General features: G+C 38.2%; 1 protein-coding gene and 1 pseudogene across 2 annotated transcripts; both read left to right on the top strand.

Annotated features, from left to right (window-relative positions):
- Window positions 1-10,529: 10,529 nt before the first annotated feature.
- On the top strand, window positions 10,530-95,830 carry KAT2B (lysine acetyltransferase 2B). Of its 2 annotated transcripts, none has more exons than XM_077130031.1 (18): window positions 10,530-10,926; window positions 39,868-39,994; window positions 49,135-49,280; window positions 52,942-53,034; window positions 54,426-54,607; window positions 60,924-61,115; window positions 63,653-63,759; window positions 68,148-68,273; window positions 69,131-69,267; window positions 71,892-72,100; window positions 73,103-73,229; window positions 80,873-80,983; window positions 83,965-84,108; window positions 88,599-88,713; window positions 90,169-90,205; window positions 90,443-90,506; window positions 90,605-90,689; window positions 95,165-95,830. In XM_077130031.1, the coding sequence occupies exons 1-18, from the start codon at window positions 10,624-10,626 to the stop codon at window positions 95,356-95,358; spliced, it is 2,499 nt and encodes an 832-aa protein (XP_076986146.1). In that variant the 5' UTR covers window positions 10,530-10,623; the 3' UTR covers window positions 95,359-95,830. The 2 variants fall into 2 exon arrangements, with proteins under 2 accessions (XP_076986146.1, XP_076986147.1); XM_077130032.1 differs by lacking the exon at window positions 10,530-10,926 and adding an exon at window positions 18,192-18,371.
- An 11,949-nt stretch (window positions 95,831-107,779) lies between these two features.
- On the top strand, window positions 107,780-110,209 carry LOC143656856 (SREBP regulating gene protein pseudogene; annotated as a pseudogene).
- Window positions 110,210-117,651: the final 7,442 nt, after the last annotated feature.

Below are 117,651 nucleotides of genomic sequence, written 5' to 3'. Positions count from 1 at the left end.
CACCGTGGCCCGCCCACACTCTATACTTTTTTAAAAGCCTAGTTAAAAATAGGATATCTGTAGGATAAATATAGTGGGATGAAATATTTCAGAACAGAAAGGCAAAAGGGTAAAAGCAGATTAATACACAAGTACGCTGTGCTCTGATCTTTTATTAATAAAAGATTTTATTATTTATTAATAAAACTGCTTTTATTAAATATCACTGCATATTTAAATGGAAGATACATGCAAGCATGAACTGCAACTGTCTCACTGTAAAAATTTTAGATGAGTACCATCCGGTAAATAAGGGGAAAAAATGTCTCAAAATAGACTGTCTGCAATCCACTGGCAAATGAACTCAGACAGACAAATTCAGTTTTAAGGAAACTGAAAAGGTTTTTAGGTGTTAGTTATTTTTATTTCAAAAGTAACATTTCAAACAAGACAGAAAAATATCAAGAGAAAATATATATCTTGACATTTATACCCCGTCGAGGAAACTAGTATTACTTAACAGTTTTTCCGTGTTTTCTCCATACTTTATATCTATGCCTACATTCATTTTATGTATATTGATTTGTGGTGGTAGTAGCGTTCCTTTTACAAAAACGTGATCGAACTAAATAAATTAGCATTTTTCTGTTTTCACTTAATATATGTGAAAAAAGATGTGAACATCTTTCCAGATCAACACTTAGAGATAAAACTCATTCTTTTTATAGGATCATAATCTACTGTATGAATATACTATACCTCATTCCTTCACTCCCTCACTGGTGTACATTTTGGAAAAATTCCAGTTTTCTACTCTTTCCTAATACAGAAGTGGCAAACATCTTCATTAATGTATCCTTGAGAACTCGCTTTGATTTCTATGGCCCAGATTCCTAAAAATGGATCAAAGGGTGAAAGCCTTCTTATATAGCCCTGAACAGATAATGCTAATTCATTCCATTAATTCTAAAGTGGTCAATTACTTACTAAACTATATTGATGAACTACTTCATTTTATAATAGCACCTAACCCAGTAATGTGTGGTGAATAAATAAGAGTGTGCTTTTCTCCTTCAGGGGTGTTTGGTGAGCTGGATCTTCATGGAATTCCACATACAATATGTAAAAAAGCTTTCAGAATCTGTAGAGGCAAGTTCCAATTTCCCATCCCTGATGGATGTTGTGGATTGGCAGATAAAGGAAATACGTGGTTGAAAGTGGACACACACAGTGGGTCAGCTTAAAAAGGTTTTGCCTTTATTCTCTTAGGCATTTATTTTCTTAATTGACCATCTGAGGAATGTTCATTTTAGAATCAGTTTGCACTCAAAAATCTGACCTGATAAGCAAACATTTAAAAACAGTGGTCTCAAGGTCCTTTATATGAGGAACATTATGTTTATATGTCATGAAGAAAAATATGAAAGAGCTTGGGTGAAAAACATTTATTATTAATTTTTACAAACCAAAAAATAGGAGTATACATTTTAAATACATTTTTATTTTTATCTTGGTTAACTCCTTGCTCCTACTTTGTGATTTTACATAAGCATTTGGAAATAAAAAAAAAAATCCTGATACCCAGAGTTATTTAAATAATGCCATGTTAAATGAGAGATTTTGGTAAAATATAAATGATAGCAATTTCATCTCTACTCATAAACATGCACAGGCCATAAACTCTGTGTGTTTTCCCAGTATGTTGTTTCATGACAAAGGTCTGATATTTTTTCTTTTGGTTTGAATGAAATATAAATGCTTGCTTTTAAAACTTGACATCAAATACCATTTCAAAGTAGAAGAAGCTCTTGGTCTTGAACTTACTCTTGTGAAGATTATGTATGTAGTGGAAAAGCTTAGCCTACCTATAGGCATGCCAAGAGTTGCTTTTGGAGGACCTCTTCTGTTGCTCAGATGTGGCCTTCACTCTCTCTAAGTCCAACTCTGTAAGTGAAACCATTGCCCTCCTGGCTATGTGAGACATGACATCCAGGGGTGAAATTCTCCCTGACAGCATGGGAGATGACTCCCAGGGATGAACCCTGCCCTGGCACTATGGGATCAACAATTCCATCCTGACCCAAAGGGGGAAAGAAGTGTAACTAATAAAGTGTCAGTGGCTGAGAGAGTTCAAATAGAGTTGACCTACTGTGGAGGTCATTCTTATGCAAGCTCCAGATAGACCTTGCTACCTATCAGAACTTACCAAACCCCAACCAAAACCATTCCAGCTAATCCTAAAGAACACCTAGGGCAATATGTAAGATTCTACAAAGGTTCCAGGCACTAGGGTAACTTTCCAGAAACTTACAACCTCCAGATGTGTCCCTGGACCAGATAAGTTCTGAAACTTAGAGGTCCCATCCTCTCTAGAACATTGGTGAGTACCATCTCCCTACCCCATGTTGTTGACAGCCCCTTCCAACATGAAAAAGTTAGAATGGCCATAGCCCAAATACCCCTGGAGAGTGGGATGGAAAGATCAGGGGTGGTGGTGGAGTTATACAGATGTAAGGTTTAACAAACAGATACAATTGCTGAATCACTAAATCGATGTTTCTTTTGGTCTCCAGTATTTTAGAGCAGCTAGAAGTAAAGACCTAACATTGTGGGATTGGAACCCATGCCAAACTCTGAGGTCTGTTGTGCTGTGCTTTGAAATTTGTTGCTTTTTTGTATACATGTTATTTTTCACAAAAAAGAAAAAAAAGTCGATTGTGATAAAAAAATATTTATTTCTTCTAGCCTCCTACATTCTGGAGCAGCTAGAGAGAAAAATCTGAGATGATGATATGGTAGCTAATGATAAATTCTGGGATCAGTTCTGTAACTACTTGTGGAAGAGCGCTTTGAAAATGATTGCTTTTTCTTTCTTTGCTTTGCATGTATGTTATATTATACAATAAAACACGTTAAAAGAAAAAATTGACATCAAATGCCATTTCAAAGTAGAAGAAGGCATTTTTCTTTAAAGGCTAATAAAAAAATCTTAAATTTAGGGCAAGTAATGGTGACCCAGTGGCAGAGCTCTCGCCTATGGAGCTTGAGTCCCAAGTTCGATCCCCAAAGCCTGCCTATGTAAAAAAAGAAAAAGAAAATTATATTCTGTTTATCAGATATAATACATTTATTGCAAATGTTTCATCACCTGTAGATTTTTTTAAAAATTTTTATTGATAAAACCAAACAACATACAAACATGAACATTCTTAACACACTATAGATTTTTAAGGCTGTTCCTAAATGGAAGACTCAAATGAAACAGTGGATTATATCCTCTACGAAGACACTACTAATGGGTACATTTGCCAAGAAAAAAAAGCAAGCTGAGAGAGAAGGAGTACAGAACAAGAAACAATGAGCGTGGGAACTGGTAAAATAAATTGGCAATTTAATGAACTATTTACTGCAATAAAATAGTAACTTTAGTTTGTATCATAAAAAAATGTAGATAAAAAATTCTAGACAATGATAACGAGAAAGAAGGATGTGTTTAGTGATTACTTATAACATGCTAATACCCTGCTTGATTTCCAATTGTGTAAGATAAATTTTCTTTCCCAGAACACACTTCCTTGGCAGAGTTGAAAAGTCGTGACAGAGACCATATGACCCACAAAGCCTAAAATATTTACTGTCTGGCCCCTTACAGAAAAAGTTCACTGAGCACTTCTCTACAGAGTCTATTTTGTAAACATTAAAAGGCATGAACGAAGAAGGATACACATACTTTCAAAGAGTGTTTACTTTTGCGCCAGCAGTCCCTTGGGAAATGAGATAAAGAGAGGGATAAAGGGGAATTTGTCAAACTGATATATATATATATATATATAGTAAACGGAGCCATTAAAAAATCCAGTTGGTGAATATACAAATATTGTACCATTCACTCCATTTTTCTATAGGTTTGAGATTTTTAATAACAATAATTTTGTGGTTTGGGAGGGAAATCATGTATCCATATTGAGCACTTTCCATTTTTCTTCTTTATTTTATTTTATCAAAAGCTGTCACTGATGTACAGCACTTGTTTCAAAACTCGGAACACACTGCTTTGAGCTTTGATTTTAGACTTAAAGTATCAGCAGCAGTTTGCTCAGCTAGTCAGGAATTAAGATTAAGGAGCTGTAAAAGCTGGTTGTCCTATACAAGAGAACACTAAACGAGAAAAATCTGTCCTGACGAAAATTCCTTCCCCCTAATTTGTGAAAGTATGTGCATGGACATTTTGGAGCAGTTAGGGAATTGGGATCCCTCTTAGGTTTATTTTAACATTATCTGTCACTAATAAGAATAAAATTCAATATACTAGGACTGTCAGAATATCTAGGTAGAACCAAAGTTTGGTTCCTTGGAAGTTTGATTTTCTTATATAACTTTCAATTTGCTTAAAGAGGTAGGTACTCACATACTGTTTTAGAAAAGCAGCAAGCAATTTCGCCTGAGTTCAGAAGAAAGCACACTTCATTTCTTTTACTTACCTTGTACCTTCATTGTAAATGGTAGGTAGGCTGGTATGCATTATTATTTAAAAGAGAAAACAATTTTTGGTGAGGGGTGCTGCTCACCCCTCTTTAAAAGGGTGCTGCTCAGCCAAACATAATTAAGCCCAGTCATATAAAGTATAGAAAATTATTATTAAAACAACTAAAAATAAAAATGAATAAAATAGCCATAATGGCATTTGGGGCATGGTTAATGCTGAACTAATTATATGAATGCCTGAAAACTAGGAAAGATTTGATGTCTCTAAACTCTGGATTCATTTTAAGATTGTTTTCCAGTAGTCTTTCCTTACAAAAGAAAAGTTTAATTTTGAAGTTATTAAAATAAATGTCCAATAATGACAGCCTCTTTCTGCAGTAAGAAGTATGTCCAGGATGCTTCTCACTTAGGTACCCAGATCGCATGTTTTTATCTCACACTCACATCCAGCCAGCTGTCTATTAAAGGCAGTAGGTGGCTGTGCTGGGAAGGACATCGGTCCTCAGCATACGCACCAGACTTAATCTTTTACCACTGAGACTGGGCCCTCAGTGGAGACCATTTCAAACCATCTGTGGAGCTTGGTGTTATTGGCACATTGAAGAAGCTCAACGGGCTTGGTTGGAAGAAATGTGATGAAAAAGCTCCTTGATGCTGGAGTTTACAGAACTTGCCTTTGCTAGGTGGAGAGGCATCTCTGGTCAAAGAATATTAGATGAACAAGAGTCAGCCATGCTGTTCAGGAGAGGATATCTAAGCAAAACAACAAACGCAAAAGCCCTGAGGTAAGAAGAAGCTTCCTGAGTGTGACGGGAGTGTACTGCACACGGGAGAGGAAGGCCAAGGGAGGTGGACCTAGTCAATCATGTTACTGATTTGAGACTGTTTTAAATGCCATGAGAAGCTACTGGAGGGTTTCAAGCAGGGAATTGTGCAAGCCATTTTGCAAACACTGTGTACTCTGGAAAGTGGATTGTGGTAGAGCAAGAGTAAAAGTGGAGAGAGAAGTTAGAAAGTTGTTTTTATTATCTGAGCAAGAGATGATGGCCATGGAGATAGAGATGAACAGATACAAGATTGATTTTTCTTTCTTTGCTATCAGTGTTTTGAGTTTGAGAACCTTTCTGTGTGAGGAAGTAGGAACACAAAAATGAGGAAAAAACCCCAAAAAACCTAAAGTATTACTCTCAACATGCCTAATGAAAGATAGGGCAAACAAAGGTAGGTAAAATATTCTAAAACAAATGAAAATAATTACTTTTCAGGGAGCAACAACCTGCCCAGAGACATTTCAGGGAAGGAATAGTCTTTAGGTAGAGATTTTAAGGGAAAATTCAAGTTTACTAGGTATATAGTGCTGGAATGAGTGTTTCCAGGCAGAGGGAGGAGTGTGCTAAGATCGAAGGAGGCAGGCAGAATGGGCCATGTGTGAAAATGGAAGTTTTCTAACCCAGTATTTGTGGAATTGAAGTTAAAAACTTGGTCTGCCAAGGACACTATCAGGAAAATTAAAAGTCAGCACACAGGGTGGGAAAAGTATTTTGAATATCATCTATCAGATTAGAGACTTGAATCCAGAGCATATAAAGAACTCATAACTCAACAACATAAAGACTATCCAATCTAAAAATGGAAGTATTTGTTTGGAAAAATAAAACAAATACATAAATAATAAATAAACGGGAAAAGTATCTGAACAGACATTTCCCCAAGGAACATATATGAATGGCTGATAAGCTCATGAAAATAGGCTCAGCCTCATTAGTCATTTGGGAAAAACAAGTCAAACTAAAATGAGGTACCATTTTTCATCCACTAGGATGGCTACAATAAAGAAGACAGAAATTAAGTGTTGATGAGGATATGGAAAAATTGGAACCCTCATACACTGCTAGTGGGATTGTAAAATGGTGCATCTATTTTGGAAAACAGTTGGGCAGTTCCACAAATGTTAAACATAGAGCTAACATATGACCCAGCAATTTCACTGCTAGGTATATACCCAAAAGAAGTGGAAAATATGTCTACACGAAAACTTGCACACACATTTTCATAACAGCATTATTCATAACAGCCAAAATTGGAAACAACCCAAATGTTCATCAAGTGGTGAATGGATAAACAAAATGTGTTATATCCATAAAATGGAATATTATTCCATCATAAAAATTATTGAAGTTTGGGGCATGTTTTAATATAGATTTAGACCTTGAAAACATTATATTAAGTGAATGTAGTCAATCACAAAAGAGCACATATTGTATGCATCCATGAAAATGAAATGTCTTGAATAGATGACTCTATAGTCAGAAATTAAATTAGTGGTTGCCAGGGGATGGGGAGAGGGGAGAATTTTTTTTTTTTTTGGCAGGGGAAGGTGATGAAAATATTCTAAAATCAATTGTGATGATTGTATAGTTCAGTGAATATACTAAAAATTATTGATTTGTACAACTTAAAAGGGTGAACTTTATGGTATGCCAATTTCATCTCAGTAAAGCTGTTATATATTTTAAAACAACAACAACCAAAAAAACTGGGGCAAAAAACCTGAATTAGGTTGTAGATGAGGTTCATTCCTGCATCTTTCTCTACTGTTTTGCCTTTCCTGCTTGGCCCGCTCTCCTTCCCCACAACTACTTTTAAGAATTTGCTGTGCATCTTTCTAGATTGTTCTCTTGCTTTTACATTTTATGTGCATTTATTGAACAGATGCTGAACTTGCTCATATGTTAATGAGAGTTTGTCTTTAGCACAAACAGAATTACACTGTGCTGGAGTTAATTCAGTGTTTCTTGGAGCTCTGTGTACGTTATTGCGTTTAAATAAAGGTCATTTTGTAACAGCTGTATAATATTCCATAGGGTGACTATACTACAAATAACCTTCAGTAGTCAGCTTGCTCCCTACAATTCCGTTCCCCAAGTCCATGTTATTTTCTAATTGTGATGTTCTTACCACATTTAGTTTCTATGTATTTTAAAGGCTAAAATACTGTCTTTTCTTTTTCCTTGGTACCCACTTCCTAACAGAGTGCTCTGCCCACAGGAGGAGCTTACTAAATGCTCACAACAGCTTGATTATGAAGGGGCAACAAACCTGTTGAATTCTTTGCCCTTGAAACTTCCCTGCCTTGTACACAGAGCACACTTTCACATAAGGCCTCGAAACCGTGAGACTTCAGTTTAAGACAGTATATCTGCATGCTCTCAGCAGGGATATAATGAGAAATAACGTTCAGTTGATGTCACAAGCTATTCGCTATTCAGACAGTGGTCGTTTTGATAGTAAATTGCTCTGAGTTTGGAAATAATATGCTTCCTGAATTCTGGGGGTGGCTTGAGAGGGGAAGGTAATGGATGGTGAGTTAATATTAAAGGTGGAACCCGTTACGCCCCTATGCTTAATGAAAATGTTCAAACATAGAGGAAAGTTGACATAATTGTATAGCAAACACTCATACACCAACCACCTAGATTCTATCAGTAACTTTTTGCTACTTTTGCTTACTTCTGTCCATCTCCCCATTGGTAGATGCATCAATTCATTTTAATTTTTGATGCATCTCAAAGCTCATTTGTTATCTCAAAGACATCAGGATATTGCACCCCTAAACTTTCAGCATAAATATTATTAACTAGAGTTTTTATGATTAAAATCAAATTTTGGAGGTAACATTTACATCCAGTGGAACGTACCATTCCATAAGTTTTACAGATGTCTACACAGCGTAATCGAAACTTCAATCAAGATATTTCTCAGCATATTAGTTTTCTAGGGCAGGTGTAACAAAATGCCACAAACTATATATGTAAAAACAGCAGAAATTTATTGTCTGAAATGAAGGTGTCAGCAGGACATGTTCCCTTGGAAACCTGGAGTGGAGCATTTTTCCTTGCCTCTGGCATCTGGTGGTTTGCTGCTGGCAATCTTTGGCATTCCATGGCTTGCACCAGCAGCACTTCAATCTCTGCTTCTGTGGGCACATGGTGTTTTCCCCTGTATCTGTCTGTTCCTGTGTCCGAATTTCCTTCTTCTTATTGGGCACCAGCCATATTGGTTCAAAGCCCACCCTAACCTAGGGTGGCCTCATCTTAGGTAATCAAGTCTTCAAAGACTATTTCCAAATCAGGAGGTAGGGGTTAGAACCTGAGCATATCTTTAGGTGGGACACAATTCAATTCATAATACTTCATTCATTCATTCATTCTTGGGAATTCTGACAGATCTGCTAATATCATGGGAGTTTGACCCGGAATCACAGCTTTTAAGACTCCCATCCTGCTTTGGTGAGTAAGAATGGGAAAAAAAACCCCAAATCTGCAAAACACCCCAGCAAAGCCACAAGAGAGTAACAGTGGTAAAGTGAAGCACATCAAACCAAGAAAGGAGGAATTGAACTAACTCTCCTGATGGAACCTGATAAGTCGGCCATTTCAGACCTTTACACTGGGCTCAAGTTGGGAGAGGATATTTCCTTTGGTCCTTTCTGACACCACTTTATGTGTCTATACTTCTTCGTAGTTCCACTTTTATATATCACTCTGTATTAAAAGTTGAAGGAATATGGGAAATCTGGGTAAATGACAGAGAAAATTAACTGGGATGGGGAAGGGAACATTTCCCGGCGAAATCTGTTTCTTAAGAGGTCTCTGGCCTTCTGCGGGATTGGGTGAGAGCTAGAAGGCACGCGAAGAATCTGATTATAAGCACATCATGTCCCAAGTTGTACATCATAACATTTGTCCTCCAAAATTAGGGCACTAGTGAAGGGCGCTGAGAAGTAGTGCTTGACTTTTAAGAACTGCTTTTGAGAGGCCGACCGGGCATAAATTTGAAACGCAAAACTGAAATGTTCGCTCCACATTCCTAAACACCACCCTCACAGCCATCAGCGCAAAAACAGTTGAAAACGCCGAGTCAGTTAAAAAAAAAAAAGTTCCAGGCCAAAATAAACACTCATCTTGGATGCTGCGTAAATTTTTTTTTCTCGGTTACTAGGCATGCCGGTGATATCACATTTGAAACTGTGGAAAATTTTTAAAAAGAAAAGAGCAAGGGGTTATAACCCCGACATGCAAAGGTAAGCCCTGATAACGTTTTTAAAACTTTGATTCAAACTTCTCCTCCTGCCCATGTTTTTAATTTTGACAGTGTTTTTTAGGCAATCGTTCTTTTAACAGCCAGCATTAAAAAAAAAAATTACAGAAAATAATTGCTCGGCAATCTTTTCCCTCCTCTGGCGGGTTTCACCCAGAAACTACAAGAAAGCCTTTTTAATTACTTTTTTTTTCTTTTGATAGAAACGTGTTTAAAAAAGATTAGCAGATACCATCACGTCTTTATTTTTGGTGAATTAGCAACAAAGAAAAGGATTAGCATGGACGGGTACTTTTCAAAAATAATTTTTTTTTTCCCTCTGGCTCCCGCTAGGGTGGAGGAAGTTGTCTCGGCTCCGAGAGAGGGTAGAGAGAGTGGAAGGACAAATGACTGGGACGCCCCCTTCTCCCGCTCCAGGCTCGGAAACGCGGGGGTCGCCTGGGGAGCTGCGAAGAGGGAGGCAGCCAGCAGGTGCCTGGGCTCCAGCCCCCTACACCCCTCCTCAACCCCACGCCCGCCCCCACCCCGAGCTTGGCCTCGCCTCCAGGCGGGCGAGCGCTATAGGTGTCGAGGCGTGGGGGTGGGGGGCGCAAACCCCGCGGGGAGCAGAAAAGAGACCCAAGGGGTCCTCCCGGCACCGGCACACAACGAGAGTTTCGCATCCCCCTCACCCTGCTGGCACACAGCCCCAGCCCTCCACACGGGGAGCACGTCCGAGGCCAGCGAGCCGAGCAGAGCCCCGGGGAGGAGAGCCGGGGGAGGGCGTGTGCAGTGGCAGCAGCAGCGGCGGCAGCGGAGCCGCTAGTCCCCTCCCTCCTGGGGGAGCAGCTGCCGCCGCCGCCGCCGCCGCCACCACCGTCAGCGCGCGGGCCGAGGCCGGAGCGAGCCGGGCAAGCGGCGCGCGCGCGGGGGAGGGCGGGGGCGGGGAGGGGGGTGGGAGAAGGGGGCGGGAGGGCGTGGGGGGAGGGTCTCGCTCTCCCGGCGACCAGAGCCCGAGAGGGAGACCCTGGCGGCGGCGGCGCCTGACGCTCGGCGCCTCCTGCCGTGCTCCTGGGCGGCATGTCCGAGGCTGGCGGGGCCGGACCGGGCGGCGGCGGGGCAGGAGCCGGGGCAGGGGCCGGGGCAGGGGCCGGGCCCGGGGCCCTGCCCCCGCAGCCCCCCGCGCCGCCGCAGGGCTCTCCGTGTGCCGCCGCCGCCGGGGGCTCGGGCGCCTGCGGACCGGCGACGGCAGTGGCGGCGGCGGGCACGGCCGAAGGACCAGGAGGCGGCGGCTCGGCCCGGATCGCTGTGAAGAAGGCGCAGCTGCGCTCTGCTCCACGGGCCAAAAAACTGGAGAAACTCGGAGTCTACTCCGCCTGCAAGGTACCAGCTCGCCGCTCGCGGACCGCGGCTGGGGGCGAAGGGCCCAGCTCTGTGGGGCCCCCGCCCTCTCCCCCTCCCCCTCCCCTCCGCCCCCGCCTCCCGCCTACCGCCTGGGGCCGCTGCACCGCGGAAGTGCTGCTGCCGCCCGCGCCCAGTTAGCTCCTTTTCGGATAAGAGTCCCGTTGGGTTGGAAGAAGGGGAATCACCAAGTCGGAGAACCCGTTCCCCACTCCCTACCCCCTCCTCGGATAGAATACCCTTTGCATTCGCGCTCCGGGGCTGCCCTGGGGCTTCGCTGCTCTATAGGAGCTCGCCGGAGGCGTCTGCTAGGGAGTGGAGCCCTGTTCACGGTGTGGCAGGACGCCCCAGGGTCAGGAAAACATCTCTGGGATCTGAGTGACTCGCTTGCGCCCGGTGCCCCACTGGGAGGGGTTGGGTGCAAAGAGTGAGGGTGGAAAAGACTCTCGGATTCCTTGCTCTGAGAGAGAGAGAGAGAGAGAGAGAGAGAAGGGGCAGGACGCGCAGGGTGGGGAGGTGGACACTGCCCGAGGCGAGGGTCCCTGGAGCGCCTGGAGCCCTCGGCTGGGGGCGGAGGTACTGCAGCGCGCCGTGACAACCTTGTCATTATTGTATTATTACTTATTTAGTTAAAACGCTGTCCTAACTGCTCGGGGTGTAAATAGGACTTGACAAGGTGACAGCCCAGCACTGTGGGCACTGCTACTCAGTTTGAGGATACACGTTTCTTTCCATCCTGTTCTCCATCCCAGCTATCGGTGGCCCCTGGGCCCTCAGCTGAAGACCCAGATGTAGGTGCTGCGCGCCTAGGGTGGGAGGATTGCCCAAGGCCGAGGGGCAGGCTGGCCCTGCACTGTCAGCAGAGGCTTTGTTTTGACAGGGTGACAGCTGAGGGGGGCGGAGACTTGGCCTTGTCAGCCTCTGCGGCCTGTGGCTGAGGCGGGGAAGACTCTTGCACACACTCAATCACCTCCCGTGCACGTATTCTTCCCGTCTGCTTGTAAACAGGGTCAAGTTCCCAGATTTCAGATGGCCACAAGAACTCTGCAGTGACCGCTTCTGAGTTTTGGTGTAAAGGTTATCAATACTGCTAGAATTCCTGGACTGTCTTGGTCCTGCTGTTTTTAGTATTTCCAGGAGTTTCTCCACCTCAATGGAATGACTGTGCTTGCCCTTTTCCCAGACCATTCATCTCTTTGTGTATATATTGAGCATTTGCTGTGAACCTTACACAGGTTCAATAAATATTTGTTGAATGAATGTAGGATCCAGTGCAGTGCTTCTCAAACTTTAATGTACATAGGAATCTCCTGAGAATCTATTAAAATACTGATTCTGAATCAGCTGAGATTCTGCATTTCTAACGAACTCCTATGTGATCCTTTACTGGTCCACAGACCACACTGCAAGTGGAAAAGACCCAGGTTCAGCCTTGACAATGTATCTTAGTCGTTTATAATTCAGCTGAGAAAATTAAAACTATGAAATAGTAATGTGACATGATATTTCTGAAGAAGAAATGTGAAAATGTTAAAGTAGGGAACATCCTTCTAAAAAGGAGAAAGGCTAGGAGTTGGTTATAAAGGGCATTAGACCAATCAGAGTGAGACCTTCAGTGTAGTAGGCAGAATGGAGTGTTGTGCACAGAATCTAGAATAAGTTCAATTACTTGGTGAATTTGTGTTTTGCATTGTCTCATGTAGGGACTGTGTCAAGCTCTGTGTTTCTGTTCTGGTTTTGTATTGGGTTCCCATCTTGAACACCACTTCTCCCCACTGCCTGCTGTCACCTTATTATCTAACAATTCCCTGAAATTTTGAGTTCTTTCTAAAACCATGGGCATATGTGCCCTGCATTGATATTTTTGATCGATCCAAATTTTCACGCATGAGATGTAACCTAAAGGTTGTGGTTTGAGTATTTCGTGTTCCCACTCACCTCTACCACACTTACAAGAAGAAAAAACATCTACAATTCTCCTTAAAACCTTAAAGGCTTCTTGTCCTGCTCCTGGAAAACTCTGAAAGCTTCAACTTTTATTTGCCCATTTATTCAATAAATATTTAGAGAGGTCCCACTGGGTGCCAGATACTATGCTAGAAGCTAGACTGTGATACTCAGAGTCTGTCCTTCTTGAGGTACTGGTCACTCATGTGTGCAAGTGTGTGTTGGAGGTGGACTGTAAAGCAATTACAATAAAGTTCAGAAAAACTGTTTTACAAAATTGATGAGGGAAGCCAGAGCTGGGCAGTTCACGAGATAGAGCCTGAAGAGGATGGAGATGGCTTAGAGAAAGTGCCAGTGGGTGCTAAGGACACTTGGCTGCTCAGGGTAGTAAGGTAGCGTGAAGCTTCTTGTAATGGAGCAACCGAAAACAGTTCTGAAAGGTAGAAAACAGTTCTGAAAGGTAGGCGCTGGGTCAGCAGGAGCTAGCACTCCATTGACCTGGCTGCGAGGGTGGGAAGTTATGGTCATGAGGGCACTGAGGAATGGGGAGAGTGGCATCATCAAATTTGCTTTCTTTTCTTTTTTTTAATACTGGGCTTGGTTGGGTGTGAGTTGGTTTGAGACATCAGAACCTATGGTTCTTTTCTCAGCTTGTCTCTGCACTTGGTATAAAAAATCCCAGAAGGGCAGATTGCTCTACCTTTTGCCCCTGGCTTCTTTTGCAAAATGGAGTAGAGAAGTTAGGGAATGGGGAGGGACCTGGAAAGAGATAAGAGTTTATTCGGTACTGTTGAATGAGAAAGGTCTGGCCTTTAAACCTCACAATTGAAACAGAAAAAGGGAGCTAATCCACCGCCAGGGTGGTGTGCCACACCCAGGTAAGAAGGAAAAAAAGAAACAAACAAACTTGTTAGGCAGGATTCAGGGCAGAGTTCTTTGAACTGTGTCCTGGCAAAGGTTATTTCAGAGAGTCACATTGTTCATGTCTGACACAGCCAGAGAGATCATTAAAAATGTAGAGTTGACCATGTTATGCCCCTAGCTAGGACCCTTCAATTTCCCTGCAGGGCCTAGTCACTTTACCTCTGGCCCTTTTTCAGGACTTTGAGTGCACAGTCCACTTTTACCTCAGGGCCTTTGCACATGCCATTCACTGGGATTGAAAGCTCTTCTCCACACCACTCACTCCCAGCTCTTCCTGCAGATCTCAGATTCTTTGCCTTTACACTCCCAGCCAGCCTTCTCATTATAAATTATCTGACCTCCTCTGTGCTTTTACTTCCTGGGGCTTTTATCATGACTTGTAATTAAGTGTAATTACTTAATATGTGGTTGTCCCTCCAAATAGATTCTAAGTGCCATGGTTGTTGACTGAATGAATTAGAGAAGAGAAAACTGAAGAAATGATTCAGTATTAGGATAGCAGTTGTGGAATCTTAATTTTCTTGACAAGTGAGCAGAGGAGATTTTTCGTGTGGAGGATTTCTACATGTTGAGGTGGCAGTGAAACTGGGTTTTTAACGCTATAAAAGAAACCCCAAGTGAATGCATGACTAGCCCAAATCTATACCCTCTCCCTTGAATTAAAAAAACAAACAGGCAAAGACTATTGACTGACCCTTCCTAATGAAAGTTACCATAGATGAGGTGAGAGAGTAGGGTGTAGTGACTAAGAACATGTGCTTTGGAGTTTGAATTAACTTGATTTCAAATTTCAGATATCCAGCTGTGTGACCTGAGACATGGATTTGCCTCTGAAGCCTCCCTTTCCTTTTCTATTAAGTAAGAATAATAATAGGCCTTTTATGATATCACGGTGAGGCACCCAGCACAGTGGCTGACCCAGCTCTAGGAAGGGGATACACTGTTAACTGGAAATTAAGAACGTGGGATTTAGATTTTAATCCCAGCTCTACCACTTGTGTGATCTCGGGCAGAGGCCACTTATTCTCTCCCTGAGCCTTGAGTACTTCATCGTTAAAATGGGGACCATAACTTTACCCTCGAACTTAAAAGAGAGAAGTTCCCCCAGAGTTCCTGGGTTAGTGATGGAGCTTTACTCATTGTGCATCAGAATCAATGGGCACAAAACATTTATGGAGAACCAGTTGCTTAGATTCTGGGCTGAGTGCCACACTTAGAGAGTAACATGGGCACAGGACTATAAAATTAGTCACAATTAAAAACACATTTATAATCTAGGAGAAGTAACATTGACTAGAATACTCAGAGAGCCAAGGCAGAGGTGCGACCTTAAGAGAAAAAGCGTGCTAGGTTAGCCACGGGCTGGGATACAGCACCAGGCAAGCCTGTAGTGGGGAGAGCCCCGTATGCAGCTGCGTGTATTTTCAGGCACGCCTCTAGGGAACAAATTTCTTTTTCAGTTTTGGATTTGATCCCATCAGCAGCTAGAACAGTGGCTCTCACTCAGGAGCAGTTTTGCCTCTTCGAGAACATTTGCCAATGTCTCGGGACATTTTTGATTGTCACAGTTGGGGGAAGGGATACAACTGGCACCTAGTTGTTTGGAGTCCTGGGATGCTGCAAAGCATCTAACCCCCATAACAACAACAAGAAAAAGTCATCCAGCTCCAAATTCAATAATGCTGAGGTTGGGAATCCCCCATTTAGAGGAAAATTGTCCCATAAAACCATAAAGACGCTTACAGCATAGGAGAAATTAATGCTTTTAATGTTAAATTGAATAACATTTACCAATCTGAGAAATCTCCCTGTGTGAATCCTGGACATATGCTTTAAACAGCTTTATTGTGGTATAATTTATATATCATATCATTCACCCACTGTATTGTACAGTCGGATGCTTTTGAGTAAATGTATACAGTTTTGTATCCCTCTCTGCAGTCCAGCTTTAAAACATTATCTCCCCCCCAAAATTTCCTCCTCCCACAGGTATGTTTTAAGATGATATTTTGTATTGTTGATTGTTAGTTTGTAAACCGATACTAAATTTACTATCTTTTTGGAGACTGTGTAAGTAAGCAGTTTTGTTATAGCTAAGTACAAAACATGGCTGGGGGTCGGGAGGCTAATAAAATGTTGTTTTAAAAATTCAGCCTTAACCACCTAAATTTTGATAGCATAAAATGATTTCATGTATGGTGACTTCTATAAAAGATGGTGGCTATCATACAGCCAAACATACAGTGGAAAAACTATTTCATTTGGCAGACACAATACAAAAAACCTGAGAGAAACTTGCCCCAATTTAATTCTCTTTCCTCATAAACTTTCAAGGAAGATGGAAAGTCAAGCCTGCAAAGCCTTCAGACTGCAATTTGTGGTTTTATGTCACTGAGAAAGTAGTTTACAGGGCAAAGCAGAACAAGATCTGCTGAGGAGTGTTTTGTTTTTTGGAGTGCGTGCATGCAAAAAGCAATTTGTGAGGCAGTGCTTTTTGAGGTTTTATTGTATGTGTGTGTGTGCGTGTGTTTTTCCCTACTTAATCACCCAGCAGATTTAAACTCAGTTTCACGTTAACACGATTTAGTTCTGTATTTATCAGCTAAATCCGCAGGGCCAAAATATTCTCTCTCACTCACCACGTGGAGGGTTAAGGGTAAAATACACAGTCTCCTGTGAGGTTCCTTATAGCAATGAGAACAAATCACTGAATACTAACTGCAGTGCCAAGAAAACTAGGATTTCCCAGGCTCAGTGGCTTCTGATTTTGTGTGTGTGTGTGTGCCTTTGAGAAAAGGGTAGCTATTTAGAGAGGCATGTCACAGGTTTCCTGCACTTGAAGCTGCATGCTGCCTTTGTGTCTTGATAGTCTGATTTAAACCCTGAAGGTTCCTGTGGCCGAATAGCAGGTGCTGGCTGCCTGCGCATCAGATAACTTTGCACTCCTGCGCCCTTGGGCAGTCACCTAAAGGTTTGTGTTTCAGTTCCTCCTCTGAGAAGAGGGAGTCCAGGTGCTATCTTGAAGACTTAATATGAAGATTCAATCGTTAAGCACATGTGAGAGTTCTTGCAACATAGCCATGCCACAAATTTCTACTTTTATTTTATTTTCAAAAATTTTTCATTGCTATCCATAGTTCATGTTTTGCCACAGTGTTATGCCTTTTGTTATTTGACTCTTCTTCGCGAGATAAGAGGAGGGTAAGGGAGGTCATTTTACTAGTAGGGAATTGTGAGACCCAAAGAAGTTAAATGACTTCCTCGAGATACAGTGTTTGCTCAGGAAATTAGGCGGCTGTGCAGATTCTCTTTGCAGTGCGCTGTTTTGCTCTTCCAAGACTTTCTCCTGGGATGGAGGAGGTCGCTGATCTTTCAGATGGTTTAGAGAGAGACTTTATTTGTTTCAGGCGTTCTACCGCTCTCATTTGACATTTATTGTTCTCCTATTGAGAGGAATGTTCAAAGGCTTTTCTAGTTCATTGGCCGTAAAGTAAAGAAAATAAGTGTTCTTTATTGCTGGCCCAGGGCAGACAGATGCCCTTAATTGTTTTAAAGCTGACAATCAAGACTGGTCACTATCCTGGCCCAATAGAATTCCCTGTTGAAGGAAGATGAAAGCAACACCTATTCAGGCTGTTGGAAGTGCCAAATATCCCAGAGAGGCAGGGAATTGACAGTCCTGGGTGTTGAGAAGTTCCCAAATGGTCTGTATAAGATTGTACACAGAGCAGTATCTCAGCACCATCAAGAAGAAAGTCAGTTTTTTTTTTAACTCTTAATCTTATGCATACAATAAATTGCTCAAACCGTCAGTCTACAGCTTGATGAATTTTTGCATATGCCTACATCCATGCAGCCGCCACATACAAAGCTGTAGAGCATTTCAAGCACCCCATGTCCCCTCCCAGTAAATAGTTTACTCTTTGGCCCTGGAAACCCTTATTCTTCTATTACCAGAGATTAGTGTTAACTGTTCTTGAAGTTCACAGAAATGGAATCACTGTATGAAGTGTTTTGTGCCTGGCTTCTTTCATTCAACATTATGCCTGTGAGATGTATCCACGTTGTTGTATCTAGCGGTAGTTTATAAGGACCTATTTTTCCATTAAAAAAAAAAACAGGTAGAAAATTGTCAGCCATTTTACCTGGGTGTGAACAGCTTTAAAGGTTGAATTGTAATTAGGCTTTTGAATGAAAGGGATTTGATATTCATGTATACCAGGAAGAACCCACGACAGCAGGAATGTGGACAAGAAGTCGAGTAGGTATTCTGGGCCAAGTGGATGTAAATAAGGTCTGAAATGGAGGAGAGGCAGAATGAGGGGGAGGTGGCGTGGGTGAGGGGAGTGATGATGTCACAGCTGGTGGAATGCCTGGCATGACATTCCTTCTCCCCTGGAGTCTGTACTGGTGACTCCTTACCAGCTGATAGCCATGCTGCGTCCTGCTACCCCTCGTCCTGGGTCTGGAAGATGGCGGGAGGCATTCTGTGAGGCATGAAGAGCCGTGGCTGCTGGGAGCTATGGCAGTGTTCCTGGAAGGCTGGCCAGCATGCAGTGCGTAAAGCCGCAGCGGGCAGAGACACCTCTGTTGTTGGTTTAGGTGACAGAGATGTTGGGAAGAGAACATTTGGGTCCATTCTCTACAACTAAGGCTAGCGAAGGCTACCTTCTTCCCAGGAGAGGCAATGAGGAACAGGGATCCCTGTACTGCCCCACACATTTTTTGCATAACAACTGCATCCCTGAAAATTCATATTGAGTATAGAAGATGAGCTTATTATTTAATGGACCATGTGGACCATCCCCTTGTAAATTAATCTTTTCTGTAATTGATAGGGTTAACACATGGGATTTTCATCTTTGAGTTTACTTGAATGTGTGCACACGTACTTGGGGGCGTGATTCCAATTGCTGTTTATTCATTTAATATGTATTCCCATGGGCTGCTTTGGAAGATCTTGGCTGGGGTAGTTCCTGTTGAAACTCCTTATGCCAATTTATCACCTAGACAGAATAGAAATGGAACTGGATTCCTTATCATTTCACATCACTTTCCTATGTGCACACTCTACCTGGCTTGCTGTCATTCTGGTCTGTTCTCAGATGTCAGCTTCACAGAGAAGCCCCGCTAACTCCTCCCCCCCCCCCCCCCCAAAGAGTAGCTCTCCCGTCACTTTATTCCCTTTTCTTGTTTGGTTTCCTTTCTCACACTTATCAATACATTGGCAGCATACATTTTTGTTTCTTGTTTCATCATTTATTGCCAGTTTCGCATCCAACAACAGAAGCTTCCTGATGCAGGGACTTGGCTGTGGGTGTACTGTGTATCCCAAAGCCTGGAACTGTGCCTTCTACACAGTAGACACACAATAAATATTTGTTAAATAAATGGGTAATTTCATATTCACAGGCCTTGCAAGATAAGAGGAACGAAAACAGTCTTTTAAAGATGACGATATTGAGACTTAGAAAGATTAATAACTTGCCCAAAGCCATGTGGTTGGCAGCAGGGCAGTCGTGCGGTGGGGCTGGAATAGTGTCTTTTCACTTGTAACTGATGTGGTTTCCATGAGCTCACGTTGGACCTGACGACATGTGCTTCTTGTCTGATGGTCTGGACTTTTGCTACAAGACAGAGGAAGGCGAAGTCAGACCCGCACTTTTTTTTCCTTCTTTTTTTTTGTAGCACTTAATTAGTTAATTCGTTAGGATTTATTAGCTGTACAGCAGTAAATCCTCCTCCCCAGTTTCTAACTCCATGGACCCACATTTTAATCCTTCACTGGATGAATGACATTAACTTTCCTGACTACTGTTTCATCTTCTGCAAATTAGAACTAAATTCTCACAAAGGTGTCATGAATATCAGGAAGCCAGTGAGTTAAAATCTATGGAGTGACTAAAAGGCCCTGGCATACCTTTAAAAAAAAATCTATGTTAATGAACTAGACAAAAAAGTCAATCCCCCATAAAGCCAAGTTTTCTTACTGCTGTTTTTAATTATTGTTGCTTTGCTGCCTGCTTTAAGCTAAAGGCTACAATAGACTTTAATTTAATTCATTATTCTTTTGTTTGCACCCAGAGGCCCAGGCCCAGGACTTATTTATTTTTTTTAATTTTTTGCATTCAAAGGATGAATGAATTTATTTTGGAAAAATAAGTATGAATTTTGTCTCTAATGATTCACTTGGCTCTGTCTGCTCCAGTATTAGTTGATACCCCATAATATACCATGGGATCCCAGGAGAAGGTTTTGAGTAGTCTCTTCAGTGACCTCAGGGCAGGATGCTTCCATTTAATTCTGTATCATCCTAATCAGCCCCTGTCCATTGCATGCTTGGCCTGTGCAGCATACTACCAGGCTTGTCTGGTATGCAGTGGATTCCAGAAATACAGGGATGACACCTGGGTAATATCGTAGTGACTGATGGTGGCAGCTCTAATTTGCATCAGCCGTAACAAGCTGGTGTTGAAATCGAATGGCAGAATGCCAAGGAAGCCAAGGTCAGCATTCTTTGAAATAGCAAAGTGAATCATGTAGCCCAGCATTTGCATACACACACAGGACTATCTGAATCACCCCACCGCCAAGGGCTAGGTGTGTGGTAAGTGCAAAAGGTAGCAAATGCCACAAGAAGCCCCACACCTTGCTAGGGAGATAAGTACAGAGAAGAAAAAAATTAAAGTGGATAATCAAGCATGAAGTCACTGTGGTGAGAAACAGCCATGATCTGGGGGCCGGTGAAAGTATAGGAGAGACCAGCCCAGCTGGAATGCACAGATTAAAACAAAGCAGAGAAGCAAAGCTGGAGGGAGACAAACCACAGAGTGATTTAGAGCATGGACCTGGGCACAGACCACCTGGGTTTGAATCCCGATATGCTGCTTTCTTGCTGTGCGACCATATGGAGTAAATTGCCCTTTACAAGCCTCAGTTTTCATAGCTATAACATGGAGAGTGTGATAATGTCAGCTTTCCCCATTCATTCAACAAATTGTTATTTAATGTGCCAGGCCTTGTTTTAGATGCTGGAGATACAGCGACAGATGGATCCTTAGTCCCCCAGAGTTTGCTTTCTGGTAGCAGAAACAGACAATAAAAAAGAAAATAACAGAATGTGTTAAGTGCCACACAGAGAATGAAAACACAGAGAATTAAATGACAGTGCCTGGGTGGTAGTTCCATCAGATGAATTTCCAGAAAGGTCTCTGCAGAAGGGATGCTTAGGCTGGGGCCTGAGTGATAAGAAGTCAGCTATGTGAGGGGCAGGGTGCAGGGGACCAGAGAGAGTTTGGCAGGTGTAGGGGCCATGAGGAGACCATTGAGGCTGGACAGGGATGAGCAAAGGGGTGAGTGTAGTGGATAAGGTGGAAGAGATGGATGGGGGCCGAAGATAGATTGTTGAAGTACAGTTTCTGTAAGTATAATGCTTAGATCTTAAGGACAGTTTTGACAGCTGCATATCAAGACGCAGACATTTCCATCACTCTAGAAAGTTCCCTCCTGCTCCTTGCAGATCCTCCTCCCCCAGAAGCAGCCATTGATCTGTGTTCCCATAGGTTAGTTTTGCTGTACTACAATCACATAAATGGTACCACATAGTACGTACTCTTCTTTCACTCGTGAGATTCATCCATGTTGTTGCGTCAGTCAGTAGTTCATTTCTTTTTATTGCCAAGGAGTAGTCCAGTGTTTGAATGTACCACTAGTTTATCAAATCATCAGTTGATGGACTAGGCTGTTTTCTTTTTTTTGATTTTTTTATTAATTAAAATTTTTTTTTAAATACCAAAAAACACCAAATGCAAACATTCGTAACTTTTGATCATTACGTTCTACATGTATAATTAGTAATTCACAATATCATCACATAATTGCATATTCATCATCATGATCATTTCTTAGAACATTTGCATCTATTCAGAAAAAGAAAGAAAAACAGAAAAAAAATTTATACATACCATACCCCTTACCCCTCCCTTTCATTGATCACTAGCATCAGTCTAAATTTAACATTTGTTCCCCCTGTTACTTATATGTTTTACTTGCCTGTTGATAAGGTAGATAAAAGGAGCATCAGACACAAGGTTTTCACAATCACACAGTCACGTTGTGAAAGCTATATCATTATACAATCATCTTCAAGAAACATGGCTACTGGAACACAGATCAACATTTTCAGGCAGTTCCCTCCAGCCTCCATTACATCTTAACTAACAAGGTGATATCTACTTAATGCGTAAGAATAACCTTCAGGATGACCTCCAGGATAACCTCTCGACTCTGTTTGGAATCTCTCAGCCATTGACACTTTATTTTTTCTCGTTTCACTCTTCCCCTTTTGGTTGAGAAGGTTTTCTCAGTCCCTTGATGCTGAGTCTCAGCTCATTCTGGGATTTCTGTCCCACATTGCCAGGAAGGTCCACACCCCTGGGAGTCATGTCCCACGTAGACAGGGGGAGAGTGGTGAGTTTGCTTGTTGTGTTGGCTGGAGAGAGAGGCCACATTTGAGCAACAAAAGAGGTTCTCTCAGGGGTGACTGTTAGGCCTAATTTTAAGTAGGCTTGACCTATCCTTTGTGGGGTTAAGTTTCATTTGAACAAACCTCACGATTGGGGGCTCAGCCTGTAGCTTTGGTTGTCCACACTGAACTAAGCTGTTTTCAGTGTGTTCACATTTGATTTGCATTTTAAAGTAACCTCTCTGGCTCTCTGGAAAGAATAAAGTGTATGGGGAGAAAGGGGGGGGGGAAGGGGAGCAGTTGGAAGTTCTTTCATTCTTCATAAATGTTGATGTTGGCTTGGACTAGGGTGGTGGCAGAGGAGGGGTCAGAGGTTGATGGGATATATCATGAGGAAAGAGGCAACAGGATTTGATGTTGTTGTGGGAGTGAAAAAAATACAGGAATCAAAGATTTAATCTTGGTGTTTGTCCTGGGCAAATGAAAGGATGGTAGTTATGTTTAATGAGATGGGGAAGACCATGGGAGAACAAAGAGAAGCAAGTTTGGAGGTGGTGAGAAGCAAGTGTTCTTTTTTGGGTGCGTTAAATTAGGCATGTCTGTTAGTGGGGCGAGTGTTGTTTTGATGATAAAATGCAATGATTTGGTATGGCATCTGGGACATTCTAAATGTTCAGTAAATGCTAGCTATCATTACTGTTAAAAGGACTAGATATAATTTTTGATCTTAATAAAGGGACTAGCCAAATTGGAGAGAGAGAGAAAAAAAAAAAGTGGTAAAAAGAAACAATGGTTGGTAAGGTCCCCTGGGCGGGTAAGGAGGGTATCAGTTGATAGAAGGTCTTGAATTTCAGATAGATTTTGAACTGAAACCACGTGATAATAATGAGTCTTTGCACTTAAAGAAGAAGGCACAAGATATTTCAGAGTACCGGCAGGTACTTCTAAATATGCATATTGGTTCCTTGCTCCTTTGCCAGCTGGTGTGAATGCAAGCAATTCACACCCTGATTACAAACATTGAATTACCTGTCCTGTTGGCTGTTGGGTGGATAAAATAAGGTGATTTAGGCCAAAATTACCTTGGAAAGTATCAAAATATATTGCTTAAATGGTGTTTTAGGAAGATTGACCTGTCAGTGCTCTGTTGAGTGTGCACTGGGTGGGGGTTGGAAGTGGGAATTGATTGCAGACAGGGAGGATGCTACTTCTAAATGGTTGATAAGGAACTGAACTAGGGTTCTGGCAGTACCAATGGAGAAGGTATAAATCAGAGAGAGACTTTGAAAGAAGAATCAAGGGCAGATGCATCGAACCTCAGGGATTGGGAGAAAGGTAGGGCCAAGGAGAGGAATATTGTAGGCGAAAAGGAGGTGGTTACAGGTCTTGTGGTAAAATTTTACAGGGCAGAGATTTCAAATGTAAGCATTTGGGAATGTGGCTGGACATTCTGGTTTGCAGGTTGGGCTGGTTATGTGGAGTGAAGAATCATCAGCCTCTTAGATAATGAGAACGTGATTTCCAAGGAAGCAAAGTATGTGGCATTATTTACTCATCACAGTTGACTTGGTGCCAGAACAACAGGCTGAAGAGTGAAAAATTCTATCCCTCAGCTGGTTGCCTAGGTTGCTCAGTGCCAGCCAAGCAGTTTAGCAGATCTTTCCAGTGTTGAATACTGAGCTGACTGCTTTAGCATCTTCACAAATAAAAATCCCAGATATTGTGTGTGTGTGTAAATGAAACGGATTCCTGGAATCCTTTCTAGGGCACCAGTTTCTTGGTTCTGTTGTCACTCTGGATCTCGTCAGTCATTTTCAGAGGCGATACATGTTTGGGTTAGGTCCTGGAGAGGTGACTCAGCTGTAATGAAGGATCTGGTCATTTGGTGGCAACTAAGGCTGTTACAGCAACTTCTAAGAGTCCTGGACCTCTGGTTGAACCAGACCTACTATAGTGTATAAAAGCCAGTTTCTTATACAACTCTGGCACAGATACACGAACCTGTCCCAGACAGGGATGTCACCAAGGTTGGCGAAGCAACTTCTGATTTGATGTTGGAGTAATGGAGAGCATGGAAGAGAATCATTTGGATGGTTGATTATTTTGCCCTGGGTCATTTTCCTCATGACCTCATTTCCATTCTCCTTCCCTATCCTTGTCCACCCTCTTCAGTATTTGTTTTGGTGTTTCCCTTTGGCTTTCCAGACCAAAATGACACCCTTCATTAAGATCTTCAGAGATGCTACTGCTACTGATTTACATCATTGTTTGTTTTTTTCTCCCCTTCTGTTCCGTTTCCACTCTCAATTTCAGTCAATTTTGCTCCCCTGAGGGAAGAACAGCCCTCCTCTCTGCCCCTTACTCCCAGAAGGTGCCTTTTTTTCCTTTTCACTTTCGTTTATCTTTCAAGTTCCCAGAGCTTTAAAGTCCCAATTTCAAATCACAGCTTCACTGTGTCTGCTGGCCTCTGACGTACAACTGTGTGAGGTTAGTTGGGAAGATTGTTAAACAGGGGAGAAAGCAAAAAGCGTGTATGTCCTAGGAAGGATTGATTTGCCATTTAAAATTGATCTATATATGGAGGACTGAAGTTAATCCAGAGTAAGAGGTATTGACACCTGCATCTGTCGCACTCGCTCTTTTCCCTTCAGTTCTTTTCTACTCCCAGTGTTAGACCAGCAGCGTCTGCCTGGCCTGGGTGCCTTGTGGCATCTCGGGCCCTAGACCATACCTTCTGAATCTGAATCTATTTGAACAAGATCTCCATGTCATTCATAGCACATAAAAGTTTGAGAAGCATTTCTCCAGGTCACATCAGGATTATTTAAACTGGCCACTTCCAAAGAGAATGCTTTTGTTGAGATCGTAGCTGAATTTAGTTGATTCCCAGTATTATTGTCACATTAAAGTAGGATTCAATTTTTTTTTTTTTTTACCAAGGTGAGACATGCACACACTGAAGAGAAAAATTCAGACAGTTCGGAATGGTAGCAGATGAAAATGTAAAACTTCTCCGCCCAGGTCTCACTCCTCATTCTCTTTTAACCCCTTCCAGAATTTTTTTCACTCTCCTCTCCTGGATCCTTCTGAGGTTGTAACTTATGTCTTGTACTTCAGTGCAAGGAGGGCAACTAGATTCACCTTTACAGAAGGTCACTGTAGATATCAATGTGGCTCAAATGAGTTTGTGAAAAATGCCAGAAAATCAGATGTCAGTAAGTCAAAGGCATTTGTCAGGGAGACCAAAACAGACACCAGCAGCACCCGCTTTTATTATTAGCAAGTTTTGTTTCAGATGTCATTGATTTTAAAACAGGGTAGCCTCCTTAGTGACTCTTTATTCCTGTCATTTCTTATTTCTGTTGCTGAGACTGGTTTCTTATAGCAAGGGTGTGGCCACCTAGAGACTGATTTTGTGCTTTTAGATAGAAAAAGACTAGTTTTTGGGCAAAGATGTAGACACCCATGCACAGCTTTCCCATCCCCACCCCCTTTATTTTTTTTGCAAATGTAGTGTATTAAGCCTCCTTAATTTGTGAGGACAAAATAAGCCTCAATTTTGGTACGCACTGTGGGGAAACTTTGCAGGAGATGAACTTTTAAGTGATAGTTACAGTGGTTCTTGTCTTTTTTTTTTTTAAATAAATTTATTGAGGTATATAGTTGCCTTGTTTCGACATTCAAACAAATGGGATCATATCATATATGCCTTTTGTGTCTGACTTAGCATGTCTTTGGGGTTTATCCATGTTGTTGCACGTAGAAGTGGATTTACTGGGTCCTGTAGTAACTTTTTAGGAAACTCCCAAACTGTTTCCCAGAGTGGCTGTGCAATTTTACCTCCCACCAGCAGAACATGAAGATTACCGTTTTCCACATCCTTGCAACATTCATTACTGTCTCCCCTTGTGATTGCAGTCATTCTGGTGGATGTGAAGTGGTATCTCATTGTGCTTTTAGTCCTTGACTTTTAAACAGTTCACTGAAGCAGGGAGGTAGAAGTAGAGTGATGAGCTTCACTCACCACCTCCCATCTCCCTGCCATCCAGTATCTGCGTGAACACAACTCACTGGTTCTGTAGGGTAGACTGAGTAACCTCAGCCAAGTCTCTCAACTTCTTAGAACCCTAACTTTCTCTTCTGAATAATAGGTAAATGCCTACCTCACACAGGGTATCTAACATATAAGAGAGTCTTTGCACGGTTCCTTTCTCATATTAAATGCTTAGTAAATGTTGGCTTCACAGCTTTACGCCATAAATTTACCTTCAGTGTTTTTTTACTGTGAATCATTCCTGTCAGTATTTCCAATGGTGGAAATTGTTGGCTTCCACCATTTCAACCTGGCAGAGTCCTGCTGGAATATTGGCTATCTCTCTCTATTCCTGCAGATGTCATCCAGATATCTTCACACCCATCTCACTCATCAACAGAGTGAATTGTGATCTGCGCGCCCCACTCCTTCGTTTGTCTGTCGTCGGGTCATGACCACCTGTTTGTCCGGTTTAGCTTTCTTCTCATTGTGCATCTGGGCTCTTGCTTATTATGGCAAAGTCTTTGTCATTCTCTTGACCTCTATTTCTTGATTTTGGAGGAAAAACATTTTTATCCTAAGCCTGTCAAAAGCAGCTCAGTGGCCTTTTCTTCCTTCCTGGTTCTCCCCGTGTCTGCAGAAACTAGCTCTTTGGGGAAGATGAAGTAATCTGGACAGCCGTTCCCTCCTTTTGCCTGGGGTTATGAGCTGCTGCAGTAATTGGCTTGGCAGCACAGCCCCTAAAAGGTTGTCCTTCAGCTGGTACTTTGTTAAAGCTGCAAGGCCAACCCCCTTGGGAGTTCCCTGAGACAGCAGCTGTCTTGTCTAATTAAGGAGAGTTGTGGGAAAGGTGTTTTGAAGGGAGACTTTGTATCATGCCAGGCCTGAACATCTGGGAGAGGGATTTGAAGGCCAAGGAGGAGGGCATGGGAGCAGTAGCTTGTAACACTTAGGAGAAAATGCTTTGCTAGCTGTGTCAGTCAAGGTGAGGGCATTGAATGTTTTTTAAAGGACTTGTTCCATTTTTAACAAATGGAACGCTAAGTCCCACACGTGTTAAAAATTTGTGCACTTAGGTTTCCAAGTCTCCTCTGGTATATACGCATATGCAGAAAGTACTTTTCATCATAGCCAACCCCTCTACTCCCAAATCCCAAATCCTGAAACAAATGAGCAAAGCTAAGGGTCACCCATATATCCTAATAGGGATACAATTTTAACCACTCAAAACCACTTAAGTGATGATATTGTGAACCATTGATTATTAATATGTTGGACTGTGCATGTATGGATATTTCTCCATAAAAAATATTAAAACAAAACAAAAACCACTTAAGGATTATGGGGAATATTTATGCTTAAGCTGAAATGGTCCATAGTGATGACTTGGGTTCCAGAGTGGACTCCCTTTAAACTCTTGTGCAGTAATCTCCATTAGGAATATAATGTGAGGCACATATGCAATTTAAAATTTTCTAGCAGCCACATTAAAAACCAGAACAAAACAAATGAATTCTAGGTGAAGTGAATTTTATTTTTTGTACTAAGCCTTTGAACTCTGGTGTGTATTTTATACTTACAACACATCTCAGTGTGGACTTGCCAGATCTGAAGGGCTCAGCAGCCCCATGGGGCTCATGACTTCTGTATTGGGCAGCACGGTTGGAGTGCTGTGTGGCTGACAAAACTTGCGTACTTCTCAGGGTTTTGCCCTAATTATCCTCTCTTCTTTCCCACTCTCCCTCCTCCTCTTAGTTTTCTATTTATTTGGTAAGTGTCTCAGTCATTTTGAACAAAAGAAATAACGTACTTTGGAAAAGCCACTGGGATCCTAAAATTCAGTGGAAGAAGCAAAATTATTCAGTTTATAAAGAAAAGTGCTTTGAATGAATGCTGAATAATGAATAGTTTCATTTTGAAAGCACTGGTGTCTATTGTTGGTGGAATTCATTAAGCATTTCTATCATACATGGCTTAAAGTGTGGTCAGTATTTGGAATGTAACATTTTTTGTTGAGTGGGGGGAGAATAACTTTCTTTTTCAAATCTCCCTGTCATGAGATTCATGACCCATGTATCTATGCTTGAGGAACATGGTCATTATTTTATGTCAGATTAAATCAAGAAGGGGCATAAGCTTTTTGTCTTTGGCTGATTGCACTTAAATCTGTTGCAATAAAGAGGTTAAGTTTTATGTCTCTAAAAATCTTTATTGCCTTCTCCAAGAATTGCAAGCTTATTACGTGTTGACTTGAACCACAGAACTGGAGGTGGGGTTTATGAGCAGGCTCATGGGGAGAAAAGTTTTAAATCCTTATACTCTTAAAAGTGGACTATGACTCAGCTACCCACCCTTAACTCCACCTCTACCCCCAAATGATTTATGCTGGGTAATCTGTTATTTTTGTTAGAATTTTTCTGGAATTACTTTTCTTCTTCTACAAATGAGTCAATGTTAAGAAAAGAAGTTAGCAGTCAACCTATGAATATGAATGCCACAGAGAAAATATAAAATATAGTGTGACTCTCCCCTTTCCTCTTCTATCTCATGTCCCATAAGTATGTCCCATATAGTTCTTCTGCATATCCCCATGCGTATATATTTAAGTTGATTAGTTATTATTTTTTAAAAACATACATAGATCCATTAAACTAAGATGGCAGTGTAGGATGCTCTGTGATAGAGTTCCCCTGCAGAATCTTTGAACAACTAGCAAAAAAATGGGAAGCAACCTTCCTCAGAAACAGAAAACAGTTGAAGGTTGCAGTAACTGGAAAAGGACCAAATCAAGAAAATGCAGCTTTAAAAAAATGATAGAAGCTCTTGTTACCTTTGCTGTCCCCTACCCCCATCCCCCCTCTCTTGCATAGTGTAGAGCCAGCTTATGCCATACTAATATCAGATAAAGTAGACTTTAAGTGAAATAAATGTTATGATGGATAAAGACAGCCACTAAATACTCATGAAGGGGAGAGGTCAACAAGAAGACATAGCAATTATAAGTACATATGAGTACGTATGCATCTAATGGTAGTTATGCATATGAAACAAATATTGAAAGATTTGTAAGACACTTCAATACACTACTTTCAATAATGGATAGAATATCTAGATAGAAGATCAATGTGAAATAGAAGATTTGAATGATACTATAAACCAAGTAGATCAGCCAGACATATATAAAACAACAGCAGCAGTATACATACTCTTCTGTAGTGCACATAGAGAAAAATGGATCATTCTTGAGGGTAGACCATGTGTTAGGAAACAAAACAAGTCTCAGTAAATTTAAAAATATTAAAATCATACAATGTATCTTCTCCATCCACAATGGAATGCAGCTAGAAATAAATAAAAGAGGGGAAACTGGAAAATCCACATATATGAGGAAATTAAACAATGTGCTCTTAAATAATCTTTGTGTCAAAGAAGAAATCACAGGGAAATTAGAAACTATCTTGAGGTAAATGGAAACAAAAACAAATATACTAACATTTATGGTATGTAGCAAAGGCAGTGCTGAGAGGGAACTTTATAGCATAAAATGCCTACATTATAAAAGAAGATAGATCTAAAATCAGAGACCTAACCTCAAAACTGGAGGGTCTAGAAAAAGAAAAGCAAACTAAACCCAAAGGGAGTAGAAGAGAGGAAATGAGAAAGATTGGACTGGAGAGAAATGAAATAGAGAATTAAAATACAAACAAAAAACTATATTGTGATGATCAAAGAAACGAAAAGTTGGTACTTAAGAAAGATCAATAAAATAAACTTTTAGCTAGATTGAAAGACCAAGGATACAAATAACTAAAATTAGAAATGAAAGTGTAGACAGAACTACCAGCCCCACAAAAATGAAAAGGACCAAAAGAGGACACTATGAACAAGTATATGCCAACAAATTAGCTAATTTAGATGAAATTGAAAATTTATAGAAACATGCCTATATTGACTCAAGGTGGAATAGAAAATTTCAGACCGATAACAAAGACATTGAATCAGTAATCAAAAACCTCCCAACAAACAAAAGCCCAGGACCAAATGACTTCACTGGTGAATTTTACCAAACATTCCAAGAAGGATTAACACCAATCTTGTTCAGACTATTCAAAAAATTGGAATTCAAGAAGGAACAGTTCCTAACTCATTGTATGAGGCCAACATGGCCCCAATATCTAAGTTAGATAAAGATAAAGCAAGAAAAGAAAATTAGAGAACAATGTCCCTTATGAATATGCATATTTGTCCTCAATAAAATACTAGCGAACACAATGTAACAGCACCTTAAAAGAATTATAAACCATGGTGAAGTGGGATTTATCTCTGGAATACAAGAGTGGTTCAACATAAGAGTAAGCTAATGCAAATAAACCACATTAATAGAATGAGAGGAAAAAAAACTTTGTGCACCAAAGGACTTCATCAGTGTACATAGGTAACCTACAGAATGGGAAAAAATATTTGGAAACCACATATCCCATAAGGGTTTAATATCTAGAATATACAAAACAATCCTAGAAGTCAACAACAAAGGAGAAACAACCCAATCAAAAATTGGGCAAAATACATACACAATTTTAATATATATTTCTCAATAAGATATGCAAATGGCCATAAAGCACATGAAAAGATGCTCAACATCATTAGCCATTAGGGAAATGCAAATCAAAACTACAACAAGATACCATGTCATACTTACTAGGATGGCTGCTATTAAAAAAACAGGGAGTATACTGTCAGAGAGAATAAGGTCTTGTTCATTATTGGTATGAATATAAAATGGTGCAGCTGCCATGTAAAACAATATGCAGCTCCTCAGAAAGTTAAGTGTAGAATTACCATGTGATCCTGAAATCCCACATTTAGGTAGATGCCCAAAAGAACTAGGACTTGAACAGATATTTGCACACCCATGTTTATAGCAGCATTATTCACAATTCCCAAAAGATAGTATCAACCCAGGTATACATCAACAGATGAATGAATAAACAAAATGTGGTATATACATATGGTGGAATATTATTCAGCCATAAAAAGGAATGAAGTTCTGATACATGTAACAACATGAATCAGTCTTGAAGACATCATGCTGAGTGAAATAAGCCAGATCCCAAAGGCAGTGTATGATCTCATTGATATGAAATAATTAGAAAAAACAAATCCATGGAGTCAGAATCAGAATACTAGTTACTAGGGGGTCAGGTAGGAGTAGGGAATGGGAAATTAATGCTTAATTGTTATAGGATTTTCATTTAAGTTGATGGAAAATTTTGGTAATAACCATGATGGCAGCACATCATGCTGTATGTGATTAACAACCATATTTGGAAAAATATATATATGGGATTATATTATACATTGTTCTGCAGTTTGCCTTTTTACCATTCACTAGGACTGGAATGGTTCCATGTTCTGCAAATAATCGTATTCTTGAGAAACTTGTTGCCTCAGTTTGTCAGGCTTCTGTGACAAATACCACACAATGGGTTGGATTTAACAAGAGGAATGAGATGTCTTTCCATTTGGGGAGCTAGAAATCCAGCATCAGGATATTGGTTAGATTTGCTTTCTCTAGGCATCTGTCGTGTTTGGCAACCCTCTGGCACCTGGTGATCTCTCTCCTTGTGTCTGCTTCTCTCATTTTCCAGGGACTTCTGTTTTCTAGTGACTTCTGCTTTCTTCGGATTTCTGGGTTCAGCTTCCTTTGCTTATAAGGATTTCAGCCATATGGATAAAGGTCCACCTTGATTCAATTTGGCCTCATTTATTTTTGAAGATCTTATTTACAGATGATTCCACATCTTAACTAATGACAACATATTCAAAGGTCCTTTTTACAAATGGGTTCACAACTACAGGAATGTGGATTACGTCATGATTTGTGGAGAACGTGATTCAATCCCTGTAGTATGACTCTACATAGTTTATTACATGATTTGTGGAGAACGTGATTTTATTATGTGATTCTTACATGATCTGTGGAGAACATGATTCATACCCTGTAGTATGAATCTACATAGTTTATTACATTTTTCCCTTATTGAGTAACTTTTATATGACATGTTTTTTTCTCTTGTCTAATAAGCAGCAGTATGCAGATAGCATTTGAGAACGTGAATATTTCTGTAGAAGAGATTAGTAGTGGAATTGCTGGGCTAAAGGGTAGTAATTTTAATTTTTATTTCTCTATTACTAGTTACTTTGACCATTTTGTATAGTTTATTGGCCATTAACATTCATTTGTCTTTGAATTTCCTGACTCCTGACATTTTTTTTCTATCTTGCTGTGTCTTTTTCTTACTGTTTTATAAGACATCTGTATATATTCTGGTTATTCCTATTTTGATACACAGGATGCAAGTATTTCCCTGTCAACTGAATTGATTTGAAAAATATAGATTAATTTGAAAAGGATTGATGTCTTCACAATATTGAGTCTTCCCATCGATAGCAGTGCATATTTCTTCATTTATTCAGTCTACAGTAGAAAGTTACCGCTTTCTGTATATAGTTCTTGATAGATTTATTCCTAAGTAGTTATGGCTCTTGTTTGGATCTTTTTCCTATTAAATTTTCTAAGTGTTTTTGTTGATGTCGACAAAAGCTACTAAATTTTATGTGCACCTTTTATATCTGGCCAACTTATTCCTTTCTTTATTAGTTTTGACAATCTGTAAGAATTGCCTACCAATTAGTATATTTTTTGAATACTTCTAGTACAGTGTTGAACTGAAGACATTGGGTGTGTACTTGTTTTCCTAATTGTAATCAGAATGAATTTATTTCTGTATTTGGTACAATATTTAAGTTAAGATAAATTCTTTCATACCAAACTTGCTGTTTTTTTCAGTCAGAAATATTAAATCAGATGTTAAATTTTATGAAAAGCTTTTTTTTGCATCTATTGTAATTTTTTAATACTTTAATGTGTTAGTATAGTTCATTTGTTTTTATGTTGATCTGTCTTTGCATTCTTATAATAAACTTGGCTTAATAATTATGGAGCAATCAAAATACATGATTTGAATTGAGTACTATTGTATTTGATTTACTAGTATTTTACTTGAATTTTTGCGTTTGGTTTTGTAAGTGAGTAGGGCTAGTAATTTTTTTGATTTTTTGCTCTTTATTTTCTGTGTTAGTGTCAAACTTATACTGGATTTGTGGAATGACATGCAAACTTTTAATCATTTTTCTATGCTCTAGAGCAATTTATAAAACAAAGAAATGCTCTAGTGTGTGTTTATATGATGGCCACTAGCCACATGTAGTTATTGAGCACTATAGATTGTAGCTAGCACGAATTAAAATGTATTATGTATAAATGTAACAAATACACCAGATTTCAAAGATTTAACATAAACAAGTAGAGTATCCTATTAATGTTGATTACATGTTGTAATGATAGTATATTGGGTTATTATTAAAGACATATATACTAAAATTAATTTCACCTGTTTCTTTTTACTTTTTATAACACAACTACTAGAAAATTTAAAATTTTATATGTGGTTCACATTGTATTTCTCTTGAACTGTGCTCATCTAGTCCCTGAAAGTTAAAAAGAACTTCCCTATGAAACCTTTTTTAGGAGTAAATCTCTGACTACTTTTACATTTTTTTCTAGGGTTATTATAAAACTCTATCCCTTCTTAAATCAATTTTGGTAATTTATATTTTCCTAGGAAATCACCTCTTCATCTAGTTTTATAAATTTATTTGTATAAAGCTCTACAGAGCACTTATTTATGATTATAAAATAAATCTGTAGTTATTACTTTCTCATCCTTATTTTCCTTTTTGCCTGTGATTTTAACCCCCTTTATTAGACTTGTCAGAAGTTTGTTTATTTTAATGGTCTTTTCATAGAACCAACCATCAATACCTATACTGATTAGGTTAATAATTTTGTCTGTTATCTTTTTCATTAACTTTTTTTTTTTTTTTTCATGGTCAGGCACCGGGAAATGAACCTGGGTCTCTGGCATGGCAGGTGAGAATTCTGCCACTGAGCCACCGTGGCCTGCCCTCATTAACTTTTTAAAAACAATTCATTTTGTCTGTTTTCATTGAGTTAACTTTTAAAAACTTATAAATGTGGTAACATAAATTGCAAACCACTTTCAGGTATATAGTTCAGTGGCGTTGATAACATTCACAATTTGTGCTACCATCTTCACCATCCATTCCCAAAACTTTTCCATCCGCTTCTCTAGATTGTTGAGTTGAATGATTAGTTCATTTAATTTTAACCTTTCTGTTTTTCCATATATGCGTTTAAGGGTATTTCCTTTCCGTCAAGTGATTCCTTGGTCATAACCCCAAGATTTTGATATACAGTGTTAATCCTGGGTAATTACCTGTATCTTATATCTAACCTGGCTCTCTCTTCACTATTGTTTGGTTATAAACATCTCTACCAGGATCACCCAATGGGCCGTTTGAGTAACGTCACCTATAGTGGGAATGGAACAGACTTATGCTGTGAAGAGCAGAGTCTTTAATCTGTAAGCCGTCCAAGAACAGCTGTGGCATATTTCATAGTGAGACTGGGGTCAAGGGTATCCTCAGGCTACTTTTACTGGCTGCGTACTTGTTTTAAAGTATTAACTCCCGCAGTTCATAATCATTTAGGAAGCTGCCTGTCTTCTGCTCATAATTTTGCTAACAGGCCCCTCCTAGCACCATCATCATCATCATAATTACTTCCATGTATTCATCATCTACACACATTAATTTTTTAATGCCCCTCCCCCCCAAGAGCTTTGTAGGAGAGGTATTTTTATTCCCATTTTCTAGATTGGGAAACTGAAGCATAGTTGGGTTCAGTGCCTACCCCTTGCTCAAGTTTAAAACCACTGTTATCTAATTGCAAGGCCTACTGTCTTGACCACTTGCAGTAATACTCTCACCTATGGCCTGTCCGCTATCTCTGATCTATGAAACTGTAAGATGAAGCATTTTGCTAATTGTTTTAATTTGTTAAAGCTGCCGGAATGTAGTAAACCAGAGATGGAATGGCTTTTAAAAAGGGAATTTAGTAAGTTGCAAGTTTACAGTTCTAAGGCCACGTAAATGTTAAATTAAGGCCCCAGAGAAAAATACCTTAACTTGAAAGAAAGGGCCGATGACTTTAGACTTTCTCTCAACTGAAAGAGCCCATGGGGATGTTCTGCTGGCTTTCTCTCCTGACTTCTTGTTTCATGAAGCTGCCCCAGGGGTGTTTTCCTTCTTCATCTCTGAAAGTCTCTGGCTGTGGGCTCTGTTGGCTCTGAAGCTTTTTCCAAAATGGTTCCCTCATGAAAGGCTCCAGTGAGCAACCCCCTCTTGAATGGGTGGGAATTCGTCTTCATGGAAACCATCTAATCAAAAGTTACCACCCAAAGTGGGTGGGTCACATCTCCATGGAAATAGTCAAAAAGCTCCCACCCAGCAATATTGCATGAGGATTAAGGAACCTGGCTTTTCTGGGGCCCATGACAGTATCAAACTGGCACACTAACCATGTCCTTACCTCCATTTTTTCTTCTGCTGCTGCTGTGGGTTGGTTGGATCTGAGCACTTGCATGAATGCTTACAAAGGATTCCTTCCCCAGGAGACTCTTGGTGGTCTCCCTTGTGACAGAGGAGACCTACAAACTTCTTGTCTTCTTAGCCTCTAGTCCCTATTTTCTATCTCAGACCTCTTTGCTCCTCAAGAGTCCAAGGAAGGCAGTGCTTCCTGAACAATTTAGTTCTTAGGCTATGCTGCATGAAGACCCCAGTCTCTTTCCACAAGGTTGTCTGGGAAAATTTCCAGGAATCAATTTGCTAAGCAGAATTTTGGGAGGAACAGGTTTACATCACATATTTGGTTCAATCCCCAAATCTTATCTATTCTAGGCCAGTTGTTCTCAATCTTTTGATTTAAACAATCTTTTGATTTAAATTTAGCTTTAATTTTTAAGATAAATTTAGCTTTAATTTTTAAGATTAATATGACAAAGGAAGCAAGAGTAATTTTATTTATATTTGTTTATAGTGATAATTTAAAAAATTTGGACTGTATATGCTCTTCTCTCCTCCTCCCAAAAACCCTACAAAATTGTGACAGAGAGGTGTAACCCCCTATTTTCCCCCTCTTCTACCACCCAGCTTTAAGTGGGAATTGCTGCTTTCCTGTTGCGTAAAATGTTATAGGAGAAGCAGGCTCCTACATATTTAATTGTGTATGAGGTCGTGATCAGAGGTGTGCCCAGAAGCATGTTCACCTATCTCCCTTCTATCCCATTCTCATCTCAGTTAAAGGAGCCCTCCTCTGAACTGTTTTTAATGGCTCTTTTACTATTTCCCTTCCTTTTAGATCATAGATGCTCAACCTTGGCTATACCTTAGAATTAACCATTAAAAAAAAAAAATAACTGATGCCTGGAACCTGTCCCCAGAGATTGTGGTTTAATTGTTCAGGGAATGGGGTAGGGGTGAGGGATGGGGTGGGACATGGGCTTCAGGCTTTTGGAAGCTCCCCAGTCATTCCAGCATGCCTCCAAAGTAGAGAACCACTGGGAGTAGAATTTTATATCTGCGGAGATTTCTTGTGTCCTCAGTATATGAGGGCCACTAACTAAATCTCTGTTGGTGATTGAAGAATAAATAATTAGATGGTATAATAAAAAAATAGGGAATGTTCATGTTCTTTCTACCTTTCTCCCTCTCTTTCCTAAGCATTCTTCCCACCCACGTTTCAAATGCAGAGAAAGCATTGTAGCTACCCTTCCCATTAGCCTTGTCTTCTGAGATAATCCAATCCAAACACTGTTGTGTGAAAAGAAACGGTATGGTCTTGAGGGCTTAGGTACAGTGAGATTCCTTTCCTGTGAACTCATACCTTTGAAAACAAAAAACAAAATAAAGAAAAGAAAATGCTGCTTTAAAAGTTAGTAGCGAGTGATGCGATGGTGGCTCAGCAGGCAGAGCTCTCGCCTGCCATGCCGGAGACCCGGGTTCCTTTCCTGGTTCCTGCCCATGCAGAAGAAAAACAGTTAATGGCTCTTCCTTAGAGATAGAATATGTGGACCAGCAATTGCTGTTGGATTGTCTCAGGGCAAGTTGGCTCTTCAAGCTTCCTATAATGAAGATCATGCTTAACTAGGTCACCATCTCTCTGAGAATCTGGAATTACAAGTGCTGGCTATGGTTGATTTTATTCTCTTTCATACACAGTTTCTGCCAATTTTCCCACTGCCCAGAACAGAGACTTCAGACTGTGATTGCTAATATGCCCAGATGCAAAAATCCATCAGATTTGTGAAAAGCTAAAGCAATTATCTAGGTGAATAAGGAAAGGCTCCCAAATGACTTGATTCGTTGGAACTTTGAAGGAATCTGACCCATAATACTAAACGTAAATCTTAGTTCTTAATAACTAATAAAACCCTTAACTAGACAATTCAAGAATTGCCTTTATAATAGTTCAAGAAGAATCCTGTTCTCTTGGTGAGACTTGGTTAAGTTATTTGCTCCATAAAAAGTTCTTGAAAAAATATCACTACTTCTGGTGCTCCTTACCATCCAGGTGTCAAAGAGATTTATAAGTTCTGGGTTTTATTAAAAATTATTGTGCTTTCCTGTGCAATAGAATGCATAGTTGATCCTGGACTGAAAGTTATAAGAAAAAAGGAAATAAGATATTTGCTCATGTAAATTAGTCACTCAAAGGATAATGGGCCATTTTTTTTTTTTTTTTTTAGCTGCAGTGATTGCTGATTGTAGGGGATGCTTTCTTGGGTGTGAGTTCTCTTGAGAATTTCCCTCAAGAACATGGCCTCTTAGACTTCCCTAAAGAGGTGAATGACTCATTGCAGAAAATGTCAAGGCCAAATTCAACTTGGTAACGGAGCAATAGGGATTTCAGCTGGGCCCTGCCTTAAATGAGGTCGCTTGAGCTATGCTCATTGTGGGTGGCAGCTTTCAGGGGTTGCTAATGAATGGCCATGTCTTGGCCCTATCTGCTGCATTCCCATTGCACGCTGAAAAGAACTCGTCTTCAAAAACATTTTTCTTCTTGTATTCTCACCTTTCTTACCTTGCCAATTACTTACTCTTTATTTTCTTACTCTCCCATAAGTACATCCACTTCAGAGACTATCCCCGTCTTAAAGGGCTTTTTGTTTGAGGTCAGGGATATCAACCCCACACTGGGATTTTCTACAAATCAGATATCTACTGACTTCAGCCAGCTGTTGCACAGGGGGCAAAAGCAGGGGGACAAGACCTCTGAGAGGACACAAAGTCTAAGATAAAGCTCAGACACAAAAATCTGTGCATGTTGCTTTATAGACCAGTGCTGTCCAATAGAAGTATATTGTGAGCCACCTGTGTAATTTTAAATGTTCAGATAGCCATATGAAGAAAAGCAAAATAAAACAGGTGAAATTGATTTGAATGTCTTTCGTTAACCCCGTGGATCCAAAATATTATTGTTTCAACATGTAATCAATATAAAAATTATTAACGAAATATTTTACTCTTTTTTTTTGTTGTTGCCCTTGTCTTTTAGATCTGGTGTGTATTTTACATTTATAATTCATTTCCATTCAGACCAGCCACATCCTAGGTGCTTGATAGCCACACGTGACTGGTGTTATCACATTGGGCAGTGTCCATAGAAGAAAGAACCTCTGGGGCCTTGACTCAGAATGAATCAGCCTGTATTACTGATCAGCTATTGCAGATTTGAAAAAAATAAGTACCTGGCAAGAGTGATGGCTTGTAAAAAATAGTAGAGATAGGGCAGAAGAAGTGGAGTTGGCCAGGGTTTTTGGAATGCATGCACATTAGCCCTCCCTACCTTTCACCTTCTGCAAGCGCTGTTGGGTAGACTGGCAGAATAATTGATTTCTTTCTGTCCTGTACTTCATAACCCGAGTCATCACAATAAGACTTCTCTAAGAGAAACATGAAGAGTATGTGGAAAAAGTCAGGGAAGATTTCCACCGAGCGTTGCTAAAATAATATAATATTCCAATCCATGAAACCTGGAAGATACATGTATGTGAGAGATCCCAGACTGCATGATGAGACCCTTTCAATGTGGCTTCCTGCTAGGCATATCCTCATGTACTGAGTGTACTGACTCCTTCAGTTCAGAGGGGTTCCCTTCTTGGGCATGGAGCAGGATTGCAATTGAAAACTGCAAGGCTCACGCTTGGTCCTAACCCCAGCAGTGTTTGTGGGTCCTCAGGAATCCGGTTTTTTGTTTTGGGAAGCTTTTTGGATGGTTTCTCTTGGATCTGAGCAGTGCATGGACACCATCTTGGGGCAATGGTGCAAAGGAGGTGGGTCAGTTTTCTGAGCTGGAGCATGCAGATTCAAGCCAGGGGAAAAACAAAAACAAATACGTGGAAATCAAACAGCCTCCTTGCCTTTTCTCTGTTCTTGTTTCTTGTGCATTTATAAAAAATAACAAAGTCAGCTGGGGAGTTAGCTATCACATAACTAGTGCATATTGTTCTCATGACAAACAACCCGTCCATGGCTGCCTTACATGATTTTGTCTGTCTTTATTCTTTTTCAGGCCGAGGAGTCTTGTAAATGTAATGGCTGGAAAAACCCCAATCCCTCTCCCACTCCCCCCAGGGCTGACCTGCAGCAAATAATTGTCAGTCTAACGGAATCATGTCGGAGCTGTAGCCATGCCCTAGGTGAGTTTCTAAACCTTCCAGAAAATTCTAATTGAATTTTCATTAAGCCCTAGTTTAATGAATTCTGTGGGTTAACCAAACTTGAATGCTGTTTACGTCTGCATGAGGGAAAAACAAAAGTCTCTCTAGTCTCTTGAGTTTGTTGTAGAGGGCTTCATGTGAGATACAAACCCTGCGCTGTTTACATTGATTCTTTATTCATCTCTTTCCCCTTTCCCCAAGAGCTGGGATGGATGCAGGGATTGCCAAATAAACTTGAGAATTGCCAAACAAGATGAAACGTGGCAGTGGAGCTAGTTAGTGTGTAAACATGCCCGGATTTATTCTGGTGAAGATCCTGAGGGTCTTTGACCTCAGGGTTGAAACCTCAAGCGACTAGTTCTTTGTTCAATTATTATTATACCATTTCCTGAACTTTCTGGGGGTGCTTTATTTTATCTTCAGAGTCCTTAGTTTCCTGTATATGGTAGCTCTGTCTTCATTAGGGTTGGTGAATGTTTAGTTTTGTTTTCCCTTTCAACTTTATCTGTCCCTGTGAAATAAACATTGTCAGTATAGCCCGATTGGGCTCTGTGCTAATATGTTGTTCACTGTGCTAATAATAGTTTTAGGATAAAATATGTATTTTTGAAATCATGAGTAAATAAAAGTTAATGGGGAAATAGCGTTCACAGATACTAAATTTTCAGTTCGCTGAGACTTTTGTAATTTTATTCTTTTCTGCTTTCTATTATCTACCCTCTCAATGAGTGTCTCTAAATTTGGTTTACTATCCAGGATTGCAAGGATGTAGCATTGGACGTTACAGAATCACTAAGGTACTCTGCTATTTGTACCTGAGCATTTATATGACTTCTTTTGCCATCATCTTTCCTTGAGTTTGCTTCTGACATCAAATGATGCTGGGTCAGCCTCCAAATTTAGCATGGTGATAGATGAAGTCTCAAGTTTTATTCTTACTCAGCTGGAGAGTATTGCAAAAAAAGTAGACAGTGTAATCTTCTCAGGAAGTTACTGCACTGAAATAACCTTTGAAAAAAAGAAATAGAAAACATTTCAGGAGTGATCTCCTGAAAAAGGAATAAATCCACTAACTGCATCGTGTTGACTTAACTCATGACTGAAATAATGTAAGCTCTTCTTTTTGAAGTCACCAGTGTTACAGGAGAGATTCCAAAAGTTGCAGGATAGTCTTAGCTTATTACTTACCTTTTTCACAACTGATCTTTAGCGAATGCCCTGTGGAATTGCCCTAGGAAATATGATGCAATAAAAGCTGGGCTCAAGAACTCCTTTAAACACTGAGTTTGGAACTATATTTGGTATTGATTGGGAAATCCTATTATCTTCCATCAATTAACATTTAAACACAGGATCTTCTTTCTTAGCTGAGCAGATTTTCTTCTTTCTGAGCATGTAAACACACTCAAATGCCTGTAGGCAGAAATAGTATTTCACAAAGAGCAGCCAGCTTTGTTCCCTTTTATATTTCTTAACAAGCTCTGAAAACTATGCCCTAACTTGGCATTACATAATCCAAAATGAAAAAATATTTATATCCTTTGACCTGGCAAATCCATGCCAGAAATTTACCCAACACATAGATTAAGATGGGTTCTCAAATTAAATTAAAAGATTAGTTATTATACCCTTTTTAAATGATGTTAATCACCTGGAAACAACCTAAACATCCCAAAGTAGGAGATAATTTGTTGAATTATGATTCATACAAAATTCAATATGGCCATTAAAAAAGAGATATATTTTTGAGCATGGAAAGATGATCTTAGCATATTATTAATGAAGAAAAGCAGTTTACAGAGCATTTTGATTGGAGGCTCTGTAATTTCGGGCTAAGATTAAAGACTCAGGGATCCCCAAGCCTGAATACAAATTCTGGCTCTCTGATTTGGGGCACGTAACTTCATCTGTTTGAATCTCAGTTTTCTCAGCTTTGAAATGGAGCGATAATTTTTATCTACACCAGAAGATTGTTGTGAGAACTAAGTGAGCTAATGCATGTAAAAATCTTAAGATAGTACCTGGCACATAAATGCTCAGTATATAATTTGTTGTTGTTGATAGTAATAATTTTACAAAATCAGTGTTCTTTGTGTTGAAACAACAGATATGAATTCTGTGTAGTTTAAGAAAATGGTGTTTATGAAAAGGGAACTGGAGCTCCCAGGAGCTGTAAACAAAAGGAAAACCAGGTTTCAACCCGGTCTGGGGCTACAGGAATTTATGGACCTTCTGTCCAGGATATTGTCCCTGGACAACTCAGCTCCAGATGCCTCTGTGCCTGTGAGTATTGGTTCAGAATTTAAACTCCCAGAGGAGGGAATCTATTTGGCTTAGTGCCTATCGTGTGCCCAACCCTGAATTTTGCCTTTGGTAAACTATGGGGACATCATTCCCCATATGCTAGGGTGCAGATTCCATGGGAACCACTTGGATCCATCCTGAGTAACATTTTGTTAGTTTGGATAATATGACATGTATGTTAATCTATGGGAACGGGAAAAATCCTGGAAAAATGTATTTTAAGTTGTTGACAGTGGTTTTCTCAGGGTATTGGGGTTATAGGTGTTTCAGAATATTTTTTCTCCTCTTCCATCCTTTTTTGATCTTTTTCCTCTATGCCTCTCCATTCTGCTTTCTGAAAATTGAGATTTCCAACTGCTCTTGGGATTATTGGCAGTATGCCATAGTTTTATGATTGGTTTTAGTGTTAATAATAGTATATTAGTGGTATAGTGTTTAGCTATATAAAATCTTTTCCTGCATATTATTCCTCCTCTACTTTTGCTTATTTAAAACAAAAACAAAGCAAAAACTTTTTATTATAGACAATTTCAAACATGTAAAGGTGAAAAGAATAGTTAAATAAACCAGTTTATGCATCACCCAGCTTTAACAGTTATTAACAATTGTCAATTTTGCTGTATCTATCCTTCCTTTTTTTTTTTTTTTTTTTTGCCATAATATTTTGAGCAAATTCCGGGTATCTTTTCATGCACGTTGCTTTCTAATTGTTACCAACAAAGTAGAAGTTGGGATCTAGGGAATTCTAGTCAGGAATCATGCTCACCTGAATTCTCGAATATATTTCAATTTGTGCACTATTGTTTTGTTTTCACAGAGTGGCTCTTAATGTAGTCACCAGTAATCGCACATGTGTCTGTACGTAATGTCCCTGGACTTGTCAAAACAGAACATTCCCCAAGGCTCGTAGGTTGAAACGGGATCTACTCTGTGAATTAGCTGTTGGATGTCTTTGGCTCCCGCTATCCCTGTTTGACAGTGAGCTCTGGTTTCGTGTAGTCACTGGACAGTTATGGTCAATCCAGGCATCCTTGGCCTTGTTTGACACTCTTCTTTATCTTGTGAGCATAAAACACAACACCGAGTCTGTCTGATCAAATTAAAAGAAACATTCAGATGACAATTAGGAAATAAGAGTCCTAGGCCTAACTCAGCAGTTTACCAGATTTCTTAACCTCTTTTCAATTCAGTGTCTTCATCTACTGAATGAAATGTCTGGCTTAGTCTTGCCGTTGTCCCGGGCTATGGCCGCTAGCCCCATGTGACTAACGAGCACTTAAAATGCAGCTAATCCGATTGGCGTTACACTGTAAATGGAAAATACGTGCAAGATCTTGAAGATTTAGTATGGGAAAAAGGAATGTGTACTTTCTCAATATTTTCTATATTGATTGCATGTTAAGTGATACTATTTTGGATATATTGGGTTAAATAAAATTATAAAATTTTTACCTGTTTCATTTGCCCTTTTTTAACTAGAAATTTTAAAACGACATGTTTGACTTGTGTTGTATTTCTAGTGGGCAGTGCTTGCCTAGAACATTTTAGTCCATTCTTTGAGAGTATTTGATTTATAATATTTGGGACTGGAATAATGAAATTCCATTTATAAAAAATTTGACGAAGGCTTCTTGCATAAGCATTTTAATTGGCCCAAACATTTCTCCTTATTTTAGTATTAATAAAAATTCCTTGTTTGCGACTGCTTGTTTAAGTAGCATCCTGCTTCTGTGACCAGGAAAGGACCAGTGTGATCAAAACACAGCTGGAATTTTTGTGGCTGTATTGGACTCCATTGTTCTGAACTGTGCCAGAACATACTGATTGTTAAATTTGGCTATAGATAATTTTTTGCAGTTTTATGAAGAAGGTTTTTTTATTATTCTTCAATATCGTTGTTTTTCAGTATGCCATCAGCTTTTTCTGGTAGGTGAATAGATATAGATAGGTTAATCTCAGAATATAGATCTTAGAATCTTTCTCTCCATTACAGCAGTGGAAATTGGCAATTCTTTGTTTCTGTGGTTACCTCTGCTTGCCTTTTTTGTTTACGGTAGAAGCTTTCCAAGAAAAGTGAAGAGCTAGTATTAACAGTTTCACTAGAGCTTATTTCTCGAGTGGTCTAAAGAAAGATACCAGTGTTTTTCTCATGGACTGTTTCAAACCTCTAAGTAATTTAGGCAGATCCTTCAAACCAGTGTCTTTTCTTGGGCTGGCCACATTTGCATAGACCTCTACCTCTGACCTTCCCCTCAGTTCCCGTTTACACATGTACTTTGCAGATGCAAAGTGACATAAATATGGGGGTCTACCCACACAGCCACCTCCATCAAGTCAGCATATTCCTCTTAGCCCAGTGCCCATTCTTGGCTAATGCAGACTTTTAGACACAGTTTTCAGAGTCTACAGGAACTGTGAGTCTGGTACAGTAGCAATCAAGGAGATAAAACTGGTAAATTCTTTCCTGCTCACCAACGTTAGTTACTTCTTCTTACCGTTCTCTGGTCATGAAGTCCTGTTGATTCTACCCCCATGTATCTCCCCATAGTAAGGGTTGGAATTCAGGCTTTTTCTTTCTTTCCTTGGCCTGCAGCAGTATCTGGAGTCCCTGTCTCCATTCAGGCACACCATCTTCCCAAGAAAGTAGTGATGGTACAGGATCACATTTGCCTGCGTGACCTTTGAGTTCCTGTTATCCTCAGAATGGAGTTTGATCTTTAATGAAGCATGTAGAATCTTTCAGTCCTCTACCTTCTAGTCCTTTTCCCAACCACCTGCATTGCATTTTGGCTACCATGTTCATTGTAAATTCTTTAAACTTTCTCTTACCTCTGTCTTAAATCTGGAGGCTCACATCATTTACAATACATTTCCTTTATTTTCTGCCAGGGGAAAGCTACCTATTGTCTACAGCTCTTGAACTTTGCCTAGTAATAAAAGCCTTCTTGGCGCTCTATTTGTGATGTTCCTCCTTCTTCTTTTTTTGTTTTTAGGACTAAAAATCTTTAATTTGTCCCAAAACCAAAGTAGTCCACCGAATAAAGTCAGCGTATTCCTCTTGGAAGACTACTGCCCATTTATGATGATAAAAGTTGAAATAAACTCTCTAAACCCATTTTGTAAAAATTCTGTCACAGCATTCCTAGATCTAGTTCATGTTGTTCTACTGAGTGAAACAAGACTTAAGGTCCAGGTGAGGGGGAGAGACACAAAATTCAACAGGAAATTTTATTTTTTGCAGGAGATGACAATTTCATTGAAAGAAGATAAATGACTAGCCCCTTAGCAGCTGTGTACTTTATTGACTTCAATGGAAAGTCCGAATATCTCAATTTGTAACTTCTGGAACATTATCCAGATACTTAAAATGTACTTAATGATATTTAAGTTTTATCTAAAAGGAAATCATACTCTGGAAACAGGTCTGCTTTAAATATAGTTTGATAGTCGTGGGGGTACTTATTGAATGAAGATTTCTTTAGCAAATACTAGTTTCTTAAATTAAAAAAACCAAAAAGACAACATTTCTAAAATCTTAGTTTACAATACATTGTAAACTGCAGACAACTGATACATGTATCACAGACCAGCACAGATTAAAAAGTTTTCCAGATGTGATATTCCTTCTTGTGTAACTATAATTATGTATATTCTTGTTGGTCTTCTGTATTGTTACTAATATGTTTAGTTCCTTTGGCACTACTGGATTTCTGGATTGATAAATATTCATTGAATTCAGGAATGCTAAAAAAAATAAAATGACTGATTGCATTTATTTTCAGAGAAACTTATATCGTTTATAATCTGTTTCTGTACTCTACTTATGGTTAGTAAAAAATGACTGATTGCATTTATTTTCAGAGGAGTCTATATAGTTCATAATCTATTTCTGCACTCTCTGCTTATGCCTAATGAGCACTTGAAATGTGGCTAGTCTGAGTTGAAATATGCTGTAAGGTAAAATGCTCACCAGTTTTGAAGACATAGTGGAAAAAAAAGAACATAAAATAATAATTTTTTATATTGGTTATATGTTGAAATGATAATACTTTTGTATATTAGGTTAAATAAAATATACTATTAAAAATAGTTTCACCCATTCCTTTTTACTTTTTAAAATGTGGCTACTAGAATATTTAAATTTATCTGTTTGGCTTGCACTGAATTTCTTTTGGACTGCCCTCATCGAAGGAACTCTTATTCTTCAAATTCTCTTTTTCCCCCATTCCAAATCTGAGATTATAGAAGATGAAACCACTTTAAAGTTCTAAGCCTTTTGCGCACTGGTGAATTCAACAGGTTTCATTCACTGAGGTTATTCATTTGACCCCTTCATATTCCCATGAACAAAGTCTTATTTCAGCAGCTTAAAAATCCTACGGGCCCCTTGCCCGTTGTTTTCCAGTCCAGCGAAGCAAAGGCACGTTGTTCGTCGCCTGGCCCTGCCGCTGCTCTTGGTCGCGGGGCGTGTGAGAACTGGCAGGCTGGCCTGAAGAGAAGCCGGGGTCAGGGATATGTGCAACCAGAGCTTAACAAGGTCTCCAGCGTGCAAGCGTCCGGGTGCTTCCGTTCCCCAGGAAGGCAACAGCTGCACCGTGGTTCTTGGCAACGGGTGTTTGGCGGGTGGCTCTGTGTCACCCTGGGTGTTTGAAGTCTGACACAGCGCTGAGAGGTGCCACGGGACACCTTCCTGGAGAAATGGAAAGAAAGCAAAGCCTCTCCCATTCCTCTGACCGGCACCTTCCCTCCTTTTGCCCCCACCCTTCACACATGATGGAGACCGCCCGTAAGTCCTGGGTTTATGTCAGCGCTTTGTAGCAGGAAGACTATTCAAACTATGAGCAGGATCCTTTACATTTGATAATCAAATTCTAGATGTAGGCAGGATATTTCTTTTTTAACTTTTTATTTGGAAATAATTTCAAACTTACAGAAAAGTCAAGAGTAGTAGCAAAGAGTAACCCATATATCTTTTATCTTGATTTACCTTTATGCAGATTTACTTGTTGGTAATATTTTGGCCCATTTGCTTTGAAATTTGCACTCATATACATATAAACACAGACAGACTCATATATATGTGTGTGTGTGTGTGTATATATGTATATATATTCACACTTATTTTTCCTCTCAGGAGAGTAAATTAAATATACATTATGGCCTTTTACCCCTAAGTATATCACTGAGTATTTCCTAAAAATAACAATATTCTCTTACATAACTTCAGTGAATTTAACATTAGCCTAATACCTAATTTACCATTTGTATTCAAATTTTATCAATGAACTGAAGCATGCTTTTTATAGCATAGTTTCCTTTCCATTAAGCATCTAGCCTAGAATAACATATGTATTTAGTTGTCATGTTTCTTTAGTTTCCTTTAATACATAACGGTTTCTCAGCCTTTTTTTTTTCTTTTATATCACTGACAGCTTTGCAGAGGAGTATTTTAACTTTTGAAAACAGATCCATTAAAGTGCTATGAGAAATTACATTTTTGCCACCTTTTGGTTGTAGGAAAGACCTTTGCAAGTCTGACCTTCAAGAAAAGCCAAGCATAAATTCGACTTTATAAAAAAACTTAAAATTTCTATACAGTGGAATGAAACTAAGCCAAACGAAATCCATGAGCATTTGCAATGACAACGACAGAGTAAAGTTTAGTACATAAAGCTCTGTGAAGACAGTAAGAAAGACTAACATCCTGAAAACCCAGGCAAAGGACCTGAATGGCCCTAACACAAAAGAACAAATACAAATGGCCAGTAACATGAAACACAAACAGCTTCAAGGATAGGCCAGAGAATGCAAATCAAAACAGTGGGGGGCCTCGTTAATTTTTCAAAGATTAATTAAATTACCAAGAATGAGCCTACATTCACCGTAGGCAAGAGTGTGGGGAAAGAGGTATTCTCTCACATTGCTGGTATAGCATATATTTAAATGAACTTTTTGAATGTCTTAATTTCTCCATCATTTTTGAAAGAAAATTTTTGCCAGACAAAGAATTCTTAGTTGACAGTTTTTGCTTTCAGTACTTTAAATATGGCTCCCACAGCCTTCTTGCTGCCAGGGTTTCCAAGGAGAAATTGGCACTTAATCTTATTGAGCTCCCTTGTATCTGACATGTTGCTTCTTGTGAATTTCAGAATCCTCTACCTTTGGCGCAGTTTGATTATATTACGCTACAGCGTGGGTCTTTTTGTGTTTATCATGTTTGGAGTTTGTTGAGCTACTTGCGTATGTGTTTTCATGTCTTTGGCTGTATTTGGAGGTTTTCAGCGATTGTTTCTTTGAATCATCTCTCTGCCCCTTTCTCTCTTCTCTTCTGGTTCTTCCACTATGTATATATGCGTTTATTTGATGGTATCCCACAGTTCCTCAGGCTTTGCTCACTTTTTCCCTCCTACTCCTCAGTATGCTTGATTTCAGTTGTCTTACCTTTAAGGTCACAGATTCTCTCTCTTTTTTTTTTTTACATGGGCAGGCACCAGAAATCGAACCCGGGTCCTCTGGCATGGCAGGCGAGCATTCTTGCCTGCTGAGCCACCATGACCCGCCCTAAGGTCACAGATTCTTAAATACTACTTTCATTATTAGTTCTAGCCCATATTTAGTATTCGTTGGTAAGTCTAAGGCTTAAAATGTGGAGGTCTCTTAATGCTAAGTAGATTTTGTGAGATTTACAGGGGTCTAGAAATTTCCTCTGGTTTGTCATGTGTCCTAGTGGATTGATGGGAAGATTGTATTTAATAATAGAGAACGTCTGTGATCAACTAGCTCCTTATATATGTTCCTTTGATCTTTGTCTTTAGCTGCGCATGTTTCCCACCTGGAGAATGTGTCAGAAGAAGAAATGAACAGGCTCCTGGGAATAGTGCTGGATGTGGAGTATCTCTTTACCTGTGTCCACAAAGAAGAAGATGCAGATACCAAACAAGTTTATTTCTACCTATTCAAGGTGGGATTTTTACATTTTATTAGACTTTATTCTTTCTCTCAGCGTTCACATGTGTTCAGTCTTCACTTTGCCAAGTGCCCAGCTCATGATTCTTCTTGCTGTAGGGATTTGCTAATGCATACAGAGAATTTTCTAAAACAACCCACCTTCCTTTGAACATATCACTTCCCTTGAGAGCCTTCATCTTGAATGCAAAGTTGAATGCCTTCCCTTGGGAGTGCTGCCGACTTCTTTCTGTCCACTCAGCCATTCTTCTATCCAACAAATATTTATGCACGCCTACTCCATGCCTGGTACTGATGGCATTGGGGATAGATCAGTGGACCAAACAAAGTCCTTGCCTTCCTGGGGTTCCAATTTCAGTAGGAACGGTGAGCAATCAAGAAAATAATACATATTTGCATGTAGTGAAAAGTGCTGTGAAGGGAAGCTAAGGAAAGTGAATGGAATCATGGTGGCAGGAATGTTGATAGGTCAGAGGACATGCTAACAAGGAAGAACAGCCCTTTAAGAAGAAGCCTGACTTGGTTATAAAAGCCATTTTTGAAAAGGGCTGTGGAAAGAGCCTCCCAGGCAGAGAGAACAGTTAAGTATTTAGGCTGTGCACCGAGTGAGCTTGATATGATGTTGGAACAGCAAAGAGGCCAGGGTGAGGCGGAGCCCAGTGTGCAAAGGGGAGACTGGGAGAAGATGTGGTGGAGGGACGGTGCCAAAGGCCTGTCTCTTGGGCTTTCAGGGGAAGAATCAAGACTTTCCAAATTTGGTTTAGCATCTTACCCATGATCCTCTGTGTCATGCTGACACCAGTCTCTGATTATTGCTTTCCGATTTCCATATCCGGCTCTTCATGGTTCAGCTTCATGTATGTCCACATCCATTCCCTTCCCACAAGTGCACATTTCCCTCAGCTCCCAGTTACAGTCAGAGCTCACACCTGTGGGAGGAAAATTGGTGGTGTATAGCTGTAAAGACTTAAGATGCCAAAAACAGATTCATAAAGGGGCCTGCCAGAAGTGATAGTCACATGGAGAACTTTTAAAATTTAATATAAGCCTGCAATTGAGAGCATTTTTTTTTAATGTTATATAGTGTAACCCTTGTAAAGATCTTAAAAACAACAACAACAAAATCTCCACTGATAACTTAGAGACAGGAAGAACTTGCCTCTCCTCATGGTTATATGATAGGGGCAGTTAAATTTTTCATTAAATTCCTCCCCTCTGTTGTCTTGGCTACTAGTAATCTCACTGCAAAATTTTGTGCCCAATTCCTATAGGTTTTCTTTGATACATAATTTTCACTTTCCTTCTTGCTAACTTTTGTCTTTTATTGTACAAATAGGGTTTGGGGATAGATAGAGGACAGAAGTGGGAGGGAGAGTTTTATCTTTAAATTTTGGGTCATGTAGGGATATTAACTGAAAAGAAGGGTAATGAAAGAGACAGACAGACAGTGAGACAGAGAGAATATGAGAAAATGAACAATGAACTACCCACAGTCATGTACAGGTTCAAGACTACTCCAGGTGGCATCCTGAGAACAGAGCCTTGAGGCCTGGGTCCCCCAGAGTGAACTCAGGCAGGTTCCTACTGTTTAGAGGCTCTTTGGGAAAGTATCTTGGTAGAAGAAAAACAACATCTGCATGACTGCAGCTATTGTTTATCTTGGAACCAAGCTCCCTGGCAGTCCCCACTGCTCTGTTGGAAGTGAAGGTGGTGTCAGGGTTTCCATCCTGTGAGACTCCTCTTGATTCTGTTTATAACCAACCAAAGAGGCAGAAAGCGCCACTCTGCTTTGAGTTACAGTTTCTCTCTCCCCTTCTTCCCTCCCTCGTCTTTAAATAGCAGCACAAATATATTTGCGTATGGCAACAAATCCAAAACGTTCAACCTTCTCCCCTTGCCCCACTAAATAACTCTGTAGGACAGTGAGTCAGAAATCATCTTTTCTATAACTTTGTAGAGGCAGCTCCTGTGCGTCATATGTCTCAGTAATTAAATGAAAATTTGTTATAAATTTTGGTATTAAAAAAAACACTTTAGTGTATTGGAATTCATTGGCAAGCTGCTTTTTAATGCTCAGGTAGATCTCATAGCCTAGGAATTTGGCTTTGGAGTCCAACTATCTGGGTTTAAAATTTGACTCCATCATTTACTAAACGGGACCTCAGTCAAGTTATTCTGCCTCATTTTCCTTACCTGTATATTTCAGACATTATAGCAAACTACCTCAAAAGGTCATTATGAGTCTTACATGAGCAAATACATAAAAATTACAACAAAGACTGTCTGGCAAGTGTAAGGATGCAAATTAAACATATTTGCTGCTGCTCTTATTAAACATATTTTATATGGCACTTATCATTTACATGAGTTTTGTAAATGAAGAAAACTGAGTTCATTATCTCCTCCATCCATCAGTTTAGCTCCAAATTGAAACCCTTAATGAGCCAGGTTCCCTAATGGCCTTATTTTAACCGGGAAACAAGTTAGATAACCAGAATTATTTGTATTTAAATTTTATGACCAGTCTTTGAATATCCTTATATACACATGCAATTTTTCTTTTAATACAAATGAGCATAAAACAAGGAAAGGATGAACAAATGCCCTGTGCTAATTCTTTATCTGTCACCCTTTTAAGGGGTTGAGGCCCTTTGTAAGATACAACTCAGCAGTGACACATTGTCATCTGCAATCTGGAGATTCTTCCATTTCAAATAATGTCTGAGAGAATGGTTGTCACTTCTTAGTTCCTATTGAAAAGGTAGTAAATGGAGAAGGGAGGGACATATCCAACTAAAATAAATGCATGGTTGTACTATATCTGGCCCCCATATAAGGGTTACAAAACATTCAAGCAAGATTGAAGACAAAGAGTATCAATATCAAATTTATTTTCAATGTAGATCTTGGTAAATGATTCTGTGCTCCCTTTTCTCTCTGATAACTTGCTCGTTGATGGTTTTAAATTCCAGTAGCAGGAATTAAGAGCTGTGTATTTGTTTTGTGGGCATTGAGATGCCAGAACATTGGCCTGTATTCTACAGATGGAGAGGAAATGAAAGAAGACTGCAACAGTGAAAGTTGCCAATTGAGAGCCCTGCTGAGTCCCTGCCCTAGATTATGCATGATTTATAGTTGCTGGAGATGGCCCCTCCCCGGCCTCATTTGTGCAGAATGGGCTCAGCCTTTCAGGGGCTTAAAGAAGACCCTCCAGCACTTCAGCACACTTGCGCTGGCCTAAATGGGAATGTTCAAAGTGGGCAGGGTTCTATACCAGGTTGTATAACAGACCTCTGGTCACTGGGACGCCAGAAACAGAGTGGGGAGGAGAGGAGAGCAAGTGGAATCGAGGTGTCCCGTGGCCACTGCTGAGTGGTCTGGGCTGCCCGGAGTCTGAGAGGGATCCAGTTCCTTATGGCTCTCTGGTATTGGGCAGGAAGGCAAATTTGGGTTACCTGACAGTTACCTATTTTATCGATTTAAGGATTCGCTTATATATAATTAAGATAAATGTAATAAAGTGACTTCCCCTCAAAGGCCGTGTGCGTGTCTGTGCACGCGTGCAAGCATGTAAGTAACATAGACAGAATGACAGACATTGATTTTGGTTTTTTTTGTGTGTGTGTATGTTTTTTAATAAAATGATTCCTTTGTAGCTCTTGAGAAAATCTATTTTACAAAGAGGAAAACCTGTGGTTGAAGGCTCATTGGAGAAGAAACCCCCATTTGAAAAACCTAGTATTGAACAGGTAAACAGAAAAAAACATGCCCATTTTTATGGCTTTAAGGCTGAACAAACCTTGTAATTTACTTTCCACATCTCACACACATCTACCTTCGAAGCTCCGTACTTGGTTTAGAGATATTCATCAGTCTGTAGAAATTGTCTTGGACCTTTCAGAAGTGAGTATCTAAATTACTAAATGATCTAGATTTTGTTTTTTAGGGTTACTGTATACTCAGAATTCGCTGTGTGTTTGGGGAAGAAAATAATTAAGTAAAACATGTAGTTCCTAGGAACAGGAGAAATGTGCTCTTTCCTTTTTTTTTTTTTTTTTTTGGTGCTGATGTTTTAAAATTAAGTCTTTGTCCTTTTGTTTGGCACAGTCTGAAAAAGCCTATTGAGGTGAGAATTAGTAGGGATGTGAAAAACATTGTAAGTCAAGCAAAAAAAAAAAGCAAAAATGAAATGAGATTTTTGTACCCAGAAGTTGATTTCCTGCTACACAACATACAATTCTTGGAAAGAAGTTGTTTTGCCTAGGGAATCTATTTAAATGTATAGATTTTTTCTGTTAGATGCTGTTAGCATTTCTCATCAAGATGACTTTATAGACTTCTCAGTACTTGGCTAAATGACTGAATTTCTTGATGAAAAAGACTGCAGGAGATCTCATACCAGAGTCCTTACATGTGTAAATAAATGTATTTTCATTAGTCAGTTCTCAGGAAAATAAATCTTATTTTGCCTCCAAATCCTATTACATATCTGTTGTTCTTTTATTAGAAATTAGATGAAATGTGAGTGTTTTGAAGAAAGGTTAAATTATTCCACGGCTCTATTAAAGCATGTAATTTTAAATAAACTTGATTTACTTAGAAATCCAGAATGCACAGTTAGGTTCTAACAAAATTCTTAGAAACCAGAAGAATGATAGTAAAGGGCTTAAATTAAGTGGTTGAGTTCAGTGGAAGGTATTCTAACAGCCTTTTGATTAAAATTTGGGATGTAAAAATATAGTATTTGGCCAAGAACCACATTGTATGTTAGCTACTGTGCTGATAGTAATACGAGAATTATTCTGCAAAATACTCAGATTTTATTGTTGAAGGGGTTTTAACCTTTTCGGTCCATGGTTTTTGATTTTCTCGTTAATGCTTCGGAATTGCAACAGGCATAGAATCGCAATTCACAGTCTTTCTGTCTTGTCACTTTTCATCCACTCTGATTTTAGGCAAGATTCCCTCTGGGCGTTGCTTTTTTGTTCTTTTTTTCTTTTAAAGATAAGGAAGCGCTATTTTGTGAATAGAAAAATGTCTGTTCTTTTGCTAGTAATCACCAGTGGTGCTGGCTGTGTAAGTGTTCAGAATTAGTATGATTGCATAGCTGCATAAATAAATTGCCTTCCCTCCTTTTAAGGGCGTGAATAACTTTGTACAGTACAAATTTAGCCACCTACCATCAAAAGAAAGGCAAACAATAGTTGAGTTGGCGAAAATGTTCCTAAATCGCATCAATTATTGGCATCTGGAGGCACCATCTCAACGAAGACTGCGGTCTCCCAACGATGACATTTCTGGGTACAAAGAAAACTACACAAGGTAATGAGTTCTTTTTCTTTGGCTCTACATTACACATCACACAAGCAGAGAGAGTTGCCCAGTTATTATGGTGATTCCATCAGTTCAGAGAGGTTGTCTGTATAATTTAACTCCCAAACCCTTGCATTTTCTTAATGTAATAGCATTTTGTGGGGGGAGGGGTCCAAAATGTCTAGCCCTATGGTGCTAACCAGTGCTAAACTGTGGTGGACCTGTGCTAACCAGTATCATAATCACTTGCTGCATGTGACTAATGAAAGCATGGCTAGTTTGAACTGAGATTTCTAAGACTTAGTACAAAAAAAAAAATGTAAATATTTCATTAAGAGTTTTTTGTATTGACTGCACATTGGAATCACAATATTTTGCATACATTGGATTAAGGGAAATAGATTTAAATTGATTTCACTTGTTTTACTTTTTAAAATGTGGCTACTAGAAAATTTAAAATTCCTTATATAGCCTCTGTTGGACAAACTATATAGTATAGTTTTTATTGGATGGCACTGAGCCAGTTAACTATACTGTAACTCTGAATTTAATATTTAGAGACATTGCTGAAAAATATGATGATCATTATTACAATGGAGTTAGAGATTTTTGTGTTTTTCCAGGAAAGATCACCCTATTCCCAGCATCATGATGGAACTGAGATCATTGTACATATTATCTTCCAGTCTTTGCCCACTTAAATAGATAATTTATGTGAGTTATAATCAGAGAAAATATAGAATTGTGTATCCTTTTTGTCCCCCGATTTAATATCATATCAAACATTTTCCCTACAGCTACATGGTTTTTATAGTTATTTTACTGGTTCCTTTATAACCAGTTGATGCACCATAATTTAACGAACCATTTCCCTTTTGACATTCAGATTCTACAGACAGTTTTAGATTGAACATACATATTTTTCTAAAATGAGAATTTAGTTTCACTGCTTATGAATTTCATAATAATAGAATTTGGCTTTAAATATCATAAACATGGGTCGTACAAACTATAATGACCTACATCTATTTTTATATATTATAAGTAAGGGGGTCACTTGGATTATCCATTTTATTCATCTTTTATAACTTTTCCCCTTTTATATTTTATAGGTACACAAGCTTGCTTTGGGGGGTATTATCAAGTTTCAGTATTTTTCTCCCCTGATTTAAAGTAAGCAATGTCTTTTGATAATCTATAGTGGTTTTTCTTGTACCTAGGTAATTTTCTTTAACAACTCGATGACATGTGCAAGAGCAGATACAGTTAAAAATAAGCTTTCCTCTCTGGTCACTGACCTAATTTTATGAGTAATATTCTCTTTCCTTTTCCTCCCTCTTTTTACGATACATACAATTTGAATTGTAAGTGTTATCCTCTAAAAGTGAACAGTTACAGGAACTACAGATTTCTTCAAAACTGAACATTTCTAAAAATAAATCTTCATTTTTACAGCTTTCATTTCAAGGTTTTATATAAGCAGTGATTCCTATATTACTGTCACTCTTGTTTACAATAAGAGTTGACATAATAAATACTTTAAATATATATATATTTTAAACCCCATCTGTGAAAGATTGATAAAGCTGAATATTTGTCAAAGCCAAACCCTGAATGTGTGCTTGCTTTTATAATAGAAAAAATAATTGTTTCATCAAGTAAAAGGAGAACCAAATGTGAAGCAGCATGGGAGACTTTGCTGTATTTTAGATAACAGAATGGATAATACTCTGCAGCTTTGGGGAATTACCAAGAAATGGGAGGCACTTAGATATTTGTAAGGAGAGGTGAAAAAGAGGAAAGGTTTTGAAATGAGCTCTGGGTTTGAATCCTACCTCCATCTTTCTCAAACTCTATTTTTAGGCAAACCACTTCACCTCTGTGACCTTCTTTTTCCTTCTCTGCCCAAGTCTCATGAGTGTTGTATTCAGTGAAGTGGATTATGCGTAGTGACTGGCACACAGAGCAGGTGCTTGGAAGATGCTAGGCTCGTCTTCCTCCCACACATGTTGTTCATAAAACGGAGTCACTGCCAACATGGGATTGTTAAGCTAGAGCATTAAAATGTACATTGGATTGAGTGTGTAATTATTTTAATATCACTTTAGAAACTAAGACAATGGGGAATAGAAAGAGAGCAGAAGAGTCCTTTATGGCCCAGCGTCCTGAGCCAACAGCTGAAGGCAGAGGGGTGGAGACAGACAATGGTGATGAGAAACCTGCTGGGAGAAACTGAAATGAATATGTCCTGACGCGTGCTGAAACCTGCTGATTTCTAGGTGGAATGTATTTCCTTAATAATAAATAAGGAAATGGAGGTAGACGCACCCCCCCACCCCCATCACCACACCATGTTGATGAAAAAGGGAAGTAGAGAGAAACAATCTGTGAAAATGATGAGAATCAATAATAGTTTCAGAGTAAAACCTCACTCCTATGAGTGTATCTGGGGAATAAGAAAACCACGTACCACGACAATATGGTGTCTCACTGATAGTAATCTTTTCAAAAATGGATAGTATTACAGGCTGCAGGCACCACTAGGCTTTATCTTGATGTGTAAGTGAACCTCAGGACCTGTAATGGCTGGCTCAGCATATAATTTGCAGCAGGTGTAGCAATTAGAACAAAGGGCTTGCAACTTCTGGAGTGTGGTATTATCCTGAAATGGAGTTAAATAGGATTCCCTGTGGCAAAGATTGGATGCAAAAAAATGATGATGTTCATTACAGAGCTAACCTGTGAAGATTTAACCAATAAAAAGTTAAAAGCAGAATGAACAGAACTGCTTGTCTTGCTTATCCTCTGTTCTGAATAACGTGAAAATATATTCTTATTTATTAATATTACCATATACTTAATACTTAATATGTGTATATGAAATATGCATTATGTAAATATCCCCAGAAATCAATATGGTTTTAGAGAAGAATCTGGGCAAATATTTTGAAGTTCCCTGAATTTCAGGATGGTGCACTAATAAAATTCCATGAAGAAATAACCTGAAAATAAGGTACCAGGGGAATACGACTTCTTAAAATACATCTGACCAACAGAATCTGCTAGAGGAAAGTGGGAAATAATTAGCCCTAGATTCTGAGTTGTGTAGAACTTCTGAAAGTTAAAGGTCACCCCCACACTGGGGAGATGTTTCATAAGAGTACAGGACAAGTTAGATATAATTAACTTGATCTTGGGAAACAGTTTTATGTAACCATTGCTATGACGTACACCCAGTCCCTGTGAGGACTGAGCATTTTTTTCAGGAAGCATGGAAAGGACAGAGACAGGAGATCTAGCTGGTGGTCTTAACTCTTCTAGCAACTAACCTTTAGTTCAGGTGAATTGGGAGAAGTGAGTTACTTCCTGAGAACTTCAGGATTTTCAGTCCAGCCAGTAAATAGGATGACATAATCTTCAAGAGAATATATATATATATATTCTTCAAGAGAATTCTCCGATTCTCTCCACATTTACGAGAAAGCAAGGAGGTTGTGAATCTTCACGATGATGTGAAACAACTTGAGTTATTTGGACAAGCAGTATATGGCACACAAACCCTTTCCATTTGGCATACAGAAATGAATGAGCTATCATTTCGTTTCCTCCTAGGAGACATGGACCCAGTCATTTAGGTAGAATCTTTTTTTCAGAGGGATGTGTGTGTGGATAATGTGCCCCCATTCCCATTTCCTTCTTTCTATCTAGTTACACACAATTTTAATTAGAACAATATGGAAAAGTATTGACATATTCCTATTTTTATCTACCATGACCTTTGTAGATTTATAAGATAAGTTTTATTCTGGGAGTAAAAACAAAACTAAATTGAAAAGCATACACAGAGGTCTATAAAATGACTTTTCAGAGGAAATGAATGGAAACCTATTATTTGAAAAATTTTACTAGATTCTAACAATTTACATTATCTTCCTCTCCCAGGGGAAGATGGAACAACCTCTTAAATACTTTTTGATAATATTTTATTATTTTATAATAATATTTATAACCTATCATCTCTGTAACAGAAATAACATCAGTCTTAAGCATAGTCTCAGTCTTGGAAATGTTGAGACTAAATCACTGCTGTACAATAAAAGTATAATGTGAGCCACAAATGTAATTTTGCATCTTCTGATAGCTACATTAAAAAAATAAATAGAAATGGAAGTTAATTTTAATAATAGCTTTTCTTTAACCTAGTGTATCAGAAATATTATCATTTCAACATGTAATCAGTGTGAAAAATTAACAAGGTATTTTTTAACTTCCGTTTTGTGCTAAGTCTCCAAAATCTACTCTGTATTTTAAACATACAGTGCATCTTCATTCTGACGCTAAATTTTAAATGGTTAATGTGAAATGGAATTCAAACAGTAAACTTGTGCTTACTGGAAAAATATTTTATACTGTTTCCATTTAAAATTTAAATTAGTTACAATTAAAAATTTAAGCTCCTCATTTGCACTAACAACATTTCAAGTGCTCAGTTGTTGCAAGTGGTATTTGACAGCCCACATTTAGAGAATGTCCATCATCACAGAAAGGTTTATTGGACAGCACTAGTCTAAATCTTTAGGTCTTCTATTGCAGATTGTTATATTTTAAATATTAAATCTTGCAAATTGTCTTGCGATAGCCTATCTGATGAGGTTGAACTTCTGGGTATTACCCTTACATTTTTAGTCTCATAATTATTTGTTGGCTAGTCTTTCCCCAGCCTCAAATATTCTTTTAACTTCTTTAAGTGCCCACAGACTAATATCTAGCAAAGACTGGCTTTGAGGGTGATGAATTTCTATATGAAGTACCTTATGCATTACAAAATAAATGTACTTCCTAGCTTTTATGTTACCAAGATCACTATTTCAGACTCAAAAGATCCATCTCAACATGTAAGATACCTCTTTCAATACTGTAATCATAAAATGACATTTTGGTGTAATTTATTTTGGGAAAAAAGTTGAGAGATAGAAATAATAGTGGGGTTTCAAGGTTAATTTGGGATTTAGGCAGATGAGGTAACACTAATGAAAGTTTTCTTCCCACAAAATGACATACTGCCATTGCCAACGACAGGACATATACAAGGTAAAATATGAGATGATATAGAATAAGAGGAAAAAAATAAATAAATAGGCACAAGTAAATTAATATTATTTCACTTCATTAAGGGTTTCAGAGTTCATCGGGAGCTTTCTGTAGCAGCTTGGGAACACGAGAGAGTTTCCTCCAACTTTGAAAGAGAACAGGAAAAAGGACATGGGGCAAGTCAAGTTCTGACTTGATGATTTGAATCTGCTAGTAAGGTATAAGGATCTGTGAAATGAAGCTTTTTGACCCTTTCCTGGTTTGGTGCCATCCACTGTGGCAACCACTGTTAAAGTCACGATACTTGGACCTAGGAAGTTTAAACCTTGCTTCTCTGGGAGAAGGCTTCTGCCGGCTGGCAGAGCTTTCTTAATTGGATGTCCTAAATAGCCAGTGATAGCCTAGAACTGTAGTGCAATCTCAAGAAAGCCTGTGGCATGTCTGTGGACCTGGATACCCCTCCACCCTTGTGCAGTGGTAAAGCACTTTCATGATTTTGAGTCTGAGTCACTGAAAATGTACTTAAGTGACAGATGGTGGAAGCTTATAACTTCCGTTGTTAAGACTGAGTTTTGAACAGTTTTAAAGATCTTTATCTTCCCACCAAAGCTTCAGGGATATGTGAGTGCTAGGTAGGCATTTTAAAGAAACTCTGAGAAGTTTTACTCAGGTTGGCTAGAAGGAATATAATTCTTTTGTGAGAACGACTTCCTCAGCTTCCCGTTTAAGTCCTTCTTTTATTTCAACTACCATTTTCTGAGTGTGTATTGTGTGCCAGGACTTCTAATTACAGCTAAGCACTTTATTCATAGCCTCTCACTTTATTCATAGCCCCTCATTTAACGCTCATAGCAACCCAATGAAGCAGCTATTATTGTTGTCCCCATTTAACAGGTTGGGAAATGGAGTCTTAAGAACATAATTAAATTTTCAAAGTTATGCAGCCAGTTAAGGTAAAAACAGGAATTTGACCCCAGGGCTGTCTGATTTCAGGACTCATCATGTAATACTGCAGGAGGGAATGATTTTAATAAAATTGGACCCAAACAGTTGTGCAAGGGCAGGCTAATCTAAGTCTCAAGTATCACCAGGAGGTAGTAATACTGTCGCTTGTCATTTCTGACCTAGTTTCTTCCGCAGTGATTAGTGGTATGTGCGTAATCAGTCACTGGATATTTCAGATGACCCTGGGGTGTTGAAAGGTATTGATGGTGCTTGTCTCCTCTCACCACAGGTGGCTGTGCTATTGCAATGTGCCACAGTTCTGTGACAGTCTACCTCGGTATGAAACCACCCAGGTGTTCGGGAGAACGTTGCTTCGCTCAGTCTTCACTGTTATGAGGCGACAGCTTCTGGAACAAGCAAGACAAGAAAAAGACAAGCTGCCTCTGGAGAAACGAACGCTAATCCTCACCCATTTCCCAAAGTAAGGGAGTGGTTTGGCTGGTCTTGGTTTGCTCTCAAAGTTGGATAAATACCCTTTTACAAGGGACCCTCCTCCTTCTCACCTCCTTGCATATGTCTGCATATTATTTTATTTTACCTACAATTTTGAATTCTACATAGAAGTCTGTCTATGACCTTGACTTGGCGTTGACTGTATTCATTGCTCCCTTAGCCACCAGCATGCTCTGCCATGGGCCACCTGCCTCATTATCTCTGTAGCTAATAGAAGGGAGGCAATACTTTGTTTTGTGTATTCAGCTGCCAGGAGGTTAGAGGGGACTGGGGGAGAATGTGTAAAAACAGTCTCCATGCATTCAGAAGCAGTGGCAGAGAACTTAATCTGCTTTGTTTCCATCTCAGTTGTTCTTTCTAAGCACTGGTGAACGACCCCTGCCCCAGCTACAGCAGGCCTGCCTGTGACTCCTTGGAAACTAGACCCTAACATCTGTCCAGGCCCGGACAGGAATACATACCTCCTTCGGAATAATCTTTGTACCTTTTAACTCAGCAGCCTGCAATATCTGTTCGTTGTGCCCCCTTCTTCTTGTACTTTCCAGAGCTCAGACACAAAAATAATCATTTAAATATTTTTTAAATGAAGGAAATGTTCAAAGAAATAGGAAGTTGCAGTGCTGCAACATTGACCTTGGAAAAGCATTTTCAATGCTAAGAACTAAAAATTTAATCTAAGCGGTTGATGCTGGCAAGGGTGAGGTGGGGGGTGGGACGAGGTGCAGGTGGTGTATCGGCCTGGAGCAGTGACAGCCAGACATGAATGAGACAGTTCATTTTGTGGTTTTCATTCTGCCTATAGCAGGGCTTAGTGAGGAAGAAATAGAAGCTATACTTTGAAAAGGCTCTCTTCAGTTTGGTCCAGCCTTCCTTCCCACCCCCTTGAAAACTGTTGAGACAAAGAACAGAATTTAAGAAAAGAGGTCTTTGCTTATACATGGATGGAACCCACTGTAATTGAGAAACTAGATTTTTTATTATAAAAATACTATTACTGGGGCAGGCCACGGTGGCTCAGTGGCAGAATTCTTGCCTGCCATGCTGGAGACCCAGGTTTGATTCCTGGTGCCTGCCCATGTAAAAAAAATTAATTAATTAAAAAAAAATACTATTACTAGATTAGCAAACTTGTGTCTCAGGAATGTTAGTTTTCATTTTAAAAAAGGAGTTCGTTCCAATACAGTAACAACAATAATGGTTTTCTGGTAGAAATTGACTGTGAATTTCCTTACAGTTTAATGTAAAGTTTGAGCCTTAGATGGAGGACATCATGGGCAATTCTGCGGAGCTTTAGCTGAACACCTGGTATTTGCACATCTATCCTAGAGTCCTGACTTTTAGAATTTTCTTAAAGTAACTAGGACATGAGTCTGAAGCATGACATGAACCTTTTGGCATCATCTGTGGAAAAAGACTCAGAAGGACTGAAGCTAGCTTAGATATTGCCTCCAACTGGGTTGTGAATTCTGGGCTGACTCATATATGTCAGTAGGTGTCCGTTAACTGGTCTCAACTCCTTTCCTTCAAAATTAAAACAATTGTTTTACTTATTTCTCTATTACCTTGCCACATAAGCATCATTTTGTGTTTTCAGATGGTGGTTATCATTCCATCTCTAAGCCAAAGGACAAAGAGAAGCCCCTTTCCCCCAACCTCCTTTAATGAGCTAAAAGAGAAATTTTTATTATCTTGCATAGTAACTTTTTTTCCCCCAAAGCAAATTCATTTTGCTTCTTGCAGATATTTGCTAATTATAGTGTTTTGTTTCTTCAACCCATAGTTCTGGCATGCTTATGCTGCTGAGCTAAAAAATCAAAGCCACTTTCTTTTCTTCTCTTTTACTAATAGCAGGGTAAAACTACCACCCACTTCTCCGTTTAAGTCCCTTTTCATTGAATATGACAACATTTGAGGCTGTTGGGGATTTATACCGGCAGATTTGGCAGCAGAATCACATATATCGAAGTCTGAGGTGCTATTTGAATCTTGGGCATTCTCTCAAGATGAGAGCTGGGGCCAGCTCTCCAGCACCCAGTAAGATCTCCGTGATTCGCAGATGCATTTTCAGATTGCATCCTTACCTTTTTATTCTTGATATGTTGCCCTTTCTTCCACCTGGATTTAACTTTTGCGTTTTCTCCCACGCATCTGTTTACAAGATTTAGTCTCTATATCCATTCTGAAAGTGATAAGTGCAAAGGTTGACAAAAATTTGGTTGAGAGAAACAAAGAAGGAAAAGACCACTCTGAACTACCTTTAGGGCTTTTAGCCATTTATATATTTTTTTCTCCGTGTGTTGGGTTATTTTATTTTACCTACAGTTTTGAATTCTACATATATAAAACAAACATTTTCCCACAACATGTGAAACTGTTGTTTATTCACCAGTAAATTTGGTAAGTTGAAGGGGAGAGACTGTCGATTGCCATAGATGGTTAGGGCTTTTGTAGCTTTGGTAATAAATTAGTTTTTGGTCTTGATATTGTTTTTTCTCTTGTGTCTAGGTTTCTATCCATGTTAGAAGAAGAAGTTTATAGTCAAAACTCTCCCATCTGGGATCAGGATTTTCTCTCGGCCTCTTCGAGAACCAGCCAGTTGGGTATCCAAACAGGTAATTTCCATTAGCGTAAATCTGAGCACAACCGGGAAGACCAAAGCTGAAGTCTCAGTTGCAGCTCACTCTGCATTTATTTGTGATTTTCATCAGGAAATTGAAGAAGAGCCAGCAAAAAAAGCAGACACTGACAGATCTTGTATCCTCATCCCTATTAATGAGGAGAAAGCAGGTGCAAACCAAAATCTTGCAATTGTGTCTTTATTTATTTATTTATGTTGCATGGGCAGGCACTGGGAATCAAACCCGAGTCTCCAGCATGACAGGCGAGAACTCTACCTGCTGAGCCACCGTGGCCCATCCCAATTTTGTATTTATTAATGAATGTGCAGGTGTCAACCAAACAGTTAAAACAAAACAACAACAAAAACCACCCAAGACTGTAGGGTTTGCATAATACGTACAATGCTAATGAGAGATATAAAATACAGGCATCCAGCTCTGTAGTCATATCCTAGCACTCTTCACAAAAAACTTATCTCAGTCAATGGCCAGGTATGTCCTGGAATCAATTCTCTATCTGGTTTCAACCTATGATGCCTGTTTTGCACCTCGAGTTGCCATCATGAATTATGTTAGGATGATGAGTAGAAGAGGGCAATTCTGAATCTGGGGATATGAAATGCTTCCTTACGGGGCCGAGACATCCTTGCTGTTGCCTAGAGTTGGCCAGTGTCATCAACTAACATTTTGTGAGGAAGGAGGACAGATGCCACTGGAATCGTAGTGACCCCCAGAGAGAGGATTTGAATCCCTGCCTTTTAACACTAGAAAGGCTGGATGGAGGTTTGGCAAGAAATGCCAAAGCATTGATTTATATGATGTAAATTGTGAGAGAGACAGAACCTGAATTTTATTTCAACTTCGAATTTTGAAATAATTTCAAGCTTACAGCAAAGTTGTGAAAATAATACAGAAACAATACACAGAATTCCAACCTACCCCCCCCCAGAATCTCTGCATTTTGCCACATTTGGTATATTGTTATTTCTGTCTGTCATCTCTATCACCTGTCTTCCTCTCTATCATCTATTTCTAAACATCTGAGAGTAAATTGAATGTATCACACATCTTCAACACGACACTTCCATGTACATTTCCTGAGAACAAGGACAGTCATCAGAATTTTGATGTCAACATTTTTTAGCTGTGCTCTAGCTCAGTGTGTAATATGGGGACTTGTGAGTATCAGCTCCACAAAGGTAATTCTATTACTTTTTTTCTAATTAAGGTATAATTTATGTGGAGTAAAAATCTTTTTAGTGTGCCCTTTTGTGAGTTTTGACCTATGCATGCAGTTGTATAACCATCACCACAGTCAAATTATAGAAGAGTTGAATCATCCCAGACAATTGCCCTGTACCCTTAGTACCCAACTGCCAAAGCCTGGCAATCACTGATCTGTGTTTTGTTCCTATTGTGTTGCCTTTTCCAGCATGTCACAGGAGTGGAATCCTACAGTGTGTAGCTTTTGAGACTTGCTTTTTTCACTTAGTGTAATGCTTCTGAGGAAGTTGTTTTTTCAAAAAAGCATTTTTTTCATCTGAAGACCAATTTTAGATGTAAATACAATTAAATCTCTACAAAACAGAGTATATGAGGAATTGAGATATTTTTATTTGGATTAAACCCTTTTCATTTTAACTCTTGTAGCCAGAAACATGTCAAAACATCTTTGAGTGCTTTTTTTTTTAAGCCTTATTTATGGAATATAATTTCACATTTCTTTGGTGCAAAATGTGTAGTGCTTTGGGGCCTTTCTGTACTTATTACACATTCCCTTTGGAACTGATCAGTCATTGTTTACCGGACATATTCCCTGCAGTTACTGGACACATCCTCCATCTTCCTCTCTCTGTATCGGTGCAATTTATTTTGTCTTTATCTTACATAACTTTCAAGTGGTGTCCGTCCAACAAAGTCTTTCCTAATTTTTCTCGTGCTCTCCATCTAGGAATGGATCTTGTTTCTTCCAAACTCTCTCAGAGCCTTGAATATATCATGCCCTTGATTCTCAAACTTGGCCTCACAATGGAATCACCTGAGGAGATTTGAAATATACTTTCTGAATCCCATCTCAAGAAAATGTTATATAATTGGTCTAGGATGTGGCCTGGGCATAGGGATTTTAAAAAGCTCCCGAGGTGCTTCTAATGTGCAGCAGCGTTCAAGAATTACTGTGTGATATAATACTTACCTCCTGTCAGTTTTTTTTCAGTATATATTCTCTCTCCTGTGAATGTAATTTCTTGATGGCCAGAGGCCTCAACTTGCCACAATAATGACAATAATAGTAATAATTGGTACTTTTATGAAGTGCTTGTTGCTGAAGTATGTTTCATATCTTAGCACAAGCCCTGAACTGTTGGCATTATAATTTCTTTTATATGGATCAGGAAATTGCAGCTCACAGAGGAGGAATAAATTGCCAGAGATCAGAGCTCATGAGTGATAGAGTTTTGGGGTTTCATGCCCAAGTCTGCCTGAATTCCTAACTGTTACACTGTGCAAAGAGCCAGAGATCCAGCCACTACCTTGTACTGCCTTGGCATGCTGTGCAAGTGTGCCATGAATGCTTCTGGAAGGAATGAGTGAAGAGCACAGTTTCCTCCTTCAAGCAGCCTGACACCAGAGCTATTCAGCAGGTTCTCCCTCTAGAGAATCTCTGGAGAGGAAATCTCTGTGTGTGAAAACTGCCCTTGAACCATGGCTCTTCGAAATGCCTCCCAATTTGTCTAGCTTCTGGCCGTATTATTTTTGGTCATAGAACAGGATATAGAAGACAGAGCTTCTCTGAACCTATGGGAATTTTGTGTCTATTTCTTTGGTTAAGATTATCACCCAATTATGCTGGATTGTAGCCTTTAGTATTACCTGGAGCCAACAGGAGTGGGTTCTCCCCTCTTGCTCTCCTGTAATTGCAGTTTCTCTCTGGGGAGAAGAGTATAATCATCTACTTAATTGGCATGTCTGCACATCTATGCAACTGTGATAAATGACATTCATAATGATGGCTCTGCTGCTTTGCAAGATACTCAGAGATCTTCTGAATCACCAGAGGTTCTTTGTTCAGAATCACACTGGTATACTTTGAACAAGGAAAACCTGTAGCCCAGTGCTTAAGTGCATTCTAATTCTTTACTTACCAGTTCCTATTCAGTTAGAAGCACTGTGTGTTGTTGTCTCTCTATTGCTTGGCTTACTTATTCCATCACATTTTTGCTGCCAGGAATGTCCTCTGGACTGAACTGTGGCTGCATTAAAACTTAGATGAACAGTGTCTCTGGGCATTTGTCCATACTACCACACTATGTCCTGTACATTGTGACCCGTGTCCCCGAGAATGTTCTGTACCCCTTGTCACTTCTCACCTCATCAGCAAAACTAGCAGAGTGACATCCTATATTCTACAATGGCTTTCAATAAATTTTTTTGGAAACACTCTCAAACTTACAGAAAAGTTACAAGAAGAGTTGTTCTGTATACCATATACCCTTTAACCAGATTCACCACTTATTAACATTTTGTCTTACTTGCTTTGTGATCATCTCTCTGCATCTCTGTGTGCATAAATACACATACTGCATAAATGTATACATTTTTCTGAACTATTTGAAAGGCAGTCACAAGCATCATGCCCCTTTATTTCAGTGATCTCTCTAAAACAAGGATTTTCTCTTTATAGCAACAGTGTAGTTATCAAAGTCAGGAAATTTAACATTGATAGAATATTATCTAGTCTACAGGCTCTCTCAGTTTTAACCACTTTTCTCAGTGATGTAGTTTATAGCAATTCTTAGATTATGCCAGGAAACACGTTGATATTGGTTTGTCCCATTACTGTTGGTGTTACATTTAGCCACTTGGTTAAGGTGGTGTCCATCAGGTTTGTCCACTGTAATATTATCTCCTTTTCCTTTTCCTGTAATTAAAAAGTACTTTTGTGGAGAGATGCTTTGAGACAATGTCAATATCCTATTCCTCATCAATACTCACATTGGTTAGCCTGCGCTGTTGATTCTTCTCTGAATCAATTAGTATATGATGGCTGTAAAATGGTGATTTTTTTTTAAACTTCCATCCTTCCTTCCTTATTTATTTGTTGGCATTCTTCTCTAAGGAAGAACTTTTCCTTACCCCCACTTCCTTTTCCTTATGTTTTCATTCATTTGTTGTTTTGTCAATATGAACTTGGACGTTCTTTTCTTATTCAATGGGTTATAATCTGCTACTTATGATCTCAATGCTTGCATTAGCTCTCTGCCTTTTATTTTGAAGACGACTTCATTGTGATGTTGGGCAGGAGTGGAATGGTCTCCCATGCACTTGGTTTCTTCTTGCCCAAGGGAGTCATCTAATAGCCTCTTTTCCTTTTCTTGGGGCAGTTATCAATCCACCTCCTGTGGCTGGGACGATTTCATACAATTCAAACTCATCTTCCTTTGAGCAGCCGAGTGGAGGGAGCACCAGTCCTGCATGCAAAGCCTCTTCTGGGCTTGAGACAAACCCAGGTAAGCTCTTAGTGGTGAGTGAGAGAAGAATGTGGGAGAAGATCCTTTCTGTCTTTGCTTGGCCTTTCCCAGCAAGTGGCAGATTGAGATTGCATCTACTTAGGCCAGTGGCTCATATTGTAAGGCATCATTTTAAGGCAAAAAAACATTGGGGTCAAAGAGGGTCATTTCATAATGAAAAAATTAATTTCATGAAAATGAAACAATTCAAATAATTTGGCCTCAAAATGTATAAAGCAAAAATAACAGAACTATGAGAAGAAATCACCAAATCAACCAGTACAATTGGAGGTCTCAAACACATCTTAGTAATTCGTAAATCAAGCAGACGAAAGCATCTGTAAAGATGTAGAAGACCTGAAAACATGACCAATAAGCTTGAGCTAATGGACGTATATAAATCAATTACCTGAATAATTGTAATTATCTTCCAAGTAGATACTATAATTACAAAAACTGCACTCATTTTAATCTATAAAGCAAGTTTCAAAAACTGACATTTTGGTATCACATAGAACATATTCTCTGACAAAAAAAGAAATGTTAGACATTAACAACTAATGACAACTAGAATCGTGCTATGCGTTTGCTGGTGAAGAAACGCATGCTTTAATAATTAACATATCAAATTATAACATCATAAAAAAATAGAAAATATTCTGTGGTTTGCGGTCCTGGTGACCTCCTTTCTTCTCTTTCCCATCTTCCACTACCACCCCATCCCTGATAAATGGAGAGTTGAACCATTTTTCAATCATGAACATTAATATTATTAGAATGTTAGTTGGATCGGTGTGTATTATCTATATTGTGTTTAAAATTTCCAGTTGTTTGCCCTTTTATTTGGGTCATTACAGGAGAAAAGAGGAAAATGAATGATTCTCATGCTCTGGAGGAGGCCAAGAGACCCCGAGTTATGGGAGATATTCCAATGGAATTAATCAATGAGGTCATGTCTACCATCACGGACCCCACAGCTATGCTGGGACCAGAGGTCAGCAGGGTAAACCTGAGCAGACAGCTGGTAGACCCCTTCTGCACCCTTGGCCCCTCCAGCTGTTGGAAATGGGGATGGTAACACTGAGATGTTAACATGTGCTGCTACCCTGGTTTGCATTTAATGGAGTGGTAAGGATGGGGAGGGAGGGCAGGAGCACCTGGTCAAGAGGTGATTCCCTTGTTGAATACCACATCACAGGGTATTACTAACAATGTAAGACAGTAGGCGGCATCCTGCCCAACTTTTTATTTTGAAAATTTCAAAGGCTCTTAAAAGTTATAAAAATTCTATGATTCTTCAGTAGAATCACTGATCATTAATATTGCGCCACATTCACTGTCTCTCCACCTGTCCCCCCACCCCCACCCCTCTCTTGCCTGTGAACTATTTGAAACTATTTCGTAGTTAAATACAGATATCATAACACCTCACCCCTAACTATTTCCATATGTAGCTCCTAAGAATAAGGCTGTTCTCTTATATAACCACTTTTCAGAAAATTTATCCTGGTTATAATATTATGATTATCTAATATATTAATATAAGAGGCAGGCCACATCTGGTCTCCTGCATGTTTTTGTAAATAAAGTTTTGTTGAAGCATGTTATCTATGACCTCTCGTGCTTCAACAGCAGAATTGAGTAATTGAAAAGGCATGGCCCACAAAGCCTAAAATATTTATCATCTGTTGCTTTAAAGAAAATCCTGCCAAGCCTGCCTAATAAACAACCCATATCTACATTCCCCATATGTCCAAATTATATCCTGTATAACATTTGTTGTTGTTGAGGGATCGTCAGGGATCAGCACTGCATTTTGGTTCTTATCTCTTTATCCCTTTAGTCTCCCTTTGTCTACAACAGTTCCCAAAACTTTTTGGATCTTTCAGGGCACTGACATTGTTGAAAAGTCCTAGTCATTACTTTTGCATAACATCCTTTATTTGAGTTTGTCTGATTGTTTCCTCAGTTTAGATATAAGTAGAACATTTTTAGTAAGAGAACTGCTATCAGGTTACTACACTGCATTTGGGGGAGGATGGTTGAAGACATTTCTGATAGCTGCTAGGAGATGAAGAAACGTTTCCTCTTCTGCCAAGTGGCTAGTAGGTTATTTTGTAACACATCTTTTAACAAATCTTTTTTGTGCTACTCTGTTGGATTAAAGGAATACTTTTTAATTTGCCATGTTTTCTTAGGTAATCATTTTATAGTATTGAGAATACTTCAGAGAACTGGAATGATGTGAAGGGAAAGAAATCTCATCTTAAAATTGTCCTTTCCATTTCCTTCTACATATTCAGTCTGGAAGAACTCAAGGATGAAGTCCTTTTTGTAAACGTGTCTTTCAGGAATTAAGTAACTTCACAGATTAGCTGAGCTCAGTTTTTCCACTTATAAAATAAGAATGCCATTACTCATTTCAAACTCTGTTGGGTGACTTTAATATTATGCTGGAGGGGCTTATACTACCATTTACAAGCCAATTGTTAATTTGCATGAATTTTGTCAACTGTTAAATACGACTGTGGTTTGAAAATGACTAAGGTGGAAATATTTAACCTGGAAATGGCTGTTAGACCATGGAAATCAGTAAAGGCTACACGTTAGGACTCTTCTTCTCTGGAGTTTGTTGAGTGTTTACCGGTACTCTACTGGTGACTTAAACTGAATGGGGGAGCATCAGTTGCTGACACAAAGTTGTGCTGCCCGCTGTGATTGAGTATGGGTTGGCAGATATTCCCGTTAGGGAAACTAACGGTATTTAATGTGACTGGACATCTTGTCCTATTACTTCCCAGAAGGGCGATTTTTTTTTTCTAAAACCATGTAATTTTCTAAAGGGAGGTAGCCAGCCTCACGAACTCAGTAGGAAGAACTAGGAGAAAAAACATTCTTTGTTAAGTGATTTTAACTATGGTTTTAGAAAAGGAAGATTAGGGCAAAGTCAAGTCAGCAGTCATATTTGTCATTCGCTTGAAACTGATCTCTGGAAAGAAAACTGACCTCCAAAAAAAATTCCTAGCAGTACAGATGTGAATGTCACTATTGGGCCTGTAATGAGAATTTGGAATCTTCTGTTCCAAGGGACTTGAAAGCTTAGTCAGATGGCATTCTGCTGTAAACAGGGTTTGGCAAGCTTAGCCCACAGGCCAAATCCACCCTGTGTTTTTTTTTTTAAAACAATGTTTCATTGGAATACTGCCACCCACATTCGTTTACAGATTGTGACTGCTTTCTCACTACAGAGGCAGCTGAGTGGTTGCAATGGAAACATTATGGCTCACAGTGTCTAAAATATTTACTATCCAGCCCTTTTCAGGAAAAGTTTACTTATCCCTAATCAAGACCAAATATCATCCATGTACATGTATAATAACACACTGACCTCTCAAAATCCTTTACCTATCTTTTCCATATTGTCCTCAGAACTTGTGCGTGTGTGCACATGCATTTAGGTGTACATAGGTGTGTGTGCATAGGATCTTGAAAATCCTCAGATGCATACCTTATTAGAACAAAGAAGAGAATCTGTTATGTCCCATCCGCACTATCTGATGTAAAAACTGTCTTCTGAGAATAGCTGTGTGTAATTCTTTCCTCTCTCCTGCATCCCAGACCAATTTTCTCTCAGCACATTCGGCCAGGGACGAGGCGGCAAGGCTGGAAGAGCGGAGGGGTGTGATTGAGTTTCACGTGGTTGGCAATTCTCTGAACCAGAAACCCAACAAGAGGATACTGATGTGGCTGGTGGGTCTGCAGAACGTGTTCTCCCATCAGCTGCCCCGAATGCCGAAAGAGTACATCACACGCCTGGTCTTTGACCCGTAAGTGGTGCTTTGTTTTTTACCCTCTTCTTACTTCCTTTTTAAATGGAAGAACTACTTAGAGAGTGAAAGTGAACCATAGTGACCCACAACTCCTCCAGCCTCAAGTCATGCTTTGAAGGCAGAGCTGAATCAAGCTATTTTCCATGTCTAAAAGAACTAAGATGAATTTTTCCATAGTCTATAAGTTTTCTTGTTAATTAATAATAATAATGAAGCCTTGTGGCTTGCATTGCTGGTCACTGCCCTGTACTTCATTCACTATAGTGATGAGAAAATGAAATATGAAGAGGATTTCCCACTTTTTTGTCATTGTCAAAACATTCTTGGTTTTGGTATTTTAGCTAGGTTACCACTGTTCCATGGATATGCAAACCTTAAGACAATTATTGGGTTATTAGATTAATTTTGAAAATCCATTGCTTATTTAAAAAACTGAATGTCTCTAATTGAATGTATTTTAACATCTAGAACCCAAGCCTCTGTGGACTGTGATACATACGTATTGCCTTTCAGAGTAATGGTTCAGGGAGCAGGTCAGATGAAATCTCTGGATGCAGGGTTTGGCAAATGGCGCATGTGGGTTTTGCATTCTTCACATAAAGTGTCTGAGTAAGGTAAAACTCTTCAGAAACCTCTGCCCCATTGGGCCATGCCTTCTTGCCTTCTGCCAGTCCCCACTGTGGATCCCTTGGCATTGGGCGTATCATGCCCAGAGCATATCCACACATGCGCTACTCTTTCTTTGTAAACCTGAGACATTCTCAGGTGGCTTGCATTTTGTATGGATGGGTATTCAGATGAAGCCTTGTGCAGACAAGCTTGCTCTCAAAAGTCCACGTAAGAGAGAGGCTAGAGAGAGAGTGCCACATGAAGGTTTCCTTAGAAACTGAGGATATAACTCTTTCCCCATTTTCTTGGTTATTCAATTTAGGAATACCCCCCAAAGTCTATTTATGTAACTGAGATGGGTAAAGCCTTTACATCATCTTATCCTTTCAGGAAACACAAAACGTTGGCTTTAATTAAAGACGGTCGTGTCATTGGTGGTATCTGCTTCCGCATGTTCCCATCCCAGGGATTCACAGAGATTGTCTTCTGTGCTGTAACCTCAAATGAGCAAGTCAAGGTAAGAGCAGCCCAGGGTTTTAGAAGAAAAGCAGAAAGTGGGGCTTTTCACTAAGGCTTCAGAACTTGGGGAATTCTTTCTATACCTTGTCCACTGAAGGTTTGAAATAAGAGGTCAGGACTTCTGATGTATGTGCTTGTGAGGAGAGGAAGTGGTTCTACAACCAATAGGAAGGGTGGTAACCAAGGCTTCACTGGGGTCTGGGACAGGGTGCGGGGCCACCACACAGCCCGGTTTGCCCATTTAGGTGTATCGACGGCAAATGAAGTGGTGTTTTAGAATAAATCTCATTGTTCAGTGTTAATTTAAATGCACACTCATGTACACACACATACCCAGCTGGCAACCCTGAGCCATCAGAAAGGGTATGGTGCAGTGTGGCTTTGGAAGGCAATTTAGATAGCTTGGACTTCAGACAGATTCTTATGATCTTGTATCTAAAGAGTGGATAGGGTTAAAGAAATTTTATAAGGGAAGATGAAAGATTGGAATAAATGTATGAATAAAGGTCAGATATAGCCATGCAGGGTTTGGAATATGGTGTTCCATGTGTGTGGCTAATTGACCTTCCCAGTTGTTCTTGACATCAGTCCCCTCCCTTCCTGAGTCTATGGTTGTGTTCTAATCGGTGTTGTGGTCTAACTGTTGTTGTTGTCTAATTGTTGTTGTCTAATTGCTGTTGTTGTCTAATTGGTGTTGTGGTCTAACTGGTGTTGTGTTCTAGCTGTCATAACCTTGACTCTCGGTAGGCAGGCAGAACTCTCATCTAGACTTTGTTGTGTTCCACTCTGTTCTCAGGAAGATGGTATCAGGAGAGGTGTCCTTGCGATATTATTCATTTGGTATTTTGGGGTCCCTAAAGAAAAGAAAAAGCATCCAGAAGTGTGGCGGGTGGTAGAAGGATAAGTAGCTCTAGAGTAAATGAGAAAAGTTGTTGGAAGGTCTGAAGCAGCACTATCCAATAGAGCTATAACACGGGACATTAATGTGAGCCATGTATATGGCTTTTCATTTTCTTGTAAACACCTTAAAAAACAAAGAGAGAAACAGGTGAATTTAATTTTAAAAACGTATTTTGTCTGGTATATTCAAAATGCTGTCATTGTCACATTACGCAATGTGGAAATTAATTACTAATGAGACGTTTTGCATTATTTTGTTGTGTGTACTGCCTTTGAAATCAGGTATGTCTTTTACATTTGCAGCACACCTCCATTTGTACTAACCTTCTTTCAAGTGCTCAACAGACACGTGTAGCCAGTGACTACTGCGTTGGCACGACAGGACTAAGATTATTGTTGACTCCTTCAGCTACAAAGAGGCAATGTCTCTGCAAAAACCGAAACTAAGTCACTGAAAGTAATTGCCTGCTTGAGGGCTCCAGCCAGTGCTGTGGTTTCTTTTGCTTTTATTAACAGCTTTATTCTCTACTCACTGTGCCAGTTATAGTTGCTGAGAGGTATTTATTCTCACTAAGCCCAAATGGAGATTTCTGTCTTTGACTCATAGTAGTAAATACCAAAGGGCAAAGTCAAGTCATCAGTCTTCTATTTGTCATTCGCTTGAAACTGATCTCTGGCTCTTTTTCAGGAAATTCTAAAGTGTGTCTTTAGATGGTGCTGTTGCTGTGTTGATCACTGGTTTTGTTTTTGTAGTTTTTCCCTAGCCAAAGTGACAGACTTAACTCCAAATATCCAGAGTTTAGGAACTTACTTAAAGGAAATTTTTGTTCAGCTTTTCATAGGGGGAAGACTTAGAAAATAGGTCCTTGGTTTGTAATTTCAGGAAAATGACTGTGTAATTTTTGTTTTCAAAGATAGCCACACCTTGTTGGGAAAGGTCGATTCAGGTTGACTTGGACACGTTTAGGACAACAGAGGGAAACTTACGGTATTTAATGTGACTGGACATCTTGTCCTATTACTTCCCAGAAGGGCAATTTATTTTTTTCTAAAACCATGTAATTTTCTAAAGGGAGGTGGCCAGCCTCACAAACGCAATAGGAAAAACGAGGAGAAAAAACATTCCTTGTAAGTGACTTTAACTATGGTTTTAGAAAAGGAAGAGTAGGCTTCCAAAACTGGGTAGAATGCATGAGTCTGACAGAAATCCTGTATGCACACCGACACACGCACACACGCACACATTCGTAATGTTAAGAGTCAGCTGTTAGTAGAATTACGAATGGGAGAAGCAGTTCTTTCATAATTTGCTGGTTTCTTAATGATTAATGAACAGCTCCTGAGATATGGTACTGCCCTACATATTTACGCTTTTATAGGCTTGTAATATAAGTTAAAGATTTCTGTATTTTGCTAACTTATCAATATTAAATAACATGGACTCCTCTGAAATGGGCAACACGCTGATGTGGAGTATAACAGGTTCCAGTGATGGTAGCACCTATTTGTGAAAACAGCAAATTTCATAAATGGCGTTTTAAGATTTTTTATTTAATATATTAAAAATCTTATTAAAAGGTATATAAAAGTTTGCAGCCAATCACTGAGGAAAATCAGGCTTACATACGAATTCCTATGAATGCTTTAAATAAGATTTGCATATGAATTTAACATGCTGAAAGCACACACAAGATGAACTCTGAGAATTACTTGAACCTCCTCACCCAGTTTTAGAATATCTTGTCATCTAAGAACTATTTGGATTTTTTTTTATTACAGAAATTGTGGATTTTCTGAAAAATCATGCATAAAATACATGGTTCCTGTATACAGCCCTATTATTATAGCCTTGCATTGGTGTGGTAAATTTGGTACAATTGATGAAAGCACATTTTTATCATAGTGCTATTAACTGTAGACCCATGATTTCACCTACGGTTCACTGATTGTGTTGTGCAGTTTCATGGATTTTTTAAAAAATTTATTCTAGTAACATATATACAGCCTAAAATTTCCCCTTTAATCACATTCAAATATAAAATTCAGTACTATTAATTATATTCACAATGTTGTACTACCAACCACCGTCCATTATCAAAACTTTCCCATCATTCCAAATAGAAACTGTTCATTTTAAGCCTCCACTCACTATTCCTTACTGTTAATCAATATTCTAGATTCAGCCTCTGTGTTTGCTTTTTCTAATTATTTCTAATAAGTGAGATCATAGGATATTTGTCTTGTAGCTGGCTTATTTCATTCACTCAACATGGTGTCTTCAAAGTTCGTCCATGTTTTTGTATGTATCAGAGTTTCATTTCTTTTTATTTTATTTCATTCCTTTTTACCGCTGAGCAATATGCTGTTGTTTGTATGTACCGCATTTGGTCTATCCATTCATTAATTGGACGTTTGGTTGCTTCTATCTTGTGGCAATAGTGGATGCCATCATGAACATCAGTGTGCAAGTATCTGTTCAAATACTGCTTTGAATTCTTTTGTGTATATACCTAGAAGTGGGATTGCCGAGTCATAACTTTCTGAAAGACCATTAAACTGTCTTCAACAGCAGCTGTCCCCTTTTACATTGCCGCTAGTATTGAGTGAGTGTTCCCGTTTTTCCACATTCGCCCCAACACTTGCATTTTCCTATTTTTTTTTTTAGTAGTAGTAATTTTAGTAGGTATGAAATGATATCTTGTGGTTTTGATTTGCATTTCCCTTATGGCTAATGAGCTCGAGCATCTTTTCATGTACTTTTTAAGGCCATTTGTTTGTATTCTTTGAAGAAATGTCTATTCAGACTTTTTGTCCATTTTTTAAATTGGGTTTCTTTTTGTTGTTGAGTTGAAAGATTTCTTTCTATATTCCAGATTTTAAATCCTTTTCAAATATGCAGTTTATAAATATTTTCTCCCGTTGTTTAGGTTATCTTTTTATTTTCATGATGAATTCATTTGATGCACAAAAGTTTTTAATTTTGAGGAAGTTCCATTTATCTATTTTTTTGTCTACATTGTTTTTCATCCTTTTTTTTTCTTTTGTGTCTACTTTGGGTGTAAAATTTAAGAAACAACACAGTGTCCTGAAGATGCTTCCCTATGTTTTTCTTCTGGGAGTTTTATAATCCTGGCACTTATATATAGGTCTTTGATCCATTTTGAGTTGACTTTTACATATGGTATGAAGTAAGTGTCCACCTTCATTGTTTTGCAAGTGGAGATCCACTTTTCCCAGCACCATTTGTTGAAGAGACTATTCTTTCCCAATTGAGTGGTCTTTGCCCCCTTGTCAAAAATCAGCTGGCCATAAATATAAGGGCTGATTACTGAGCTCTGAATTTGACTCCATTGTCCTTTATGTCTTTCTTTGTGCCAATACTAGTCTATTTTGATTGCCATGGCTTTGTAATAAGTTTTGAAATAGGGATGTATAAGTCCTCCAACTCTGTTCCTCTTTTTCAAGAAAATTTTGTCTATACAAGGCCCCTTATCCTTCCATACCAATTTGATGATTATTTTTTTCCATTATTGCAATGAAGGTTGTTACAATTTTCAGTGGAATTGTGTTGAATATATAAATAACAGGGCAAAATTGACATCTTAACAATATTTAGTCTTCTGGTCCATAAACATGGAATGCCCTTCCCTTTATTTAGGTCTTTTCAAATTTCTTTTAGCAGTGTTTTGTAGTTTTCTGTGTACAAGTCCTTTACAGCCTTGGTTATATATTTACTTCTAGATATTTGATTCTTTTGGTTGCTATTATAAATGGATTTTTTTTTCTTGATTTCATCTTCCAGTTGTTCCTGAATTTGCTGAATTCGTTTATTAGCTCTAGAAACTTTGTTGTGGGTTTTTCAGGATTTTCTGTATATATTTTCATGTCCCCTGCAAATTGGGAAAAATTTCCTTATTTCTTTCCTATTTGGATGCCTTTTATTTCTTTTTCTTATCTAATTGCTCTGGCTAGAACTTCCAGTACAGTAGTGTGACAGTGACCATCCCTGTCTTGTTCCTGATCTTAAAGGGAATCCTTTCAATTAAGTATGGTATTATCACTGTGTTTTTCATATATTCCTTTTATCTTGTTGAAGAAATGTCCTTCTATTCCTTGTTTTATAACTGTTCTTATAAGGGTGCTGGATTTTGTTAAGTGTCTTTTCCACATCAATTGAAGTGATTAAGTTCTGTTAATGTAGTGTGTTACATTAAGTGATTTTATTTTGAGCCATGTTTGCATACCTGGGATAAATCCCACTTGTTCTTTCTGTATAATTCTTTAATGTGTTGTTAGAATCATTTGGCTAGTATTTTGTTGAGAATTTTTGCATTTATATGCATAAGTAATATAATAGTCTGTAATTTTCTTTTCTTGTGGTATCTTTATCTGGCTTTGGTGTGAAGGTGATGTTGATTAGAGGGAATGTTCCTTCCTCTTCAGTTTTTTGGAAAGATTTCAGTGGGATTGGTGTCCATTATTCTAGGATATTTGGTAAAATTCCCCCTGTGAAGCCATCTGTTCTGGGCTTTATTTGTTTGGGAGGTTTTCATTATTGATTCAATCCCTTTATTAGTTGTTGTTTATTGAGATCTTCTGTTTCTCCTTTAGTCAGTGTAAGTAGTTTTGATGTTTCTAGGAATTTCTACATTTCATCTAGGTTATCTAATTTATTTGCAGACAGTTGTTCATAGTATTCTTTTATATAGTCCTTTTTAAGTGGAGTTGGTAGTAATGTTCCACTTTTCAATTCTGATTTTAGTAATTTATGCCCTCTCTCTATTTTTCTTTATCAGTCTAGCTAAAGGTTTGCCCAATTTTTTTGTTTTTTTTTTTTCCAGAGACCGAATTTTGGGTTTTGTTGATTCTATTTTTATTTTTATCTCAGCTTCATTTATTTCTCCTCTGATCTTCATTATTTCTTTCTTTCTGCTTACTTTGTCTCTAGTTTGCTCTTCTTTTTTAGTTCTTCCAGTTTTCAGGTTAGGGCTCTGATTTGGTATCTTCTTTTTAAATGTATTTGGAGCTATACATTTCCCCTTCAGCACTGCCTTTGCTATGTCCCATAACTTTTAGTATTTTGTATTCTCACTTTTCTTCACCTCAACATTATTTCCTAATTTCCCTTGTGATTTCCTCTTTACCCCATTGGTTGTCCAAGAACATGTCTTCTGATTTTCACATATTTTTGAATTTTTCCATTTTTCCCTCTGTTAATGATATTGTGTTTGGAGAAGATACGTTTTATTATTTCAATGTTTTTAAACTTATTTAGTCTTGTTTTGTGACTGAGATATAGTCAATCCTGGAGAATGAACCATGTGCACTCAAGAAGAATATGTATTCTGTTGTTGGGTGAAATAATATATATATACTTCTAGTTGGCTTAGAATATTGTTCAAGGTTTGTATTTCCTTATTGATCTTCTGCCTAAATGTTATATCTGGTATTGAAAATGATGTATTAAAGTCTCCTACTATTAATGTAGAGTTATCTGTTTCTGCTTTCAAATCTGTCAGTATTTGTTTCATATATTTTGGTGCTCTACTCTTAGGTACATATATATATATATTTATAATTGTTACAGCTTTGATGAATTGACCTCTTCATCAGTATATTCTGGTCATCTTTGTCCATTATAATAATTTTTGACTTAAAGTCTATTTTATCTGATATTACTATATCTACCCCAGCTCTCTCTTGATCACTACTTGCGTGGTATATAATTTTCCATCTTTTCACTTTCAACCTAGTTATGCCTGAATTTAAGGTTATGCATTTTTTTTAAAGTTCTGTATTTTATACTTGCAGTACATCTCCATTTGGACTAGCCACATGTCCAGTGGTCAGTAGCCACCTGTGGCTTAGTGGTTACCATATTAAACAGCACAGCCATATAGCGTAATTATGTGCTTACATGTTTGTCTTCCCTGTTTTGCTGTCTTCCCCTTCAAAGAAAGAGATATTTCATTCATCTTTATTCAAAGTCAGCATGTGTCAGTACTGTGATATGGTTAGAATAATTAATATTTCTCTGTGTTACTTCATTGAAAAACCCGGTACTTGCATTTTTTTCTTTCATATTTCTATCATTAATTCATTCAACATTGCCCACTGTCTTTATTTCCTTTTGTCTCTGGCTGACTCAAGAGATCCTGGGCTTTCAGCCCTTGTTTGTAAAGGTCTGATAAGAAGAAATTGATACCCCCACGTGTGTGATGATGTAACTCTTTGGAAGGTTTGATGATTTGTGGTATACACCATACACTTCGGTTAGTCAGTATTGTAGTCAAGATTAGTACTTTAAATGCTTTTAAAGTCAAGAGTAGCACTTTCCGTTTACATAGCTCCTTTCGTCTAAAGTTCTCACATACTTTAAAGATAGCAGGTATTCATAAGCAACGTTTATTCCCAAAACTTTTATATTAATATCCAGTGAGACATTTTTAGGATTGAGAATGAACTAGCAGCTTTTAACCTTGTTGTGTTATTTTCAAAGAACCAAAACCTTTTATGTTCAAATGATAACATTATATCCACCCAAGGATTTTGAATTTGGGGGATTTGTAGTTCAATTTTGAAGTTCAAATGTGCAAGGCATTGAATATCCTTCAGGAAAGGCCTCAGTTGGTAAAATAGCTAATGTACAAACTTCGAAATATGCCAACATTCTTGGTAAATTTGTAGGAATTTCTTTTTCCAAAAGCTAATATATTTGTATGTATACTAACTTCCACACAGGGCTATGGAACACACTTGATGAATCACTTGAAAGAATATCATATAAAACATGATATCCTGAATTTCCTGACATATGCAGATGAATATGCAATTGGATACTTCAAGAAACAGGTAACCTTTTCACTGTGCAAAACTATTCTGACATTCCTTTTCCTATATGCAGTCAGGTAGCCTGCATCCAAATAAGTTTTTCCCCCCAGTGTTTCCTACTTAGAGGGAGGGCACACATTTTTTTTTGTAAGCCTTAATCTTCAGAAATAAGAAAATTTCAGACTGAATTAGAGGGTGTGACTGGCATCTAGTAAGTACTAAATAAATAATTGTTGCGTGAATGAATCAGTGTCACTTATAAGCAAAGTAAAATATCATAATCTAACATTTTAAAATATGGTACCCTCAGTCTAAGGAGACATTTGGAGTTATATTCCCAGTCCTAAATAGGTAGAATTCTTCATAACTGAGAGAAATCGATTCAGTCTGGGAATGCCCTCCATTTATGAAGCAGAGAGGTGGTCCTGAAGTTTATAAGAGGCTGCAGAGAATATCTTTTCTACGGCAATAGAAAGCTAGGAGCAGAAGTTTTCAGCTCAGTTTTTTGAGATTATTCTGTTGATAAATATTATTTTTCATACCATAGTGCTTTATCATTCCTAAGCATTTTGAACTTATTTTTCTGACTAAAAAGTTAATGTAAGGTCATTGTAGACATTTTGGAAAATATGGTAAAGTGCAAAAAAGAAAAGTAAAATTGCTTGTAGTTCTACCACTGTTAATCCTTTCATATGTATTCTTCAAATATTTTTCTTCTGTGTATTTTTGTATATATAAGTACATTTTAAAAGATAGGTCATGCTGTGTATGTAGTTTAATTATTTGCCTCTGATTAATGTTAGATAAAATTTTGATGTTTTTCTGGGATATCGTTATATAAACATAAAGTAATTTATTTAACCAATACAACATTTAAATTTTTTTTATTCTTTGTTTTATTCTTTTTTTGTTTTTATTTATTTATGATTTGTATTTATAATACCACATTTTGAGGACATGTTGGTACTTCTTTATTTGTAAGTTTATGTGTATGTGTTTGTTGCCTTCATCTAGGATAATTTTTTAGAATAAATGCCCAGAAGTCATTTGCTTGTGAACAGTTTTTTTGGTTTTATTTTGTTTTTTAAACTTTTAATTTTGAAATAATTTTGAACTTATGGGAAAGTTGCAAAAATAGTACAGAAACAATACCTAGAACTCTAGTGTACTCCCCACCTAGATTTACTAGCTGTTAGCATTTTGCCTCATTTCTTAATAGCATTCATATAATTTCTATCTATCTATCTATCCATCCATCCAGCAGTTGAGAGAGGTTGCATACATGATGCTCCTCTCACAACTCTTCCATGTACATATCCTGAGAGCTAGGACATTCACTTGCGTAATACCTAAAGTACAGCTTTCAAGTTCAAGAAATTTAACAATGATGCAGACCATATTGTACTTTTTCATTTGTCCTAATAATGTCCTTTTGGGCATTTTCTCCTCCATTGTTAGATCCAGTCTAGGATCATCATGTATTGCGTTTAATTGTCCTTGTCTCTTTAATCTCTCTCTTTTTAAATCTGTGGTAACATATATACAACATAAAATATCCCAACTCAGCCACATCCAAGCATTCTGAGATTCAGTGGCTTTAACAACCTTTGCAGTATTGGCGTGTAGACGTTTTCAAGTTTTTTTTGTTAATGTACAGCTGAAGACTGGAACAATTTCCATTTTTGCTAACAGCATAACAGTGGAGCTTAGCAAAGGAGTTAATAATTGAAAAATACATTTTTGCCCTTTGCCTCAGTAACAAATGGTGTTTGTTTACATTTATTTGATCATTGTGAAATTTGAGAAGTTTTACTTATGTTTGCATCTTTATTGACCCTTTGTAATTCTTTTTTTTTAATTGTCAGTTCACTGTATTTTTCCTTTTTTTTCTGTTAAACGATGTTTTTTGCATTGCTTTATGAGAACTCTTTGTATATAAAAATAATTTTTAATTTTATGGTATCTTCCCCCTGTTCACCAATTGTTTCAACATTGATTATGTCTCTTTTTGTAATCTATAGAATTTTGAAGATTTTATTACATGAAAACTATTCTTTTTTTTCCCATTAAATCCTCATATGATTAGAAAGCTTTCCCTCTGACATCTGTTAACTAATTTCCTATTTATTTTCTCCCCATTCTTTGGATTGTGTTTGTGAGTTTTATAATAAAAACTCATTTGAGAGGATTCCTTGGGATTGCTTTATTGAGAGCATGAATGTCAGCTTTCCTAGCCTGTAACTTGTGTTTCAAAAGCATGAGATTTCAGCAGGGGTTCTTACGTGGCTTGTTCTATGGCCCTCTCTGAGGATGACGGCGATACCTGGAAAATAATTCTTTTACTGTAGGGTGAGGTGGAAAACCACTGGTGGTGGTCTGAACTCTGAGCACTTTCTGTAAGAACTGAAATAGACAGCTTAAGGGAAATTAAGTTTATAGTTATAATTTTGAATATATATACCTTATAATGTTCTGTTATTACAGCTTAAAGTAGTATATGAATATACTGCAAAGCATTAATGTCACTGAAAGAAGAACACATTGTGACCATCTGAAAGTTTTTTGCCTGTAAAGTAGGAGTTTTATTTCTTCAGCATCAAGATTCTCATTGCTGTAATTCTTAACTAGCTTTTCTTTCAGAATTTAGACTAGTATCCTGAGACCCCCCCCCTCCCCACTTTGGGGAAAATTTGCAGTGGCCATGTTTATTATGCAATTCAAGACAGGATTAAGCCTTATTTTTACCTAATTGCCATTTCTGTTTAAAATGTTATAATATTGTCTGTGTTTTTACTGGAGTTACTTTTTTATGTGCGTAGTTTGATCTCCAATTTTTATTTAACTTCATGGGAGGCTTTCAAGCTAATCCTTCCCCCAGAATAATACTCTGAGATCTTGTGAGAAGCATGTGTTGATGCCTAGCATAATACCTGGCACACAGTTGACTCTCAATAGAAATTTGTTGCAAAATGTCTGCATAAATAAGTTTGTTTGATTTGTAGGGTTTCTCCAAAGAAATTAAAATACCTAAAACCAAATATGTTGGCTACATCAAGGATTATGAAGGAGCCACTTTAATGGGCTGTGAGTTAAATCCTCGAATCCCTTACACAGAATTTTCCGTCATCATTAAGAAGCAGAAGGAGGTAAGCAGGTGACCAATTCATGTTTTCTATATGGTTCAGTCTTACTTGGAACTGGGTTGTATTTCATTAGATTCTGAGTGTAGGAGTGTACTGGATATCAGGATCTGTTTGCTATCATTTATCTGGATCTTTTTCTTTGACGGTATCATTGATCTATCTCCTCCCTAGGTCACCATTCCTAGGAGTCAGCATTCCACTTGTTAAATAGTGACATATTTTAACCTCACTTTCAGTGTCCTCAAGCATCTTTCCTAATCCTATATCTTTATTTCGAAACTGTTCTCCAAAACAGTTTGGAGATGCTTTAACCCTCTTGCCAGATGTTTACCCATTACCCAATCTCACTCCCTTAACATACTCACAAATCAAATCATTTCAGTCCCTGGTTCATCATTGGCTTGATCCAACTATTTGAATTTCCATTATTCACAGTCATATGTGGATATTTATCTCAGTGTTTGTGTGAAAGTGTCCTTTTACATTGCAAGTTCTAAGTATTAAGTGATTCATTATTCTCTATTGGGGTGGAGATGTCTTTTATGTATATGAACTAAAAGAGAAGCAGTAGGACCTAGTCCCAGCAGAATGGCTCCCACAGGGAAGGGTGATGAGAAGCAGGGGTGTTCTGTCATTAGCGGGGTGGTGACGGGGGAGTGCACCATCCACATTCACAAGCGCATCCGTGAAGTGAGCTTAAGAATCATTCCCGCCCCTTGAGTACTCAGGCAAGAAGATGCCCCTCGAACCCAGAAATTTGCCATGAAGGAGGTGGAAATCCCAGATGTACACATTGACACCAGCCTCAACAGTGCTGTCTGGGCCAAAGGAATAAAGGCTGTCCCATATTGTATCCATGTACCGTTGTCCATAAAATGTAATAAGGTTGAACATTCACCAAACAAGCTCTATACATTGGTCACCTAAGTAACTGTCATTACTTCCAAAAAATCTACTGTCAGTGTGGGTGAAGACTAATGCTGATTATCGAATAAAATTATAACTGCAAAAAAAGAAAAAAGAGGAAAGCAATAAAGGGAAAGGTTGATAGATTTGAATATGAAATATTTTTAATTTCTCTGATGGAGAAAAACAACAACCATTAAAATCGATATCACTGAGGAGTACACAATGGCCATTTATTAAACAAATGAACTTTGTTCAGTCTGAGATCACCCCCTTGATCCTCCCATTTCATTAGATCCAGGAACTGGGAGTTTTAGCTGTGTCATCCCATTCACTTCCACTTTATATGTCCGTTATTCAGTCTAGTTAAATTTTTCCCTATGACGTATAACCAAAGAAGACATCTGTCTTAAAATGATCATTGTTTTCTGGTTTCTTTTAATGACCCTTAATCTCAGTTTTTAGTTATTTGTCAGACATTACCAATGTAGCAGATATGAAGTTTCTTATACAATGTTTGCACTTAGTAGGTGCTCAATAAGTACTTTAATTTGACTTAGAAAGTGGTTCAATCTTGTGCTTGGGAAAAAAATATATAAATGTTTGTTGCTTCTCAGTCAAGGTGTCAGCTTGAGAGAGTATTCCAAGCACAGCGTTCTTGTTCTGAGAGTTAATAAAAGCACAGCGGGCGCCTCTCTCTCTCAGAGGAGCTAGCCCTTGCCTCTTTGAGGCTTAATGAGCAGGTCTGAATTCAGCAGTGCTTTGTTCTGCATTAGAGGTTGCTGGCCAACTAAAGCCATCACCGTGCTATCAACAGCTCTTTTTATATTCCTCCTCCCAACAGCACCAATTCATCTCCATGGTAGAAGCTGAGCATGGGATTTTCCTAGCAGGGTCTACAACTCACCTCTTCTAAAATCTGATGGCCATTCCTGCATAAAAAGGAGAAAGCCAAATGCATAGACTTGTTTTAGATAGCTAACAAAACAGTCAACTTTTTAGAAGACAGTTCTCCCTTTTCCTTCCTTTTTCTCCTCTTCTCTTGGATACCTCCTCCTCTTTATCTTCACCCTTCCTCCTTTCATTCACCTTCTGTAATACATGCTATTGAATGAATGGTAGGCATTTGGAGCTCTTAACCTATTTCTTTTGAAAGAGATCTGAAGTTGCCATAAAAAATAGTATATTTGGATTTGCATCTCTTCCACAAAATGAAAAATATTTTCACAAGTATCATTTATTTCAATGGGAAAAACCTCCTTGAAGAAAGTAGGGATTTATGATGGTAGCAAACAAGCAGTATAAATATATTGAGGGCTTTTCTAGCATCTAAAAATATGTGAGAGCAGAATAAATTGTGGTTTTCATTGCTAGATATAGAGAGGGAAAATTAGTACAGTTAGACACATAGACCAGAGAGTAGAGAATTAAGAACCATGTTGTACGTGTTGACTACAGGGGAAACGTAGTATCCATTGGGACTTGGTGGAGAGAAATGCTTTGAACTGGGCAGCCTGGTAATGGAATGAACATGAGCAAAGGTTTAGAATTCAGTATAAGTAGATTTTTGGGCACATGAACAAGTGTGTTCATAGGTAGGTGGATGATAAAAACCATTATTTGAGAAAGTGTGAATAAGCTATGAGCAGGCAGAAGGAGAGAAGGAAACAAATTGAGTGTGTTTATGTGCACGTGTGTATGTGTACGCTTGTGTGCATGTGTGCGTGTGCATGTATGCATGGGTTAGGAGGGGAGAATAAGTCTAACTCCAGGTTTGAGACTACAAGGGAGTAGGATTGAAAGAGCCAAGGAAAGGATGTGGCAAATCAATGACATTTTTGAAAGACAACATGCTAAGACTTGGTGACGTAGTAACGATGAAAGAGTCCCCAAGTTTTCTGTTTTGGGATACTGTGACTTAGAGCAGTAGGTCATAGGAATCAGAGGAAAATGAAGACATACTTTCAATAGGAAAGTGTTGATTTTGAGTTCACTGGAAGAGTCTAACTGAAGACCTTTTCTAGGGAGGTAAAGATATGAGACTGGAACGCAAGTACAATATTTCCTTTCTCCAGAGTGTTCCTTTGATCCTTTGAGTCATAGAGAGGATAGGAAACTTCCCACCTCCCATTGACAGTTACTTGTCAGGAGTCTACAGTCTTCAAGGTGCTACATGAAGTACATGGAAGCCACCTGGTAGGTCACCACATTTGAGGCAAAGAGAAGAAAACCTTTTCAAACTGAGGCATGGTCTTCCAAGTGTTACCCAAGGATGTCCATTGAACAGATTACCATTGGCATTCTTGCTTAGAAGATTTGGGCTTAGAAATAAATAAGGGGACACCTTTCATTTAGCTCAGCCCTGTTGAATATGGCAGCCACTGGCTACATGTGGTTATTGAGCACTTGATATGTGGCTAGTCAAAACTGAGATGTGCTGTAAGTGTAAAGTACACTCCAATTATGAAGACATAGTATGAGCAAAGGAATGTAAAATGTAAAATGTATCATTCTAATTTTTTTCTATTTCATTACAATGATGATAATCCTTTGGGTATATGGGATTAAATAAAATATATTATTAAAATTCATGTCACCTGTTTCTTTTGGCTCATTTTATATTTCCATCAGACAGCACTGATCTAAATTCACCAGGAATACATTTTGCAAGTAGCGTTATTTTTACAAAGCTCTTTGTTTGACTGTTAGGATTGCATATGCATGATGCAGCACTTACCAATGATATGTTTGAGAACAAGCAATTAGAAACTAGAATTTTTTGTTTTCCTTAGTGAATTCAATTAGTGAATACTAGTGTTTTATTTTTTTCTTTTCCTAAATTGTATGATGTTACCATTAATTTCAAGATGGCGATTTTTTAGTTTTCTGTTTTGTTTGAAGGGAAGACTGTCTCGGATGTAGTCCCCTCAGGACAAAATTGGGGATTATTTTACAAAACAAACACAACAGCTCTTAACAGTCCCCAGACCAGCCCTTCCTGCCTGCATCCCCTCACAAACATCGTGTGCCTTACCAGACACTCTTTAGAGCTGCTCTTTCATGCGAACAGCATAGATTAGGATTCAAACCTTGAAGAATTTAGAGAAGAGTCGGGCTGATCACCCAGGCTTTAGGAACCTTGTGAGACCTATTCACCTTCCATCTATTCTGATGGGAACAGTTCCTGGTTATGGGATGGGAAGAGGTTCTGATGCTTGACTGGGTAAGTGGGTGCTTTGGGCTGCTTCACTGGATTCTGACAGAGGCTCCTCAGATAGAGAAGCAGGTGAAATAATTGGCTTTTATGCTAAAGATAACAGTGGGCCCCGGGGGGACAGTGTGCTGTCTCAGTGTTACCTTTCCTGGGTGGCAGGGACAAGTCATTCACAGGTGGTTGTGTGACTGTCACTCAGTGGACATGATAGAATGTTTTCATGTCTGACCCCTAAAATAGCATTTCACCCTTTTCTCCCTTTTTGTTTCATAAAGGCTTTATCTTGTGAGGAAAATGACTCCTCACGTTGACTTTCTGGAGTAGTAGCCACAGACTCCTTTCCCTAAGTACATTTTCTTCCTTTGCTTTACAGATAATTAAAAAGCTGATAGAAAGAAAACAAGCCCAGATTCGAAAAGTCTACCCTGGACTTTCATGTTTTAAAGATGGAGTTCGACAGATTCCTATAGAAAGCATTCCTGGAATTAGTATGTATAGACCTTCTTTTAAAAGCACATCTTTTGGTAATGCCATGAGTTATATTTGAAACAGTTAACCAGAGTGCCAGTAACTTGAAAAGCTTTTTGCCCTATGTGCCTGTGTGTTATTTCCCGTCCTTAAAGGCTTTCCTTTTATTTCTTTTCTCTGTCTCCCAAGGCATACAACCCAAAGAGAGCTTAGATGACCCCTTGTTGTAGCTCTTAATTTTCATCGTTTATTGAGAGCCTGCTCTTTGTAGCATGATGCTAGGTGCTACCTGGATGTGTAGTAGGAATATTCTATCTACTTTTACAAATAGGGAAATTGAGTCTCAGAAAGATTGTCATTTAATCTTAACTGGTACATAGCCAGTAGCTGTCAAAACTAGTGGCAGCCCTATTCTGACCTCCTCTCAACATTTTACTGTTTACAGGAAGTTATAGTGCTAGCGTGGTTATAAAAGTTCCCTATTTTTTCAGTAGTCTTCCCAAAAGTTCATGACTTTGAGTCTGGTAGAGGGGAATTTTATTGTATTAAACCATACAATATAGCTGTTTTGTAGATCAGAAACTATTAAATATCGGCAGTTCAATCCATTCTAATCCAGGTTCTTCCAGTCTATTGAAGATTTAAAAGCAAAATAAAATCAAACAAACTGAAATTCTCCAGAAGAAAATAAGATCTTATTTGTGGAAGAATATTACTTCTTTACAAAATCGTCCTTATTGTAAATCTTACTATCATTGCCAGACTGAGAAATTTTCCTTTCCTATTTTATCCCTGTTAGTGGATTAGTAGCAACCATTTAACCAAATGGTTGTTTGTGGCAAGCATTCTTCTATGTTTAGTTTTGGTTTTTTACATATATAGCAAATTTCAAAAGATGATACCTTAACCTAAATTTTAGATTTCTGTTTTACAGAAATCTAAATTGATTGAGAAACTGAGATACAAGAGGTTAAGTAATTTATCTAGGGTAAGTTAGCTTTTAAGGGGAGAGCAGGAGATCAAATCCAGGTCTGTCACACCGCAGGCTATATTTTACACTAAACCATCTCCCATTACAAGCACGATCTTGGCCAAATAAAATAGAGACCAGGACAGCAATTGTTCTAACCTAAAATAACAGTTTAACTCTTTCACATGGTGATTAGCAAAAAATATATATGTATATATGATTTACAGTTCAAGAAAATGCGCATACCCTCAGACCCAGAAATGAATATTTATTTTTTATGCTTTCCTCTGAAAAATGTTCAGGATACTGTCGTCAGTCTTAGAAATGATTCCAATTGTTAGCTGTATAAGGAAGTAACAAATTGTAGTCAATTTCATTATTTTCCAAGAGATAGACTTTTAATTGAGGCGTGGCTGTCATTCATTGCTTTTAGATAAGTATTAACTATGTTATTCTCTTGACCAAAAGCAGTTCTCATTCAGTGTTTAATTTCGTTGACATATAGGAGAGACAGGCTGGAAACCCAGTGGAAAAGAGAAAAGGTAAGTATGATGGGCAAGAAGATGTTAATGGAAGCAATTTTTTTCCCCTTCCCAGCAATTTAGGGAAAGGGCAAACTGAAAGTAATCTCCAATACAACACTTGCTTGGTTTCAGTTTTAGTAAACATTCTGAAATGGCTCCAATTTCAGGCTTTGTGAGAATAAGCTGTATAGGGATCAACTGGCAGGAGAGTAAAAATTGATCTTTCTCCTTGTTGTTTACTCTTTTCCCTTCAAGTAAAGAGCCCAAAGACCCTGACCAGCTTTACAGCACACTCAAGAGCATTCTCCAGCAGGTGAAGGTGGGTGTTCTCTTTTCATGCATCTCATGCAAGTATTTTGAAATGATTTCCCACATGGAATTTCCATATTAGATACCTTACTTTTTTCTTTACCCAAGAGCCATCAAAGCGCTTGGCCCTTCATGGAACCTGTGAAGAGAACAGAAGCTCCGGGATATTATGAAGTTATAAGGTTCCCCATGGGTAATGCCATTAACATTTTCTAAGTATAGATTTGAAGCTCTCTGGATGGCGGTGTGGGGGACACATGGTCACTGAGGTTGATTTGTACTCTTCTATTGGAGGGTAGAATGTGTATGATGATGGTGGGATTCCATGTGTCCGTGGAGGAGTAGTGACATCAGAACAGGATGATAAAGGAGAAGTGGGTGGCTATGTAAATTAGAGACATTCTGCAGCTGTCTTTTCAGAGCCCACATATACTCAACACCACTAGACACTGGAAGCCCCAAGTGGGGAACTGCACACAGCAGTGGATATGAAAGCTGGCTGTTAAGACGTAACCTCCCTTTTAGGCTAACTGTTTGGTTGCAACTGGCAAAACATCGAGTGTCCTCTTGGTGTTATTTTGAGTCTGTCTGTCATAGATGACTCTTCCTTTTAAGAAAATTTCAAGGTGATACAAAAGAAATTAGATTAAGCTGTGTGGCTGCTGTATTTTCAGAGGGAGAAATTTGTGTTGCCACAATTCTTGATTTTCCATGCTCTTGATGCATACTAAGTGTCACTATGTATACTCTTAGTTAAAGTTTTGCCTTTCATCCAAAACCAAACAAACAAAAAAGAAAATAAAGCAACCCCAAAGAAACAAACAAACGAAGATGCCTTAGGAAATAAAGAATTTGCAGAATTTGTTGCTGCATTTATACTGTGTTAAGATGAATGATTCATCAGTCAGTTGAGAATCCCCAGAAGGAAACATTTTGGAATTGTGCAGCTGACAGACAACTGGCTGAAGTGTTTTCTTTTCATAGTTCTGTTGCCATTCTATGAAGAAAGCCTGAGTTTTCTGTCCCTTTTCAATGAATCATGGATGTGCTAAAATGTGAAAGCATTAAAGAAAGGAATCCATTAGCTTTTGGATAACTGGGAGCTCTTTGCAGGTGTTTGCTGGGGAAGTAAATTTTTTATGACAATTTTATCGTCATCGTAATGATTGCAATAGTATATATCCTTTAAAATGAAGATTATATCAAGCGCTTTTCCTTACTCTTCTTTCTGCCTTGTTAGTATAACATAAGAAAACCAAGGGTATAATTGACTCAGTCAAGAATAATGAATGAAAGGGTGATTTGGAAATTATAGTTTGCCACTGTGCAAAAACTTTTTTTTTTTTTACTATATTTGGCCTTTATTAGCCTTTTTAAAAAATTTATTTTATTTATTAAACATACCAACATACAAACACAAACTTTCTTACCATGTGATCATTCCATTCTACCTATATAATCAGTAATTCACAATGTCATCACATAGTTGTATATTCATCATCATGATCATTTCTTAGAACATTTACATCAATTCAGAAAAAGAAACAAAAAAAAACAGAAAAAAATTCATACATACCATACCCCTTACCCTCTCGCTTTCATTGATCACTAGGATTTCAGTCTACTAAATTTATTTTAACATTTGTTCCCCCTATTATTTATATATTTTAAATCCGTATGTTTTACTCATCTATCCATAAGGTAGATAAAAGAAGCATCAGACACAAGGTTTTCACAATCACACAGTCACATGGCGAAAGCTGTATCAATATACAGTCATCTTTAAGAAACATGGCTACCGGAACACAGCTCTACATTTTCAGGCAGCCTCTCCATTACACCTTAACTAAAAAGGTGATACCTGTTTAATGCGTAAGAATAACCTCCAGGATAACCTCCCAACTCTGTTTGAAATCTCTCAGCCATTGACACTTTATTTTGTCTCATTTCTCTCTTCCCCCTTTCGGTAGAAAAGGCTTTCTCAATCCCTTAGGGCTCATTCTAGGATTTCTGCCCCACGTTACTATGCAAAAACTTTGTATGCATTTCCAACCTTAAGTTAGTGGACATTCGCATCCTTGTCCTCTGGGGCCTCTCAGCAGCTTTAGGGAAGCTCCCATAGGAAGTTGTATGGGTTTGGGAAGAATAATTCCCCTTCATCTCCTGTGCACATATATTCTGAAGAATGATGGGTTTAGCAGATCTGTCTTGCCATCATCTTCTCACTTGCCGTAGTCTGCTCACAACCTGCTCTCTGGAAGTTTCTTGCTTGGCCTTAACTGAGAAAGTCCTGAGCTTCTCCAGTAAGATCTCTTCTGAGTGCATAGCTGAGTGGTCATGAGGGGAAAGTTTACCCCATTGAATAAGCCCAATAATGTCTGAGCTGTGCCTTGGACAAGAATCATTAAAACAATAAATGGTGTTCGTTAGTGGAACAACAATTCTCTCATTAGGACACCTCTCGGTGCTGAGCAAAATTTGACCCAAAGCAATAATTTTACTTTTCCTCATTTTATTGTATTCTTGGCCTTTTTGTACTTGGCCTATTGTACTCCCATATGGATGGGATCTAACTTGGTTTGCTTAGGGAGCTGTCAGTGTCGTCAGAGTAGCCTGAGGAGTCTGAATAGTTTAGCCGAAGCATGTCTTCGTTAAAAAAAAAAAAAATTGCGGTAACATATACATCTCAAAATTTCTCATTAACCTTGTTTTAAATTTTTGTTTCTTTTTCATATTCACCATTTTTAAGTGTACAATTCAGTAGTATTAATTACATTTGCAATATTGTGTTCCCATCACCAGTATCCATTACTTCAGCTTTTTTGCCACCTCAGACAGAAATGCTGCACCCACTTAGCTATAGCTACCCCCCACCCCCCACTGCCCCTGAAGAGCACATCTTCTTACCATGTTTGGATTGCTGGCAGGGTGTTCCCATGTGCCCAGAATCCCCAAATTTGGAGGTGGAGAAATGAAGATAGGTGAATCCATTGGTATCTCCATAGTGAGTAGCGCCAGTGTTACACTTTTTTAAACCTGTGCTATTTTGTCAACTAAAAGACTCTAAGGAGGGTAGAGGAAGAGTAAAAGCGATCTGTGCAGCTTTCAAATAGAAAGGAATTACGCAGTTATTCTGTGAGGTCCAAACACCTCTGTAATTCTTGCTTTGTTTCTGCTACATTTTTAGGCTTTCCCATTTCTTCCCACCACCTCCTCTAAAAAAAGAAAGTTGAAAGGCTTTTGGACAAAGGTCTTTGTGTCAGATTTGATTCTTTTCTTTTTTTCTGACTTTTCTTCTTTTGGTTCCACTTCTCTTCCTTTTCTGCTAAAACATGATATTGGGGAACTTGTCTTAAATGGTAGCCATTTGGCTGGAAGGAACACCAACATCCCAGTTTACCTAGAGAGAAAATTTCATCACTCTTTCTTTCTTAAATGAGAGGACGTTTTTATTTGTTTAATCACCCTGGGGCAAGATATTTAGTGAGGGATTGTTTGAGCCATTGAGTATCTTAACAATTTTAAGATTTTCTTTCCTCCAAACTTCCAATCAGAGAAGAAAGAAAAATTTAAAGCAGAACTCGCAGACGTGATTCCACTAACTGATATAGGCGTTGAGAAAGGTCTAAAGGCAGAAACAGATGTTCTCCATTCTTTCTTTGGACATAGGATTTTGATGCTGATGAATTTCTCCCTATTTTTGGATGTTGCACATAAAAGTACTTTTTAAACGGTAATCCCAGTGCATTTGGCTGTATGTTTCTTTCTCTCTGGAAACTGTGATAATTGAGTGGGAATTTGGGATATTGGTAGTCAAAGTGTTTATAGTCATTTTGGCCCTTTTTTTTCCATGTGTAGTTAGCACAATTGTAATATTACAAGACTTACACTTTGAGCCAACCCAGGATCCACAAATAAGCAAGTATTTAGCATCTTCTATTCTGCATAGAATTTTAAAAATTGGTCCTGTGAGTAAAGATTGTAAAAGCCCTGCTGTATTCTTATGAGTTTAGATTAAGTACTGTTTTCACTTGAGAAATACAATTTAAAGCAAGTTTGTTTTAGAAAATGGGCTATTAAATCAAGTAGGTCATTCTTATTTCATTGATGGAGCATAAAGCAAAATTAATTTGGTCTGTTTTTATATGCAAGGTCACTGGTGTAATTTGCATATGTATTTTCTGATCAGTTTTCTACAACACCAAAATAACCAAGAATTTAATGAAATAAACTTAGTCTGATTGTTTGAAGTAATTAAATTGTTCAATACAAATGCTCCAACTGCTATACTTCAAGGAGAAAGAGCCTCTTCTGTGTAATTCTGAATGACTAGCCAACAGTCATTAGATCATCATACTTGTGCTAATATCATAGCTGCTAATCTATTTAGCTTCCTTGCACTGAATAAGGAATTGAACCAGATGACTAGTAATGCTCTCTTTAATGTTAAAATAGCTGTGATTTTTACACAAAAATGCCTCACAACAAGAAGGAACCTAAGATTTAGGAAGGGTTTTCCTTGATCATATGAATTTCTTTTGAACAAAGGCACTGAGACTGATAAAAATGCAGTCAAACCAACAACATAGATTTCTTTCCTAGTCTCACTTTTGTCAGCCAGTATTTAAAAGGTGTCAAAGATTGCTAATATTCTTTCTTCCCGTGCAGATCTGAAAACCATGAGTGAACGCCTCAAGAATAGGTACTACGTGTCTAAGAAATTATTCATGGCAGATTTACAGCGAGTCTTTACCAATTGCAAAGAGTACAACCCCCCTGAGAGCGAATACTACAAATGTGCCAATATCCTGGAGAAATTCTTCTTCAGTAAAATTAAGGAAGCTGGATTAATTGACAAGTGAATTTTTTTACCCTATGCTTCTTAGAAACTCATCAAGCAGTGTGCCTAAAGCAAGGTGGTTTAGTTTTAACAAGAATTGGACATAATGTATTGAAGATACTTATAATAATTAGCACTTTTGAAAAACAAACAAAAAACCTCCTCTTAGCTTTTCAGATATGTATTTGAAGTCATAGAACATTTTTATTTTATGAAATAGATTTTAATCTATTTACTACTATTAATGTAAATTTTCTATGGCATGTCCATTAGCTGAATATTCAGTAATAGATGATAAGAGGTTTCCTCAATACCTGTATATGAGGAAATTGCACATAGTACCAACATTTGGAGGAGTCCAGAAAAATTTTCAGACCGTGAATGTTTCCCTTTTTTCCTAATGGAGTGTGAGAGTTTATTTTTATTTTATTCTGAAGGACTTTAAGGAAGAGATACATGATTTAAAAAAAAAAAAAAAAAAAAAAAACCCAAAAGATGAAGTATGTCATGTTTGAAGTCTTGTTGTAGACTTTTTATATATTTTTTTAAAAAACACTCATCTAGATGAGGTGCTCTGAGCAGTTCTGAAAAATGCAGTTCCAGAAAAGCGACTGCTTTAATTCCTAAGGAAGAAATTCTAAATAATGCAAACTTTTTATAAGTATCTGGGTTTTTGATGATTCTGTCTACCTAAAACAAACTTGTGAGTACATAACCACTATTTTAATAATTATTTTCTGTACCCAAATGTATAATATCATATTTGACTTTGCTTATGCAGGACATAAGTTTTAAAAATCATTCCCAGGACCACAAAGGCGCATAAACTTGAAAATCCTTGACATTGACTACACATGCTTTAACAGGAAAACATATGTGTTGTCTCTCTACATTAAGTCTGGTGAAGCCTTGCTCTAATAAATAAGGATTTTTGCCCCTTGCTGTGATACACACAACCCCATTCATAATGTATATATGAACATTTTTTCAGTTGCATCTCCAGATTACATTCAATGTCTGAAGTAAATTAAATGCCCACCAAAGTTTGCCGTCAGTATTTTAATACCCTCACTGGTTTACATACCTAAGATCAAGTCCCACTAAAATCCATTGTACAACCTTTATTAACCTCTCTTGGGATTCCAGCTTAGTGCTTGGAATTTATTTCCTTATTACACTACAGAGAAAAGTGGGATATTTGCCATCCCAACTCTGGGAAAACCTAATAATGTAAAATTTAAATGAAGGTCATCTTGATGGTCTTGACACTAATTTTTATGATGCAAATTTATAAACTGATTTTTGTAAAGGACTAGGTTTTAAAAGTGTATTCAACTTGACTTTTTTCTATCAGCATAAATAAATTTAAATGATCAGTAATAGTTGTTAAAAACAGTTGCCAGAGATAATTGTGTACGAAGGAACAAAGAACCTGCAAATGGCTAAGTCAGAAGTATGGTTTGTGCTGTATAAGAGATATTCAGAATGCTCACACTGATAAATGCCTCAACTTTTTTATGTATAAGAAACCCACCTTGAGTGGCATCTAGATTTCTAATGAAGAATTACGATACAGTTTGGATTTATGTATCTTGGACTGATTTTAAACAATGCTTTGTACCGGATCTACTGAAGCATCTAGCCAGCTTGGTATCCTGTGAAAGTTTGTTATTTTCTGGGTAGACATTCTTATAGAGTATTGTCTTTAAAATCAGATTGTCTCTTCTATATTGAAAGCATTTTTATGTTTTCTAATTTAAAAATTCATATTTTCTTATAGATATTGTGCAATAAAGCTGAAGTAGGATGTGTGGTTTTTGCAAATGCTTTAACAGTTGATAAAATTTTACATTTGTAAAATTAATATATTGTACTGGTACAAAATAGTTTTAAATTATATTTACGAAAGCTTCCAACCTGGTGGTGTGTTTTCTTCTATCAGATTGGGGTAACAGGGCAAATATACGGTCTGGTTGATGCCCCTTAACTGTCTTTAATCCTTAGCTCTTAAGTATTTTGCTAAAGCTGTTTTAGAAGTTTTGCATTGGTGAGACATTTCATAGAAATCCTCAGCCCATCAGTGAGAGATTTCCAAGAGGAGAAACATATACTGTCTCTCCTGAGTTGTCCATTGTATCTTGTCCACTAACACCCATTGGAAAAAAGAAAAGCCCCATCAGAAGAAGAATGTTATTGGTTTAGGAAGGAAAAGAAATTTTTGGTCCACTTTTTCTACTTTGTATCCATGAAGTAGATGAACAAAGAGAGGGACAGATAAAAATTCAGGTGATTTGTAGACATCTCCCATATGAACATCCAATGTTATGCAAAATGGTGTCTGTAGGAAAGTATAGTACATTCTGGTGGTGGTTGAGAGAATCTGGTAAGGAAAATCCACCTTCCTTGCTGAATTCTGAACCAACCAAGCAGTCAAAAGGGTAAGGCATGTGATGGTTATCATCTTTATTACTAATAAAATGAATTTTGGAGAAGGTGGCTTATATCTGTGGAAGAGTCTGCTTTTTAATAAGGAACCCCAGAGAGCGTTGCCTATTGCCAGCATTTCTTTGCCACACTGCTGGCTTCCCCTCTGGGAGCAGCCTTTACCATTCAGCTTCCTGCACCTGCAAGAGTTACTGGTGCTCTCTGATGGCAGACATTCCCCAAGAGGCACATTCCCCGAGAGGCACAGGCAAGGGAGGGTCAGAGCAACCCACATCCATTCCCTTACCCTAAGTCATCAATTAGGAAAGCCCCTCCCAGGGGAGGAGTGAATGAGGGGGTAGCTGGAAACCAGGAGACAATGAATGTCCTACAGGATGATAAACATCTGGAATGCAGAATAAGTGTCCTACTTCCCATCTCCACCCCATATATCCATGATCAAAAATCTCGATAAAACTTGTTGTAGTTATTCAACACAAAATTAAAAATTGGTTGCATTCATTAGAAGAAGATAGTGAAAAGAAGATTATGGGGTTCTAATAGTTCCTGGAAGTAAAATTTACAATTGTGAGACCTAAGAAATAGAAACAAGGTCACACGGAACTACTGAGGACTGCCTAAAAGACTTTTTACCCCTTTCAGCTGATGTTCTTCAGACTTTTCCTCAGGTTCATTTAGAAGAGATTCTAAATGCTGTTAGGGATGTTTCTAGTCACAGCCCTTGGCCTTTTCCATATTGTTCTGAACTATTCTGCCGTCTTAACCAGCAAAGTAAAAAACAAAACAAGAGGGCAACTTCTCTGGAACATCAGAAGTCATTGTTTTAATTTCCTGGCTGTGACAATTAACACACAGTGGGTTGGCTTAAACCATGGGAGTTTATTGGCTTATGGTTTTGGAAGCTAGAAGCCCTGCTTCCTTCCTGGGTCAGCAGGCTTGGCAGGCTGGCAGTTCTCAGATTCCTTGGCTTTCTTGTCACAAGACGTTGTCCTCTCTTTTCTCTTCCAGGTTCTTTTGATTTTGGCTGTTCCCATGCTTTTTTTTTGGTAAGGTCTCAAGTTATAGGATTTAGATAGACCCATCTTGATTCAGTTGGCCACAACTTAACTAAAAAAAAAAAATCTTCAAAAGGTCCTGTTTACAAAGGGATCATATCCATATGAATGGGACTAATTTTAATTTTAAATATGGGGTTTTTTTCCCTGGGCTACATAATTCAGCCTGCCCCAACCGTAATGGCTGTGAGTTCTTAGGTGGTAGTAATTGAGTTGGCTTTTTTTCACACTGTTGAAACGTATGTTTACATTTCTTAACACTCCAAACATTTCTCCCTGAAAGAATAAAGGAATGGGGAGGGAGAAAGATGCCTTAAGACTCATGGCAGTAATATTAACTTTCTCCTTTGAGCATATTTGTGCCATCAGTATAAGCTATGATAAAGTTTGCTAGAGCAAAATAGTATTACCAATGTTCCAATTAGGTGAAGAGATGAAAATGAATTAGAAAAAAAAAAAAATGAGTAGGAAAAGACTTCCAGGTATACTCTGGAGGACTAGCTTCAACAAACTAAATAGAAAATGCTAAAAGGAGGTGAGACCAATGTTCTAGTTTGCTAGCTGCCAGAATGCAATATACCAGAAACGGAATGGCTTTTAAAAGGTGATTTAATGAGTTGCTAGTTTACAGTTCTAAGGCCGAGAAAATGTCCCCATTACAACAAGTCTATAGTAATGTCCAATCAAAGGCATCCAGGGAAAGATACCTTGGTTCAAGAAGGCCGATGAAGTTCAGGGTTTCTCTCTCATCTGGAAAGGCACATGGTGAACACGGTCAGGGCTCCTCTCTCAGCTGGAAGGGCACATGGCAAATACAGCATCATCTGCTAGCTTTCTCTCCTGGCTTCCTATTTCATGAAGCTCCCCGGGAGGCATTTTCCTTCTTCATCTCCAAAGGTTGCTGGCTCGTGGACTCTGCATCGTGGTGCTGCAGCATTCTCTGCTCTCTCTGAGTCTCTCTCAATCTCCAAAATGTTTCCTCTTTTATAGGACTTCAGAAACTAATCAAAACCCACTCAAATGGGTGGAGACATGTTATCCCCTAATCCAGTTTAACGACCATTCTTAACTAAATCACATCAACCAGGGAGATGATCTCATTACAGTTTCAAATATACAGTATTGAATAGAGATTATTCTACCTTTAAGAAATGAGATTTATATTAAAACATGGCTTTTCTTAGGGGGCATATACCCTTTCAAACCAGCACAACCAACCATAAACATGTGAAAAGTTCCCTTTGATGTAATTTGTGTATGTTTATACACTGTTTTCTTTGTGGGGACATCTTTAAAAAGAAAGTCAACAGCAGCAAAACCAAAGATTTTCTTTCCGTGTATTAAAAAGCAGAGAAAAGTGAGGGGGAGAAAAAGGACAAGCTTCCTTGTCCTTGCTGTTGGGAAGGCCAACACAGCTTCGGCAGGGTTAGGAATTTAAAAATATCAGAAACAGTGTGGTGCAACTGTGGCTCAGTGGCAGAATTCTCACCTGCCATACTGGAGACTGGGGTTCGATTCCTGGAGCCTGCCCCATGCCAAAAAAAAAAAAAAAAAAAAAAACAACAGAAACTATATATGTATTATACATCTACACACACACATACCCTCAGGTTTGATGACTGGCTAGAAAGACTCAAAACTAAGAAAAGCTGCTTTACTCATGGTTATAGTTTATTCCAGTGAAAGGATACAGATTAAAATCTATGACAAAAAGGTACAGTGGTTCAGGAGAAACTGGGCACAAACTTCCAGTTGCCCTCTCCCAGTGGAGAAGCATGGACAGCACTTCAATCTCCCAGCAAGGATGTGAAACTGATAACACACATGAGCTTTGAAGTCTAGGGTTTGTATTGGGAGTCAGATAAATAGGTATGGAGCACCCGTATGACTCATTTTAGCTACTAAATCTCCAGCCCCTCCAGAGGTCATACCGACACAGCATGGCCCAGAGTCAGGCAAGCAAAAACAGGTGTTTGCCATAAATCACACTGTTAGTATAAACTCTCTAGTGTGGCTCAAGGCTCCAGCTATATAAAAATACTGTGCCCAGGCAGGATCGTCTAAGGGTTTAGAGGTTATCACTGAGGAGCCAGTCTAGAACCAGTCCTGAAGATCCTTGGTATATACAGGGTTTGGACAACCCGGGCCTGATGAGTTAACCACACACACACACACATATATATATGGGTTTTATGAGTTATTAACATCTATTTTTAAACTACTATGGTTACCAGTTTCAGTTTATATAGACGTGAAGTTCTTAAAATTTATCACTAGAGAACTTGTTAGAAGCTAAGGACTTTCTCAGAAAAATGCACTTTTATATAGACAGGCATTTTCCACAAACTAGTTCACTTGTACTTGAATCTCTCTTACAGTGCATTGGTGAATCCCGATTCAAGAATTTTTGCTTTTCATTAGTCTTCCATGCTTCTTCAGTTAACAGATGGACAAAATGATCAAAATTGCAATTATAGTCTCCATGTTCATCCCATAATTTGTCCTAAGGTGGCTTCAGAATTGTGGAATAAGGAAGGGTATCCAAACAGAGATCCATAAAAAATTAAGATACACACAGCAGGAAAACATGATACATGACTAAGAAAAACATTTGCCTATAAAAACTGATCTAGAAATGAGAAAATGGAATTAACATACAAAGACATAACAGCTATTATAAACATTATAAATAAACTCAAGGATATAAAGAAAAATATGAACACAGACAAATATATATATATATATATACATATATATGTATATAAACCAAATGGAATTTCTAAAAGTGAAAAAATATATAAAGCGAAAAAGTCACTGGATGACTGGATTAATAGAAGATCTGACACACAAAAAAGCATATATAAATAAATTTGAAGAGAGAGCAGTAGAAACTACAAAATGAAGCACAGACAGAAAAAAAGACTAAAAATCAAAAGAAAAATTGGGAAATACTATGAACAAAAAGAAAATGAAAAAATTGTGGAATGCATATAATACAGGGCTTAAAGGAAAAGCTGTAGTATAAAATACTCATAATTTTAGAAGAAACATCTCAATTTAACCTACCTTAAGAAACTAGAAAAATAAAGGCAAGTTAAACCCTAAGTAAATAGAAGGAATGATATAAAAGAGTATAAATGAAAGAAATAGAAAATAAACAAGAAAGAAAAATTAATGAAACTAATAATTTTTTTGGAAAATTGATCAATTAAAGTTGAACAATCTCAAATCCATCAATTTGAAAATATGTTCTGACTGATAAAGAACAAATTACTAAATATCAGGTAAGAAAGAAATAATATAACAACACATCTTAATGAAAAACATTAAAAGGATAATAGGGGAATTATGACACAGTATGCCAATGAATTTGATAACTTAGATGAAATGAAGAAATTCCTATAAGATGCAAATTAGAAAAACTGACTACGAAAGACATAGAAACCATAAATACCCATATCAATTAAAGAACTCAATTCATAATTAAAAACCTTTCTACAAAGAAGTGGCACAGAAACAGGTGCAGGCACAGACAGCTTCATCAGTCTATCAAACATTTAAGGGAAAAATATTCCTACAAAAACTATTTCTGAAAACAGAAGAGGTGGGAAGACTTTTGAATTCACTTTACAAGGCTAATGTCATTACTCTACCAAAGCCAGAAAAGGGACAGTATAAGAAATCTATAGACCAGTAACCCCCATAAACCTAGATATGAAGATCTTTAATAAAATTTAGCAAATAGAATCTGGAAGTATATAAAAAGGATAATACATAGCAAGCAAATGGAGTTTATTCTATTAATTCAAGTTTGGTTTAATTTTGGAAAATCCATTAAATCCATTGGTTTAGTAGTCCTGGCTGCTCCAACAAAAACATGCAATGAGTTGGTTAAACAATGGGAATTTATTGGCTCATGGTTTTGAGGCTTGGAGAAATCCAAAATCAAGGCACAATCAAGGTACTCCTTTATCCCAGAAGATTGGTGCCTGGGGTTGGCTGCCAGTGATCCTTGGCCTTTGGCTTTTCTGTCACACGTCAATACACATGGCAGCATCTTGGCTTTTCCTTTCTCTTCTAGGTTCCATTGACTTTATACTTCTCAATGTTTCCTCTGGAATTCTGTGTGTCCGAATTACATTCTGCTTATAAAGGACTACAGTGATAGCATTAAGACCCATCCATCCTCAGTCAGGTGGGCTACACTTTAACTGAACCTCATCAAAATGTCCTATTTGCAAAGGGTCACACTCAAATGAATGAACTAAATTTAAGAACATGTTTTCTGGGCATACATAGCTCCGAAACACCATATCCAATTAATGCAATTAACCATATTAACAGTATAAAGGAGAAAAAACATGATCATCTCAACAGATGCAGATAAAACATTTGACAAAATTGAAAATCTGTTCATGAAAAAAATTTTAAAAAGTAAACAAAGAATAAAAGGAAACTTTCTCAGTCTGACAAATGTCAATTATGAAAACCTACAACCGATATCATAGTAATGCTGAAAGGCCAAATGCTTCCCCTCAAGGTTGAGAACTATTTAAAGATGTCTGCTTTGGTTAATTCTAATCAGTATCATAGCAGAAGTTCCAGTCAGTGCAATAAGTCAAGAAAAGGCATTCAAATTAGACAAGCATAAGTGAAATTTCTTTGTTAATAGATTATAAAATCACATACATAATAAGTCATAAGAAATCTGGGCAGGCTGTGGTGGCTCAGCAGGCAGAATTACTGCCTGCCATGCCAGAGACCCGGGTTCGATTTCCAGTGCCTGCCCATGCAAAAAAAAGAGGAAATCTACAAAGAAGGTACTAAAACTAACAAATGAGCTTAGTAGGCCATTATATGAAAATAAACTATAGTTTGAACAAACTAGCAACAAATAAATGAAAATGAGATTTAATAATACATTTAAAGTTACTCGAAAATATGAAATGTGAGGACACAGATGTAAAATAGTAGACAAAGAACTTTTACACATACCTTCCAGCAGAAAAATGAATGAGCTGGAATAAAGGATTGTTATTGACTAGGTGGTAACCCTGGTACCAGATTGGACATTTAGAACAACCATGGGCATGCCAGATGAAAGGAGAAGATGCTGAGATTTCAGCTTTTGTAAGTGAAAACACAAACCAGAGACCAGTTCCCATTCCTCTGCCTACAGCAGCTGCAGAAACATGGCCCGGATTCCTGCAGTGGATGGCTGGAACCAGGGTGGGCAGAAGAAAACTTTGTCTTCCAAAATCTGGGGTTGAAAGTCAGGGTTGTTTTGGTCGATCCCTGAGGGACAAGCATGGACACTGGCCCTGGTTTAGGACTGGCCTCCCACCAGGAAGTAAACAGCCAGATATGTCGTCTGTATTTGCTTTTTGTTTTCCTTCTGTGTGAGGATGTTTCTTGGTCTGGCAGATCCCTAACAGCCCTATCTCAGATGCTGGCTTCGGTTTTGGCCCTCTCAGCAGCAGCAGCAGCTTTCAACATCCCACCATCAGATAGGACAAAAAGAACCAGCGAAGCTTTCCTTCCTTCCTTTTCTTTGTTTTGTGGATGGGTACTTCTTGGTCTGATGGATCCCTGAGAGACCAGTGCTAACACTAATTTAGGTCTTGGCCCTCTGGACAGCAGCAGCAGCTTTGACCAGCTTCACACAAGTATCTACCAGGATGTAAAGACCAGTGCCCATGTTGTTGTTGGATTTCTTTTCTCTCTTGCTTATAGTTGTTTGACCTGGTTGATCCCTGAAGGACCGACACAGATGCTAGCCTCAGTTTTAGCCCTCTTAGAAGTAGTGGGTTCAGGTTTACACCTCAATTTATCAGGACATTGAGCCAGGACACTTTTTTTTTTCAGTTGTTTGGTTGGCTTAATTTCTTTCTTTCCCTCTTTTTTATTTTGTGGCCCAGAAGAACCTTGAGGGACCAGTGTGAATCCTGGCCTTGGTGTCAGCCTTGACAGCAGCAGCTTCCAGCTTTCAATTTCCCACTGGCATCTACCGACACTGGGAGATGCAGTATACTTTTTTTTAAGTGTTTTTATTTTTACTATTTTTTAAAAATTATTTTCCTTTTCTCTCTCTTTTACTGTTTTTCTTTTTTCTTGTCCTTGATCATCTAGTAAATTGAGGAGTGAAAGAACTAGAGTTCCAGAGTTACCACAACGTAATACTCAGAATGTCCAGTTCTCAACAAAAATTTATAAAACATACAATAAGACAAGGATGGCACAGTCACAGAAAAAGAATTCAATAGAAGCTGATGTAGAGGAAACTAATCCTCTGAAATTACTAATCAAAGACCTTAGATCAATTCTCTCAAGTAAGACTACTGAAATAAAAGGAAACTATGGAAAAACAAGTAAAGGAAATGAGAAAGACAATATATGAACAAAATGATGATTTCAAAAATGAAAGAAATTATAAGGATGAAACAAATGGAAACTTTTAACTGAAAGGTAAAATAATCACAATGAAAAATTCAATAGATGTGTTCAACAGCAGATTGGAGGAGACAGAAGAAAGGATCACTGAATATGAAGATAAAACAAATGACATTGTCCAGTTTGAGGAACAAAAAAAGAACAAAAAAATGAACATCTCTTGAAGAATCTATGGGACACCATCAAGCATACTGATTGATACACAAATCATAAGAATCCTGTAAGGAGAAGGTAGAAAAGGAGGCACAAAAATACATGAAGAAATAATTGCTGAAAAAATTCCAAATCTGATGAAAGACAGTGGTGGTTTGGAGCTTTATGTACCCCAGCTTAATCTATTCCTGTAATGTGAACCCATTGTAAGTAGAACCTTTTGATGAGGTTACTTCAGTTAAGGTATGTCCCAGCCCATTTGAGATGGGTCTTAATCCAATTATTGGAGTTCTTTAAAAGAAGAGTGAAATTCAGAGAGAAAATTGTAGAAGGAGCAGCCAGACGCTAAACAGCATCAGAATCTGGAAGGGAAGCCTGCGTGTGCAGTGCCATGTGACAGAGCAGCCCAGGCCAAGGATCACCAGCAACCAGCCACAGAAAGCCACAGTCTTCAAGGAAAAAGCACTGCCTTGATGATACCTTGATTTGGATTTTTTTCCAACCACAAAAGAATGAGCCATTAAATTTCCATTGTTAAAGCCATCTCTTTGCATGGTATTTGTTCAAGCAGCCAAGGAAACTAAAACAGAGACAAATATGGAAATCCAAGAAGTTCAATGAACACCAACAAAGATGAACTTAAAGAAAGCTAAACAAAGATATTGTCACCAAACTGTCAAATGCCAAAGACAAAGAATTTTGAAAACAGCAAGAAAGAAGTGATGTTAATAAAACTAACATCTGATTTCACTTTCGAAACCACTGTAGCCAAAAGGCAGTGAAAGGACATATTTAGAAAAATTGTTATCCAAAGATAATATATCTGGCAAAGTTGTCCTTCAATTCTAAGGGAGAAATTAAGATACTTTTTAATTTCTTAAACAAAAAATGAGTGAGGAGTGATGCCATCAGCATGGTGACATAAAATGTCCCCTGAAAAAAAACTCCCTAGAGATTCAGCAAAGAAAAGGACAAAGCGCACTTACTTAGAACATCGAAGGATAATAGAAACTGAAGGACTCCGCAATTGTTGAATCAAAGCAAAAGAAAAGTATCAGGTAGAAAATTTTTGTCCCTGACTGTTGGTCCTCTTCTATCCTCCTCAGTCAGTCCCACACAATTTGAGAATTGCTCAGAGATAGTGGCCTGGAGCCCTCCCTTTCCCAACAGAGACATTGGACTTCAGAGGTACTCACAGCAGTGAGTTAGAACCCCACACATATCCAGGCACAGCTACCCAAGTCCACAGAGTTCCAGAGAGGAACACAAGCCACTGAGGAGTGCTGCACACAAAAGGGCCCCTGGGGCTAGGGGAGAGAGAGAGTGACCATAAGAGAAATGCAGCTGGCAAGGGATGTGCTTACTCAATGTAGTTTCTGTTGACTGGAATACATAAACACAAAATGACTTTTCTGGAGTGATCCACCTCTCTGAGTTGACTCCATCTGACTTCCCAGGGTAGAATACTCTAATGGGGGAGAAACCAGAGGTAGAAAACCTTCAAAATAAGGAGGTTAAACTGAACTACTACAAGATGAGAGGGTCCCAGAACTGAAAAGTGTAAGGTAGATGGGTCACCGAGTAAGGGAGAGAATTTAAATCATAAGAGCTGAGGAGAAAATTCTGCACAAAAACAAACAGAAAAGATCAAGATTACCAGAGAAGGAACAGAGGAAAGGAGTTTTCTTCTGCAATAATTACGCACAAAAAAATGCAATCTGAAAAATTGTACTGCATATCCAGGGCAAGAATCAGATGAAGAGTTGAGAAAATCTCATTAAACACAGGCTATTCCAAAGATCTAGAGTAAGTTGGATCAAACATCAAAGAAGAGCCTTAATACAAAGCCAATGAATAGGCAAGAGAAAGAAACTGATATTCTGAGTTAATTCACCAAGATAATCAAATGCTTAGACATCAGCAAAAAATTAAAAACCATACTAAAAGCAGGAATATATGACTCAGTCAAGAGAATAAATGAAAACTCCAGAGGAAACACAGAATTTGGAGCAACTAATTAAAGTCCAAGCAAATATTCTAAATCAATTCAAGGAGATAAAGAAAAATGTGCATAAAGAGATAAAGGTTATTTAAAAGACAATGTGTGAGCATAGAGAAGAATTTGAAAGCTAAAAGGAAACATATATATATATATAACGTACTGAAAGAGAAAAACAGCCAGCCGAAAATCTTTATTTAGTAAAAATTCCTTTCAAAAATAAGGGAGAGTTTAAAATATTTCAAAATATTTTAAAAGATCTGCCCTAGAAGAATTAGTAAAGGTAGTTCTGCATGTTGAAAGGAAAAGACAGGAAGAGTGGTTTGGAGTAGTGTGAAGAAATGACGATCATCCATAAGGTAATTGTGAAGGAAAATGCAAAACACAATAGTACTGCATTCTCAATTCCTATAAGAGTCAGAATACAATTGAACAAGAAAAAGGCATATTTCCTGATAATGGACATGCAAAATATAAAGAGGTAAAGTGGAATAAAAACAACATAAAGGGGGGAAACAGATGGATATGAGAGTAGAGAATGGGTATGCTATTGAAGCTAAGTTGGTATTTTTGCAAATATAGGACTACCTGAAAAAGTTAAATATAGAATTACCATATTGCATGACAAGTCCACTTCTTGGTCTATAGCCAGAGAAAGCGAAGTAGGGTCTCAAACATATATTTGCACATAAATGTTTTTATCAGTATTCACAATAGACAAAAGGTGAAAACAAACCAAGTGTACATCAACAAATGGATAAAGAAAATGAGGTAGATATACACAATGGAATATTTGGCCATAAGAAAGGATGAAGTGCTAAAATACACTGCAATGCAGAAGTACCTTGAAAACATTATGCTCGCTGAAATAAGCAAGAAACATAAGGACAAACATTGTATATCACTTATAAGAGATGTTCAAAATTAGGAAATTCAGATTGAAAAGTGGTTAGAGGTTATTGAGGTATAGAGGGGGGGAAGAAGTGTATATTTGGTGGGTATGGAGTAGGTGTATGTGTGTAGCTAAATTAATAAAAATATGAAATGTTTTGGAATAACTTAATAAAATAGTAACAACAATTAGACTAAGACTCCTCAACAGCAAACATGAATGCTATAAGAAAATTAAATGCTGAGGGAATAATTATCAACTTACTATTAATGAAGAGTGAGAACAAAGCTAAATTCATTCTGAGAAAGTTTGAAAATCTGGCCCTAATCAAAACGACTTCTGACCTATATAGTTCAGAAACTTGGATTTTGGAAAGTGAAAAATGTATGCTAAGTGATTTAAGGAGCACCACTTTAAAGAATAGAAATAATGCATTCCTGCCAGTCCAAGGGTAAATAGTGAAGAAGAAATAAAAGGCAGAGTAGATCAAAAGCATAAAATATTTGATAGTAGTAAATAATAACATAGCAGTTAAAATTGTAAGCATAAATGGACCTATATTCCTAGATAAAAGATAATAATTCCTTTTGGGCTAAAAAACAGAATCTAGTACTATGTTGTTTAAAGAGAGATACCTAAAACGTATTAACATAGAAAGGTTTGAAGAAATTGGTGTGTGAGGGTGGGGCCGGGGGGGGGGAGATACATTAAGCAACTATTAATCCCATATACGTAAATATTAACCACATATAAACTGATTTAGCTATATTTACTTTAAGACAAAAAGTATCTTAGGGGAAAAGGGAGTGATTACACAGCGATAAAAAAAAATTCACTAGGAAAGTAAAATTAACGAATCCAATATTGTTGGAGTAATTATTACACTTTTTATAGTAAATGACAAATCGCTTAGAAAAACGTTGTTAAAGACATAAAAGATTTGAAAATGTATACGACAAAATGTATACAAGTGCACCCAACAATTAGGGAACAGATTTTTTTTTCTCAAACACACGCTGTTAAACGTTTGCAAACTTTGACCACAAACTAGGTCACAAAACGAGATTTAACAAATACCAAAGAAACAAGATCACAGGATTCACATTTTTGATGCATTACAAAAAATGAAGGTTGATAACAAAAATAGCCTCAGGGTTGGACCATGGTTGTGGTGCCCGCTGGGGCTCGTAGGGATGGAGCTGCAGGGCGCGTAGGGCGATTGCGCCCAGCATCAGCTCTGGGTTTGCGAACCTGGCGGTGGTAGCGTGGAGCCAGCTTCTGCAGAAGAGGTGGGTGCTGGTCCTCTTCTTCAGATGCTCGCTTGTCTGCTTCCTCACCAGCACCTTCAAGCAGAAGAGGGCAGTGAGAAACAGGAATCTCCTCCAGGTTTAATACCATGATCAGCCCATTGGCTGAGAAGTGCAGCTTAACTCGGGCAATAGCTGTCGACCAGACAATCCGTGGTATAACGCCGCCATTCAAGGGAAGCACTTCAAAACGGATTAACTAGGGCACATTTCTGAAAGGAAGGATTTGCTGGTGAATGGCTGCTGACATGTCAACGTCCCTAGCACAAAGCAATAGTGTGACTGTTGCTTGTCCAAAGGTTGCTGCAGCACCTGTCAGTTCTGTCTCTTGCAGCTCAACAAGCAGTTTCTCCTGGAGCTGCGGCATTCCAGAACCCTTCATGGCTGGTGGAAGATCACTTTGAATTGTGTTTGGCTGAATGCAGGACCTCATCCAGAGTGTGCAGCATGGGAACACTTGCAGGGATCCCATGGCAAAGTATTCCTAGGGTAAGAGCCCTCTTGAGCTCTTCCTGCATGAAGGAAGCAGAAGCAGGGTGAGAAGATTCCCTGCTGAGGAACTGCTAGCCTGAACCCAGACTTCAGCATTCAAACCTAGTGCATTGGTCAGAGGATAAAGGCATTGTGAGAAACTATTTGTCTTGCATTTTTTGGCTTCACCTATTGCCTGTGCCTTACCAGATGCAGCTGTTCTGTAAAGCAACGTGGACGCACCAGCCATTTATATTCATAGGAGACAAAACTGCAGGCTGAAGCTTTAGGTTGTGTTGAGTCTTGGATGACTCTAAAAGCGTTCCTTTGAGAGAGCTGTGACTTGTGTTCCCCATTTGTCAAGTTTTTACTTCTGGTTCTGATCGGGGTCCTTCTGCCATAAAATTATTTATCGGATGTGTCTGGAGTAATAGGGAAATGGTAATGTTCTTTTTTTGGAGAAGAAAATAATTTATCCTGATCTTGCAAGAATAGGTGCAGAACCGAAATGTGGTGGCTTGCCTGCCCAGCAACACAATGCCAGAGATTTTATACCCTAAGCTTAACATGCAGGCCCCTTCCCTGGTTCTCTGCTGATTGGATACTCCAGAGGGTACAGCTATCCAAGTAGTCTAACTCAAATTGCCTGACTAAAGTTCCCGCTTTTGATTATACTTCAAATGCCAGTGAGGGGGTCATTACTTATTTTTTTAAATTAATTTTTAAATTAAAAAACATACTACAAGAAACACAAACATTCCTAACATATGATCATTCCATTCTACATATATAATCAGTAATTCACAATATCATCACATAGTTGCATATTCATCATCATGATCATTTCTTAGAACATTTGCATCAATTCAGAAAAAGAAATAAAAAGACAACAGAAAAATAAAATGCAAACAGAAAAAAAAAATTTATACATACCATACCCCTTACCCCTCCCTTTCATTGATCACTAGCATTTCAAACTAAATTTATTTTAACATTTGTTCCCCCTATTATTTATTTTTATTCCATATGTTCTACTCGTCTGTTGACAAGGTAGATAAAAGGAGCATCAGACACAAGGTTTTCACAGTCACACAGTCACATTGTGAAAGCTATATCATTATACAATCATCAAGAAACATGGCTACTGGAACACAGCTCTACATTTTCAGGCAGTTTCCTACAGCCTCTCTATTACATCTTGGATAACAAGGTGATATCTACTTAATGTGTAAGAATAACCTCCAGGATAACCTCTCCATTCTGTGTGGAATCTCTCAGCCATGGAAGTGGTAATATTTTGTGTAAGAAAACGCCTTGTCTTCCTAGTTATTTTTTTGCGTTCTTGAGTTTCATGAGTTAAAATTATCCTCTTGCCCAGATATAATGCTTTGTCTCTTACAACATGGATTTCTCTGTAGGGAGCAATTTCTTGAAAAAATATTTTTAATAAGAAATTTCACACGCATACAGTCCATACATACATGGTGTACAATCAGTGGCTCACAACATCATCACACAGTTGTGTATTCATCACCATGATCATTTTTAGAACATTTGCATCACTCAAAAAAAATAAAAAGGAAAAAACTCATACATATCATACCCCCAACTTCTCCTTCTCATTGACCCCCAGTATTTCCATCTACCCAATTTATTTTATGCTTTGTCTCCCATATTATTTATTTTTATACATATTTTTTTTACTCATCTGTCCATACCCTAAATAAAAGAAGCATCAAACACAAGGTTTTCACAATGACACAGTCACATTGTAAAAGCTATATTGTTATACAATTGTCTACAAAAATCAAGATTACTGGAACACAGCTCAACAGTTTCAGGTACTTCCCTCCAGCCACTCCAATACACCACAAACTGAAAAAGGATATCTACATAGTACATAAGAATGACCTCCAGGGTAATGTCTTGACTCTGTTTGAAGTCTCTCAGCCACTGAAACTTTATTTTGTCTTATTTCTCTCTTTCCCCTTCTGGTCAAGAAGGCTTTTTCAATCCCATGATTCTGGGTCTTGGTTCATCCTGGGATTTCTGTCCTGCATTGCCAGGGAGATTTGCATTCTTGGAAGTCATGTTCCATATAGTGTGGAGAACAGTTAGTTCACTTGCCAATTTGTTTTAGAGAGACCACATCAGAGCAACGAGAGGGTCTCTGCGGATGACTCTTAGGCACAATTATAAGTAGGCTTAGCCTATCCTTTGCAGGAATGTTTCATAGGGGCAAACCACAAGATCAAGGGCTCAACCTATTGATTTGGTTGTCCTCACTGCTTGAGAGAATATAAAAAATTCTCCAAATGGGAAGTTGACTCTTTCTTTCTCCCCAGTCCCCCAACGGGACTTTGCAAATACTTCCTTACTCACTGCCCAAATTACTCTGGGATATTTCGGGGCATCATATATTTGGGCATCACACTAACCTGTATAAACCAACAAGATCTCATGCACTTATGATGTTCAACTAAACTGACCATTTAAGTTAAATCAGGTAATGTGCTACCCAAAATATAAATACTGCACCAACTAAACATCTCTCCCTTTGGTCTCTTACAGAAGTTGAAGCTTTAAAATATAGATGATATCATACTTTACCCTGTATTCTGATCTACCCCACTTCCAACCAGATCAGCTTCATTCATATCTCTAGTCACAATCTGATCACTTCAACTTTTTAAACAGTTCCTGTATGGCATAGCGCTGACTTTCATAGCTTCAGCACTCTAACTCTCAGGTGTCTCTCAGGTGTCTGAGGTGTCTGGGGAGATGGTTTCGATATGAGAGAAGTCTCATCTAACCGGCTGAAGGCCTTAAAAGGAGAAATGTGATTTTAGCTGTCAGAAAGAAAAACTGTCATCTCTTCTCAGCTAGCCAGTTTCTCCTGGGTAATTCGTCAAAAACCTTCATCCAAGTTCCCAGCTTGTAGTCTGCCTTAAGGAATTCAGACTTGCCCGTTCCCACAGTAACAGGGACTATCAGCTTTCTTAGACAGTAAACTGTCAGGCAGTGTTTTTTCTTTTAATTAGAATTTTGTTTTGCAAACATACACTCCCTCTTCTTTTAACCTTCCCCAGGTAGCCTTTAACTTGCTTTCTACCCTGCAAATGTGCTATTTTTAGTCATCTCTTATAAATGATATTATATAATTCTTGTTCTTATGTATCTTGCTTAATTCACTGAGCATATTGATTTCAGAGTTTTCCATGTTATAGCAGCTCTCATAACAGTTTTTCTTATGGCTGAATAATATTCCACTGTTTGTACGTTCCACATCTTGTTAATCCATTTGTTGATAGACACTTGGGTTGTTTCCAGCTTTTGGCTACTGTGAATAATGCTGCTATAAACATTGGTGTACAAGTATCTATGACCCTGTTTTCACTCTCTGGGAATGTACCTAGTAGTGTGGTTCTGGGTCCAATGGTAATTCTATATTTAACTTGTTGGGAAACTGTCATACCACTTTCCACAGTGGCTGCACCATTTTACATTCACACCAACAATACACTAGAGCACCAATTTTTCCATATCTTCACCAACACTTCTAATTGTCCATTTTAAAAACAACTCACTCCTTTGGATGTAAACTGGTATATCACATAGTTCTAATTTGCATTTCCCTACTGGCTAATGATGATGAGCATCTTTTCATGTGTTTATTGGTCATTTCTTTATCTCTTATGGAAAAATATCTCCTTTGCCCACTTTAAAAAAAAGCAACAACAAAAATCTCCAAGTTAGTAAAAAAAAAAATCTACAAAATTAATGGGTCAAAAAAGAAATCATAGTGAAAGTTTTTCATCTCTTCTACTGTGTCTTTCATTCCTATAAGTTCTGTGATTTGTTTTTTTAGACTTTCCATTTCTTTTTGTTCATTCCTTGCCTTTTTTATATCCTACCTCAATTAATTGATTTGGTTTTTGATGAGGTTTTCCATGTCTGTTCGTATATTCTGAATTAATTGTTTCAGCTCCTGTATCTCATTTGAATTGTTGGTTTGTTCCTTTGATTGGGCCATATTTTCAATTTTCCTGGTGTGATTTGTTATTTTTTTGCTGGTGTCTAGACATTTAATCACCTTAATTAGTTTATTCTGGAGATTGCTTTCACTTCTTTTACCTAGGGTTTTCTTACTGGATTAATTTGTTGTCTATCTGTTCTCTGACATTCAGTTCAGCTTTATTTGGACCTCTAGCTTAGGTTTTGTTTAACAGAGGAGAATTTTTCAGTTCTTGTTTCCTGCCCTGCTTGTATGGTGCCTTTTCCCCCCCTCACCCTTAGGAGGGTCTATGTAGATATTATAGACCCCAGCCGGACTTTCCCAGACCAAACTGGCCTCCTATCAGGAGGAAAGAGTCATCTGTGTCGGTTTTCCCTGAGGGTCAGACCCAGCAGGTTGAAAGACTTTCCTGTGAAGTCTCTGGACTCTGTTTTTCTTATGCTGCCCTGTATGTGGCACTTGTCTTCTGCAGGTCCCACCAGCATAAGATGATGCGGTACCTTTAACTTTGGCAGACTCTCCCTGCTGGGGGCGTGGTGGAGACAGAGGAGAGGTTGTAAGCTGGTTTTAATGACTTCAAATTACCAAGTTCTGGTGTCTGAATTCCTTGAGGGAGGGATTCCACCTGAGTTGGGCTTCACCCCTCCCATGGGGAAGGCACAGGCTCCAGATAAGCCCTCAAACGGGCTTGTTTCTTCCTATGCCTGGGGCAGTTGCAGCCTGAGAAGCCCTGCCACTGTATCCAAATGCAGTCAAGCCTTTGTAGATACACAGCCTCAAAAACCTCTGTTTCTTTTCTTTTTTTCTTTTTCCATCAGCCCAATGCAGGACCTCTGCTTTGACCAGGTTCACCTGAGCTGGGGGCCTATTTTTAGTAGTCAGAATTTGTTAATTAATGCCACAATTGGTGTTTGGTTGGGCTCAGCCCCTGCTGCTGGTAAAGTCTCTTTCCTTTCCCCTCTGGGAAGCAGCCTGTGGGGGAGGGGCGCCAGCTGCTGTGGCTTGGGGAACTCACACATCCCAGTCTCCCAGTCCAGCTGGTCCAGACTGGAGTACGCTGTATGTCCGGTCACTGATGTGTCCCCAGGAGCTGTACTGTTTCTGGTTATTTAGTAGTTGTTCTGGAGGATGAACTAAAATGCGCACATTGCTAAGCCGCCATCTTGCATAGCGAAAGTTTTTAAACACTTGAAACTAAATTTAAGGAAGCTATAGAAGAAAGGCTAGACATCAAGCTAGGTTAGAAGTTTCAAAAACAAGAGTAAGCTCAAAGAACATAAATGAAGGAAATAAGATAAAAGTAGGGAAAAAGATCACCAAAAACTGGTCCCCTGGAAAGCTTAACAAAATAGACCAACTTCAAGCAAAAATGGATCAAGTACTTTTAAAAACAAAGCAGGCACAAACATGCAATAAAAAGTAACATAATATAGACAGTACAGAGCTTGAAAACAAATCTAGAGAATATTACAAATAACATGCCATTAAATAAGAATAAGGGGAGAAATACAATTTCCTGAAAAAAAATAATTTAAATAAATGGAATTAAAAAAAATTAAGAGAATCTATAAGATCTACAATCAAGAAATAAAAATATCCACACACAAAAACACAGCAGAATATGGTTTAATAGTGAGTTCTACCTTCAACAGAGCAAATTTGTTCCATAGAGAAAAGAGAAAAGTTCTCAACTTATTTTGTAAGGCTTGTATAACCTTGATATCAAAACACAAGGTATGTATGATAAAAAACACGGACAAATTTTGCTTATTGATCATAGACTCAAAAAAATCCTAAACAAACGATCAGATCAATTCTACCTAGACTTAAAAAAAAATTGTCAACCTCCTGTACCCTCCACAAATTAGACAAACCAGTGGGAAGGAACCTGATATATAACAAAGATGGCAATATTTATAAATAGGGAAAAGATATTCATCAATGAATAAAGCTGGGACAACTGACTATCCTCATGTAAAGAAAAATAAAATTAGATTCCTACTTCTCAAAATAAATGCCATGTGGTTTAAAGAACTTAAAGCACAACTATAAAAACTGTAGACAAAAACCTTAAGAAGACAGAGTGTACTACATTAATATTTAAAACTTCTGTACATTAGAAGACACCATAAACAAGATAAAATGAGAAGGTAGATACTGAGGAAAGACATTTACAAACCATGTAAGTCAACAAAGGAATAATATACAGAATATATAAAGAACCAATACTATTTAAGAAAAATAAATTTCTGTAAAAGGATGATGACCAATTAATACTTGAATTTTCACAAGCAGTTATATCAATGTGATACAATCTCATAAATGATTAAAACAAAGAGAAACCATTTCACACTCATCTGTTTGGCTAATTTTAATGTCCCATAACATCAAGTGATGGATAATGTGTGGGGAAACTGGAACTAATAAATTTCTGTTAGGAGAGTGGTACATTTCCTGTACCAGAATTGGTATAGCCAATAGAGGGAGTAATATGGCAATCTATAGTAAAGTTAAAGTTCAATATACTTCACAACTGAGCAGTTCTATTTCTAGGGACAACTCCATGGGAACTTATGCAGATGTGTACAAGAATGCAGGAAATTCACTGCAGCATTGATTTGTAATAATGAAAAAGCAGAAACAAATGGTCTAAAAAGAGGAATTGTCTCATTTATATTATACAATACTTAAGTCTCATTTATTTATGTAACAAAATAACATACAATGATGAAAACAATCTACATCTGTTTACATGGAGAAATCTCAAAAATGAGTCAAAAGTCAGTTGCAAAGGATTTGTACAAGAAAGGTAACATCAATGTAAAATGCAAAACAATACTCAGTCTGGATTTTTACTATTGCAAAAATACAGAAACATTAAAAGTACAAAAACCTTAACACCAATTTTTGGATAATGATTGACTCTGGATCTGAAAGGTGAGGATCAAAGCTAGATGAGAAAGTGTCAAAGGCCACAAAGTATTTTAGGCTTTGAGGCGAAATTGAGGATATGATGTAGGTATTTTATTGGTGTTCAAAGTTTGTGTTTCTTATAAAAATTAATTATATATTTTTAATCATGTAAGAATGTGAAAAAACATTCTTAGCTTGTAGACCATACAAAATAAGGCAGTAGGCTGAACTTGGCTCATAGGTTATAGCTTGCTTACTGTTAGTCTACAACAGCATCATCCGATACAACTTTCTGCAATGATGAAATTGTTCTACATCCACAATGTCTGATATGGTAATCATTTTCACCAGCTTCTTCAGAGCTTTCTACCACTCTAGCCCGGCACCAATAACAAAACTTGGGAAGTGTTGCAACCACAGCCATATAAGTCTACTGGGCACTTGAAATGTGGTTACTGTGGTTAATTTTTTTCTTAATTGTAATTAATTTAAATTAAGACAGCTACTGTAGTTTCCATGAGCTAAAAAAAAAAAGGTATTAGGGGAGCTGTTGAACTGGCAAGTTGGAAAAAGAAGTTTGTAATGGGAGCAGGGTATATGAATCAGTGATTAGAG

This window comes from Tamandua tetradactyla, chromosome 15, assembly GCF_023851605.1.
Source record: "Tamandua tetradactyla isolate mTamTet1 chromosome 15, mTamTet1.pri, whole genome shotgun sequence".
Classification (NCBI taxonomy): Eukaryota; Metazoa; Chordata; class Mammalia; order Pilosa; family Myrmecophagidae; genus Tamandua; species Tamandua tetradactyla.
This window is presented reverse-complemented; position numbering and strand designations above follow the sequence as displayed.

Bases quoted from the DNA above. Each gene is read 5' to 3' on its own strand.
- KAT2B (XM_077130031.1), top strand. From the start codon at position 10,624: ATGTCCGAGGCTGGCGGGGCCGGACCGGGCGGCGGCGGGGCAGGAGCC. The intron at 39,995-49,134 runs GTGAGTTTCTAA...CTTTGTCTTTAG, and splicing joins GAGCTGTAGCCATGCCCTAG to CTGCGCATGTTTCCCACCTG. The intron at 49,281-52,941 runs GTGGGATTTTTA...ATTCCTTTGTAG, and splicing joins TTTATTTCTACCTATTCAAG to CTCTTGAGAAAATCTATTTT.